This window comes from Leptodactylus fuscus, chromosome 10, assembly GCF_031893055.1.
Source record: "Leptodactylus fuscus isolate aLepFus1 chromosome 10, aLepFus1.hap2, whole genome shotgun sequence".
Taxonomy (NCBI): domain Eukaryota; kingdom Metazoa; phylum Chordata; class Amphibia; order Anura; family Leptodactylidae; genus Leptodactylus; species Leptodactylus fuscus.
In genome coordinates this window covers 9,294,375-9,414,971 of record NC_134274.1, presented here as the reverse complement: position 1 = coordinate 9,414,971, position 120,597 = coordinate 9,294,375, and the positions used below count along the sequence as shown (strand labels likewise).

Genomic DNA, 120,597 nt, shown 5'->3' with positions numbered 1-120,597 from the left:
AGTAATAGCCGGAACAGATTATCTCAGATACGAGCATGAATGTCATCTACATTACCACGCAGGAGCCTACCTGTCCAATGCAAATAAAATCTATTACCGCCATTCTCTCACTTACTCTGCAATGATACATTTTCCAAATTGCACTTTAGAGAACAGATATATTCCATCTCCAGCCCATCTGTAATCACACCCTGGGATCATCTACACAAAACGTCCCATCCTGCCTTAAAACCGTCCTCCGCCTTAAAACCGTCCTCCACCTACTATTACCGCTCATGTTAAATGTATTGAAAGGGTCAGACCCACCAGGGGTGATCTGCAGGAATGGGGAGATGTACTTAGAATAACAAGCAGCTTTTACGAAGGTTTTGGTGGCAAATTATAGGAGCATTTTACTCAACTGGAGTCAACGTGACACAAGCACGATGTTCTATATGGTAAAGTGTGACGGAATCCACAATTGATGCCATTAGATTTTTGTATCCTTCATATAGTTCGTTTTCGATCAATGATTTAACCTTTGGAATTCATTTCCAGTTGTAACAAGGGTCGTACAGTAACTACAGGGGGTAGAGAGGTAAAAGCCAGAAATGGGCCCGGGGCCATACACATTTCTGCCGAAGGGAGACCCTAAACGCCGGCGTGATCTCCTGCCTCGCATCACAGATATTTGAAAACCTGGTGTGGTGTCCTAGAAGTATTAGCTTTGTCACCCCTGCACAGTTTATTTGGATCTCACGCCCGATTTGGAATAAAAACCTGAATAATTGCAATATTGTATCTTTATTAACACAAAATGTGAATAATCCCTTACATAGCCAGCCGAATAATTAAAAGAATAATGAATAGTCGGCGGTCACCAGAGATAACTTACATTTCTCAGTAAATCTAATTATTCTGCTTGAGTTATTATCCGTATAATTTGTATGTAATATCCCGTTTGCTCCCCCCTCCGAGAAACTGGCGTTCCAGTGATATCCTTATCACAAGCTGAAGCCGTGTCTCCTGGAGATGGAGATCATTACTATACGCCATGTTCTCGGTACAATATGTCCTCATCCTATATAAAAGACATTTCATTTTCCATATATCTAATCGCTTTTAGAGACCTGTCATACGTCTCAGGTTCTCCTCTGTCCTCGGGGTACTTAATGAGCGGCATCCTGTACTTCACCCTTGTGTTAGATAAATGAGTTTTGATATTGGAATCTTATTTTTTGTCAAGGCTCAAAGTTTAATTGCATTTTATTTATGGCATTTAATGTGTAGATATTTCTATGTCTTCCATGTATTGGGACACTTGTATAAGTATTTCCACTCCCTTGTTATGCTGCTATATTGGGTGCCGAGGTAACTGTTGTAAACTACCCAGTTTGATGGTGGTTTTGTGATAGATCTTCTCATGGCACCCCCGATATGGGGCACAAATAGCCAAACAGGGGACACTATTAGGGGCTAGTTAACATTGACCTAAATTATCCAGATTCTCCATCTAACCACTTGGATCTTCTAGTACACAGGCAGTAGAGTAAATCCCACTATTGATAACCAATATGGCTACCACTCTACCCAGTGGAGGAATCCTAACAATCCTACCTGGTGTAAATGATAATACATGTATAGGGGATAATTTGCTTTCTTTACCTTTAGCTCTATGCAGGGCATCACAATATTAGAGACCCAACTCCCATTAATTTATACCATTAATACATCAGCACGGAAGTTTTGACAAATTGCTAAACAACCAACCAAATGGTGTTCAAGGAAGTTCATTCCCACCAGATAGGTTTCTGGCACGCACTTCTGTCTGATGCATTTTGTTCACAATAATTCCAAGAAAGAGTTAAAGAGAAAGAACTTGTTGACCAATTTTTAAATGTCACTTTCCTTGCAGCAGCTTCTGCTAAATACTCCTTCCCTGAACCCAAGCAAACCCATATAAGAGCAGCACATTGACCTCAGATAAATACATAGCAACTTATTTTATCCAACTTAACATTTGACAAGGACAAAACAAACAAGTGAAAGCATTAATATGAAGCGTGCCCGCGGCAGACAAGGGGGGCGGGGGATATATTTAGACTAGCACATTATGCTTTACTCCTTCACACCTCCAATATTTTTTACTCCCCTCCTTCCATTACGCCTTTTTCTGTTCACATATCAAGGCTTGAATTTTCGATGAACAAATTGTAATTTAATATTCCATATGATGTGCTGTGAAGCTGGAGAAAAAAAAATCAGAATGGGGTGAAATTGGAGAACAACTGCATTTGTGAAACGTTCCATTTGGAGAAGGTAACCATGAAGACCTGAGAGGATGGGAACCTTTGCCAATACTGGTTAACAAATGGTCATCTAAGCCAATACATTCCAATGTGGATATAAGAGCCAGTCTTCTGCTAATGTATTTGACTTTTCCATAATCCCCGTGGCGTACCTGTAAAACGGTCTCTATCAGAATACCGCTAACGCAAATTCCATCTTTCTCGTTTTAGAAAATTGCATACACAAATAATAAAAATGTCAAATATCCTTGCCTCTATTCTACAAGCTTCCTATTGTGAAGGAATAATGGGGAACCTGGAGATTGTAAAGTAAAAAGAAAATTATTCTCTCGGGGCGATGAGATATTTTGGAGTACAGTGAATCACATAGTACACAAGGGGTGCACTTTAATAAATCCATCTCTGTGTGGGAGGGCTGAAGATCTGAAGGTAAACCTCAACCTCTGATTCATTCCAGCGCACATACTCAAGGGAACTATGCGCGAATAGTCACTAACTTCAATGATATATGGATCCAGCCCTGGAGACACTTTGCATATCGTTAATATGGGATCAATTCTGCAAACAAGAGCAGAAAGTCAATGCATGAGAATGGTAATGTGCATAGGAAAAGCTCTCTGATCGCTGGGACAATCTGATGTGTTGGGATAGCAAATAGGTATGCACGGGGGAAATGTGGAGGTGGTTGTGTGAAGGGCAGATGGGCTCTGTTCCCATGGAGTAACGCGCCGCTCATTCTGACACGTAAACATGTGTCAGAGTGAGGCGCTTCAAAACAGATCCCATTGACATCAATGGGTGCCGCCTTACGCGCGTATCACATTGAAAGCAATAGGTTAAAAAAAAAAAGTCTCCATGGAGTTCAATGGGTAGCACGCATAAGCTGGCACCCATTGAAGTCAATGGGATCCGTTTTGAAGCGCCTCACTCTGACACGTGTTTACGTATCAGAATGAGTGGCGCATTAGTCTGTGGGAACGGAGCCATAAGGAGATTGTGCGTGGGGAGGTATTGGGAGATTGTCAATGAATCTACTTGAATGAATTTAATTACATTAATTAAAATTAGATTTTATGTGGGTTGATGTTAAATGGGATTTCATTGCCAGAGTTGTTAGAGATGTAAGGAATGGCAGATTATATACAACGTGTGTGTCATAGTTCATTTTTGTTTTCGCTACATGAAAGATTTTGAGAGGTTTAGATTTAGGAACATGGAGAAAGGAATAATGTTTTTATAAGAGTATTTGCCACCATCAGGCAGAACAAACTACAATATTTGGAAACTATTTAATGACCCATCCGTTCACCCTAGGATGGGTGCGAATTCATCCCAAATTGACTGGGTGCTGGAAAAGCAATAGTATAATCAGAAATCCAATGAGGAGAGTAAATAACCTGCTGCTGATTCAAGTCGGTTCAGAACATCAAGAAAAGACAAAATACATGAAGGAACTGGGGAGGTAGCGACAGATCTCATGCTGGGAAGCCTATTAGGGCAGTTATAAATAATATATAATACAGAAGGTACCCTATGGATTCCAGATGGTCATGAAACAGTCCTCAGCATCTTCCTAATAAAGCTGTTAAATACTCTAAAGACCTGGTGGTATAAGTGAATTGGAGAAGGGGGATGGAGGCGGCTTGCCAAAGCTTAGTAATTACACACCTATGTGGCACTAGGACGTAAAGGAACAATTGTTCTCTCCTTCTTGCAAATGTGTTTTCTGGCTGGTGTCTACACAAGCTAAATACTATGATTAGGAACTTATTTTTAGTTAGAAACATGTTAGCGGGTCTGCTGCTATGACACAAACTTTATGCTTTTAACCATGAACTAAATAATAGAATTGTATTTAATATGGACGAGCGCTCAAACCCCCTCTGGATCATTCCTTGACGCTGTATCAGCACCTGGCATCAGCCCAGAGATTTCTCAGCACCTGGCATCAGCCCAGAGATTTCTCCGAGCAATAAAAGGAAGTCTCAAGAGTGTTCTGTATGGAGATAAGCGGACTCCAAATCTTTAACTTATGTTTGTTTTGTTACTTCTGAGTTGCAGAGTTGCAAGGCCGTTATATGGGAAGACACAGACAAGAAGGCTGTTATATGGGAAGACAGACAAGAAGGCCGTTACATGGGAAGACAGACAAGAAGGCCGTTACATGGGAAGACAGACAAGAAGGCCGTTACATGGGAAGACAGACAAGAAGGCCGTTACATGGGAAGACACAGACAAGAAGGCCGTTATATGGGAAGACACAGACAAGAAGGCCATTACATGGGAACAGACAAGAAGGCCGTTATATGGGAAGACACAGGCAAGAAGGCCGTTATATGGGAAGACACAGGCAAGAAGGCCGTTATATGAGAAGACATGGACAAGAAGGCCGTTATATGGGAAGACATGGACAAGAAGGCAGTTATATGGGAAGACACAGATAAAAAGGCCGTTATATGGTAAGACATGGACAAGGCGGCTGCAATAGTCTATGTGGGAGGTGATGAGAGCTTGCACTAGTGTTGTTGACTCTGCATTAAGAGACTATGTACAAAAGAAGTTTTTGAGATGGAGATGGCTTAGACATGTGGCTTAGCAGAAAGCACAAAATTAAAAGGTTACCCCAAATGTGAAAGCGTGGCATCATTAACCCTGACAGTGAAATAATAGAAGATGAATAAGCTTAACGGTGAGTTTTAGGAAGCAGGAGGAGCAATCTATTTGATAGGTACCCTGAAATTCTGGATAGAAGAGATGGGTCAGGTAGATAATTTTGTATGGGATCAGCATAGAAGTGGTACTGAATGTCACAGGAATAAATAAGTGGTCCATAGTCAAAGCTCTAAATCCAAGGACAAAGCCTAAGGCCTAGTTCATGTCTGCGTTTGGTATTCCGTTTTGGGACCCACCAAACATTAAAAAGCTGTTAGCTAAGAAACCACACGGACCCCAAGCATGGAATACAGAAGGCAGATGTGAACTAGGCCTTAGGGGGAACAATTACAATGAAAAACAAGCAGTCCTTGGTACAGTTCCAGATTGCTTTAGTCAGTACTTTTCAGAAGTTTTGAAACCTATTTGTCCTTTCAATGAGGCCAACATTCATTAATGGATACTAAAAGCTGCATGTATAAAAGCTCTCGGGACTGACCGTACAGCACTTATTCTGAATATTCCTACATATTTACAAAGGTTGTACGGTTTATTTATTTTGCATTTCTGTTAGTTTTCCTAAAACTTCATTACCCCATCACAGAAGCATTTTCGGCTGTCATAAGCAAACCCTCCGCTTATTTGCTGCTCTATACTCTTCATCATGCATGATATGGCCTCTGACAGGATTAGTGGAAAAAGGCAAAGACATTTTTTGGACATTGGAGATGTCAAAGTCTAAATGTTCCAACCTGTCACTGTAAAGAGGTCTCCTGGCAGCGGTGCTCAAGCGGTTATACGTCCCATTAAACACAAGGCACAGATAAAAGGTACAAAAACAGGTGGAGGGGAATTAATCCCCCGGTCTGCCATGGTCATTGATTTGAACTTTTTGTTGAATTTGTATCCCCTGATGGCCATGTTGGGCTAGGAAATATTGGAAGCGGTTTTGATAAATATGACAATGACTGAGGTCCTGGTTAAGCACCACAAACATTCTGTATTATCTACATCCAAATTTTACCATTTTTCTCACCCCAAGTAGAATTGCTGGTTTCTACTCCTGCTGTATGCAAGACATCAGAGCAGTCTCAACCCCCACTTTACAGACAAATAAAGCCCGCAAAGGGGCAAACTCCTACAAGATGCAGGATACAATTCATATAAGGACCACAAATAGGGTTATTCATGTACAAACGACAGTTCATCCTAAAAAGAAGTCACTTGAGAGGTTAGATAACATTTACATAACATGGAATTAGTGTCACTTTTGTTCATTGCTTTGGTCTGGTGTGGGGCTGAGTTGGAATACTAGACAAGCCAGGAGCGCTGTAAAAACAGAATCCCATTGAGTTCAATGTGTAGCACGCGTAAGACGGAACCCATCGAACTCAATGGGATTCTGTTTTTACATCGCTGAAAAAACACCACCACAAAACTCCGTGTGACTGTGCTCTTATAGTCCAAAAGTCTTCCTAAAATTAGGAGTGTGTCTAGTTTTATATTTTTATTGCTATTTAATGTTTTGCAACATCCATGGCTATTAGGAAACCCAGGCAGACAGACCACAATTTACTCTCTGGATTTTGATAAAGTTTTACACTCCACTACTTTAGTTCCTCTCTACAGAATATATTCTGGTGACTGTCCCGCCAGTATTATACATTATCTGTACAGCTCGCCAGGAGCTATAGACACCATTAATCTTTCATACAGGGCAAAGGATATTACACAGCTATAAACACAACTGAAATGTTCACTCCATTTAGTGAAACTTGTCTGTACTTTATATGTAGTTTATTTTTCAAGTTCTACAACATTACGTAAGTGTAGAGAACTTGTTATCAGAAATTTTTTGGAGTCTGTAGGTAGTGCCCAAATGGGTCAATGACACTTCATTTCAAGTTAAAAAGGGCATTAACAGCAATACACCCAGAAGCACTGATATGGGTGTCATGTGGTTGAAATAATTGCGACTAGGGTTGAGCGATCGGTATCAGAAAAGATCAGATTCCGATTCGAGTAAATTTCCTGATCTTTTTAGGCGGGATCGAGGTCAGAGGTTATTTCCCACAATGCTTTGCTGCTGGCCAAGCATTGTTGGAAGAGATGAGAGAGTAGTATTCGAAACTGCTGTTTCTAATAGCACGCTCCCATAGGAATGAATGGATGCAGCCGGCACACAGCCTGTGCCGGTGTCCATCCGCTTAACCCCCTGTGCACTGGCTGCATCCATTCATTGTAATGGGAGCGTGCTATTCGAAACAGCAGTTTCACATAGTACTCGCTCATCTCTAGACTAGCTAACATCTCTAGTAGCTAACACTTACCTGCACAGATTGCTGCTGCTCTCCGCTGTTCTTCTTCCCCCCACCTCCCAGATTAGTGTTACAGATCTAGGAAGAAGGCAAGGCTTGTGGCTTAGGAGAGTGTGGGCAGGTACTGGGAGGGGAGATGCGAGTGATGCGCACACATCTCCACGCCCTGTACCCGCCAAACTCTTAAGTCACAAGCCCCGCCTTCTTCCTAGGTTTGTAACACTAACCTGGAAGGCGGGGGCAGCGAGGCGAGGAGCGAGAACAGCAGGGAGCGGCAGCGATCTGTGCAGGTAAGTGGACACCAGAGGGGACTAAGTAGCCAAAGGATTTTTTTTTTAATCACTACACAGCGTGGAGTCTAAAAATTAACGAGTTCAATTTTTATACTCCATGCTGTGTAGTGAATAGGATTGTTTTTAAAATCCGATCGATTATTAAAAAAAAATCCCACTGACTTGCATTGAGATCGGGTTCGAATGGAAAATAATCGGAAATCGGATTTTAAAAATGATCCTGAAATCTCAAGATCGGCTCAACCCTAATCCCTATAGGAGCATGGTTCTGGATATGCAACTAAACCATAACATGTACAGTATAGAAAGTTATTTGAGTATTGTGCCACCTAAAAACTCCATGACATTAAAATTTCAGATAAATGAGTAGACACCTATTTTAGCCTGCATCTGCAAGTATACATAGCTTACGAAGAGACCTTTATATGTTCAGCAAAATCAGACTCTGGATCCAGAAACACTGGTAGCCTAATCTGATTTCAAGTGGAATTGGAGGAAACCTTAAGCAGCTCATACTCAAGATAACCTCTAATGTGTATGGGGTCCTACTAGCAGCAAATGTTTGGGTAAATAAGGAACTGATGAAATCGGGATGATCTGGACCTGGCTTTATCCAGGGAACTCTGTGTGCCTTAGAGAGAGTCAGAATCTCGGGAGAAAACGAAGCTATCAAGAGGTTCATCACATATGAAATCTACGGCAGACTTCATTAATAGAACTCCTCTCCAAGACCTTCATCCTCCAGACCATGCATGAGCTGACTGGAGACATGTAGAGGACTTGGGCTTGGGCTCAGGCAGAAGTAAGGTGATCTTGCAAGCAGCAGCAAAGAGAGTCCCGCTAGAGAGGACTTTTTGGGTTTCACTTCTAGGTATTATAGTTTTATATTTAGCTCCAGGACGTTTCTTTCACTTGGTTCATATCAGGTTTTTTCAATCCACTCTAATCAATGGAGGGGATGGAAAAATTTTATCTGACGGCACAAAAATAATAAAATTAATCTTTTTTAGACTTTTGACCTCCGTAATAAGTTCAGAAACTTTATTCCCCAATAGCTAAAAATCTTCTGGTGAATGATTCTCCAAGTCTTCACAAACATTTCATTCATAGACAAGATCATCATCTTAATGCTGGCCCTTTAAGAACTACAGGTAATTTTAACCGTCTTTAAAGAATCAGCAAGTTCTTCTTTGAACCAAGAGAGAAAGCCTTTATCTTCAGTCTGTAAATGTTCCTCCTTAGTAGAACAGCAGAGAGAACACCTGCTAAGCTCCCAGCCATCAGGAAGTGGTTGTTGACAGTCAGTGCAATTTTATGCTTAGACTTTCAATTTATTTCCACCCCCCTCCCCCAGAGCCTACAGGATTCAACATTTTCAAAAACAAGAATCCATTAGCCCGACAAAAACATACCGCCATGCCTGTTTATATAAAACACTGCAGAAAGATTCTCGGATTTGACATCTTGCTAAAAAGAAGATACTGTAAATGAAAAAGGGTCAATCTGATCCCTGAGTTGTGTCATTCAGGATGGAAAGTGTCCATTTACTCTGAACCTAGCAGTTCTCTACATAGGCACCCCACCCTAAAGGTAGAGGTATCAGAGGATTTTCACAGTGCTGCCCTTACATATTTGCCCCAAGTCAGACAGGATGGAATCACACACCCTTTGAAATCTTACTTGACAAAGGAGGGAACTGGCATCGAATAATTGAGACAAAAAGGTCTTGTTCTAGTATTTTAGGATACTGCTATGGAGAAAATGAATATGGGCTTTCAGACAGGGAACTGCTGAGGGGCTTAAGAATCCTTGTGACAAAACAGATTGAGCAGAGTGATCTTAAAAGTATATGGAGGACCACTGATATCCAGCCCAGGCTCTAAATATTCAGTATCTTGGGTTTCCAGGATAATTACGACACTGGGTCACTTGATCAGCACTTGACTCCCTCCTCTCCCTGTTGCCTTGTGGGGTTTACAAATTTGCTAATTGTAATAGCAAAGCCAGACCCCCTCTCCAAAGAATTGGACTGGTATACAATTATAATGAGTCTCCGTCCCACAATGCACATATGTCCAAATAGGGAGAACAAGGATTCAGGCGGCAATCACAAAACCAAATTGTGTATCCGCAAAAATGCACGCGCCCATAGACTTCTATTGGACCTTCCGTGCCGTAAAAGCACGGCCATTACGGACATGCGGTATACTGTCCAGACCACGATTGCGGCGTGCCACACCACGGACAAAATCTACGGGGGTGTAAGAGGACTCGTCAAAAACTATGGGAACGTAAATGGTCCGCAATTTTAAACCCTCAATTGCAGACCATTTGCGGTGTAAAACTATGGTCGTGTAAGACCAGCCTTAAGCCCCTGGATAAACCCTTTATCAGATTATTTACACTTTGATTCACAATGAACACATAGCCGTTCAAGACTTCTAGAATCTTTTGTAAGTGGTAAAGCAGGATGGTTGGTACAAGATGGCATCTTCTATAGCCAAATGTCATGGTAGACAGTAAAAAATATTCCTATTATCAGGAAAAATGTAGACAAAATTACTGTCCCCTTGATGAACACACAAGCTGCTGAAGTCAGCCTGAAGGGCAGGCAAGTTGAAGTATTTAGAATCTGATAAGGAAGAGCAATGTATGGAACAGAAACCCCCAACCAATAGATTGCCATTGTTGGGGGACCCTCTTTTAGTTTCCCGTTTTAACTCAAATTCCTAAATAAACCATGTAATGACGGGATCTCCCTCAGTTGTCAGAACACAATCTTCTGGAATTGCTTTTTTAGAGTATACGCATTATGTATGGCCGAAGCTATCCAGAAAACAAAAACATTTGACAAGCAGGAGGTCAGATCTTTACCCAAGAGCACTGAAGATTGTCTAAAGATCTATCAGTTTAGTCTATTGTAGGCAGGGTAGAAATCTTCTATCCTGACTGTAAAGATGAACACCAGGAATGGAAGAGAACACTTGCTAGGCCCCATCTATCACAAGATGGCTGTTGGCAGATAGTCCAGATTTTATAAAGGGGTATTCCCATAACTCTTGTTCTGTACTCTCCACTTCCTGGATTTCTCACACATTGGTGGGCGGGGTTTCACTTGCTCTGCTATGATCCACAGTATGACGCTGATGTGGAAACTGATGTAGCAGATCTGGATTTGAGTCAGCTTGCATTACATACAGAGGTAATGGACTCCTTATCTCAGCCCTTATCAGCCAAATTCAATTAAACCGGCTGATAAGTGGAAAAGCTGAAGATAGACAGCAAAGTAATCCCGGAGATCTCACCTCCCCCTCCGCTATATGAGGAGCTCCGTTGCTTGTCAGCCCCTCCCCCCCAAAGAGCAGGCAGCTACTTCACTTGACAAATGAGCAGATAATCCCAAGGGCCAGTGTCAACAATGAAATGAATGAATTAAAATTGCGGCCAAACAAAGCAGTTTTGATAAAGCAATGTATTTAGGATAAGTCTTATATCCACAAAAACTAGCAGTATAGATAGGATCCTTATTATGGGACAACCCTTTAAGACTTAAGACTTTTACTTATTTCCCTGAGGCTATGAGACTCGCCATCAAGAAAGAACACAAACACTGCTTCCAGCACTTTCCTCCTGTATCGTGAATACTCTTTGTGCATCGATAGATTAATCACTTGATTGTCAGCGCTGCAGGGAAAGGGGTCTTTTGATGTGAGACAAAGCCATCAAAGAGGAGAAATCATTAGTCATGCATTAAAAAAAAAAAAAAAAAAAAAAAAACCCACACACTACATAGGGAGTAAATAACAGCCTTGTATAGCATGGCACCCCAGAGAACTAGTGGAGATTTATTTCAGTATGTGCAAAAGCAACTCTCTGCCAAACCTGCTTGAGAGGGAAAGTCTTTGGCACATGCACTATGCAAAAAGCATGCCTGGTGGTGGCCATCTTGGTGCACCGACTAACATTGAGCAGGTGGCTGAAGACGGGAAGCTCCTGTATACTGCCGAAAGTCAAGAGAACAGTTGCTGATGGGGTGCAATGGACCTCCGTAAAAGACCCGAGTCTAGAAGGCTAGGGGACTGACAAAATGCTCAGTGCAATCCATAGGGACAGACAATACTCCAGGTATCTGCATAGCCATAAGGTGGTGCCACACAATGCACCAATTCCATGGGGTAAAAGCAAAAGCCACACAGCTGGTAATGATATACAGATGAAACATACAGCAATTTGTGTTCAAGAGCTGAATTTACATTTTGAGCAGAACATTGCCGCCTCTGTGCAGGAATACATTTTTCCATGTTCCATTAGGTATATTAATATTTTATAGGCTCTTATAGTTGCGTCTACTCCTATTAGCATGCACGAGGAAGGTGCTGTAGTGCTCCCATATGACAGCACACAATCATGGGAATTGATGCTGCAAACTTTTACCTCTTCTAACTTCAAGGTAGAACTTGGAAATTTAAAGAATGCATAAGGGCGAGGTGGAACCTCTATTTTTGGCCAGAAGAGCTTTGGGTAGTCACATATTTCCTCTATAGTGAAGATATGTGGTTTTATATGATGCCCATTCTAAAAAAAAAATAAAAAAATAATATAGTTAGTGATGAGTCCTCCAGGGAGGGAGGGGAGAAGCTCTCTGCTTTGACTAACTGGAATGGTGGGGGCAGATACATTTTTACTATTCGGCACTAACAGGGCAAAAAAACAAAAAAACAGATGGGCCAGAAATTCCCAGGCTGTTGGGCTGCAAAACTAATTTTCAGTTTTTTGTTTACTACATACTTGATAAATTTATCCCCACAAGAAAGGAAAAAGTCAGAAAGTAAAAAAGTTAACGAAGGATTTATTCATAGCCAATGGGACTGGTACAAGAAAAAATAAATAAAATAGAAATACATTTTGCATGTGAAGTTATTGGAGGCAGTACAGAAAGCCCCCCGTGGTCTTTGATATTCTCCATCTGGCATTTATTGAGTCACTCTTGCAGTATACGGTACATTTGGATTAGACGCAATCTACACAAAGGACTGCTAAATGTATATTAAAGTATAATAATTAAACTATGTTAAACTATATTCATCTCCTACCAAGAACATTTAGTACAGTTGTGTACTCGTCCTCCACACCTGTCCCCACTGAATGCAGCATATATAGCAGGGGTCCAATTATTCTTAACTCCATTTCTGCTACATTGTTATAATGTATTTTATATAGTGTACTATAGTTATATACAGTACATAATTGCTGGACTGTCAGATACATTGGATAGTAAGCATTGATCCTTTTTAGATGCTCTTTTTTGTTTTCCATTTCAGGAATGCCATCTTCAGCCTGTTCCTGACCACTGAACCTGTGCTGCCAGTCCTGAACTCCTGTCCGTTCCTGTTCCTATGGATATGCCGAATAACTTGAATTTATCACAGATGTGCTTTTCTTATTTTTTCCTCCAATAACGTCTACACCCACAAACACATTCTTGTACCTAACATGTCCTGTTTATCTTGATACTTACCAACATCTGGCATGGCACTGGATCCCTCACTTTCAAGATTCCTCAGATTTTCGTTCCATCCCAGACAAGGGGTGAGCAGGTGGCTGGATTGCCATGATAACCCTGTACTCTGCAGTGTTGTGCCTGCTTGACTGCACAGCCGTCAAAAGGAAAGTACCCACTTATAATGGAGGAGCGGGCTGGATACCGATCACCTAGACTAGTCTTGAATCCTACTACTATATGGGAACGCCATCTTTATTTTTATCTCCTCCAAATCAGAGTAGAGTTTTGCAAGAATTCTGTCAGCTTTGACCATTTACCCACCCTATGACCTTGCACGAACACTGCCAGCCCTGATCTCAACCATCAGACTTCGCTTCTACCTGACCACTTGGTGCTCTGTACCATAGTCCCTGATGTGTCTGGTCAGCGGTCACCAACACCAGGACCATTACAAGAAGTAGTGATCTGGTTGCCTCCATGCAGTGAAGTCCAGATTCTCCGTAAATAAGTACATTGTATAAGTGCAATGGTTTTGCTTCTCACACCAACCAGATTTTCATTGACATCCCACAAAGTTTATGAGTGCACATCATTCACCAGTTATATCCCATGATATATCATTGCCATTTGACGGCAGCAATACTTGGAGTCATCACTTTATACAGAATGGCTTACTAGTTCTAAAACTGGACTATAAATCTATTTGGACAACTTTATATGTACAAATCACCTACTGGGTTTATAGATAGAGCGTGTGCGGCTCATGGGACCAAAATACATTAACTATCTATATGAAAAAGAATCATTTATTTCTTTTTGTAGCTTTCCGATGAATTATTTATATGCACGCTTTTCAACTCTACAATAGAAAAAGAAGAAGCTACTTGATGGGAAAGGTGCAAAAGGTTCGACATACATTTGCAAGTTTTGTTGTAAGCAGAGAAAAAACTTCATTGTTAAATAAATAAAGAACAAATCACATCAGAATAAATACATGGTAAGTAGGGCTTTTATGCCGCTCTCTATAGCACCACCCTGCAGCTTTAAGCAAGAAATGGAAACTGAGCCTGGAAAAATAAAAGCAGGACTATTGTTTTGTATACAAGGCACTGAGCAACATTACATATGAATGAGATGGAAGATATTTCATGGATGAATTGATGACTCCAGTTCAGTTCACACAAGGAGTAATACATTAATATGTTATAATTGGAAATGCCTCATTTACAAGTAGGAACGATTTTGTTACCATGCCTTAAAACCTATTGGATACATTCCACAATGACAAGCTGAGCCGCCATCAGCAACAATAGATTAGATATAGTCTATTGCTTGGAGTCTACAGTGCACATACATCTGCATAGATCTCCATACTTACACACACTGTAAACATAATGTGGACCCATTGTGCCATCTAACCAGCTCCGACCCACTCATAAAAGCATTAAGCAGCCTCCCTGGTATTCGCCCTTTAAACCCTATATGGGGATCTAGAGCTGCAGGGAGACTACCAGGTGGCTACCTCTCAGAGTGGTCTCAGTATAAGTGACAGCTGGCCTGGGGCCAGAGGAAAGCAGAGTGAGAACAATGCTGAGGATCAGGAATAATGCAAGCCAGAGGTCAGGGATGGAGGAATCTGTGCGGTCAGGAACAAGTAAGCCGACAGGGCAGGGGGCAGAGGTGTATTAGTCAGGAACAGGTTAAAGTTAGTAAAAGGAATCAGGTGGCACAAGATGAGCATTCAGCTATGGAGAATAAGAAACCAACCTGAGGTTGATAGAGGTGAATTCAGACAAAATTAGCCAATTTTTTGCAGAACTGTGACAAAATTTAGAATACTGGGGTACAAGGAATAATAAATTTCCTACATTATTGCTTAGATACGCCAGCCACAATTTGTCTTATTGGCTTCACACATTTGCTGAGTGTCCACAAACTATTATAAATGTAGGGATAAAAAGGGTAGGGGGACCAAGTGAGTGCTGCTGTACCCAGATGGAATATGTATAAAATACCAGGTGCCAGGCCTGATAAAGGCACATTGTTAGTGTCGAACAGGTTACCATTTTACTGGAAAAAAAAGCTAATTGAACCATGACTGTTCTACTCATTGTATTTTATCATATACCATCTGGGTACATCAGTCCTCAATTAGTCCCTTACCCTTTTTATCTTTAAGTGTATATGTACTTTTACCACTGACCATTGGTCAAGTGGCCCTGGAGAGCTACGGCTTATGACACCAGCCACAAGGAACATTTCAGTTACCTCCTAAGCCATCGCCAATACCCACCGAGGGCTTGTACTGCATATTTCAGAGGCGCCATTGTGGGTACGTGTACACACACTTCTATTTATCAGAAACTATTATTGCTGTCCAATCTGACTGCTAGCTCTGGCAGCCATGGCTCTCAATATCAGCCCATTAGTGGAGGTGCTGGGCATTAGAGACCCACCAATTTGATATCCAAATCTTAAAAAACCCATTTAGGTTTAGACACAGTTGGGTAAATGCAGCTTTTTGCTTCAGGTTTTGCTTTTTTTTTTTAGGCCAAAGCCAGGAGTGGATTGAGCAGAAGTTAGAAGTATAAGAACTTCCTAGATATTTCACATTCCTATTGCAAACGCAGCAAAATCTGCAACAACAAAAAATTTGCATTTCAGCAATGTGGGGTCAGTCTTCGAGTAGTCCAAAACTATTAGAGACCTAGATAACACCCTATGATGGTTTAGGGCAGGGGTAGGCAACCTTTTTTGTTCAGCGTGCCGATTTAAATTAAAAAAAATCAAAGATGAGGTCCTGGGAGTGCCGGGCAATAATTGTAAAGCTGACGACACCTACACTAAAGTCATATAGTACAAACCGCAACATAGGGGTGCTGTCATACTGCGCTCCCAGCCACATGCGCTTGCCACTATTTGCTTGGATACACATGTTCTTTTCCTTTAGAAGCAATGTAAGTACATGCGTAACCCATAATTAGTGGTAATGTATGTGACTGGGAGCAGAGTGAGGTCATACCTGTAAAGAGCTGACACACAATGTACCTGTATGCTCCATCCAGTCCTTGGCCGTTAGTAACTTCAGTATTCTGTAAGGGAGCGTTCACACTACCGTCGGTGTCCGGCAGCTAGTGTCCGCTGCTAATGTCCGTTCAAAATCTTGTGCGGATATTAGTATCGGACACTAGCTGTGTCCGTGACATTTTGCATTGATTTAAACGGACACCGGGTGTGTTCTTTTACAGTCCGTGCCTGTCCTTAACTGTCCGTTCACAAAGATGTCCGACTTTTCAAGCGGACAGCAAAACCTGACATGTAGGTTTTTCTGTCCGCTTGAAAAGTCAGACATCGTTGGGAACGGACACTTAAGGAAGGGCACGGAAAGTAAAAGAACGCACCCGGTGTCCGTTTAAATCAATGCAAAATGTCACAGACACAGCTAGTGTCCGATGCTAATGTCCACACAATATTTTGAACAGACATTAGCAGTGGACACTAGCTGCCGGACACAGACGGTAGTGTGAATGCTCCCTAAGTGAAACGCAGATTAATTTGTCACTTTTAGTTCCTGGCGGTGCAGTAACAGCAAAACCCCAGCCAGGAATAAATGGGTGTCACACTTACAACAAAGTGAATGTACTGGTGCCCAGGAACTGGATTTGGCTATAATTGCATCTAGTTACAGTGTCACCATCCAATAGAATCGTACTAAGGCTGAGGCCCCACATTACAAAAATGCAGCTTTTTTATTGCAGATTTAGCTGCGTTTTTCTTTCCGTCAAAGCCAAGAATGGCTAGAAAAGGAACGGGAAATATATAGGAAGCTTCTTATATGTCTCCCTCCTGCTCAATCTACTCCTGGCTTCGGCTCAAAAAAAAAAACAACAAAATCTGCAACGAAAAAAAGCTGTTTCTGCAACGTGGGGCTTTAGCCTAAGGCTGGGGCCCCCACGTTGTGGAAACGCAGCTTTTTTTTGTTACATATTTTGCTGCGTTTTTCTGAGCCTAAGCCAGGAGTGGATTGAGCAGGAGGGAGACGTATAAGAAGCTTCCTATATATTTCCCATTCCTTCTGTAGCCATTTTTAGCTTTGGTTGAAATAAACCGCATCAAAATCTGCAACAAAAATGCTGCATTTCTGCAACGTAGGGCCTCAGCCTTACGCCTCCTGCACACAAATGGCATGCATGTGGTTTTCACTGACATATACATTAAAAATGAATTGACAGGGCTGCAAATGCAGACAGATATAGGGGATGTATAGGACACATATAGGACCTGCTCCATAGTTTTCAGTTCTTCAATTTGGCCCAGATACACAGCCACAAAAAGATATATATATATATATATATATATATATATATATATAGGTCTGTACTTATATCCACAGTTGTGAATAAAAAGTCTGGTCATGTACATTACAGCTTAGTAACTCTAATGTGCCTCATATTAATAGCAGTTAACCCCATCATGTCCCTCACATTAACCCCCTGTGTGCTTTACATAAAGGGACACTGATATGTGAGACATATGGAGGTAATAAGTGAATATCTTCATTATATAGGTCCTTCATTAGTACCTCCATATGTCTCACATATCAGAGTAACCCTTATGTGAGCCACACAGGGGTTAATGTGAGGGACATGATGGGGTTAACTGTTATTAATGTGAGGCACATGGAGTTACTAAAACTAAATTAATAACCCCAAATGCCTGACATTAATAAGAATAGTTAGTAACACACACGTACCTGGTGTTTTTACTTTCACTTTGCTTCCTCTCCTCAGGGCTGCAGACGGCAGGAGCTCCTCCTCACATGTAGCAGCAGGCCCAGGGAGCCCTTATCCTGTGCAGTGAGAGGCTCTCCTCTGATTGGTGGGCAGTGAGAGAAGGGGGCGTGTCCTACACGTAGCTCTACCAGAGCACTGAAAGGGACGCTCTCTCTCTCAATTTAGTGTATGAAGGTTGCAGGCTGGCTGCCGTGCCAGCAAAATATGCCTCGTGTGCCAGTCTTGGCACGCGTGCCAGGGGTTGCCGACCCCTGGTTTAGGGCAATGAAGAGATAGATACAGAATAATATAGTGCTCATATCGGCTTTGTGGTTTCGATGTATGACTCATGATGGATTCCAATGACGGATGACCATTGATCTGTAGCACTGAGGCGTTCAATATTTTTGATGGAAAAAAATTGCACAGCATGCCATCTACTGAGAGACCAAGAAACCGAACTTACAACAGCTCTGAAAAACCAAGTAAAAGTATAGCTCCACAATGTGTCTATAATAAATTAAAAGGCGGCCACTATAAAAAGGAAAAAAACTTTTGATAGAAAGTATAGATGATCTGGAGAACAGTAATAGGAGCAGTAAACCACAGGTGGGGAGCTGCAGGTTGTCTATAATGTCAGTCATGATTCGGCTTCTTGGCGCCAACCACCACAAGCTGTTTTCTGAAAAACACAATCTTGTCTCGTAGTTCCTGTTGTCAGATTCGGCTATGCAGGGATGTTATTAAGCAGAGTGCTCAGACATTAAAGTGCCATCGCTTACTAGTAGGAAACATCCGCCAATGGATCTGATGTACAGCCGTAACATTACCGCCCATCAACTTCACAGGTAAATGACAAGTTACACCCACAAGAAAGTAGTGACAAATATATAACTGGCACTTAAAATCTATAATTGTCCTCCAGGGAATAGAGTACTGTGCAAAAGTTTAAGGCTGGTGTAGAAAAAAGTGCTTTAAAGTAAGAAATAGAAAGGTTAATAGTTTATTCTGTTAGGGGGCAATCACCCCCGGATATGTTGTCTTAGTCCAAATTGATGACGTAATCACGAGTGCTCGTAGGACAGATAGACACAAGTATCTTAATCAGAATGATCTAAAGTTTATTACATATTACTTAGCTTTTATAGAGAAATATGAATTATAGAAAAATAGAAATGTGAATTCTCATTGGTCAAAGTACAAAATGGGCATTTACAAAATATGAATACGTGTATAAACAATACATGAGTTAACACATGGTTGTCCGTGTCATCCATTTTAGTGTGTAATTATGTTAGCACAGGCTGATGAAATGGATGCCATGACCTTCCAGGTTTGCTCTTGTCCGACTGTGGCTTACCTAGATCCCTATGATGCTCTGAGTTCATATCCTCATGCATATACGGTTTTATATACCGCTAGAAAACTTATAGTGCCCGGTGTCTATGACAATATTGTGCTTATCTAATACAGAAAGAGAGCAGCATGCTCAGCTAATGGGAGCATTCACTTATCAAATCCTAAAACACATGCGGCAGAGTACTGTAAGCGCCCCCTAAGCCCCTTCTTGAATAAGTCTTACCGATAAATATGTTTTTTTTTCTGAAGCCATTTGTTCCACATCACCAGGTTTTGGGCCTGATGTGAAATGTGAATATAACAGATGGACGAGATCATAAAATAAACCTGCTAAGAGAAATTATCATTATACTAATATATTCACTGTCAGTATGAGTTAAGTAATGTTATGTATATGTCTGCAGTTTTAGTAATGAAGAGGAGGACTGTGAGATGTTAATGTAATATAGAAGAGCTATACTTATACATGAAAGCCTGGATTAAACAAGCAGGATGCACAGACACAGCCTAATATTCCTATGGGTGGAAGGATGTAATTACTAGAGATGAGCGAACACTAAAATGTTCGAGGTTCGAAATTCGATTCGAACAGCCGCTCAATGTTCGAGTGTTCGAATGGGTTTCGAACCCCATTATAGTCTATGGGGAACATAAACTCGTTAAGGGGGAAACCCAAATTCGTGTCTGGAGGGTCACCAAGTCCACTATGACACCCCAGGAAATGATACCAACACCCTGGAATGACACTGGGACAGCAGGGGAAGCATGTCTGGGGGCATAAAAGTCACTTTATTTCATGGAAATCCCTGTCAGTTTGCGATTTTCGCAAGCTAACTTTTCCCCATAGAAATGCATTGGCCAGTGCTGATTGGCCAGAGTACGGAACTCGACCAATCAGCGCTGGCTCTGCTGGAGGAGGCGGAGTCTAAGATCGCTCCACACCAGTCTCCATTCAGGTCCGACCTTAGACTCCGCCTCCTCCCGCAGAGCCAGCGCTGATTGGCCGAAGGCTGGCCTATGCATTCCTATGCGAATGCAGAGACTTAGCAGTGCTGAGTCAGTTTTGCTCAACTACACATCTGATGCACACTCGGCACTGCTACATCAGATGTAGCAATCTGATGTAGCAGAGCCGAGGGTGCACTAGAACCCCTGTGCAAACTCAGTTCACGCTAATAGAATGCATTGGCCAGCGCTGATTGGCCAATGCATTCTATTAGCCCGATGAAGTAGAGCTGAATGTGTGTGCTAAGCACACTCATTCAGCACTGCTTCATCACGCCAATACAATGCATTAGCCAGTGCTGATTGGCCAGAGTACGGAATTCGGCCAATCAGCGCTGGCCAATGCATTCTATTAGCCCGATGAAGTAGAGCTGAATGTGTGTGCTTAGCACACACATTCAGCTCTACTTCATCGGGCTAATAGAATGCATTGGCCAATCAGCGCTGGCCAATGCATTCTATTAGCTTGATGAAGCAGAGTGTGCACAAGGGTTCAAGCGCACCCTCGGCTCTGATGTAGCAGAGCCGAGGGTGCACAAGGGTTCAAGTGCACCCTCGGCTCTCCTACATCAGAGCCGAGGGTGCGCTTGAACCCTTGTGCAGCCTCGGCTCTGCTACATCAGAGCCGAGGGTGCGCTTGAACCCTTGTGCACACTCTGCTTCATCAAGCTAATAGAGTGCATTGGCCAGCGCTGATTGGCCAGAGTACGGAATTCGGCCAATCAGCGCTGGCCAATGCATCCCTATGGGAAAAAAGTTTATCTCACAAAAATCATAATTACACACCCGATAGAGCCCCAAAAAGTTATTTTTAATAACATTCCCCCCTAAATAAAGGTTATCCCTAGCTATCCCTGCCTGTACAGCTATCCCTGTCTCATAGTCACAAAGTTCACATTCTCATATGACCCGGATTTGAAATCCACTATTCGTCTAAAATGGAGGTCACCTGATTTCGGCAGCCAATGACTTTTTCCAATTTTTTTCAATGCCCCCGGTGTCGTAGTTCCTGTCCCACCTCCCCTGCGCTGTTATTGGTGCAAAAAAGGCGCCAGGGAAGGTGGGAGGGGAATCGAATTTTGGCGCACTTTACCACGCGGTGTTAGATTCGATTATGGCGAACACCCTGATATCCGATCGAACATGTGTTCGATAGAACACTGTTCGCTCATCTCTAGTAATTACAGATCGAAGCGTATGCACGAACACAAGCCTGTGACTGAGCCAGAGAAAGGCTGCAAATGAAGGGTTAAGGAACAGAAAGGTTTACAAAGACATTAACGGGATGGTTTGAGGATGAAAGTACATTATTGGTCAGAGTAGTCAAGACTAGAAGCCTACGCCACTCAATGCTTGAATGTCAGCTCTAAAGCTGGCAGATCTCCACACATCCAAATCAATATAACATAGTAAGTGTTAACCTGTGGCACCTGTAACTGGCATGCAAAATTGCCTACTACTTGTGCTGCCTCTGTTATACACCCCCAACTGTGCTACCATACATACATTGCACCCTAGAAGAGCTGCCTCCGTTATACAGCACCCTTATACTGCACTCCCCAACTGTGCTGCCTGCACTATAATGCACCCTACCTGTGCTGCCTGCACTATAATGCACCCTACCTGTGCTGCCTGCACTATAATGCACCCTACCTGCGCTGCCTGCACTATAATGCACCCTACCTGTGCTGCCTGCACTATAATGCACCCTACCTGTGCTGCCTGCACTATAATGCACCCTACCTATGCTGCCTCCACTATAACGGACTGTCCCCCACCACCTACAGTCCGTCACCCTCTGCCACTTGTGCTGCCTGCACAGCCGTGCACTCTCTGCTCTAGTGCTGGGATGATCTGCTCCTGTGACCAGGAGGAAGACTCCATTTTATTTATGTTCACAGCATATACTATGGTGAGATTTTCCAGTTTCAACTAAACCATAGCTTCGATCCAGAAGAATGCATGGAGTAACACAGAATCCATGCACTGTGGTGGACGGCGGCTCTCACTGGTTCAAATGAGAAAACCTTGTTAGAAAATATCCATTCACATATATGAAGATGTGGCATCCCATTAAGGTGATGAACTCTGCACTGCTCCAACTACATGGAATGTGACACCAGAGGTACAAAATCTGGTATCATAATAGGAGTCTCAAATTGTTCATAGCTATAGCCTTGTTTTCCTTCCAAGTACTCCTTTGTATACCGAACTGCATGGAAAAGTTCAACTCCAGGAAGACTATCTAAGAGGTTACATTTCTGACTATACTTTCCAGGAATTATTGCTACAACAGGGGACATGGACAACTCCTCAATAGTTCTAGTTATACGGATATTCTTGGATAGTCACAAGGGTCATTGCTTCATATAACAGAAAAGCAATATTCAATGCAAAAAGCATTAGAAATTATGTCAGAAAAGTGCAATATGTTAGCAATGAGAAGGCAATAGATGTCACTCACATGTCACCAGTTCCTTACCAGCAACTGCTGTGGCCACAGATTGGTCTTAATGGACATGTAAGTGCATCTGCTTCTATCCTGGCAAGAGAGGGAACGGTGACCAGGTCCGGATAACAGAACACTTGGGATAGGTGGGTAGGTTTTTGTTTTACATCCATCCTCATCTCCCTTGAGTTTGCTTCAATTCCTGAAACACCTTTTAAAGAAACATGAGGGTGATAGATTGGGAAGCTCAGCTCGTCTCTTTAGTACTGGTGGGAACAACCATCTTGGATGTGATCCCTTATATGATTTGGAGACGCAAGGACAAACTCCTTGGTGGACCCGAATGACTTGATCTGTCACTCCAGTACACTTGTCCACTGAGGGAAAGTGTAAAATTCACTGCAATTCCCGGTGACTCTGGTGGTGAGCCCCGGTACTGTCAATGCAAGACGCCGCGGCAAAATGAGCTCTGCTTTATATCATTGCCGAATCACAGTAACAGGCTAGCCACAACCCCCTGACGTTATACAGTCAGGAGCCAATCGGGCTCAGGCATTGCGCCCAACCCTTATACATACCTCGTGGGGGCATGGAAGTGCTTACAGTATCGTAAGCAACCAGCGCCACCGGGAATTGCAGTTTTAACTGCAGACTTTTTCATGACCTGGGTTTGCAGTATTCTCTATTGGGGCAATTCCAGCGTGACTAATTCCTGATGAACCCATATTTAACAGGGGTAAACAGGTAGTTAATACTTTGAGCCATTTTATCATATATGGCCATTTTGTTATGAATCCCCAGAGTATTAGCCTAGCTATGGGCATGTAACATTTGGTTTTTACTGCAATGTTGTTTAGGGCAGGTAGGCTATTCATCCATTAGGCTATTCATCCACTGTGTTCACACCATTTAGCCCCTGCGGATTGGGGGGTGTCATTCTTAATTAGGGTGTGCACACAGTGATTTGAATCACTCAATCCATTTTACTACACTGATCTCCTGCTCTAACAATAGAGGGGACTATTTCATGGGTGGGGTGTTTTTTATTGGGATTTTATTCAAGGGATAGGGTGCTGCAATACATCAGCGTCGTCCCATACATATATATCAATACCCCCTATTTATGGTGCCCACGTTTGTAGTGTATACATTTATAATGATAATGGACTTACATTTATTCTAATCATGTTTTTATTGATTTTTTTAAATAAAGGTTAGGTTTTATTTTTTTTCAATTCCACCATTTGTGATCTAAGCATATCAAACTAGCTTCACAGATCGGTTAGTCTCAATGAAATCAGTGTTTCCTCCCTATGACTCGCTGCCTCCATTGTTGGTTTTGTCAACATGCAAATGGATTATTTGGAGCAATGAAGGCACTCTGATGACAACTTTGGCATTACAACCAGGGATGTTTAGGGACGTGACCAAGTTAATAAGGACTAGTAAAATTTCCCTCAACAAATAAGGCTTCTGACAGTCTAGCCATCTCCATGACTCCCAAGGGGCCTCTCCTGTTATGTGCACTCATTAGGAGCAGCCATCTAATACTTCACCATCATCTTGACGTCCGATAGCGGCTCCTACAGTCATTTCAGGAATTAATGACCATCTATACAATTTGTGAACACAGATGCTATTATAGTTTCTCATAGGCTGATTGATATCAATAATGTGTTAGTGTTAGACCACACAACGCTGTCAATCTGGACAATTTGTTACCGGGGTAATTTGCTGCAGCGGGCCCAGGAGACAAGATGACAATCCATTATAGGTAAGGCCAATTAGCTTGTCAAGATCTATCGATTAGATGGTTTTCCCTTCAGTCAATTTTATTGATTATTTGGATACAACATGCAGAAGTAGTAGAGAATATACACAGCCAATGAAGACTACACTGGAGTAATGATATGAGGTCGCAGCTGTGACCAGACCCAGAGGTTGGGGAAGGGGGCACTTTTCACCCCATTCGGAGCACATGCATGGTCAGCCAACTCTGCATACAGGTGTATGGGGGGCTAGAAGGGGTAGCGGTTGGCTTAATAAGCAATCTGCCTGCAGCTATTCCTTCCTGCCATATGCGTACATGCTGGATTCTGTCAAGACAGTAAAGGGTTAATATGTAGTTTGTGCAGAAAAATTCCATCTGAAATTTTTTTTTAATTTTAGAATCTCGAGAACTGAAAGCAGCGCGAGCTGTGCGGAGCTTATCTTCACTAATCCCTAAGAAGGGGGATAATAGAGGGGTACACAGTAACACAATGCTACTTGGGTAGAAGTAATGAGCAATCTTGGAAAGCAGGGACATGTTGGCATACTGTGAAGTATACACAACAGCTGGCTGACGGCAACAAAGAATTTCTAAAAGTTCTGCATTTTCTATGACACAGGTGTTTACTGATCCATAGAGCCAAAGATTGTACGAAGGCTTAGTCCACATCTGCATTGGAGGATCTGTCTCAGATTCCACTAGAAACTAGAAGAAAATAGCAGAGGCTGCTGCGCTATTCTGTCCTGGAAAATAATCCGTGCTCCCTGCTGGAAACAGACAATGGAGTTTGTCGGGTGCCTTTCTTATTTGCACACAATAGATCTGTAACTTTCATAGGAAGACAAAGGACATAGTAAAAAGAATTTTAAAAAAGGTGTAAAATATTGCCAATGTTTCTGTTAGGCCAAAATTGCATCCTTATATCACTTAGCAATATCACTTAGCAAATGAGAAATACCCTGAAGCCAATTGAGAATATGGATGATGAAGCTGGGGTCAACATCACTGCCTATCTGTGACAATATTAAGTACAGTTAAGGCCGGAGATACTGGTCCGTACATCAGCAGGATTTCCATTCCTGAAGCCAGTCAGGTGGCCAGGACTATCAGAGTGATTCACGATGCTGGGAGTCCCTGCCTGCCTGCCTGCCTGCAGTTTTACTATCCTGTGCTGTACATAAAGTATGGGACAGTAGAGCCATGAGAAGATAGAAACAACGCAAGGGGTCCCTTCTCCGGACTAGGTTCGGTATGAGCATTCCAGATAATGTATATAATAGATTTTCCAAACTGGGTTCCCATCGTTAAATAAGACCCAGGACCTTCCTCATGCTCCATATTCAACTTGAGTGCAGTCAGGCTGATGGTGGTCAGTGCTCCCATTTACATCGGGAGCACCAGGGACAGCCAAGTGCTAAACTTCAACCATTTCCAGTGTTCCTTTAGAAGTGAATGGGAGATCTGGAGATAAAGAAATGCTGTACATCGCTTATCTCCATTGCTTCAAGTGAATGGAAGTTCTGATCATCACCAGTACACACAGCCTGACTGCACTCAAGATGAATAGTTAGCACAAAGAGAGGTCATGCAGAATTTTTCTTCTTGGGAAAACTCCTTTAAAGGGTAGCTGAGCTTTTGAACAAATACAGATTTTCTGACAGCATTTACTATCCACTGAAATCCACTCTGTCCCTTATGTAATCTTACTGGCTTCTCACTGGAGTACAGGCTCTGATAAAACAGCAAATTTAGTCAGGGGGTGGAGGTCACTAAACAGTTAAATTTCAGCCCTTATAAAATGTAGAAAAAGTTACACAATATTCTCGTCTTTAGTATGAAACTAATATTTCTGTTTTATTTGTATTAGTTCCGGAGATATCATCAGCTCAAAACAGTCGAGATTGGAAGCCGCTGCAGCGACAGATATTCCAAACCAGACTAAGTTTAGCTGATGATATCACCGGAAATAATACAGATAAAACAGAAATTTTAGCTCGATATGAAAGATGTCCATCTTTCATATGTTTTATAAAGTAGTGTTTAAAGTGCCCTCCTTCCTAGATTTCGTTTCTATTTTTCACAGCCCATACGTCCCTTTAGTCCAGTGAGAGAAACAAGGAATAGAATACAGAATGGACTGTATTTCACATAAAAAGTGACAAAATCCATCAAATACTATATTCAGCAAGGATAGAAGGGTCAAAAATAAATACAACTCTAAAATAAATCTCCCTCTTTCTAAGTATGCGGTTTCTGCACTTGGCCTCCTTGTACCAACACAACCCATAACATCGACGTTTGCTAGATCTATGCCAAGTATGCAAAGTTTTGCCGTTGGGGTTTATATATTTTTTAGTCACATTAGGGGCTCTGGTTTTGGTCTTCATTAGAGATGAGCGAACACTAAAATGTCCGAGGTGCGAAATCTGATTCGAACAGCCGCACACTGATCGACTGTTCGAATGGATTTTGAACCCCATTATAGTCTATGGGGGGAAATGCTTGTTTCAGGGGTAGGCAAAATTCGATAACATTATAATTACCAAGTCCACGAATGACGGTCGGGCTGGATTCCCCCTGAAGTCTTCTCCCGGCGCAGCGCCCCCGCGGCGTCTTCCGGCTGGAATTCACTCTGCCTAGGCATCGGGGCCTAGGCAGAGCCGACTGCGCATGCACGGCCGGCTCTGCCCGGCGCCTGAGCAGAGCCGACTGCGCATGCGAGGGCATGCCCGCGCATGCGCAGTCGGCTCTGCCTAGGCTGGATGCCTAGGCAGAGTGAATTCCAGCTGGAAGACGCCGCGGGGACGCTGCACGGAGAAGACTTCTAAAGGTAAGAGAAGAACCAGCGTTGATTGGCAGAATGTATAGCATTCTGCCAATCAATGCTGGTTCTGCATCGAACCTTAAACTTCGAACAGCTAGTAGTTTTCGATCGAGTACGAGTATCTCGAATACCGTAGTATTCGATCGAACACCTACTCGATCGAACACTACTCGCTCATCTCTAGTCTTCATGTCATGTTGGCACAGCAAAGCCACAGTCTGCTGCTGTTGAAAAAGATTGTGTCTGTTTTAATGGTAGGGCCTGTTCACATGGAAGAATAGGCTACTGATTTTCAGGCAAATTTTAACCCCATGTATTCAGGGGGAGGCAGATATTGGAGCAGGATGCTTAAAAAAAAAAAAAAAAACACATGAAAAAAAAAATCAGTGTCCTGCTTGATCTTGCCACAGTTTCTTGAGCTCCTTCTCATATACCTCTCCAATTTCCAAAGAGAACTTGGCCTCAGCCTACAAGGATTTCATGTTTTTCATCATCCCCTCGAATATGTTAGGTTTGTTATTCTGGATATTGGGTCATTCGGAAGTATATTGCAGTTTTTCTAGTGAACTGGCCCGAGTTGACTGCTGTGACGTAACCACTTGCAAACTATTTTTTTCATTTTCAATATTTTCTCTTCATGTTATTCATCTGGGGGGGTTAGGAGGTTATTTATAAAAGCATCTTTCATGTTAAAAGCATCGTATACCGCGGCAGATGTATTGACGACTTGTTCTTACTGGTATGGGACAGAAAAAACAAGTGTTAGATTTTGTATCTCTGCTAAATAAGAGTACTTGGAGCTTGAAAATTACACTTCTGGTGCAATATCATCTTCACCTGAAGCCTTCAGTAATAACCTTCACTCATTTGACAAAAAAAATAAAAAATTGACAGAAGAAAACAAAGAAACAAACTTGTTTAAGTTACAAAACTGTCCATGTCAAAAAGTAGACTCAAAATATTTTTGCCAGTGCAGACAAATACTCACAAAATGCAAAACATCACAAAAAAATAAGCAAAAATAGATATAAAGTTACTACAAAAAAAAAAAAAAAAAAAAGGGTTTCAGAGCAATCGAATTAAAGCTGCTTTAAAAAGTAGCTATTTAATCTCCCAAAGCAGGGACTCCGTTAGCAGTTCTGAGGACCTTCATTAGGTCCCAGTTGACATGGGAATCCATCGACAACCAAGATTGTGTTCACATAGAGGAAATTGCCATAGATTTGAGAGTGGATTTCGCCCCCATATCTGGAGCTGATTCCTCCAGGAATCCACCCCCAGGGAGAGATCATGGGAAAAAAAAAGAAGCGTTCTGTTCGATCTTGCCGCTGATTTTGCAGCTCGAGATTCCCTCCTGATCAGCATCCCATTGTGGCCAGACTGTGGCGAAAATGCCAGCAATGGAAAATGAAGTCCTCTTCGTTTTGCACCATGTGAACATACCCTTAAAGTGTCGCTTGGGTTTTTGGCAACAGAGGGAATCACATAGTAGCAGTGTATGCAAGCCCCAGGACAAGAATTGCTTGGGGCATAGGGTGATGGCAAATTGGCACATTATTTCCTTCTCTGGTATACCGTCTAGAAATGTATGATTGACAAATGGGCATTGCAATTCACTTGTCTAAACTAACGGAGGTAAGGAACTAAGGGTACTATGGTCAATTTCCTAAGAATTGCATGGCCCAAGGAACCCCAGTCCAACACTACACATCTTAAAACCACTGCAAGGGGCCATTTTTCTCATCTCAGTGTAGCACTAAATGTGAAGATCTTAAGTTACCCTAATATTTCTTTTAAAAAAAACCCTGTAGATTTATAACAACCCCCCCTCCCCCCCCAAAAAAAAAAAAAAAAGCAGCAATACATAAAAAGGAGAGAGAAGGGTTAAAAGGGGAAGGAGATGATGATTGAGTCTCTTCGTTCCCAAACTAATCCAGCATTACCAGTGCCACAATGCAGTTAATTTCCAGTAAATGAATATAATCCTAATATCAAGTTGCAACAACCCAAGAAAGTAAAATCATTAAAAAGCCGAGAGCACATTAGCAGCGGTACGTCTATCTCTTCCAGCAGGAGGCTGGGGATATTCCAGAAACACATTTGCAGAAGAGATAAGCTATGCAAAATGAAAATAAAAAGTTATGGTATAAATGGTGATGGACGACTGGTGTCTGCACGGAGGCGCCGCATGTTTTTGGAGTTGTGATCTATTTTTCAAATGGTGAGAAGAGGGTTCCTGTCAGCGCCTTCTTACCCCCAAACCTGCGTCAGTTCCTCAAAGTGCCTCATGTTTCGTCCACCAGAATCTTTATAATGCCAGTCTCAGACTCCATCTACAGAAGAATAACTTATACCCTGTTTGCATAGGAAGCCATTCAAGTCAAGGGGTTTGGGAGCTAATGGAAGATATCAAGTGTCCCTTGATCCAACAACTGTGATTGACGTCCAGAGAAAGGCTGAGGGAAGTCAACCACAGCAGAGCCACATCACAGCGTGGACAGCCTGGCTTTCTCCATTCGTGCTCTATCCCTTTAACTTGTCAGATATGTATGTAAGATAACAGTTTTTCGGCAGATTGGCGTTATAAAGATACCTACAGCTATATTACATGTTACTTTACAGTTACTCCTGGAAGAGTGACCTGTAAATAAGCCACTAGTAGTAATTAGAAGTTATTGGATAGGGATGGAGGGGCAGACTGCTCCTTACTGTACAAGCCAACAGCCATACACAAATACAAAGTGTGCTGCAGCCATAATGGGGCTAACAGCAGCAGAAAAACAGATAGGAAGCTCATGCCATAGAACAGATTGTCCAGCAAGACCCTGCAGATACTTCAACTTTCATGGAAACTGAGGTACCATTTAAAGACAATTTGAGTTAACACAGCCTCTCCTTCCTCTTCCATGTTGACAATCAGAAATGGACTCCTCAGCCAAATCGGTGCCCGGGAGTTCTCTGAGTGATAACAGTTTTGAGATTTCTGGAAATGGTTGGGTAATCCAGGGATTTGTTCAGATTGCAAAATTTGGCGTCATGGAAGATTTTTCCCCTATAATGACAATATTAGGCTTCTACCTCATTGGAGTTTTGCCTTCTTCTGGGTGAACGCCGCAGGATTACAGGGTGAAATGGATAGAGGGATGTCTTTGTTCAGACAATATGTTACCATGACAACTCAGAATTAATTTTCCCAAGTAATTTTTTTGTTTCATTTTAGGTATTCATATTAGGCATCACTTCAGAACCGATAATAGGTGAACTCTGCGCTTTCTTACATCAAAATGAAGCTTCATTCATCTCCGGGACCTTTAACAATTTTGTTTTCTCAATCTGTACTCATGTTGAAGCGTATCAGATTTAATAAGTGTCATAAGGTTATGTAATGGTGAAACATTCAGTTTACATGTAATGGGAGATGTACTAACAAAAAAGAAAAATGTCAGAGGAAATGACAAGTAATGGATGAGCAGAACGTATCATTTTACATCACATTATAGGATGTTGCTCCATACACCATCAGCTCACCAGTAACTCCCATCACTCCAATCTTCCGCTTTGTCAATCAATGTCAAAGGAGAAAAATAAATTGCTCTATTTTTGTAGAAAAACTTGAAGCCTCTATATGATAGTCAAGAAGAATTCAGCACTAAAGTAACACTACGACGGGGGAAGGAACTTGATAAATTCTCCTTGTGCTCATTTGCTCTCCTTGCTCCTTGTAATTGTTTCATTCCTGTATTGGTTCTCATTCTCTGTGGGTTGTTTTTTTTTTACTGTTTGGACACTTCATTGACTCAGATCCAGACCTCAACCTTGATCCTGATATGGCCTCTGCCTCGCAGGAGGGTTGGGTGATTAATATTGGTTTATTTCAACGATTCCGCGTCCTTGCCATTCTGTCTCACTGTCACTGGCTTAAGGTTAGGTCACTAACTGTACACTATCCAAACTTAGCGGCATGGTGTGATATATACATAGGGGGGGGGGGGTGTGATATATAAAGGAGAGTGATTTAAGATAATTGTATATAAATGAAATAAAATCAATTATGATTTATGACTTAAGTCATGAACTTCCAGCCCTACCTCTTAAATTACTTTTACTTTTTTTGGTAGAGTTGTCTGGTACTTGCTGTCCTTCTCCTGGCTATATCCTGTGGCTCCATTCCTGACTATGTTCCTATCACATCCCTTGGCATTCTGATTTGTCCCCCGCTGATGAGCCCGATCTCAGTTTCTGACTGTGCTACTGCACTATCACCAATCCCCATCTTTTCTAGAGATCATTCTATATTAAAATTACAAGAGATGGAAGTGAAGACCAAGGTAATCTTTAGATTCCACAACCCAGTCTAAGGGAGCGTTCACACTACCGTCGGTGTCCGACAGGTAGTGTCCGCTCCTAGTGTCCGCTCAAAATCTGGCACGGACATTAGGAGCGGACACTAGCTGTGTCCATGACACCTGTCATTCATTTCAATGGGCATCGGGTGCGTTCTTTTGCACTCCGTGCCCGTCCTTCCCTGTCCGTAAGTGAAGATGTCCGACTTCACAAGCGGACAGAAAAACCCTGCATGCAAGTTATGTAGAACACCAGATACTTTTTTGTTGCTCACACTGCCAAAATCTGCCAATCTCTTTTTGTCATCCCTCTGTATCTAACAAACCAACAAATCTTTTCCTTTGGTGGGCCTAAGAAATGCCAGTCCAACACTTGCCTAGCCCCTTTCCCATCTTGAATCCCATAATAGCGGCATGCTCTGTCTCTATGGAAGGTATGCCAATGGTGATGGGATATGTCCTCCAACCTCATCATCCCGTCTGTCTGGGATGACTTGAGACGGATTGGAGCAAGCCTACATCCACAGGAGATCTGTGCTTATTTCTCCAAGATGGTGGAAACAACCTACTGAGTTCTGCCAAAAACTGTCTGCAAGTATTGAGAATCATTGATGGAAGGCAAAGGCCACACCAAATATTGATGGGATTTTCATTTCTCTATTTTTTCTGCTTCTTTTAATAAAATCTTCTATTACTGAAACCATTTCTAATTTTCCACACTTGCCTAAAACCTTTGCACAACACTATAAATAGCCTAAGAGCTACAGTCCTATAACTGGCACGGCCATTCTTCATTTGTGTAAATGAGTCAATTATAGGAACCATTCACCCATTCACCATGGGCTATAGTAGGCTTATTCAGAACCCGTCAGGTGTTGTAAAGGCTCGTAATGTGAACATAAGATTACACACTGAGAAATGTCAAGGCTCTACTTATCTAGTCAGGAAAATTTCTATGATTTCAGGTTTTAATAGTCTATTGTGGACCTGCTAAGCCGTAGTCCAATAATTATAGTAACGTCTGAAAGGCCAGAAATAGATGGCAGTGATGCAGCAACATAACCAAATAAGATCTAGCAGAGCAGGATAGCGCTGTAACCAGAGTCTGTAGTATAGCGGGGTAAACCAGTCACGTAATAAGTGTGATGTGAAGCTACCAGAGAGACTATGACAGCAGACAGGTGATGCAATGAAGTAGACCAGCGCTGCGGAATATGTTGGCGCTATAGAAATAAAATTTATTATTATTATTATTACAGTACTGGGGCTGACCAAGAAAAAGATGAAGCAGAGAGGAGTCTGTACTGGGCTGATCGATACAAGGATGTAGCAGAGTGGAGTCTGTATTGGAGATGATCGATACAATGATGTAGCAGAGCGGAGTCTGTATTGGATATGACCAATACAAAGATGTAGCAGAGTGGAGTCTGTACTGGGGCTGACCAATACAAAGATGTAGCAGAGTGGAGTCTATTGGGGCTGATCGATACAAGGATGTAGCAGAGCGGAGACTGTATTGGGTATGACCAATACAAAGATATAGCAGAGTGGTGTCTGTACTAGGGCTGACCAATACAAAGATGTAGCAGAGTGGAGTCTATTGGGGCTGATCGATACAAGGATGTAGCAGAGCGGAGACTGTATTGGGTATGACCAATACAAAGATATAGCAGAGTGGTGTCTGTACTAGGGCTGACCAATACAATGATGTAGCAGAGCGGAGTTTGTATTGGGTATGACCAATACAAAGATGTAGCAGAGTGGAGTCTGTACTGGAGCTGATGGATGCAGTGATATAGTAGATAGGCCAATGTAGCAGACATGTTGCAGAAAGCTACCTGTATAGTTGTGTATTAAATTGGCAAGCTTGGTGTGGCAACCCAATGGTCAGAGATACAGGAAGCCGTTGGGGAACAGGTGGTTACACAAGGTTGGGCATGGTTAGTAATATCAGTCAAAATACTAGCGTTAAATTAGATGAGCCTCTGGGAAGCATGGATGGCAATCAACACAGCTGCTGATTCAGTACTGGGGTCAATCAACAAAACTACTCTTGCAAAAAAACAACAAACAAAAAAAAACAAAACCCAGAATTTTAACTGCATGGTGTGAAAGCACCATAAATAATATCAGTGTGACCCCCCCCCACCCCCTCCACTGTGCTAATTACTATTTCCATACAGTGTTTACATAACATGTCCACACAGCCCATATAATACCTCCATAATACAGTATACAGTATACATATAATACAGTACAAAGAATACTAAAGAAAGAGTATCCAAAAACACAGTTGCAATATATAAAAGAACAGCCATGTAGTCCCAATATATTACAGATATCCAGTATGGCCAGAAGCAGCTCGGAGCCCATTAAAGTGACTGAGCATGGGGCTGCAGCTCCTGGTGCCACCACTACAGTGTACGGAGCTTGTGGTCCCTACAGCTATAATTCCTACAATGCAGTGGTGATGTCTGGACTGCAACCTCACTCTTATTCACATGAACAGGCTCAGAGCTGCTTCCGGCTATATACCAAGTATATTACTTCTGGAGACCAAAACAGGTCTAGGTGTTAGACCCCAACCAATCTGATACTGATGACCTATCCACAGGTATTAAAGACCTTCAGGTTCTGGACAACCCATTGAAATCCCTGGCCTCCTTACCTGTCACACACAATAGAGAGCATTGTGCGGCCATATAATGACTAGTATATATAGATGATATGTCATACTTAGAATCTTTTTACCCTATATACTATGTAAGACTATACGCCTTTATTGTCATGTGCATTATGACTCAGTTTCGTAGCAACCATCAGAAAGGCGGCTAAATAGTAAGGGGTGGGTTATTGTATATAGTTTGTGGGTTCATGCTCTTTTATTGTGAATCGTACATAATATTAAGCACTGGCGTGGAACTAAAGTACCACTTAGCATCTCCATTTATTCCTTCAGTGTACTATGCAAAGCACAGTTGCTCCATTCTATTGTAATCTATAGAAATTTTCAAGAAAGCCGTAGTAGCTCAAAACGATCATTAAACAGTGGATTACCCGTCCTACCTTTATTCCAGTGGTATTGTAGAAAATGATGCAATTAAATCAGTGTATCCTCAGACATTGATAAAAATATAAGGTTATAATTTATTCAATTTCTGAATACACACAATGGAGCACAATACTACAGTATGTGCTCCCCTTTATGGTGGCTGGGGACAGTTACAAAAGCTCCCATTGAACTCAATAGGACCAGAGCTGTAGTACCTGCACCTTGCCACTAGGGTGGAAACAGTGCATAAAACGGACACATTTTCATACAGTCCAGCTGAACTAAACTCACGTCAGTGATTTATGATGGTGCGAGTTCTTTACTGACCGCGGCTCTATTGTCCACTGTCCTCACCCCCATCATCATGGGACAGCAGAGTCGTGGTCATGTGAAACACACAAATATAAATTTCTCGCTGCTGCTGTCATGTGTATTTTATGGGGAAATTTATGTGTTGCATGTGGTTTACTAAGGGAATTCAAGGTACCTTCTCCATACAGTTGTATTGATCCGACTAAGGATGATGTGCTGCTATTCCAGCGTCTTTTATGCCACATGTAACGTGCAATCACCAAAGAAGTGGTTGTAAATGTCCATCCAATCATTCGACAGACAAGCAAAGGCAATGATAAAAATAATAGAGCCTTGATTCATTGTCCACTGACCGATCAGGTTCAGTAAATACTTGAAATAATGGAAACCATTCTGGAGCAACTTTTCTAAGAAGTGTGAAAACTATGAATATTATAGTAAATACACAAGTTTCCCATGAAAATAACCAGTTTAAATTTATAGACAATTGAAAATTAAGTATACTTGCTAAAAATTAAATTGATAGCCAGCCATGATGTTCTTATTGTGGTCAGGTTATCAGGAGGACACTACATGAATAAGAAGATAACCCGACCACAATAAGGACATCATGGCTGGCTATCATGGGTTGGCACTACATGTATGAGAAGATAACAAAACCACAATAAGGACATCATGGCTGGTTATCAGGAGGGCACTACATGTCTGAGAAGATAACCCGACCACAATAAGGACATCATGGCTGGTTATCAGGAGGACACTACATGTTTGAGAAGATAACCTGACCACAATAAGGACATCATGGCTGGTTATCAGGAGGACACTACATGTATGAGAAGATAACCTGACCACAATAAGGACATCATGGCTGGTTATCAGGAGGACACTACATGTCTGAGAAGATAACCCGACCACAATAAGGACATCATGGTTGGTTATCAGGAGGACACTACATGTATGAGAAGATGACCTGACCACAATAAGCACATCATGGCTGGTTATCAGGAGGACACCACATGTATGAGAAAAGAACACAAGTAAAATAAGGACATCATGGCTGAGTTTCTGACAAATCCGAGCCCATAGAAAGTTCCTGCATTTATGGTCATATTCAATTTAGACAAAACTGTCACACTAAGATGTTTACAGAAAATTTCTGTAAGGGGCTGTTCACATGGAGCTTTTTGGCAGCGCATTGTGATGCGGAATCTGCCTTAAAATCCACTGCTACAAATGGCTCTCATTGACTTCAATGGGAGCCGCTCGCTTTTTTTTCCATAGCTAGTAGAGGAAGAAAGAAGACAGCTGCCCTATCTTGCCGCAGATTCCACAGCTTACTAAGCTGCAGCCTCCGTGGCGCGAGGCTCCCTCCTCCCAATGTGACCCATTCATTCAGGCCTAATCCGGAGCGGAATGCCAAGCAGAATGTTCACATGCAGAATGCAAATTTCACCATGTGAACGTACCCTAAACTTTTAATTGTTGATACACACTAATATATGATCTGCAAAATGGTCCAAAGTAGAGCTAGTCTGTAGATGCCATCAAAAAGAAATGGGTCTGCATGTTGTCTGTGTACAAAACGCAGTCGTGTGAATAAAACCTTACCACATACCAGTGGTCTGCAGGTTTAATCAATGATAACGGTAACTGATCCTACACAGGTCCTTTTGCAAAATAAAAAAGCATCGTATGAACCCAGCCTAATGTCAACCTAAGACTATGCTGCAATAAAGGGCACAGCTGCTCCCATTATTGAAGTTTTTAATCCCACAGTCCCAGGGATCGCACCCCCATCTATTTAATATTGATGGCCTTTCCTAAGGTTTCTCCATCAATATCCAAGTCCCAGGGGACCCCTTTGCTTTTTTTATGACTATGTTGTTGTTCTGTATCACCAGGGATTCGGTGCAGATATTTAGATGTTATTTATGCATTCACACTTCAGGCAGCCCATTTATCATCTGTTGACCCCTCTTCTTGGAAATGCCTTTCAACTAAGACTTCAGACATTACAAGTTCTTATGTAGTGATATCTCCAGATGCGGGTCAGCTACAGACTGTTGTTCCCCGGTTATTTCCTAGAATTCATATAGCAAAGCTACATCACCCCACCAGGCCGGCCTCTCTGACGTTCACGCTAATACATTCTCTTAGAAAACCTCTTACGGCTTCAATAAGCTCACAGTTTTTTTTCACTCCGAGCAGCAATTTCCTTCTAGAAGATGAAGTGACCCCTGTCCTGTTTATCAGGCTCGCCTCAGAGATAATTCATACAAATAGAAGACGCTGGATTATTATTACTATGATGTTTCCGGCACAGCATTCAGTTTTAATAAGAACAATCTTCTCGCTTCAAAGTCTGTTTTATTTCACCAGTATTTCTAGTAATAATGGGTTTCCATTCTATAATGGCTAGGTGTGAAAGAGCTAAACCAAAAGACTAATATTCTATTATCTGTTATACGAGTGAGTGATTTATTAGTATCCCATGATTATTGATATGGTTAAATCCAATTGCCAGTACTTTTATTATGAACATTTTTGCATATATACTTTGCAAAAAGTCAGAGGAGATAAATGTCAGATTACTGCCGTTGGTGACCAGTGCTCCATTCACTTCAATAGGGCTGCCAGGTCTTTAATCCTTTGCAGCGCCTGCAGCCCCATAGAATTAAGTGGGGTGCGGGTTATGCAAGCCCACTGGTTTAAGGGAACTTTCAGGTTCCCAGCGTTCAGGATCCAAGTGGTTGAACCCTTATACCGTGTCTTGAGAATAGGGAATAAGTGTTCATAATGGATCAACCCCTTTAATTTCTAAGGCCCCATGCACAGTCATTTTTTATGGATCTGTGTAATGTGTATGATCAATCCACCAAATATAGAGCAGGTCCTATTCTGTAGATCCAGACTGTTGAAAAGACTACATACGGTGTTTGATTATGTTGTTGACGTATCCCAACTATACACCTGTATGTTGCTGTACACAGTGGGTACAGACATCCTCTAACGTAATAGGCTCACAATAATATGTGACAAAATCCAAGTCTTGGGCTCCATGGTGACTAACGCTGGGTTCACATCTGCGTCCCAGTCTCCGTTCTAAGGTTTCCGTCTTCTGCAGGCTTAAGACAGAAACCTGTCAGACCGAGTCCGGCCGTGAGCACCGGTGAGCGTTTTGTGCTCTCCGCGGCGCAACCTTTTTTTAAAAAAAAACCAGACACAAAGTCCTGCATGTCCGACTGTGTCCGGTTAAAAAAAAATCAGTTCGCCGCAGAGCGTATAAAATGCTCACCGGAGCTCACGGCCGGACACTTTTCAAACCCGTTCAAATGAATGGGTTTGAAAACTGCCTGCCGGTTTCCGTCTCCTGCCCAGTTTCGTGCAGGAAACGGAAACCCGCAGAACGGAGACCCCTGGACGCAGATGTGAATCCAGCCTTAGTTGACTTTGTGAAATACACAAGGACACATTCGTGTATTTTTATTTAAAGAAAAATTGCAATTAAAGAAATACTCCAAGCAAAACGGATACCATGTGCAGGTCGGTAGCAGGAAGGGGAAGGTGGAAGTTTAGTGAATTCATCAGGTCTCTAGTGAATTGCTTATCATGCAGAAAGTAGCGCTTGAAATTGGAAGTCTCACCAGGACAACCTCTTGACATATCTTATTAGAGTATTTGCATATCGCAGCAGGGGCACAACACAGACACGGAGAGTCATTTGAATGGCCAGCATGTAGTATCATATATCCAGTTTATATGCTATATAATCTACCAAATCTAATCTTCTTTATCCTTAGGCAAGACGTCCCATCTATAATTTCTGCACTGCAATCCTTCCGGAGGGTGAGTTCACATGCTGCTGATTTTCTGACATTCTTGTCACTAGGATTGTTTCTGGATGTCTACGAATCCCATTCAGATAACTTAGACATTTATAATCTGCCACATGTGAAGGTTAACCCTTAGAGCTACTCCATTAAGTTGTCAGGTTGATCTAGGACCAAGGCCATCTTGAAAAAGTAAAGGAAAACTCAGCGATAGAAAATTCCTCGAAATGAATAGTTTAGTATCCTGCTCATAGTTACTGAAATGCTGGCCTTGCAGATAGAATATGGGCCCGCACGCTCCTCTGCGGCACATGTACTAAAATATTCAGCTTGGCGTAAACAGTCCTGATGAGATTGTGATTTCCTGTGATTATATCGATCTGTTGTGTTGAGTCTTCAGATAAGCTCTGAATATTTATATATTGGTATACGCTGTATAGAGAGCAGATTCATCCCAGGCTAGTGGTCAGGATCATTTTTAACACTCAGAGGAATAAAATAAATGCTAGCTCTCAAAACTTCTTGCTTACATGGGAATAATATAGTATATACCCTTATTAAACCCATATATCACCAATATCCATGTCATAAATCAGTAATAGAAATACAGGAAACACTCCATCTATTAGAAGATAACTACTAATGACTGATATCCAAGGTTGTGGGGAATAAAAGGTACAGCCTGAAGGGGCCCTCACACTAATGTCCATGAATATAGGCCTAATGAATGGACCAATGCAATATGTGGCCACCTTAAAGGGGTTGTCTGGGAGTTAAGTTCCTTTCCTTCCTCCAGTAGTTTCTTCAGGTTGGACGAAGGGTCATGTGATCAGAACCAGTCTTCATCCTTTGGGTCCCTCTGCCCTCGTTCCTCTTCTAATTTAGCAAAGCCAGACCCCATAAATCAGGTTGGGGGACGGGGGTGGTTCATGTGACTCAAGGTTGGAACCAGTCACAAAGCCCTAGGTCCAACATGAAAAAAAACGCCACAGGAAGGCAAGTTTAACAATCCCTTTAGAGGTTTTCCCATATTGTCCAGGCACCTTAACCAACCAAGTACAAAAACTGGGGTCTGGTTTGAATGGAGTGATAGTCAATCATGAGCTCTGGCACTGCAAAGTATGTGGGAACAACGGCGATATCAAAATATAGTATCTGCCTCAGTCCCACAAGCCTGAATAAAATATATCCCCGAGCCCAGGGGCATTTCTGCCTCGTATGAGAGATTCACCCACTCTTGAGAAGAAGTTGGTTACTCCTTTTGTGGGTTCGAGTAGAGAGTATGATGTAGTCTGAGCTTGCTGATTTTGGACAACCAACCATCTAATGTGTATGAAAGTCTCTGAATATCCAAAAATCCAATATGCCAGATATGTTCGGGGGAGAAATACTCTGTAAATGAAACGTAATTTACAGAGTATTCCTCCCCCGAACATATCTGGCAGCATGTTATGGCCCTATCCCCAATGAGATTACGTATAGGGTCTCACAAGGCATTATTTCTGACACTAGACATCTATGGGTGCTGTATTACAGTTCTGTATGGATGCTATAAGCTGCCATGATCAGCCATACATGAGGACTAAAGTAAAGTAATAATAAAACACAATGTATCTTTGTGTTTCCAAATACAATGAAAGTATCTGGCATTAATGAATCCTTGACATTTTATATTAAATAAAAGTCTCATTTACCATAATACATTCTGGTGTGATATAATACAGATTAGAGATGTGATATAACTGCCTGTCCTTGCTTCAGGTTACACAAAAAGCTCACCTATATTAATAAGCTGAAAATAATGATCAAATAAACAGATCAAACCCAGATAGATCCTTTATAACCTGGGAAGTGCAACAGTGTCCCGCTGCTAATAAATCAGTGAAATATTCTCATCCAGGAAGATTAAAGCAAAAACCCAGGTTTTTTTAGTGGCACACCAGCAGAAATCACATAAAACCTGTCGCTTTCAACCTCTGTGCGGTGTGTATTAAAGAAAACCTGCAGTGGAGGTCACTTTTGCAGCTTGTGGATAAGATTACGGGCGAGCACTATGGTGTCACGGTAGTATGGCGAGAACGAACCAAAGCGCAGTCTGATCTCAGCGTGTCACCAGGGGAAGCATATTGTAGCAGCAACAGAGGTTTCTGCATGTTTATGTTTCCACCTGTAAAACCAAAAACCATTAAAAAAAAATGCATGACTTGTATGAATTAGACCCACCCACGTCACCAAAATCCAACCTATGCCCCCGTGTACACGACCTCTTGCTAGGTCAGTGTGCAATATGGGTTTCTCCCACATAGCATGACCCATTCAAGTCTATGAATTCCATTAAATGGAACCAGGCCAACAGTCTGGGCCACAAAATATGGACTAGGTCCCATTACTGTGCGATTCATTACAAAAACGCTTGTTCGTTCTTTCAAGTGCAGCTTTTCCGCTGCAAATCTTTTTCTACAATGTGTGGATAAGATTAGCCAAAATCCCATCCACTTCATGGGTAAGATGGAGATTTTTGGTTTTGCTGTAATCACCATGACTACATGCACAATAGGGGTAAAACGCTGCCCATTCTCAGAATCCAGCCCAGATGTAGTATTAGACAAGCACCAGCTCTATCACGGTGACTGGTGCTGTATGATAACCCTGGCGTATGTTTATACTGTCTAGCCTATATCTATACCACCTTTTAGAAGCTTTGAGTCTGTCACGCATTTAAAACAACCCCATTAGCACGTTAAAATATTGTACGCGTGATCCCATTGAAGTGAATGGGATGTTTTTTGAAGCACTCGTGTATACGTGTCTGAATGAGCGGAGCGTAAACTCCATGTGAAGGGGCCCTAATCCAACCTAACACACCCCCTTAAAGGATTAGATACAACATACATGTCTGTACCCATCACCCTGCAGTAATCTTATTCATGGTAACGATTGTGTTCTCCTTACAAGTACATAAGAAGTTTAGCATACGGACAAACTTTTCTATGGAGTCAGACACTCACAGTTATTGAGTTCACATCGGTATCAGGCAGCGGTCTCATCCTCTATATATTTATATATACACACACACACACACACACACACAATAATTGCCTGCTGGTTGCTGGGGGCTCACAATGTACCTGCAGTAACCTAGAAATAACACATCAGTACTTACTAAACTTCCAAAAGAACAGCAATCATTAGATTCAGCCCTGCACGGTCCAGGCACCAGCTGTGCAGTGAGGCCCATATGACTAGGACAGGCCATGTAATGGAGTGCAGAGTCAGAGGATCCATTGGGCAATGTTTATTACGGTCAGGTGTTCTGGTGCAATTTTTTGAGGCCAAAGGCAGGTGTGGATTATGAGGGGGTGAGGTAATAGGTGGTCAAATAGTGCTTCACCATTTTTTAATCCATTCCTGGTTCTGGCTTCAAAAACTGCATTTTCTGATTGTAGAAACCCACCATACACCAGCACACCCCATTATAATCTATGTGGTCTGCGGGTGTCCTTTCGAACGCAGTGAATAGGCCCAGGCACTCATCCAAATGCTGCAAACTCTTCAAATAGATGATGAGGCGGGGTGCGATGTTTTGTGCTCCTGCTGATCGGATACTATGATCAGTTATTTTCTACCTATGTAGTAAAATTTCAGTTTTTACAACCATTTCTAGTAAATGTATAAACTAATTATAGGATTTAACAATATTGGGGCACATTTATGAGTACAAGTATCACAATTTAGAGTCCTACAATGCGCCATAATCACTGTAAGGCCTATTACTGTATTCAATAGTGACGCAACTTTTAGTCTTTAGTATTGTAGGTTGGTCAAGTGTTATTTTGTAATATTGTTAAATTGACGGAAAAATGGAGGCTTTTACAGGTCCAGGGATTACGGTATATCCGCCGTGACCCTCGCCTTTATCTTATCCCAGAAAAAAGCATTAATTATTTTCTGCAGCTGTTAAGATAAAATACAAGAAGTGGCCAAAGACGCCTAAGATTCTTGGAAGATTTCTCATCTTTGTTGCAGCAATTTTTCCCATCAAAGAGATACTGTTGGATTTCAGGAAAGAAAGCTAATGTATATACCGTAATTATATATAATAGTGTTCACATAAAGTAAGAGTGATTCCTAAGCCTGGTAAGAGCCCTTTACCCAGTTACCTTCATAGGCTTTCAATAAATTAGCTGCAGTTATGGATTGCAGGCCTGACGCCCCTTGTAGACAACTATGGTGTGGGTCAGTGTGCTATCTGAATTTCTCTGTATTTGTCATTTTATTATGGATAGCAGTTTGGATTGTTATAATGGTAGTGTGAACAAGCCCTTACTCTTGTCAGAAAACGGGGGTGAGTTATACCTGAAATCTAGATGGTGTAGAAAGGATTGTGCCAGATTTATGAAGAGGCCGGAGCCTCTGTGGCAAACTTATGTAAATTTATCAATCGAATCAGATATTTTTTAACATAATGTCTGACAAGAGGGTGTGACTTAGGACAGGTCATCAATGTCAGATCAGTAGAAACATACCTTTGTGGCCACAAACTGATGAACACATGTAGAGAATCATTTTGTTTGGCTATGCAAATCAGCCTGAAAGTGCAACAGGGGCGGAGCCAATTATCTAGATTTACCTACAGCCTTTAACCATGATTGACAAGTCTGCCTTGTCATAGCTGTCTGTAGGCAAATCTGACAAATCAGGCTCCACCCCATTACACTTGCAGGCCAATTTGCATATCAATATAAAGATGTTCATCTTTGCTTTATTGACCAGTTTGATGCAACAAAGGCATGTTCCTGGTCCTAATATTGGTTTGGGAGGAATTTGGGACCTAACAGACCCCCTACCAAATGCAGTTCTTTTCATTCTTCAATAGGTTTTGCTCTACTGATTCTAGTGCAGTTGGAGTTTTTTTTTTCCTCTAGCCCCACCATTCTTGGTAAATCAGTGCATTTAGTTATGGTGCTACATATGCTATCTAGACTCTAATTATAAGTGGGTGGCATCATGGAGGAGCAGGCAAGAGGGCATGACTCAGATAGCAAAGAGTTATACCCCCTTGTCTGCTCCTGTCTGACACCACCCACTGGACATTACAAAGTCTAGCTAGCATGTTAGACACCCAAAATAATTGCATTGATTGTTTGGCAACGGTGGGGGCTAGAGATCAAATTCCAACTGTGTCGGAAACAATGGAACGGCAACTATTACAATACAAAGAACTCAAGTTAATGGAGGTGGTGAAAGGTTCCCTACAGGAAAATCAGAGTGTAGGTTTAAGTAATATAAATGTGACAACAAGTGTTACTGTCACGTTTCTTTATAAATCATTGCTTCCTCCATCATTTCATTATGACATGTCCTCCAATGCTTCATAATGATTCATTACACTCCAATAACCAATGGCACTTCTAAACTCCACATTGTATTAACAGCACATACAACGTAATCCTCAACCTTGTCATTCTTTATTACATATAATCATAAGAATTACCTGGAAAAAGGAAAAAGATTTGGAGCTCACCGTAAATAGTCCATAGTCCTAACGGGGTGCACGACCAGCTTGGGGACCCAAAAAGCAATGAAGTAAACAAGGAAGAAGGAAAATCGGCATCACTCCGTGGACAATAAAAAAAAATATTCTTTAATCCATATTATCGACAAAAAAATGAAAAAGTGACAAAAGGAATGAAAACAGAAGAAAAAAAAAACGTTTGGAGTTTTTTAATGTTTTTTTTCTTTCTTCTGTTTTCATTCCTTTTGTCACTTTTTCATTTTTTGTCGATAATATGGATTAAAGAATAATTTTTTTATTGTCCACAGAATCATAAGAATTACCATTAATTGTAAAAAATAAACAAACAGTCCCAAGAATTGCTGAGTACTTCAGTTGTTCTCTTCTATGATGTTGTTCAGAATCAACAATTACTTGTTAGAATTGTGTTTAGAAAGTTGGCATCAGCCAATATATCTACATTGACAGCTATAAGTGGACAAGGTAGATGTTACCATTCAGGTTGCTAGGACAGAAGAGTTGCAAAAGCTAAATATTGGTTGCAACTACAGATAAGCAAAGTTCTAAGGATTGGATTTTAGAGATGAGCGAGTACTGTTCGGATCAGGGATTTGTTTTATTTTCAGGCAGCTTCAAGATTCACTTTGGGTTGAATAGCTTTGGTACAAACCACTCCTTAAAGGGGAAGTCCGAGATAACCATTTTTTTTTTTTTTTTTTTATGTGAGGCCCAGGAAGGTAAAAAAAAAATAAAAAAAAAAAAGAAAGAAAACCCCCCAAACACTCACCTGACACTGATGCTCTGTTGTCCCCCGTTGCATTCTGGTCCTGCTACTGTGGTGGGTTGTTTTTTTTTTTTGCATCAGACCTGGTACTGGATAGTCAAGTTTTTGGTTTTTCACCTTCCCTGTTAAAAAAAAAAAATAAAAAAAAAAATTGGCTATTAGGGCTCCTAGTAAACCATCTATAAAACATAGGTTCTTATGAGCACCAAGTATTCTACACTGTTTTATAGATAGGTTCCCTGGAGTTCTGACAGTGTTCTATACATAGGTTCCTAGGAGCCTTGATGGTGTTTCTACACCTCAGTGGTGACCCTGGATGTATGATGTCACCAAGAGAGCACTGGAGGTCCAAGAAAGGGGCCTTCACGTAATATACTTTGGAGTATGAAGATTTTAGAGTGTGCATATGTGTGGTGGGATCAGGAGAGATGGCTGTTGGCTAAATTGTCATTCAGCCGATATCTTCTGTTTGACCAACATTAGATGCACCATCTCTAATTCACTAGGGCTAAATCTGAGTGTTCGTCTTTTGGTAAGCTGGGAAACACTACTGATGGGTAGATAGCACTGATGTTCCAAGGAGATTTTCCCACCTGAGCAGACAGTAAAACGTCAATTACAGCATGCATGTGATAAAGCAGAGGAAGCACTAAAAGACGCCTACTGCAATGACAAGTGTCAAAAAAAGAAGTTTTACACGTCTATAGAATCATTGCACCACCTGCCATCCAGAAAGTACCAGAGCCTAAAAAAGCACAATTAAAGTGACAAAATACAGTGACAAAAATACAAAATACACAATGCAATAAAGAGTCCTCAACATAAAGCTAACTTCACAATATAATGAACACAAATGAATGCCTATAACCGTACACAGGCCTACCTGACGTGGGACTTATCAGTCTCACATTTAAGGCAACTCTTGAAGATGTGGGTGGCTTCAACAAGCTTTATAGTGACGCCGACACTTCTTGCTTCTATGTTATTCTCAATCAGAATAGATCTTAATGACTAGTTTGCTATGAACGATAACATATTGCCTAAATTGCCTGACTTCCTGCAGGAATAGGTTCTCTTACCTTATTTCACTTGTGTCTTGTTCATATACAGTAAAAGATAGTAAACAAGTTCTTCATAACTGGAGAACACTTGGAGAACCTACCACGGAGCTGCAAAGCATATAGTGGTATAATAATACACCGCACATGTTATCATCGTTTCCTTTAAGGACTGAATATATTGTATAGAAAATGGAGCACTTTGCTATTGTGCGGCCACACTCTGATCTCTGTTTCGTATGACATCTATATAAGAGTCAGCAGTATAAGCTCCAATTCGGAATCTAAGATGATATTTATGGTCAAATGTAAAAAATATCTACTTTTACTATGAAATGTAATATCTACACCCCAAAAAGAAGCAGCAAATAAATATTACCATTTGTATGGGGGCTTGTTTTCTGCAGTAAAAAAAAATAAATCTGTTTTTGCTGATTAACTAACAAACATCAACATTTATAATAGTAGGATTTGCAGCCACAGTAGAAAGTAAGTGCAAGGAAATGGATTAAGTCCTTATTAAGTCTCACCCACATTATGAGCTGTGACCGCTCTGCCAGAAATTGTTTGTTCATCTAGTCAGGGATTATCTAAGCAGTAAAAACACACAATTGCTGCAATACAACCTTAATGTTACTCTATGTTACTATCCGGGGGAATAACCTTTAACTAAATTAATTCCTATGTGGGGAGGTTAAGGGTAAATATCAGGACTGACTTCTATTTTTTGCACCACGTGCAATTTACGTTTCAACGAAAACAACTTCATGTTCACTGTCCTGTTCATGTAAACTGAGCACTGAATTTTAAGGCCACATAGCAAACCACAGCTAAACACTGGAAAAAAGGGAGCGGAAACGTATTGCTTATTATCTGCAGCGTGTTTCATTGCAGTTTTTGGCTGCGTTTTTCTTCCCTTATTAAATCTATAGAGAAAATGATTGCTATTCTGCATGTTAAATTTACTGATTCGTTTTTGAAAGAATGCTTCACCGCAGCATCTTTTTTCCCCCACAATGTATGGATGGGAATAGCCAGAATCTCATTCACTTTGCTGGTACTGTAAGGCCCCACCTTTAAAGTTTGTTTTATATTGCTCTGCCTTTGTTTTTTTGTTTTAGACACTCATAAGTGAATTGAAAAGGAATGGGAAGTATATAAAGAAAGCCCTTATAGGCTGAAGTCCTGCATTGCAGAAATGCAGGTTTTTTGTTGCACATTTCACTGCAGCTTTTTTGACCAATGTCAGGAGTGAATTGAGCAGAAGGTAAATGTATACGTTCTTTCTATATATTTCCCATTCCATTTGTAGCCATTCTTGCCTTTGGCTCAAAAAAACGTGCAAAATCAGCAACAAAAAAAGCTGTATTTTCACAATGTGGGGCCTCAGCCCGAGTTTTCCCTCCTATTAAAACCATTCCTGGCTTTGGCTGTATAGCATTCAACCAACCAATGCAGGTTCTGCAGATCGAGTAAGTTCACATTAACGCTTGCCTCCCGTCGAGAAGAAGTCTGCAGGAGGACCCCCTGAACGGAATATTAGTGCAACTGCAAGCGCTGTGCAGTTCAAGTGCATGCACCCGTTATAGTCTATGGGGTCCGTGCGCTTTAACTGCACAGCGCTCCTCCTAAACACTCTCCTCCTGCCATTCATGGACTTGGTGACTTCTCCTTTAGTCGAATAGTGGTTTCCCCTGCAACGAGCATTTTTTCCCATAGACTATAATGGGATTTGATATTCGATCGAGTAGTCGAATATTGAGGCTCTACTCAAAATGAATATCGAATCTCAAATATTTCACTACACGCTCAGCTCTAGTTAAGTGTTAACAGGTCAAACTGTATAATCTTTAAGATATAATAATTAAAAATTACATTTCAAATGTAAAATCATCAGGCCAAAAAATGGCAACATAAAACCGCAGCAATTTGCAATGTGTACCGTTAGTTTCTCTTCGCACTAAATAATAATATACTAGGTACACGTGACCTCAAAGTTCATTCTCATCATCTTTATCTAAATGTCATAGCCAGGCAAGATTTCTATAGTGTGCAAGTAAAAGGAGTAAAAGATCACCAAAGAAAAATAAAACAGGTGCCGAATACAGATCCTCGTGACAGTAAGACATAACACAACAACAGGCCTATATAATATTGGCGTTGCAGCCAGTCACGTTGATGATCTTGTGTAATTGCTTTTCAATTATCTGGTTTTAACGAGAGAATTTTAATTATTGGTTTCTATTGATCAAGCGGCTCGCATAACGTTCTAGAAAATACTGACTACAGCCTGGAAGAAAAAAAAAAAAGAAAACAAACCTTATAAAGCAAGACGGATGTTAGATATGTAAGATGATGAAATGTCAGCAAACGTGACTTCTGAGTAGTAGAATCAGGTGGAGCTTAAAGGGGTACTCCCACGTCACATACTTACCCGTCTTTGTTCCTCTAAAATCTTCTGTCTTCCGGCTTTGGCTCGTCATTGGTGGGCGGGGTCACATATGCAAAGCCAAGCGGCGAGATGCCGCTGGCCCTGCGTGCGCGCTCATACACCAGTCTACCCTTCACAATGCGAATACAGACCCGACATCCTGCGGGTCTGTATTAGCATTGTGAAGGCTAGACTGGTGTATGAGCGCGCACGCAGGGCCGGCGGCATCTCGCCGCTTGGCTTTGCATATGTGACCCCGGAGCGGAACAGCATCGCTTCTGCCGCTGCTGGCTTCATGCAGGGCAGAAGCATAGCGATGTGCCTGTGCCGGCGTCTAACAGTCCACAGCATCCGCCTATTACAGCGGATGCCGGGGAGTTAGATGCCGGCACAGGTGAAGCCAGCAACATCGCTATGTGCCTGCCCTGCATGAAGCAAGCAGCGGCAGAAGCGTTGCTGTTATTCCGCTCCTCCGCCCCCCGCCCCGGAATAGCAGCATCGCTTCTGCCGCTGCTGGCTTCATGCAGGGCAGGCACATAGCGATGTTGCTGGCTTCACCTGTCCCCCAAAGGGTAAACTACACCCCCCCCCCCTCTCCAGGCTCGCTCCCGTGTACTTAGCCCCTCCTCCCTCACCCTGAGAGCAGGCTGACACATCACTTGACTCAGGTCAGGGCTGTGGCCACAAAAAAATGAATAAAGTGAGATAGTGGCCAAACAAAGCAGTTTTGCTGAAGCAATGTATTTAGGAAAAGTCTTACATTCACATTTACAAGCATTATAGATAGGATCCTTGTGACGGGACAACCCCTTTAAGGACAATGCCTTTGTTGTGGATTATTATAAGATGAAGATATTAATGATCTTTTACTTTGTAGCTGATTATTAAAAGGTGAGGATGAGAAATATTATCCAAGATGTAATAAGCATCCATAGTAAATAAAATTGTATGACAGATGGATAGACTGCTCTACTAGGGGAAATAGGATTTGCTTACAGTGCATGTGGTAGTGAAACTTGTAATATATTGGACTATAAAGTATTGGTCACATATGATTTGTAACACTGTGCTGGACCCCTTGATATTGATTCTCGGGTTAGTTATTGTTTATCTCAGGAAACACCTATAAGCGCCTATTAAAGGGAGTCTGTCAGCAGTAACATGCTTATGCATATAAATAAAACCCTGATTTATAAATCAATGGGGCTCCAAAGCTGAATAGCAGAGGTATATTTGGAGACTACGGAATCAAATCTACTACTAACCTGTTAGATTAGTACTATTAATAATCTACTGGGATTAGGTTTATAACCATTTTACTATTCACAGAATCCCTTTAAGTCCTTGGCCATATCATAGAGAGAACTGTGCAGCTATTTATGGAGACATAGTTCTCAGTCAACTGAACTTGTGTTTTTCCACTACAAGGCTAGAAATTAAGCCAAATGTGACATTGACAACTTACTGTAAAGAGAAATGGACGCATGGCTGGAGTCTGCAATCTATGTAGACGATTTTGAGTGAACATATCCTTAAACTAGCCTGAATTTTTTTTAAATTATCTTTTGTATATTTCTGTCCTATGTTTCAGCCATGTTTGCTATAAAACAAAGTTTTGCTAATTTCCAATGAAGAAAATGTTAAAATCCCCAGAAATACTGTTTAGAGAGGACGTAGTGTTTTGCCATCAGTATATTTATCCTCATTTATATTATTCCATTGAGAAAAATCTGATTTTGTACCAGCCACACGTTATGATTGAGACCTGTGACGCCTCCCTGTGCAGCAATGTCTTTATCTCTGTATGTCTCTGCAGCATTCTACAAGGCTAGATCGGTGGTGTGGGAATTCTCTATTTCTTGTCTTGTAATTCAAGGACAATAACTATATAACACCAACCTGCAAGTCACAAAAGAAACTCACTCTACAATATACGGGCTTTATAGTCTCACAAAGCATTGGGTTACCTTTTAGCTGCCTTGAGTATTCTGAGATGAGTAAGAGACATTAGTCACATGTGAATATTAATATCCTGGGGTCTTTTGTAGACTATGGTACATTGTAAATATGACAAGCGAGGATGTAGCATAAAGCAATATAACTGTCATGTACTTATGTGGCAAAGTTTAACTCCAATGTCAAATTGCGTCAATGTAATAATTCATAAAAGCCATTGAAACAAAAAAAAGTGTAGACTCTGCAGCGGCTAGGTCAACATTTTATCATAGATGTCGATCTCCGGGGCACCGACACTGAGCTTTTCACACCACTGCCAGTGCACCAGAGTTCTTTCATTTCAACCTGCTGCGGCTCTTCATCATACAACAGACCCTGCTCTACGCCAAGTACAAGCTGCAGGAGTAGAGTGTGGTCAGTAGGGGAAAATTTACGCCATTGGGTGATATTGTGGCATATCTGTCACAAGGCCCTTTCTTGCTCCATATCCACTTTTGCGACTGTGGGTGGAGTGTGACAGGTCACTGCTGACCCACCTTGTCCGTATATTTATTATAACACCATTTGGTGTGATCTATACAGGAAATCTAAGTTTCTGACTGGCATAGACTTCTATTTTGACACACCAGAGTTCCTATTTATTAAGTCCAGAGATTCTTGATATTCCAGGCGTGCCTTGTGCCAGTTGGAGCCTTTACTAAGGCCATTAAGGGAAATGTCTTAATAAATCTTCCACAGTGTGTTGCTGGAGTAGGCTGAAATAAAAGACTGGGAAAAGCTTGGTATTGGTGCATGAGGACTGGAAACTATATTAGTAAACTGACCCTCCTGCTGCAGAAAGCCTACTCCCCATTGGAATCTATATTGGTGAAGTGACCCTCCTGCTGCAGACAACATACTTCCATTTATCTCAATGTAAAAAAACAAAACAAAACAAAAAAAACTGCCAGCACAGACCACCCCATAGCAGTGAACGGAGCACTGGTCATGCAAATGTCCTGGTGCTCCATTCACAAGGAGGCTTTCAAGAGGATTTGGGTCCCGTTCTCATGTTTGGCATGGACTTGGCAGTCAACCTCCAGCGATCTGACACTTGGCTCATATCTTGTGGATAGACAGAAGATAGGAGTCAATCAATAAGTACAAAAAGCAAAGCAGCATTAAAGGTGTATTCCCATGAAAATTTTTAAATTTGTAGATTATTAAAAGTTAAACATTTTTGCAACTAAGTAACAACAGTTTGCAGAATTTTAAAGATTTCTTTAAATATCTTGCGGCCACAAGTTGTCTTGATTGATTGCCAATGGATACAACCATGAATGCAGGAACTTTATAAGGTCAGAAAATACGCCATGATTTCCTAAGTGGCTGAGATATCTTCTCATTCATGTAGTGTCCCTGTCTGATAACCCAGCTACAAAAAGAAAATCATGGCTGGGTTCCTGACCATAGAAAGTTTCTGCTTTTGTGGTCGTATCCATTGGAAACCGATCAAGACAACCATGAATAAGATATTTGGAAAAAAATCTTTAAAACTCTGCAGCGTGTTTAATAGTTGCAAAACTGTTTTAACTTTTAATTATCTACAAATATAGATATGGTTATGTTCATGAGAATACCCCTGTAACATCCTCACAGATCTCAGGATTATTAACTAGTAAGCACAGAACCTCCAATATACAATAGATAAAACATAACATTTATTGAGTCTCAATAAAAAAAAACAACCCATAATCAACAAAAAAAGTGTATTAAAAGTAATGGAACATACTTACCAGTTCCAGTAGGTTATGTAGCGGCAAAGCTTATCAGCAGTAAGGGACCTATTGGGTACAGGAGAACAGTACCTGGGGCCACATGGTGGCTCAGTGGTAAGCATTGCAGCGCTGGAGTCCTGGGTTCAAATCCTGCCAAGGACAACATCTGCAAGGAGTTTTGCATGTTGTCCCCGTGTGTGGATTTCCTCTCATACTACAAAGACACACTAATATGGGAAAAATGTACATTGTGAGCATTATATGGGGCTCAATATATATTGCAGAAAAAAAAACAAAAAACGAAACACTGTCACCTCAAAAATAGCCCCCACCCTAACGGCAGTCCCAAAACTGACCATAAAAGCCCCATTTATGTCTCTTAACCGACATTTTGCACAAGTGCTCATCAGAGGATCTAAGCAAAGGAAGCAAAAATAGGGCAAAAAAATATCTCCGATCAATATGCTCAACACATCCAAGTATACGTAATCACGGAGGGTGTGTTTATTCCTGCTATTAAAGTGTATGACAATGGAATAAACCTACTGGAAAAACAGAAAGTACTAAATATAGAGCGTGTGTAGCACAGACATATTGGATATTTCATCAAGCTTAGGCTGAAGTGTGATTAGAAGTGGAGCTACCTATCCCCGCACACGGTGTCTGTGCTATACATGCTCTATATTTGTTTAGTACCTTCTGTGACAATATCCACTTTAGGACCCTATCTATATCCGACAAGTTAGGAGTTATGGGTCACATACCCCCTTTGACATTATCTATATATCCTGGGCTGTTACAATAGGGCCTTATTGATACACTATCCTGTGTAGGGTTTGAAGACTCATATTAACCCCTTACATTCATATATATATATATATATATATATATATATATATATATATATTTTAGATTGGGAGCCCCATATAGGGATCACAATGTACATTTTTTTCCCAACAGTATGTCTTTGTAGTATGGGAGGAAATCCACGCAAATACAGGGAGAACATACAGATGTTGTTCCTGGCAGGATTTGAACCCAGGACTCCAGCACTGCAAGGCTGCAGTTCTAACCACTGAGCCACCACATTGCCCCTATTCATGCTATATCCTGGTGTAGATTGATAGGGTCTCCGTAATTAGCTACTTGTAGGTACAATAACACTATCATAGATGCTCACTTTTTAATGGTATGTCCACCTTTTAATACTATACTAAACTTTAAGTTTTACTTTTATTTTTCTAGTAAGTTTATTCCATTCTGTGATACACATCCAAGTATACGGTGTGAAATAACACCTCCACCACCAAAGCCAGCATCCCTACAAAGTAACTATCTCCACCCAGCAAACTTACTACCCAAGAGGGGAATAATCCACCTATGGCGTAAACAAATACACCTCTATCACAGCCCAACTCTATACAATGAACAAACAGCATCACTTACATTTAGAAGGATCTGGTGAACAAGCTGCAGGAGAGCTCATAACAACCTCACTGTGGAAAGGAACAATAAAACCCGCGGCCCGAAACCGCTGCTATTTAAAGAGGTTGGCCACTCCTACTTCCTCTGATGTATTTCCTGTATCCCCGCCCCCTAATTGATGATATGGGAGAGGTAACTCTTCCTTAACAGCAAGCAGCAGAAACAGAGTAGTGATCTAATACACGCGTGACCACTCCATACATAAAAGCAGTAAGCCCTCAGATTTGAGTTCGAATCCTGGCTTGCTCTCTAATAGTTGAACGTTTCTTTCCTGAAGATAGAGTAATTTTTTTCTTTGTTCAATTAGAGGAACACACTTATGACATTCTCAGAATAAAATAATCGACCGCAAAAAACAAACAGCATTACTGAAGAGCACTACAGAGGCTTACTATAAAACAAGGTGGAGCGAGATTCAACTTCAACCAATATTGACCCTTAAAGGGAATTTTTCTCGTGTGTGTGAAATAGTACATGAAATGGTTAGACACGAAACAGTGTTAAAGAATAATAGAAACACTTTCACATGACAAGTATGAAGGGGAGGGGAAGATGTACAGAAGGGGTGGGGCTTCACGCTGATATTAGTGGTGATTAACACCTCAATGACCCCTCAAATTATATATTAAAAAAAAGTTACTGCCTATATATATATATCCATATTAGTGAAACATTTCACTGGTGTTATAAAAAACAACCAAAGAACAATTGTTCACTAAGTCCATTGGGGCTACATGTAACCAACTTAAAGATCTATTTGGTCTCCCACTGAAGTATCAGTTTGTCCCAATCACTTCCTCTCCTAGGTGGCACAACACAATCGATTCCCATGAATTGTATCCAATTACGGTCACCCCCATATTCATCATTCACATGTCTCGCTATTGGGGTGTCCGTCTTGTGAACAATGTCCTTGGTCACCCATTCTCCACCACAATTCCCTACGGGTCTTCCCTATATTCTCCACTTGTATCTACACATTATCTATAAATGACCCTCCTCGATTTTCTCATGTATGGATGTATTTTTACATTTGGTAACACGTGATCTGAGGGACCTCAATAAGGTTGAATTACGTTACACTAAGGATGAGATTATGACACTCTGTTCATTAGAAAAAGACGATCAAATAGTAATAAAACCATCAGACAAGGGTGGTAGTATGGTAACTATGGATAATGAGATGTATTGGTGTTCCTCTAGTTGGGCAATGAAAAATTTTTTTGCTCCAGGAGGGAAACGTTTAACTATTAGACAACAAACCAGAATTCGAACTCACATCTGAGGCGTTGTTGCTGTTATGTATGTAATGATCACATGCGTATTAGATCGCTACACTGTCTCTGCTGTTTGTTGTTCAGGCAGTTACTGCTCCCATATCCTCAATTAGGCGGCAGGATACAGGAACTACATCAGAGGAAGTGGGTGTGGCCAATCTCTTTAAATAGCAGCGGTTTAGGCCCGCGGATTTCTTTGCACCTCACTCCTGTGAGATTGCTATGAGCTCCTGTGAAGTTTGGATCTCCTGGTCTGTCTTTAAAATGTAAGTGTTATTTAATGTCACACCATATACTTGGATGTCATGAAGCATATTGATTAGAGTGCTGTTTTGTTTTTTTAGGGCTCTTAGGGCAGTTTTTGAACCACCCTTGTTAGGGCAGGAGCTATTTTTGGGGTGACAGGGTATTTCAGGACTATCCTCCTGTATCCTTGCTGCTAAGCTGCGTTATCCAAGTGTGTGATGATACATTATCTGATGGAACTGGTAAGAATGTTCTGTTATTTTTTAATACACCTTTCTTTGATTATGGGGTTGTTTTTGTTATTGAGACTCAAATGCTATGTTTCATCTATAGTATATTGCAGGATCTATGTTTACTAGAAGAGAGGTTAAAGAGGACCTTTCATGGATTTTGGCACAGGCGGTGTTATAAACCGCTGGAAAGTCGACACTGCGCTGAATTCAGCACACTATCAGCTTTTCCGATTTGTGCCCGGGTGAAGGGCTATCAGTACTGGTACTGTAGCTCTTCAGTCAGAAGGGCGTTTCTGACACTCTGTCAGGAACATCGTTCTCCACAGCAGCGCCTATAGCGCTGTGTTGTGTGAGCGGGGAGGAACGCCCCCTCTCTCTGCTCACAGTGCTCGTCCATAGACGAGTACTATCAGGAGCGGAGGGGGCGTTCCTCCCTGGTCTCACAGCACAGCGCTATTGGTGCTGCTGTGCAGAAGGACGTTCCTGACAGAGTGTCAAACGCCCTTCTGACTATGAAGAGCTACGGTACCGGTACTGATAGTGCTTCACCTGGACACAGATCGGAAAAGCCGATGGTGCGCTGAATTCAGTGCACTGTTGGCTTTCCAATGGTGTATAACACCGCTTGTGCCAAAATCCATGAAAGGTCCTCTTTAAGTGTCACTGCCCTTTCTCACTCCTGATGGTTGGGGCACAGAAGCTTCTTTCCTACCAAACATTGTCGACTAATTGTCAATATTCCCGAAGAATCTCTTTAAATAAAAACTATTTTGGGTAAAGTACTAATATTAGATATTTCTAATGGCATTACGCAACATGTAATTTCTGCTCTAAAATATATTCGTGGTAGAATGAATAAGACGACATTCACAACTTCCTCCCCATGTACCATACACTGTGACATGAGATATTAAACCAGAAATAGAATTGATTTTTATCGCTTTCAAGAATCTCCCAGGGAGAGAAAAACGAAAAAAATGTAACTTCTATCAGAAGATGTTTTGGTTCGAAATAACAATTGTCTGTTTTTAATGTAAAATATTGATCTGGACAAAAACTAAAAAACTGAAAGATCTTTGAACTTTATATTGGTGTCTCTGAATAGAAGACCTTAGTGTCCTTGTCCTGAAATGAATTTCTGCAAAGAAAAATCAGTTTGCTTAAGGACATCGTTTTTTGCGGACATCACAAGCACACATGTATAGCAATATGTTTATTCATATGTTAGTGACTGTATGTCTGCAAAAAAAATGGAAGCATGTTCTTGAACCAGGTACAACCCATCACCCTAAGGCGGTGTTCACACACAGCTTCCACCCAGATGTTTTCCACACTGCTCTTGATAATCCCTGCCTTTCTGTATTTTGCACCTAACTTACCCATCCTCTGGAGGTCTGTGCACCCAATGCATAAGTAGAAAAACTGGCGTAAATGATCATAAATCGAAGATGAAGACCCTGCCATTACCTCACGCTGCCTCTCTGTTGTAATTTTTGTGCTAATATTCATTTTTTTATGCAAAAAAATTTGCAACTTGGTTTGCATGGAAGTTTTGTGGCACACAGACCACACTGTGCTGAGTCTCTTCTAAAAGCAGTTTGTTATAGTGTCATACCTGCCTACAAATACAATTGTACATTGAGTACAGGGCTTGTACTACTCTATGGGTCAGTTTACACAAAGTTTTTTTGCAGGCAGAAAAAATCTGCTTCAGGAATTAGGAAACATTTTGATGCACTTTTGGTGAGATGCTTTTTTTATGTGGTTTTTCGTCACTGTTTTTTTTTTTTTTTGCTCCAGCACATTGTATAAACCTGAACTTCTCTTTAGAAACAGCGGTTTTGGAAGCAGTTTTTGCAAAAACCACACCAAAAAAGTCACATTTTCTCCCTCACATTGTCTTCAATGGGTTTTTCCAGGTGGAATCTGCCCGAAGATGGGTCATGTTGCTTTTTCTTTCTGTTGGCTGAAAAAAATGCTAGTGACTCCCATTCATATAAATTGGAGGTGTTTTTTCAGGCGGATTCGGTGTCAAAATCCACTTGCTAAAAACTATGTGAACTGACCCTTACAAATCTGAACGGTCATACAGGGGTGTGTAAGAGTCTCAGAACGGTAGCCCACTTCTTATAATCACTTTTCAGCAAGACGACTGCCTTAGGCTACGTTAACTTGGCAGTAAATGAAGCAGAAGGGTATATTAATTTGCCTCCCATTAAAAACAAGGAAGGCAGATTCTAGGCAGGAGCTGCCGTGGATTTGGAGATAGAATCTGCACCCAAATTCGTAGCAAATTCTTGTGTGAACATACCCTCAAAATACACTGATAACAGTTGCTCCCTTGGCAATAATCTGTCATGGAATTTGCAGCGAGTTTTACATTTTCCTGCAGCGCCATCAAGGGGAAATGAAGCATAACACAGTTCTGACTGCAATTACCAATCTGTTACTGTAATGTATGGACACGTGGGGTCCTCCAGTGAGAGAGACACTCTTTGTTTTTAATTTATCCCTTGCTTTAAGTCATAATCTCCTATTAGGGTCCTGGGAAAGGGGTTTTCTAAACAAAACAATCACTTTAAATCTATAGCCTGCAAATGTGAACCTGTTTATAGACTATGTGTCAATGGATAATCCACAGAGATTTTTACATTCCGAATGGCTCCTTAATATTATCAGCAGCATGAATAATAAAAATAATTAAAAATAATAATAAAAAATAATTTAAAAAAATCATGATTAAAAATTAATAAAAAAAATAAAAATAAAAAATAGTAGTAATAGTAATTTCATACTAAAAGTATCTTCACAAGCTTTGCTTTAACACTTTAAGTACATATGGGTAAAAGCTTTGATATGATGCCTGTCATACAGTTCTATATCGGAGATGTCTCACATGCTGAAACAATGCTTACACACTCCCCAGAATCTACTCTAGCCTTTCTTCTCCCAGGAGCCAATGGGCAGCACGGGTATAGAAAAGATTTCTATAAGTGTATAGTGATGCGAGTGCTTGCGATCCATGGCATAGGAGAATATTGCTGCCTCCCACATCTGCCCTCTCACCGCATCATGCAGTAAATGTATTTCATTCTGTGAGGAACCTCTGAATATATTATTCTGTCACCAGTGGGCATCAGACACAGCAACATCGTTTCACTACCAGCAAAGTAAGTAACAACTCCTGTTTCAGTCCTTCATAGTCCAATATATATTTAATATCATTCTACTTTCTCTTCCTAGGCTCAATCCCATCTGGTATTTACCATCTATTCTTCTAGTTTATTGATTGGTGAACTGATTGATATTTCAGAATACAGGGATAGAGAAATCTTGCAAAATGGAAAAGTTATTTAATAGGGTTTCTATTTGATGCAGGAATGTTTAATTTTTATGTAGCTTAAGAAATAAATAATGTACTAATTGCTGGTCAGAAATCATATTTTATGGGGAGGTGTAAGTTTTTGTTTTTATACCTTTCAAGCAAGCAAAAAGTGAACACTCAATGCCTTGTCCTCTCCCCTAGGTAGATGAGTAGGTGAAGTATGGGGAGCACATTGTCGTATCTCCTAATAAAAGAGATATGGGGAGCACATTGTTGTCTCTCCTAGGTATGTGAAATATGGGGAGCACACTGTCCTTTCCTCTAGGTAGGGGAGGTATGGGAAGCACTATGTCCTCTGCCCAATGTAGGTTAGGAGATGAGTTATGGGGAGCACACTGTCCTCTCCCCAAGGCAGGTGAACTATCATTATAGGTGGGTATAGGGATGTAGATACTTTTAGTATTGCCAACTAAAACTGGCAGTGAACTTGTGCCTCGTCCTGGTTGTATGACTTATCTGGTTTTCTCTGCATTAGAAGCAATGTCTTGGCTAGGAGACTTTTTACACTTGTTACCGATATAGCAAGTTGACTGGCTTTGTGTAACTCCATTCACATGGAGCAGTCACTGGTACTGTTTCCATTTGCTGATGCAGAAATGATTAGGGATTTTTTTTTTATATAGATCAAGAAACAAATTATCCACATTTTGCTGGGATGGAAATCATAAGGGGAGATAAAAGAGGATGCTCACTGAGCTGCTGCTGCCTGGGGTACAGCCAACTAGGACTGGCAGTGAACTTGTGCCCAGGACTGTATTTTCTCACCCTGGTTGTGAGGCTCTTATGCTACAGTAAGTCGCTCATTGCTCACTTGGCTCCCTCTGTATAGTGCACTGTGCAATGATCTGTGCACTTGGTTTCATCTGTATATACATGGTGACCTTCTGCCCAGAAATGACAATCTTATGCTGGCACAAAATCACTGTTTGCTTGTTTGTCGGATGATGGCGGGCATATTGACATGGGATGGGATGCTTTTTATCGAAACAGATGCATAAAATCTCCTACTAGTGTCAGAATATTTGCATATTTATTTCCTGATTGACCGAGGAACAGATTGCAAAATCGATGCCAAGTGAAGTAATTTTCTGTATCAGCTGCCAAATCCTTAAAAGGATTTATCAATGTAGAAAAAAAGGGTCTGCTATCCTTCCAGAAACAGCAGTGATGTCCATGGACTGTCTGGTATTGCAGCATTCATGTAAATGTAGCTGAACTGCAGTACCAGACATAGCCTGTGTCATAGGATGGCGCTGTTCCTGAAAAAAAACACGAAAGAACTTCCACACAGGGTGCAATGACTGTTTTTGCTCAACTTATACAAAGGGAGCCTGGAATAGAAGCAACTAGTTGGAATCGGATAGAAGCTAATGAGATCCCCTGCCAGATCTGTTTCAAAGAGTTGTCGGACATCATTTGTCACTGTACAATACAATGTGTGTAGGGTAAATTGAAAAGCACACAATGTCTCCCATTTTTCAGCAGATGAAAGGAAGAGGCTCAGGTGGATTACATCAGTCTCCGCTAATATCAGAGGAGGAAGATGTTAGTGCAGCTGCCATTCAAGTGATGGATATTATTATCTAGAGATCTGTTCACACCACTGGAACAGCAGCTTTTAGAGAAGCACTTATACTAAGGGGGAATTAGACTCTGGGAATAATAAGATGCCAGTACTCCTGGTGAAAACACTACAAAGTCTCTGTGTAATCGGCCTCCTGTGTATTTCTATAAGTGGTCGTGAATTAAAGGGGATATCTGACTTAAAGGGAGTCTGTCAACCTTGAAAGTCAGCTACAGTACATATGTGACATGCTGAACACCTTCATACCTTTAGTCTAATGATGTAAATAAGGATCAAGTGCACTGGGGGCGGGCCTGATTGTCAGATTTACCTACAGACAGCTGCAAGTGCTTCAGCTCTCCTTGGAAACTGTAACCCAGTAACCCCCACTGTAACTATGAGTGATGTTTATAGCCTCTGCTTGCATCACACCTGCCTGTAAGATATTTGCCATGCAAGCCCCTCCTCCAGTGCACTTGCAGGCTGATTTGCATATTGATAAAGATTTACTTTCCTCATCAGTTTATGGTGAAAATGGGTATATATGCGCTACAATTAAAGGCCCCTATATGACATTATTATTGGTTTGAGGACTTAACCTCTCAGGTCCCCTTTAAGCTGTTACCTTAAAGCTGCACGTTCATTTCAATAAGCCATTGCCATCCCTTGTCTTCTATAACAGTGGTCCCCAACCTTTTTTCCACCAGGGACCAGTTTCAGCAAGACAATTTTTCTATGGCCCGGTGGGGGCGGGAAGGGGTTAAGCATGAGCTGTAGATTACTGATGACGGACACTACAGGTTATGAAGATGGATACTGATGACGGATATCACTCCTAATGCTGCTATTAACTTCACTACAGCCTCACTACAGCTACATAACACGTTACAGGGACAAGTGACGTGTAATGTAGCTGCCCAAAGTTTGGTAGGCAAGTGCGGAGTGGAGCCAAGATCCGCTGCGTGTCTTGCATAGTACTAGAATTCCGGGCATACAGCGGGTTCTGGCTCAACCCCGCACTTTGCTCACCTTATCCCAATGGGCAACAACCAAGCATCAGTGTTGACTCCTCGCCGCCGATACATGGACCGCTGCAACATGCCCCACGGCCCGATACTGGTCTGCGGACCGGCGGTTGGGGACCCCTGTTCTATAAGAACGCAGGTGTAGCCATGCGGAGTCCTCTTTTGGAGGCCCCTCATACATGTGATTATGGCTGGTTCTAGCTCTGAGAAGACTCACATATTCATTCATTCATTTATTCATTCACACAGATCATTAGCTTATGTTACTGAAGCTCCTACCAGTCTCGTATACTGTACTACATATTCTGCCCTCCATGGATTTTTATTTCTTTTTGCACAATAGTCTTCCTATTGATCGCGCTCCTAGTAGAGCTCTTCTGTCAATGCTGCCTTCAGAGATCATCGGTTGTTATACGCTCTCGAACATTTTATACCACTTATACCTCTAGCAAAGAGGAGAAATATATGTAGAGAGAATCTTTTAATGAGACCAAAAGGTTAGAGCTTGGATAATGCATTGAATACACTAAGCTCTGCAGCCTCCGGGATTGATGCCTCTTTAAGTGGAGTTTTTTTTTTTTTCCTGTGAAATATTGATATTTTCAGGAAAGGTTTTATACTTTTTGTATAGTTTGTGTACGTACTGTTAAATTTTTCTTGACTAGCCATGAAGCATAAGGTCCCGCGACCCCACAAACATTATTATACTTGAATGGCTAGGAGTGGCGAGAGAACATAGAAAAACACTGTTACTTATCTTTCCTATGCTCCGGAAGGCTTTGGGCCGCCTTGGTGACATCCCAGACATCGTGGGCCGGGGCTTGCGTCCATGTGTCACAACGCAAGCCTGGTTCACGTGACGTCTGGTCCATCATTGAAGATGGCCGAGATCAGTAGGGAGTGTGGTGGAGCCAGGGAGAGGTAAGTAAAAGTGATTTTTTTTATGTTTGTATTCTCCCTTGGGTCTCTGATTATACTCTGGAGTCTTAAAAGACCCCAGAATATAATAATTGTTCATGAGTGGTCCGCAAAGGGCCACTATGGAGAATAATGTGTACAAGAATGCAGGGGTTGTGCTGGGGGGGATGAAGGTCAGTTGATTGGTCAAAAGTTTGCCACGGGGCCCAACCAGTGTGTAAAGCAAAAGCAGCATGGAAGCACTCACCATAAGGTCTCCATACTCTAACCTGACCATCATCAGATCCTAAACCTGGATTTGTTGCAAATGTTAACATGGTTCCAGTCTTTAGCAGTCCAGGTTTCTTTTTCACAACAATACTGCAAACAAAGTAGCCTGGCTGTCAATGGCAGAACACGTAATGGCAGAACACGTAATGGCAGAACACGTAATGGCAGCTTTGACATGTTCTTATTCCTTACTGTTAAGTGATAAATAAATCACTGCCATTCCATTGTGGCTTACACAAAAGAGCATCCATAATATTGTGCCAGCTGAAGTCCCCATGATATGTCCTGGGCATGGTTTCTGCTACACATCAGTGCCAATAGAAATATCCAACTCATTTTTGCATAAAAGATGTTTTTATTGAAGATCTTGCTGTTATTTTAACCCAAAGCCAAGAATTGCTTAAAAAAAGAATGGGAAATCTAAAGAAAGCGCTTATATTTTTCTGTTTTGCTTATTCCATGCTAGCTTTGGCTTAAAACCACAGAAAAATCTGCAACTAAACATGCAGCTTTCTCGCAACGTGTGATCTACCACCTACAGTGCTCATATCATATAAGCATAAAAACTTCTTGAATAAATGCTATATCATTGTATCTAAGATATGTTTCTGTAATGGAAGTGGCTTAGCCAGGCCCAATACAAGCACTCAATCTAGCCAACCCACAACTCCACCGTGCATAGTTTGGCTGCATACATATCATCCGTCTAGTTTAATTACTATTAAATCATCCATGAAAAAAATTAATCAAACCCCTGTAGTTCATTCCGATGCGAAAGAGCTCAAAATTATTAAAAACAAAAGTCGACTTTTCTTGCATGTCGGTGGTGTTCTATGACAGATGACACATGAACAGTTCCAAGAAATCTCCAGGGCGCACAGCATGGCCTTTCACTACTTGAGTTATAAGACAGTAGTGTATATACCCCTTTCTTTTATGCAAATGCAAGTCATAATAATTCCCAGCTAGATTCGGCCTAATTCACTTTATATGCAGCTGCACTTTTCTGTTATAACAGATTAAATGGAAATACGTCAAGTTACTGACATGAGTGATGGCAATATATTGCTTGTGAAAGGCTGCTGTCAGAGCTGACACATTGCTGTGCATGAATAATTTGACCATATACACTAAGCACAGCTTCCAATTCCTTCTCATAAATAAAGATTCCTAGACAAATGCTTTAAGCTAACTGGTCTCCTCTGTTTACAACCTTGGTTTCAGACCACCTCTGTCTATTAGCAGTGGCCAGGTTGATATCAGTCCAGGTTCCAGGCCACCTCTTCTCTCTCCTCTCCACCTCTTCTCACCTCCTCTTTGCACTTTGCTGCTGAGCCCTGATAAGTGTATGAAAGGGCTTGAGCTGTACCTATGTATGTAAATCCAAAGATAACTGTACAGCTTAGAAGAAGCACAGTCTTGGGGCCTGCTACTGGTCTGAATACAAGGCTAGGTTCATATATGCATTACATTCTACTTTGGAGACTAAGTTGCAAAGTGCTGAAAATTGGGGGTGGAAAATGTCCTGAACGGAGGACTTTTTAATCCACTGCTTTCAGTTTAAAAATCAATGGACACCTGATGGACCCCAATATAGTTAGTGGGATCTGCCGAGCTCCATGTTTAACAATTTTAGCAATTCTCTGACTGACCCGAACAAGTGAACACGTGCTAGAGTGAACCTAGCATAAGGCAGCTTACCAGGAAACCAAGAAGTAGAGAAGAGGAGACAGAAGAGCAAGTGAAACCCTATATATATATATATATATATATATATATATATATATATATATATATATATATATATATAATTTTTTTTTTTTTTTTTTTTTTTTTTTTTTTCTTCTGATCTGTTTTTATCATAGGGGAGGGGGTAACCATCTTACCATTGGCCCCATCAGATTAATTGCTATTTATTCTAGAAATCTGGTGCAAATGTTGCAAAATCTACACGATACATGATCTGGCACAGATTTCCCTCCAGACACATGGTCAGCACCTCATTTGGGTGGAGACGAGGACCTTGTCATATTGAATTTGCAGATGCCAATCTTCATATATCTCCCCTATTAACTTCTATTAGCGTTGTGGGCATGCTATCTAACATATGCAGAGGTCATTGTACAGGGAGGGGGGAGCTGAGCACCACTTACTGTGTATAGGGTATTTTCAGTTTCTGCCATATCATGGTGACTACAGCTAAACACACTAAGATGGAATAACTTATTTAACTTTCAGCAGTTCCAGACATGAAATCAGTCTGAGCCCAACTCGAGACCAGGCCCTGATTCATTGTATGTAAGTTGGCATTAGTAAATGTGACTAGTCATAGACCTGCTGGGACACCATCTCAGTCACATATTTCCCGCAGACTTTAGACAAGCCTTTAATATTGATTGGCAAACAACAAACTCGCTAATTTCAATCAGCCGACATTGTCAAACTCGTATTCACGTAATAAGCCGGCGGGATGATTGCCTCATGCTGCTATGTGCAAGTCAGATTTTACTTATCAGATGTAATCATGTAATGGCTCTTTGTTAGCCAGCTTTCCTTCTGTGCCTTCAGATTTGATGTACAATTTACCCAACAAGTGTTTTGTACAGTGGTACAGAGAGAGGGCAGCAGAGCAAAGATGAACCCAAACTCCCACCCTTCATCCTAGTCCCAGTTTTTGCCACCCTGAAAAATTTGGCCAGTAACCCACTCCTATGTTTGTTACTAATACAGGTCCTGTGAAAAGTGGAATGCTGCACAGGTATTATTAACCCCTCTCAAAAAAGCACCATAGCTACATAGGCTGCCTTTAAAGGATTATCTAGGATTATCAATTGATGACCTATCCTTAGCATGGGCTAACAATTGATGATTGATCCAAAATCCCGGACCCCTGCCCATCATGTGCTTGATGAGACCATAGAGTTCTCGTTAGTGCTAAAACCTCTTTAAAGATAACCAAGCACAGTGCCATACATTGTATAGTGGCTATGCCTGGTATTGCAGCTTCACCCCTTTCACTTGAATGGTACTGAGCTGCTTACAGGCCAAGTTACAAGTGAACACAGCCTGCCATTGATGCGTTATCTGGGACCCCTGCCCACTAATCTTTGATTACCTATTTTATGACCCTTGGAATGGTAGCTCATCCCCATTCACTTCAATGTGACATAGCGTTCACACTACCGTCGGTGTCCGACATGTAGTGTCCGCTCCTAGTGTCCGCTCAAAATCTGTCACGGACACTAGGAGCGGACACTAGATGTGTCCGTGACACCTGTCATTCAAATGAATGGGCATCGGGTGCGTTCTTTTGCACTCCGTGCCCGTCCTTCCCTGTCCGCAAGAGAAGATGTCCGACTTCTCAAGCGGACAGAAAAGCCCTGCATGCAGGGTTCCTCTGTCCGCTTGAGAAGTCGGACATCTTCTCTTGCGGACAGGGAAGGACGGGCACGGAGTGCAAAAGAACGCACCCGATGCCCATTCATTTGAATGACAGGTGTCACGGACACATCTAGTGTCCGCTCCTAGTGTCCGTGACAGATTTTGAGCGGACACTAGGAGCGGACACTACATGTCGGACACCGACGGTAGTGTGAACGCCCCCTAAGCTGCCAACAGAACATGTGTTTGATAAATGTGAGGTCACATCACCTGTGAAGCTGATCTGCAGGGGTCCTGGGTGTTCCCCTGCTGCTCTTCATTCTATCAGCACTGAATGGGCAGTGTCAGGGAAGTACAGTGCTGACAGTCCTTTTTGGCTGGGCCCGCTACATAGGGCTTTAGGCTCATTTGTAAATTTTGATAATCCAGAACTTTTCTGGTGGAAAATTTCAAAATAATCTGAACTTTACAGGAGACTAGAGGCAGAAGTACCAGCAATAATTTTTATGTTGCCCTTTTTACATTAGACACTTGGTTGTTACATTTCACAAGTTCTTCAATGATACAAAAGAACATTTGATAATCAGACGTTAATTGTTATATAAAAAAATAGATTACTTAATAAAAGAAATGTCAAAGTGAAATGTCTCTTGTGGCTTACAATGCCAAGGTGCCACATTTCACCCTGTAGACAAACCTCTCAATAATATACAAAAGGTTACAGCTGGATGAAGGGTATGTCGCTGAGAAAATGTCACACATGGCGCTTTATCCATGAGAAGTACATCTGAGACATCTTGGTGTGAAAGGGGAAACCATGTCCTCCATATGTTCTGCACATTTGATATACCTGCCATTTTGTACACCATATTTTCTCCAAAATATTGTCTGTGCCATCGACTAGCCCCTTCCAGCCAAGTTCATAATTCAGCTCTTTACTAATGGACAGAAGGTAAAGTAATATGTGCAGCACCGACACGTTACAATCACACCTCCAATCATTTTCCAACTGAGATATATTATTATGGCCGTGAGTCATTTCACTTACGTGTATGTCTGACGAATAAAATCATTGATCCTAGTCTGTGATACAGACCACAAACCGGAAAATATATCTAGTGTGTTCCCAAAGCTCAATGTAGATGAGGTGGCTGACTGCACTCCGGAGTAATACTGCAGAAAAGCTCTATACAGCACAAGCTCACTATTCATAGATATAATCTGTCCTATCTATCTATCTATCTATCTATCTATCTATCTATCTATCTATCTATCTATCTATCTATCTATCTCCTATCTCTGTCTATCTATCTTCACTACCTTTCTATGTATCATCTATTTATGTCATCCATATATCTACTGCCTGCTAATATCAATCTGCCATCTCTCTATCGTATTTATCTCCAAGAGGACATAGGCAGCACTCCAACAATAGTGAAAAATTATCCCTTTTAAAGTCCTTCCATTTTCTTCACCATTTTTGGAAGGTTGCCTGTGTCCTCTTGGAGTTACTTATATGGTCAATAAATTTGGATTTGCAACCATTTTTCCACAATTTTCCCCTTGGATGATATACCCATCGTCCATGTGTGCTGGGGAAGTGAGAAAGATGATGCCAGGCATATCCCTATAAACTGCTGTTGGGGGTCCCATATACATTTAATGTATACGGGTTACTGAATTCCCTATTTATCTTCATCTATATATCTATCTACCTTGTATCTATCAGGTCAGCTGCCTACCCAATATCTATTGTGTTGTTTCACTGTAGATATTGGCTGCTGGAGTCTGCAGACGTTTTGTGACTTTTCTCTGATGTGAAACATTGCTGTGATTTTCCTCTCCTAACTGTTCTGTTTGTCTGTGGATATGGTAATAATAACATTGGGATGTATAGTAGTAACCTATAGGATGTTATTATAAGGTTTGAGGTTACTGTCAGTGTTCTCATTTACACTCATCAAACGGAGGTCGATATGATGTGCGGATTACTCCTTTCTGTCTATTATTACGTCTTCATTGTGATACAAGATAATACATCTCTGGGTCGTTGATTTATAATTGTCCCTGCACAATACAAGCTCAAAGGAAAGTCAGATCTCAAGAACAAGCATAACATATAACATTCAGGTATACTTCTGGGCTTATTACAACAATTACACCCTTCCTGCTGCAGCCATTTTTAATTTCTTGATTTCTTTGTTTGCTAACACAGTATACTGCAATACTAATGTACTGTGAACCCTAGCCATTCAATGGGAGCAGAGCTGCAGTATTGACACTGGGCGACAATACTGGGCACAGTGATATCTGCTTTCATCTGTGTGGAGGTCCCCACTGTTCAGAAGCGCAGGGCCTATGATAAAGATAGACCTTAAAAAAAAAAATAAAAAAAATATTATGGACAACTCCTTTACATGTGATCAACTAGTAAATAGAGTGTAGCCTTTGTTCCCACACCCTAATCTTCCACCCCACAGAGGTATGGTCCTTACTGCAGGACACTCTCCAGATCACAGTTCACAGATCTGTGATCCCTGCACTAAAGGAACTAGCAAAAGTAAGGACTATGTGTGTATATATCTATATATCCAGAGGTCACAGCTATGGAGTGAAGTCACAGCTGTACATAAAGGTTCGATTTGTAGGATGTCAAAACTAGGGAGAAGCACAACTCTAAGACAGAGCTACTAAGCAAGTAGAAATCTTCTTATCCTTCAGAACTATTATATTGTACACAGCTAGTACTTTGTACATTGGCATTGTTCTCTCTTTAATAAATGGCATTGGTATAAATGAGGATTGTTTGTTGGTCAAATCCCCAGTGGCCCATAAGGGCTGTTGATTGTATTAACTTGACTGAATATAATTTCTTATTGTATTAAAAGAAAAGCAGCAGCAGCATCAGGGACGAATCACTCACAATGTGCCCATGATAATAGATCATCCATGAGCAAGGACTTGTGTGAGGCTGAAACGTGTCAGATGGGAAAAACACTTCGTGATTTGTCCTTGAAGTTTCTATGGGAAAACGACAAAAGCGGGCCAAGGTGACCTGGTATCCGTGTAATAGGGCAGTCATACATGAGCTTGGACCATTGAGGCCCGTATATGAATCGTGTCCCACTGGAGCATCTTCTGGTACTCTCATGGACCAGGCCTACTCCTCTTTGCAGCATAATTATCCAGATTTGGCTAAAAGTCTGGTGACGGGTGCATTCTTGTGGATGTGATCAATGGCCGCCAAGTAACGCTACATTTCCCTTGCAGCTTAAGAGGGTTGCACCATAAATGATACTTATCCTTACCCACAGTACTGACAATGCACATGGATGTTTGTGACTGTTCAAGGGTTCTCTTGCCAAAGTCAACTGCTTGTTGGGGATGTCTGGAGACCACGACAGTTCTCATATAAAAGATGTCTGTGTTGAGACAAGATCTTTAAGGAAACATAAAAACCTCTTCATAATTTATACTGATGATTTTTCTGCTTTTGTTTCGATCTTGTATATTGTGAAGGTTTTGATTCCATTCAGATAAATTAACTACCATTTACGCTCCTCTTCCAGGGATGCACCATAATAAGTGCAATGTCAATTTATACAACTAATCAAGAATTTGCGCTGCAGAATAATGAAGTAATTTTGCTTAATCAACCACCAATCTGCCACGCTTTATGCAGAAGTTTCTTTGACGCTGAAATGTATAATTATGCCTCATTCTGCTTCACTTTGCTTCTCGTCTTAATTATCCTTTCCATTTCTTGTCATTTAGCCTTGAAATCTGCAAACTTCACCCAGTTCTTGAAATGAATCATTCGGATGCCGCCGCTCAAAATGAATGTCTGAAGTATATCAATGTAGACAACGGATCTCTGTGGAACGAAAGCGGCGGCTCCAACGCCTCTGTGAGGACTCTGCATCGCCTCTTCATCGGTGCCCAAAAACAGGAGCCCAATTATGTGGCCGTTCCGGCCACCATCTTTTACAGCCTTCTCTTTCTTTTCGGTATCATGGCCAATGGCGTGAGTATCCTTACATTAATGAGAAACGGTAGGATGAAAGTGAGCGCCGTTCGCTTCTACCTCTTGAGTCTGGCCCTGGCAGATATTCTACTTCTGCTTACTATTCCTGTGACTTTATACAGATATTTTTGGCAATATTACCCTTGGGCTCTGTCGGATACTGTGTGTAAACTATATTTTATGATCAGACAAGTCTACTGTGCCACCACCAGTTGGACCATCATTGCATTTACCTCGGAGAGATACTTTGCTATATGTCATCCTATGTGGTCTATCACTGGACTTCGAAAATCCCGCATGGCTTATTTATTGGCATTTATCTGGATTTTGTCATTCCTCAGCACTATCCCCGTAGCTCTTGTATATGGAGAGTCTGCGGCGTGTATACTGGACTATACTGCTACCTCTCGGGAAGAAGTTGTTCTTGACTCTACAGTGTGTGAAATGCTAGAACCAAAGCCATATATAGTTTATAAAAGCATCCTGCAAACCCGCAGTATATTATTCTTTGTGGTGCCCTTGGTTGCCATCATCATTTTTCATCTCCTGATTTTCCAACACTTCAATATGAACCACCGGCAGAGGGAAAAGATTGGGCTGACAAGAACACACTGGCAATTCTCTTCCAAGAACATGAATCAGCCTCGTAGCCGTCCATACTCAGAAAGAAAGGCACGACAACTTATGGGTAAGTGTCAGGGAAAAGGTGAATACTGAACGAACTACTTACCACAGGGTTCCTTTGGGGCTCTTTGAGAGAAGGGTCTCAGCCTTGATTTGTTTCATCTCCTTGCTACTGGGTACAAATAACCTGTATATGATTCCCCTCTACAGAGGAACTCAATATTCGCAAACAAGGAGTAGGGTTTAAGGGTCTTGAAAAAGTAGACGGAAAGAAACAGTCTAGAAAAGCTGGATGTACATACATAGAACACTGAATCTGTTTTTTTTTTTTCTCCAAAAACTGCTTTTCTGCTCACCATAGTATAAGGCTAATATTGCAATTTAGCCTTATAGGGAGTCTGTCATCAGACCAGTCCCTATTGAATGGTCAGATGGCTGGGTTCACCTTATGTTTCCTAATTGACTTCTGTCATGGACATAATTCTTTTTCTGATATGTGAATGAGCTGTTAGTACAACAAAGAGGTCACCGTTACTTTCGTCACACCAAAGAGCTACCTCCCTTCTATAATAGGCCCAAAGTAAATATCAGCCATAGCAGGGAAGGATGGACAAACTGGGCCCTGGAAAGCATAGTCCTTTGATGCATTGAGAGCAATGGTGACGCACTTGTTTCACCAAATAGCATATCCTGAAGAACGCCTATATCTCAGCAATGGCGGTAAGCAATACAAAAGCGTTTTATGCACATAACCACAGCTATCTGACTGTGCTTATAGTTAAATAGGGAATATTCTGGTGACATACTCTCTTTAAAGTAGTCATCAGAGCATTTCTGACTTGCCTTTTCCAAGGATTTCTCATGATAGACCTGGGGATTCCAGGGGCATCACATCTCTTATGAACTAAAGCAGTGTTAAGCCCCCTCCTCCACCACGTATTGCTCCGCCCCTTCCCTCCTCCCTAGATCTCACAGGTAATTAATAATCATTGTTTTGGGGGATGAAATTAAAGCAACCTGGGGAACAGTATACTGCTCCAAATCAAATGGCTGGGGGATCGAGACTTGGCTAGAACCACTGCACAGAGTCAATTACAACATCCCGCACAACACCAGATACAGCCCATAGACAAGAGTTGGTTTTTCAGAAGTCAGGAGGATTTTTACATTTCTGACGTGTACAAGTAAAAACACACTGTATACATAATCTTCTAAAAGCAGATACTAAGCACACTGTCAAAGTGACAACCAGCGCTTTATACTAATAGGCGCCTTCATGCAGTTTTGGAACAAACAGTAACTTTCCGAATAATCTCCATTGAAATTTATATTTGACTAAAAGTCTCGCTCAAGCAGAGCCTTGGATATATAAATGTCCTGAAAATGAAAGTTTAAGTCTTCACTCCATGAATATCTGGTCTTTTTCTGCAAATTTTTCAAAAAATTTTGGAGGCGGAATGCCAGGCCTCCCAGGAATCAGGAGGAAGGGGACCAAAAATCCCTCAATGGCCTCCTTGGAAATGGATTCCTAATGCATACACTTCTATGGGGCTACCAGGACTGTAACCTCCAGCAATGTCTGCAATCCCATAGAAGTGAATGAAGTGGAAACACCAGCGGTTTCAAGGCAATTTCAGTGGCCATCCTTCTGATATCTGGGAAACCTGGCATTCCAGCCAGTCTTGTCTATTAGCAGTGTCCAATATTACAGCTCAGTTAGGATCAGAAAACATGGCTGCCTTCTTGCCAGGCAGTGACATCACTTCTTTTGGTCACACGGCCAAGTTACAGCTCTGTCCCATTCAAATGGATTGGACCTGAGCTGCAGGGTGTGATGTCACTGCCTGGGAAAAAGTGGAGCTCTTCCTGAAAGAAAGCAGCCATGTTTTCTAATCCTTGATAACCCCTTTACGTGACCCCTGTATAGCCATATACAGCAATGAAAAAGAATAGTGCTGTTACCTGAAAAAAAAAATCATGTCCTTTTTCTAATCTTGTAGAATCCTTTTAAGCACACAGCACTGATGCAATCTGTTACATATGTATTAATAATACTTTTTCTTTATAGGAGCAGTGGTGGTGGCGTTTTTCCTGTGCAATTTTCCTGACACTGCGTCCTCCCTCATGCAGATCTATATAGATAACTGGAATACATATGTTCACAAGGTCTACACCTTACTGAAGACCTATCTCTCACTACCACTTTGGTATCTCAATAGCGCTCTGGACCCAATCCTGTTTTGCATTTCATCCACCTCTTTCCGCAGTGCAAGCAGGGAAACCCTAATAGCACTTACTCCGTGGCAGGAAAAATCCTCGGATGGACCAAATCACACATACCAAGCCTCCTGCGCCCGCTCTGGTGGATCTTCCCTAGTGTCCGCACCTAGCACACGCTCAACATGGACCCTAAATTCCAATGAAGGAGAACCGAAAGAGTGCTTGGGTCAGACTCGCAATAGTGACCCCAAACTTTTATTCTTCAGGCATCTTGACATGAAGGAAACGGGGGACTTCTCGGTGCCGTAAGACAATCTGAGGACATTATATACATAATTTGCAGCACTGTCAAATGAGCGTAAATGGTGGAAACGAACTTTTAATACAGTTTTCTACCGCATGAGTTTAACTGCATAGGAATCGTGGAAGAAAAATCAAAAGAACACATCAAAGCTGTAAAGTGTGGAAGAGAATTGAGTGGTCATACATCTAAAAGGATTAAGTGAGACAAAATTACTGGCAACAAATTGAATTGGATATACGGCTACCCTGTGAGTGTATTGTCATTGTACTGGGAACAAAAGTAATGGACTGGAGCAGTTGATGTTAATAGCCTATTCAGATCTAAAATTCATTCACTTTGGATTTCAGGACCATTGTATATTACTAATTCTCTACTGGCCCGATATTGTCGGCAATGGCCCAGTGACACTCTTGTTATGTGAACTGTGTGGCAGGATGCCACCCACCATTCTTCTGGACCAGCTTGCCAAACATCAGCAAAAATGGATAAATGGAGAGTTAAGAAAAATTAGAAATTAAAAGGGTAGTCTAAGACTTAAAGGCACATCAATTTAACCCTTATAAACAGGAGCGCTCGACTCTCCAGCAGTTCACATTCTAATGAATGGAGAAGTGAACGCTGTCTGACTTGCTGTTCCATTGAAATATTGGGTGAAAAACACCTCAGTTGAGATTTGTGGGGGTCCAGGAGTGAGACACCCATTGATCAGTATGTTGTCCCCAATCCTGTGGATAAGGGACAACATAACATAACAGCCACTTGCTGTGGCTGAACAACCACTTAATTATTGAGGGCCTATCTTTAGGAAAGAAAATCAATATCCTAACAGTGGGTATTTGATAATTAGCAACCCCTCTGCGTGGCTGCCAGATCTGCCCAGTTTTCAGATCTGATGACACATGGCTCCCTCCACTGTGTAGCTAAGTTCCAAGGACCCTGCCACAGCCACTAAACAGTGTAGGCTCAGTATCCTGAATAGATCTGGCAGCCATAGCAGCGGATAAGTGGGGTGTTGACCTCCCATTGATCTGCTATAAATGGCCAACCTCAGAATAGTTCATCAATATCAAGTTTTGGAAATACTTAAAATTATTAGCATTGCAATTATGTTTCTAGAACGTAAAGATCTTTCATGTCCTCTAGCATTGGCGGTGTTTAGCTACTTATTGAAAGCTGACAGTGCCCCATTGCAGAGGTATTGGTGCCATTAGTTTTAGTACCAATATCCTTGCACAAAAATCGAACCAAGCTGTAAGGCCGGCTCCTGTGACAGTGCAGTGATATCTGTACAGAAACTATTACTGATATCTCTGAAACTGGGGAACATACCAGCATTGAATTGAGCACAGGGTCAGATTTCCAGCAGTATAGACTATATAGAACCACCAATGTTAAGAGTTCATGAAAAGTCCTCTATAAACAATAAAGGGTTTGGCCACTTTAAAACCATAGATTTGTGTATATGAATAGGACCTACCATGTACAAAGTTGTGCACTTGATGGACCATTAGAGAGATTCATAATACAGAAACACTGCAAGGTATCACTGCCCCAAATTATATCCTGTGAAGAAAAGATTGGATAGGTAAAATACACTCCACTTGTAAAAATGAATGGTGGTGTCAATATTATAGTACATTATAGTGCCTAATAACCCCCCCCCCCCCCCCAAAGAAAAAAAAATGCATGCATGTTGTGTCCGAAGCCCTGCCTGCAAATGGCTACATGCTGCCAGGGGCAACAGTGTGCAGCCACTAGTCACCACAGGTGGGCATGGCTTTGGACATGGCACTGGCCACCTCATGTGTTCTCACCTTTGATGCGCTCTGGCTCAGCTGAGTGAATCTTTCATGCAGCATAAAAGCTAGGAGATTGGCAGCAGCTTGTTGCCCTGTGTGAACAAAGATGCAGCGCTGAAAATCAATGAGACATTATGCAGTAGCATCTTTATAAATTGTTGCATCTGACTGTACTTACTAGTCCCTGTATTGGCAATGTAAATTAATCTTTAGGCTGTAACTTTATAAAATATTTCCCTACAAAGTCTGAGACAGAGGATGATGGGAAAAAATCTAAGATTTGATGATTTCTATTTTTTAGTGCTCTCCTAATTTTCTTAGTTTATTAGGACTCTTCCACCTTCAGAAACAAATTCTATAGATCTATAATAGTTATACATTATATTAGAATTCACATCACTATGCAAAGTGTAAGCCCAAGGATTGTCCAACACCCCCCTGAAATAGCTAACATGAGGTATTTACAGTTCCAGTTGTGCATGAAAACTAGTAATTATTCAGATGACATCATGTTTATCAATCACATGGTTTAGAAGTAGCTCAGTCCTATCCAAGTAAATGGGGCTGAGCTGCAATACCAAGCATACTCCTTATATGTATGGTAGTTGAAGAGCCCGCAGCTGATCAGTGGTGGTCCCAGGTTTTGAACTCCACTGATCAAATATTGATTACCTAGCCTAAGGATAGGACATCAATATGTAAGTCCCAGAAAACCCCTCATAAGCAGTGTCTTATGGGGCTCCGGAATATTATATGGTATTTATTTTTGTTACGGCAACACTACTGTCAATAGTTTGTGTCTGATATTGCATCTCACTTGAAAAGCCATGACCATGTTTTACAATTTCATGCAATCCCTAATTCAGGGAAGTAGTACATGCATGTGATTCTGTACCTGAATCCCAAGGCCAAGGAACCCATTACAGAGTAAAAGGATGTGAGTTTGGAGCAAACAGATACTGTTCAGTTCCCTGGTAAATGGCGATGACTGATGGACTCTTTTGATCATTTGCAAGGACTACAAGAAGAGTAAATGTGATATTTCTATGAAAAGTCTGAATGTTTACAACAAGTGACTATTGTGATATGTTCTGTCTGACCTTTATATTTATAATGTAGCTTTCATGGTTGGCGAGGAGCCTGACATCATGAATTCAGCTCTGTTGTGCCATCGTTTTATAGCATGCAAGTAGTGTGTGGCACGTATTGTTCTGTGTGTAGAGTGGACAGATCGGTATTCCTCCTGTAACCCAGAGCTGTTATAGTACATGAAGGTCTCATGGTTTTGCTGGGTGACAGACAGGACTTTACCTTTCCATGTTATGTTTTTTTGTAATTGATATTTTTAAAGACTGGCAATTGTATTTTTCTACTTAAAAATAAATAAGAGTACTAATAATATTGTCTGTTTATTATATTAAAAAACCGTGTCAGGCTGTTTACATTTGTGGGATTAACCATAGGCAGTGTTTATTGCAGAATCCAGGTCAAATATTCAGGGCTACACTTGCTTTTCTGCTGCTGAGGGCTAAGGAAATGATCCAAGACATGACAGGTGAAGTATGAGTGTGACAGGGTCAGGTAAGAATTTCCTGGATGGCCCCCTTTAAGTGATATCGAGTATAATTCAAGCTTCCCTTGTGGTCATTTTTGACACTTTTAGTTGATCTATGTTGGTGGTCCTGTTGTCAGGGATGGACTTGGCATTTAAGGAGCTGAGGAAAATTGTCTAGAGCCTCCCCCCAGATAAGTTTTTTTTAGGCCAAGTCCCCCCTTAAGGAATTGCTCCGATTTGCAGGTCAAAACAGTCCGTGCTATCTTCTCCAGTAAAATGCCAGGGCTCCCTATGGTGCACCCTTCCATATTTTACACAGGTCTGCACTAAACAGAATAGTGCTGACCTCAAAACAGTATAACAACTTCTTTACTAGTACCCACACAGTATAAAGCTCCCTCTACTGGCCTCCACTCAGTATAATGACTCCTTTACTGGTCTTGATGCATTATAAAGCCCTCTATATTGCTCCCTTTGCTGGCCCTCAAACAGAATATTACCCTTTTTATTAGCCCATTGTCCCATACAGTTTACTGCTCCCTACAAATGACACTGTGCCCTTTACTAGCACCCATTACAGCATACTGCTCACTTACTGGCCCCCCCACACATTATATTGCCCCATTTACTGACCCCCATATAATATACTGCCTTCATTAGTCCCATATGCAGCATACCCACCCTTTTTTGGCTTCCACATAGTATATTACCCCTTTAAGTATACTGTCTCCATGCAGCATGTTGCCCCCCCTTACTAGATACCACAAAATGACACATTAGGCTGTTACCTATTGGATTACTTCAACATGTAGCAGCTGATACTTTACTCTCCGATCCCTGCTCCTGTCCAGGCCCATTTCCGCTTTGGCTCCAGCTGCTGCCATGCTTGGCTACTGATATTATTGCATATATGGCTGCATTAAGATGGAAATACGCTGGATCAGAAGTTCATGATTGTAATCTCAATAGCTATGCTTCAATGGGGTTATGTAGGTTAGTACACAACCATGACTTTTACCATTATATATAATCTTCATTCAAGGATCCCTATGTAGTTATGATTCTCTGCAGCCCTCAATTGTGTGTAGGTATATATTTTTGCAGCTATAATCGTGCCCATATCTTACATACTGTGTGTACACATCTCTATTTGGCAGCTCTGCAGTTTTATGGGTCACCTCATGTATCGGGATATCATACTAGCAATTCACACAGCTACTCCCATATAATTGGGATTATTTATGGTGACTAATAAAGATTAAATTCTAGTTGGTTTGTTTTTGTTCCTGACATCAAAAACCTAATTATATTAATATCCCCATCATGGTCGGTGGAGAAGCAATTTAAGAGATAAATTGTTTTTTTGGACACCATAAAAGAATTATGTTTCTGGTGGTTATATTCAATTATTTTCATGTTTTAATTCTTCTGACAAATTAAACGGAATTTTCAAGAATGACAGAATACTTATTGGAGAGGAGAAATAAAGACAATGGTGTGTAATAGAATACAAACAAGATTATATACAGTATAAAAGGATCGTATACAACCAGAAGTTACCAACAATAATATCACCATCAGGTTAATTTATAGGTCAACAAAAATGGCTGTAATCCATCAACATACGAACTACACAAGTCCTGGCACAAGGATTCTTATACTCTATAGATTGTGAGGTGTAGACTTCTTGGACCAGACTTGTTTTATTCATCAATGGCCGGCTTCCAACACATCAATTTCAAGAACTGATTGGTCACTTGCTGCCTAATATATCCCATCCTTTGACAGGCACCTCTGTAGAGGCAGAGAGCTGGAAAATTCAGACAGCAAATGCATTTATCTGTACTTGTCTCACTTCTAGTTTTCTGATTTCTACCAACTATTTTCTCCTGATACCAGGGGTTCAGCTGTTCTATAATTTTCCTTCTAATGTTGTCTGCCGCTCCTCTCCAGTGAAGTCTGTTTCGTTTAATGAGAATTTGTCAGTGCAGCCACCAGAGACGGAGCGTCACCAAAACACCAGCTCAGAAACATTCATACAAATCTTCAAAGGTCTGATATTAGCTCCATCAGAATTACAATTGTAATAAACAAGTGATGCACAGATGGGAGCTAGTACGGGGTTAATTAGATGTTCTGCTCTTCTGTAAATAAAGCTTAATTACCTTTCAATGAGAAGTTTTGCAACTGGCATATCTGTCATATCTGTCAGAAAAAAAGCAACTCTGTGCATGGCAATATATATATATATATTTTTTTTTTTTTCCAGTAAAATGAAGAGGACTATGGTGCATTCAATTATAAGTCAATGGGATCCATTTGGTGTCCATTGTATGAGGATTGCGGCTGTGGAACAGAAATCTGGAAACAACAATGCAGATGTAAACTCAGCATTACAGAGAGTGGTCCATATTTATCAGCAAATTTTTGCCTTTTTTCCTGGTAGATTTAAAGGGAACCTGTCAGGACATTTTAGGACTTTCTATTACCACAAGCAGTTATTGCATGAAGTGTAGCACATTAGATTCACGACACTTTGGCAAACAGAAGGGTTTGGCTACAGTGAATACCTTCAAATAAGTTACATACTCCCAGATGACTTTCTAAAAATAGTAAAAAATAGCGTTTCATCTGCTATGGGACATGGAGGAATTTATCAAAGGCTTTATGCTAGAAAACTGGTTACCAAATTAGAAAATTTTGAGTCCAAATTCATGACTTTTCTCTTGCTACATGCAAGTAATGTATAGGATGTGCTGCATACATAATATATCGGGAGCTGCTACATGCAGGTAATGTATAAGATGTGCTACAAACACAATATATAGGAGCTGCTACATGCAGGTAATGTATAGGATGTGCTGCATACATAATATATCGGGAGCTGCTACATGCAGGTAATGTATAGGATGTGCTACAAACACAATATATAGGAGCTGCTACATGCAGCTAATGTCTAAGATGTGCATTTTGTATTAGGTATTGCCTATAGCTTGCACATGTTACACGCTCATAACAGACACATCCCACGCCATCTGCTCCTCTCACTACAACCCTTCCTGTCAGTCCCGCAGGATATCGCGAGAGCTCCAGTCCTGGTCTGTTATAACCAAACTATACAGCACCCGCAGTCCCCGCCCACTTGCGGGAGAATATTCAAATTGGCCAATCATCAGTAAAGGGGCAGGACACGTTTAACCAATAGGAGTGTGAAGGGGCGTAACCGGCACGGCGGCGGATGATTTGAAAACAAGATGGCAGCAACGGAGGAAGCGGGCGGTAAAGAGAAGGGACTGACCCGGTGAGTGGCGGGGCCTGCTGAGGGGCAGACCGGGCTCGGTATCTGCTGCCATTAGGGTTTCTTTGCCCACCTGTCAGTGTCCGGGGTCTGGAGAATTACAAGTATCAGCGCACGGGAGGGAAGGTTGTGACTTGTAGTCCTACCAGATGGCTGAGATGATATCTGGTGTTATACAGATGAGATACATGGGTGCTCTGTATCTAATCCTCTGACCCCGGTGTTATCATGGACTGTAGTGACGTCACGTCTGTGGTGACAGTAACACATGATGTAACCTTGCAGGATGAAACGTCACTGTGGTTGGTATCACACTGTCTGGTCTCCTCCATGGCTCCTTATGGCCATTTTGGCTTGTTTTGTACTGCATCTAGTGTGTGTGTTTTTGTTTGTATATAAATATATGTGTATACACAGTATACAACAATCTATTCCCTTGGATTGGAGCTGGGTTGTCAGTGGGTTCGCTGCATCCCTGGTGCTGCACATTTGCAACCAGCTATGGGCACCACATTGGGTCTCCATAGGTCCTGATTCACACAGACTGTTCTGCTGACTACTAGCATTATGCGACATAAGCTTTGCATGTGGTTTTCATGCAGTTACTTATTTTTACAGATGAAACAAGTTTAAAATTAAGAAACTGCTTGAAACATTGTATGAAAAGTCCGTAGATTTAATGGGATGAGCTGGGTCTGTAGCGCTGCACAGATATCCAAGTGACTGGATGCATTATATGGTTATCCACTGAATGGTCTGCAATATACCTGGCAGTCACTGAAGACAAGGATCTGCCTCTAAGAAGGTGGTTGTACCCTGAGATATTGCTATCTCTGGCCATAATACCCAATAGATGTAGCAGTCACCTCTGGGTTCTGCACCATCCATACTCAGCAGCAGTGGAGGGAAAGGTGGTTGTGCTTGTGCCTCTATTCACCTGTACAGGATTTTCTAAAATCGCAGTGGCCTCCTGCCTGGGCAGCCATCTTTGTTCACTGCGGTTGTGACCATGGGTCAGGAAATACTGTATGCAATATCCTGCTCCTATAGCCATAAATGTCCTGATGGAGTTATCCTTTCATGTGTTGGTAGGGTTTATTTGGGTCACTTACTAATTTTCTATAGTTTTCAGTTAAATAAAAAATAACAATAAAAATTTGACATTTCATAAAAATCTCTTGTGGTAACTTTGATGCATGTGACAAGCTGAAAGTCCCAATGATCTCAGCTGTGACCTGTACAGAGCCCACTGTGAGATTGTTCACACTGAGCAGTGTCTGGCTGCATCCTGATGACAGGTTCAGTCGCACATCGCTGTCTTCTGATTCTCTACACACTATCACTAGGTTATTCAAATGAAATGGAATATTCACCAAAAGAGTCAGATTGTGTGGTCTCTGGGGTGGGGGTGCAATTATTTAGAATGAAAAGGAGAAGAGGTGATCTAGCATATTCCAGCATCGCTGCCGTTGGTCTCTGGCAAGACTGAAGGTGTTTGGAGCTCCAAGATCTGATCTTGCTCTTGTGTCTGTATTTATCTGGATATGCCCTAAATTCTCAGTGGGAATCTGTGGCATTCTGTGCTCCACCATGCATCTCTCTGCGTGCCAGTATTGGGTATATCAGCTTGTCCTCTGGGATATTCATGGATGGCTGATTCTATGTGATATAACCTTACCTTTTCTAATGCTTGAGACTTTGATCCTGGATAGGCTCCAATCTAGTCGTCATTTCTGGACAAAATAGGGATGTCTAGATGTGACTAATGTAAGTGACCTGTAGTATTCCTAATCCAAAAGGAATTGCCAAGAGTCCTGGAAGAGAATGAAAATGTATCTGAGTGTTAAACTCACAATTATCCACTTGAATGCCTTATTCACATGTCTGTGTATTGCAAATGTTTAGGGTCTGAAAATCGCAGACTTCTGTTCATCAGAGACATGACCTTTGCAGACCACAGAGCTCCATTGAAGTCTATAGGTCAGTGAAAATCAAGGACAGCACAAGGATGCCAGATGTGTGCTGTCAATTTTTCATGGGCCCAAAGACAAAGTGAAGTATAGGAGATTAAATTCACGGCTAGACCTGGTTGGCCATTGTGTATCATATATTCTGGAACTGCTCCATCTTCCACTCTTTTTGGATGGAAGTTAAACTCCTCACTGATACTGTCTTTGTGCAGGGAGTTCTGTTAGACCCTCTTGCCTACCTCAATTTGCCTCCCAGACACTTAGGCAAAAAGATGTTTTAGGGTTGGTTCACACTAGCGCTTGTATTCCATCCGCATGGAGACCCACCCGGACGGAATGCAATTGCAAGCAATGTGCTTGCAAAGCACTTGGAGCCTATAGACTATAATGGGCTCCGTGTGCTTGCCGCACACTGCCCGCACGAATGAATTGTGCGCGGCAAGCACACGGAGCCCATTATAGTCTATAGGCTCCAAGTGCTTTGCAAGCACATTGCTTGCAATTGCATTCCGTCCGGGTGGGTCTCCATGCGGACGGAATACAAGCGCTAGTGTGAACCGGCCCTAAGCTGTTCCTGTGTACTGCGGCAAAGACCCTTGTTGCCCTACATTGGAAGGAGATGCTCCTTCCCACGGGTTCTGAGCTAGTCGCCCACATGAAGGATGTCTGTAGCCTCGCGTTCTTGACTGAAACTCTCAACCACATGGCCGAAGCATTTGATGCCGTCTGGTTGCACTAGGACACCTACTGTACGCTACATGGTCTATGACATCTGTTCACTCCATCCCTCTCTTTCCCCTGTCTCTTATCTGTCGTTGTCAGTCCCATTATTGGTCCTTCTTTCTTCTTTTTTTTTTTTTTTTTTTTTTTAAATGTAGATTGTGAGCCCCATATAGGGATAACAATGTATTTTTTTTTTTCCATTTAAGTATGTCTTTTGTAGAATGGGAGGAAATCCACGCAAACACAGGGAGAAGATGGCTGATCTTGTTGACGTTAGGTTTGTCCTGAGTGTTGTTCCATCGGGGTCGCACTGAGGTTGCACATTTCATATTGTGCCCTTTGGTGGAATTTTTTTTTTCCCCCCTATCAGTATGTCTTTGTAGAATGGGAGGTAATCCACACACACAGGGAGAACATACAAACTCCTTGCAGATGTTGTTCCTGGTGGGATCCGAACCCAGGACTCCAGCGCTGCAAGGCTGCAGTGCGAAATACTAAGCCACCGTGTTGCCCCTACTTTTCTTTGTATGTGGTTTATACTGTTTGACTGTTATGCTATTGCCCTTCTGACACTGAAGAGCTATCTGTAAATGCACTGATAGCTCTTCATCCAAGGCACATAACGGGAAAACAGACAGTGTGCTGAATTCAGTGCACTGTTGGCTTTCTAGCGGTATATAAAACCGCATGTGCCCCAGGATATGAAAGGTCCTATTTAACCAAAATGACAGTTTGAAGGAAAAAAAAGACAGCACAGCACCTGTGAATGAGCAGAATAAGTAATGTAATGTATGTGCACAGTGACTGTACCAGCAGAATAGTGAGCGCAGCTCTGGAGTATAATACAGGATAAGTAATGTAATGTATGTACACAGTGACTGCACCAGCAGAATAGTGAGCGCAGCTCTGGAGTATAATACAGGATAAGTAATGTAATGTATGTACACAGTGACTGCACCAGCAGAATAGTGAGCGCAGCTCTGGAGTATAATGCAGGATAAGTAATGTAATGTATGTACACAGTGACTGTACCAGCAGAATAGTGAGCACAGCTCTGGAGTATAATACAGGATAAGTAATGTAATGTATGTACACAGTGACTGTACTAGCAGAATAGTGAGCGCAGCTCTGGAGTATAATACAGGATGTAACTCAGCTTCAGTACAGGATAAGTAATGTACCAGTAATGTACCAGCAGAATAGTGAGTGCAGCTCTGGAATATAATACAGGATAAGTAATGTATGTACACAGTGACTGTACTAGCAGAATAGTAAGCGCAGCTCTGGAGTATAATACAGGATGTAACTCAGCTTCAGTACAGGATAAGTAATGTACCAGTAATGTACCAGCAGAATAGTGAGCGCAGCTCTGGAGTATAATACAGGATAAGTAATGTAATGTATGTACACAGTGCCTGCACCAGCAGAATAGTGAGCACAGCTCTGGAGTATAATACAGGATAAGTAATGTAATGTATGTACACAGTGACTGTACCAGCAGAATAGTGAGCGCAGCTCTGGAGTATAATACAGGATAAGTAATGTATGTACACAGTGACTGTACTAGCAGAATAGTAAGCGCAGCTCTGGAGTATAATACAGGATGTAACTCAGCTTCAGTACAGGATAAGTAATGTACCAGTAATGTACCAGCAGAATAGTGAGCGCAGCTCTGGAGTATAATACAGGATAAGTAATGTAATGTATGTACACAGTGACTGTACCAGCAGAATAGTGAGCACAGCTCTGGAGTATAATACAGGATAAGTAATGTAATGTATGTACACAGTGACTGTACCAGCAGAATAGTGAGCGCAGCTCTGGAGTATAATACAGGATAAGTAATGTAATGTACACAGTGACTGTACCAGCAGAATAGTGAGCGCAGCTCTGTAGTATAATACAGGATAAGTAATGTAATGTATGTACACAGTGACTGTACCAGCAGAATAGTGAGCGCAGCTCTGGAGTATAATACAGGCTGTAACTCAGGATAAGTAATGTATGTACATGGTCTCTCTGTATTTCAAATATTCAGTGTCCAGAGGCGCTTATTTATTGGGGTTAATAACCATCAGCGTTTGGGTGGATGATGAACATGAATATTTGACATTGATTCCTTGTAGACTGCGGTAAGTCCACTTTATTAGGACTTTAGGATTCTGTTGGTATAATAATATACATTGGTGTTTCTTCACTAGTTACTAAGCAATGGTGCCGTACAAGAATATCATCTTGATTCAGTCCCAAAATGCAGTAATCTCTCTGCATGATGATGGACGTACAATGTACTATTGTGCGGAGCAGTATGCCAGGAATTTGCATGGGCTGTATGAGTTCCCCATGTCTATATCACACGGGCCCCATTTACATCAATTTCCAGCCTTATTAATGCCGTTCCAGAAGCTTTCTGCGCTCTTGTAAGCTTTCTTTTCCTTTCTGAAGTGCCTTTTCTACATATGGCTTCTAATTCATAGGAATTGGCAGTGTATGGACTGTAAATAACAGCTTGCTTTGTATTTGTTCTTGTTGTGGATCGTGGTGCGACCTGGGATTCTATTTGTTGTAAAGCACTTAAGAAATGGCAGATTACTTGTAAAAGGTCAAGTTGTTTGTGTTGATGTGGTATTGTGGTAACTAACCGTGTAACTTCTTGAGTAAACCTGCCATACTTCTCGGGATTGTGTTCTCAAACCAAGATGTTTAGTACTGATGTGCAGAAAATGTGGCTGAGAGAGAGAGGAACTGCGATTTAAAGGGAACAATCTTGAAGGTTCATCTGTTTATTTAGGCTAGGTAATATTTTATATAGCTGTAATTATTTATATGGTTTTGGAGCACAATTTACAGGCACAAGACTCTCACGGGCGGTCACTTTGCAAACCCATTCAAGTGAATGAGTTTGAAAACTGACTGTCGGGTTTCCGTATCCTGTCCAGTTTCTCTCGGCAGAAGACGGAAACCTAAAAGCGGAGACCGGGCGCAAGTGTGAACCCGCTCTAAATTAGTAAGAAGGCTTATCCAGTGCAGGGAAAGGACTGGTAAGTTTGTGGTGTGTCTGTTTTGTTTGTTTCTCGGCAAAGTAACAAACCCAGCACGTACTGCAGTATATTTTTGCCTCTGGCTGCTGGAACAGTTTCTGCTAGAAGAGTAAATACTAAAATGCTAAATAATAGGAAGCGGTGAACAGGATGAAATATCAGTAAAATCATATGGAGGGATGTCTGAAGTAGAATGTAGCAGGGAAAGGTGGGATAGAAATGCTGCATAGTAATGGTGTGTATGGAAATTCTGCTCTTTCACTATTTTATTCAGTCCCTGCATATTTTCAAACCTTTGATCAGGTGGACAAAACCTTTGAAGGGATTTGCATGAATTTTTATTTTTCCCCATTTTCAGTGACTCGCTGTGCAGCATAGTTATCTGCAATGATGCCTCTCTACGGAGTCAGCCAGTTATCTACAATCCAGACTTCTTTGTGGAGAAGCTCCGACATGAGAATCCAGAAGTATTTACAGAGCTGGTGGTCAGTAACATCACAAGGTTGATAGACCTGCCTGGTACAGAGCTCGCTCAGCTCATGGGAGAAGTGGAGCCAAAACTTCCTGGTCCTAATGGGGCAGCCGCTTCCTTCTTCAAGTCACTCAACTTTCTGAAGCGTAAAGGTGTGTACACTTTCTTAACAGAAGGACTGTTTAAGGATGACGTATGTGTTGACTTGGATGTAGCGTTTCCTTTGTGTAAGAAAAAGGTCTATTACAGTGAAGGATGTGTGTGAGCAGCACAGACTGGAAGAAGGAAGGCTTCTGGTCAACTGAACCTTCTAGACTACAGTGTCAATTCTTTGGTTTTGATGGAAACTGTAAGGGTTTACTGGTCATATTACAGAGAAATTGACCACCTGCTGCTTGGTTCACTCGTAGCTTATGATTGCTGGGATCCACCTTTAGGCTAAGGCCCCACGGGCCGTAAACGTGAACACATTGTGGTTCTTCCCGCAGCGCTTTGAAGAGAAAGTTCAGAGTTTTCCTCCACGGACTTTCTCTTACCATTATATCTACAGGAAAGCCATTGGCGTTTCCGTAGATATAATTGACATGCTGTGATTTTCAAAACCGCAACGGTGTCTGCGCTGCGATCTTTTCTGTAAAGTGGGGATGGGATTTGCATGAATCCCATCCACTTTGCAAGTACTGTATAACTTAAATTTTTCCCGTGGTGTTTCTGACCTGTGGGGCCCCAGCCTTAAAGAGGAATCTTCTTTGCCTCCACCAAATTCCAATTTCTTTGATAGGTGCGGCTCCACTGATTCTGCCGTAGTTGGAAATTTTTAGTTTTTTTTTTTTTCTAGCCCTCACCAATAATTTGTTCTTTTTAGCACAATTAGGCTCTCTACTGTCAAGTGGGTGGTCCCTAGCAGTCTGCTTCAATCCACCACCAACCATCTGATAGTAGGGAGCCTGATTAACCTATTGGGTGCTGAAATGACAACACTGATTGCTCAGGAATGGTGGGGCTAGAGAGAAAATTCCAGCTGTGCTGGAATCAGTGAAGTGGCACCTATTGAAGGATGTAAAAGACTGGAGGTGGTGAAAGGTCCTCTTTAATATTTTATATGTACATACTACAGTTGCAGCGATTTTTCTTTCATGCCACAAATGCAATCTTTTGTGAGGAAACCCCTTTTAAGTGGGATGTCCTCTTTTAACTCATTCCTGCTTATTAGAAATGTCCAATAAGAAAATTATCAATGCATTCCCCATGGATCAAGCAGATTTATGCTGCCCGATCTGTATATGGTGACTCATTCCCTTTAAGGCTAAGGCTCCACGTAGCAGGCCGCAGCAAGAACAGCACTGCAGGAAAAACCGCGCGGCTACTCATTTTCACAAAGTCTTAAGAGGTTTCTTCTATGTACTTCCTTCTTCCATTATCCCTATAGGTGAACCATCATTGTTTCTGTAGGTATAGTTGACATGCTACTAATCCTAAGGACAGGTGATTAGTCTTTGGAAAACCCCTTTGAGGTTCCCTAGTATTGCATGTTACATGAAGGTCTCATCCTGTAGTCTCTAGTATGGAGATCTCTGAAACTTTGCAATCTACATAGTTTATTCCATTCTCGTTTCTAGCTGTGACAAACTACGGCTTCTTAGTTATAGTAGTCTTATACTCTGAGGACAATGCACGCACATAAATCACTGGGATATAAGAAAATGACATCTTAGCAGTCATAAAAGAATTAATCCAGGACCTGTGAGTTTCCAGTACAATGGAGAACAAATGCCGTAGTAAAGAGCACAATTTACATATCAATTTCTCGCTATTATGGCGTGCTCTGTTGAAGAGGTGGAAATCTCTCGGTTCTCCTTGTTCCCTCTGCTGGAAAGTGGACACTGACTCGAGCTCAGTTTTATATTTATATGTAAATTTGCCGTCTTAAGAGATGGAAGTGGTTTTGGTTAATCAGTAGTTTACTGTATGGTATAGTGCTGGGTCTGGTGGAATCTAAAGTTGTATGCACGTTGCTAAAAGCAAACTATACTGAAACATGGGCCCAATATCTAATCCATTCTGAGATGGGGAAGTAAAGTTACACTTCAGATCTATTATATACAGTATGGCTGAATTTTAACCTTCCTTTTGGCTGTGATTGAGAAAGATAGATAGATATTTTTGTGTCGGATGACTTTTGAGATCCCAAGGTAACTGAGGCCTAATGCAAAATGTTTCTCTTTCCAGGAATGTTTTTCTAGGTACAAACTGCAGCCTAATGTAACATTTGATCTGTAGTGTTGTGTTCCAGCATGAAAACCTCTGTATAGTACATCAAAGACAGTGCCCACTCACACCTTTCATGTTTGGAGAGTGTAGCCCCATCTGCTTAGTGTTTCTTTGATTTCTTTATGGATTTTCTATTCTTCAGAAAAAGGCATTGTCTTTGGAGCACCTTTAACAGAAGAAGGCATTGCACAAATATACCAGCTCATCGAGTATTTGCACAAAAGTAAGTATCCTGTAACAGCTGGATTTGTATCTTAATACCGCCTGGAACTTTCCTTTTAAGATGTTTATAAGGTCAGGAATAAGTGTGAAATAATACGCTTTCCAAGAACAGTCGCTGAAAGGCTTCGGTCACTACAAAGAGCTACTGTATACAGTGTAATATTGCAGGAGTACAAGGGATAAAAGTAGGGGTATGTACAAACAGTATGTACGATGAATGTAAATGAAGTAAGAGAACTAGAAGAAACTGGCAGCCTATACATTTACCCTAGCAGCACCTGACTACCTAAAACGATTTGCTGTAAAGTCAAATAGTAATATAAAAATTAAAAAGAAGGGTAATCTCATCCCTGGAGGCAGCCATATTGGCGTTATAGCCTTCCTGTAGGTAGCCATATCTCATCCCTGGAGGCAGCCATATTGGCGTTATAGCCTTCCTCTAGGTAGCCATGTCTGATCCCTGGAGGCAGTCATATTGGCGTTATAGCCTTCCTGTAGGTAGCCATATCTGATCCCTGGACGCAGCCATATAGGAGTTATAGCCTTCCTGTAGGTAGCCATATCTGATCCCTGGAGACAGCCATATAGGAGTTGTAGCCTTCCTGTATTTCCTTCATAGACTGTATAGCAGGCTGGATTTGTGCTTTATGGCTCTCTAATAGAGATGAACGAACACCATTCGAAACGGTGGTTTCGAATAGCACGCTCCCATAGAATTGAATGGAAGCGGCCGGCACGCAAACTTTGCCGGCCGCTTAACCCCCTGCGTGCCGGCTACGTCCATTCATTTCTATGGGAGCGTGCTATTCGAAACGGCTGTTTCGAATGGTGTTCGCTCATGTCTTCTATCATTTTAGAGATGCACATCCATCACATTTATGGGACATCCTTTTGTAGGCAAACCCCATTAAAGTGGACCTACAATTATAAAACTATTTTATAAAATATAAGTACGGGTGAATATTTTTTTTTTAAAAAGTGGAACGAGATCTTGCTAACAAAATGTAATTTTCCCCTTACGCATTTTATCATATCCTAAACCTTCACATCTTTCTCCTCGCAGATCTCCGCACTGAAGGCTTATTTCGTATCCCTGGGAACAGCAATCGTTTGCAGATTCTTAAAGACTCCCTCAATAGCGGCATAGACATTGATGTAGATTCTGGAGAGTTTCACCCTAATGATGTCGCCACGTTACTTAAAATGTTTCTGGGTGAATTACCTGAGCCCCTGCTGACATCCCGGCATTATAACTCTCACTTAAAGATTGCAGGTAAGATGTGCGCTCTGTACAAGCCTGGCAAGTAAAGGGGGGGTGGCATTCTTCTGACATCTAATAGCACAAAGGCTGAAAATTGCTGCAAAACTGCTGTGAAATGTGTAATTTCATGAGTCTAGGAGAAAACTGAGGAGAGTGAACCGTGGAAATTATTTTTTTTTATATATTTATTTTTTAGGTTAACACGGTTGCATTTTAAGCTACAACCCCTTCTTGGGAAAACTCTTTAGGGAAACGAGTTAAACAATAAAGAAATGTAAATTCCATCAATATTTGGTGTGCCCTTAGCCCACCATCAGTTCTTGTCTGTACTTGTAGGTAGCTTTTGGCAGAACTAGGAAGGGTTGTTCCCACCATCTTGGAGCGCTAGGCACAGATCTTCAGTGGATGTAGGCTTGCTCCAATCCATCTGTCTTTTCATGTTATCCTAGACAGACTGGATGATGAGATCAGGGCTATGTCTGTGGGGGCTATATCGGATTTACATTGCTCTTTTTTTCATTCCCTTCTATCTCTGAAAGCAATTCTTTCACTGAGGCATTTTTTTTCACACCTGTCTAAAACTTTTGCACAGTACTGTATGTATGAGTACATATATATATAATTGCACCCAGCAGGCTGTAAAGACCTGTCAGATGCTGTAATAAATAATCTGTATAGTGACTGGTTCTATTTTCTTCCTGCCCAGCCAGGAGGATGATGTTTTTGCTCTTGGGTAACTACACAGCTCCTATTTCAGCTGCTGGTTATACATTTCTCTTGTTATCACTTCGCTGAGACCTAATGAGTCGGAGTAGACTGCTGATGATATTGCTTATATACCATGTCCTTGGCTGCCTACATCTTCCTGACTCACTGTAATGTCATCCCCTGTGATAAAGGAAGTGCTAATGATTCAGCTTGTTCACGTATTCTAACTTGTATTTTCTTTATATATATTCATTCAGACCTAATGCTTTTAGATGACAAAGGTAACCGGACGGGGGCACCCGATAAGGAGCGACAAATCGAGGCTCTGCAACTTTTGTTCCTGCTTCTCCCATCCCCTAACAGAAATCTTCTCAAACTACTATTGGATCTCCTCTACCAGACAGCCAAAAAACAGGACCGCAACAAGATGTCCGCCCACAATCTGGCCCTAATGTTTGCCCCCCACATCATATGGCCTAAGAATGTAAGTAACCAGAATCCTGACTTAGAGGAGGAATATTTCACTAGGCAATATGTTCTCTGCAGAAGTACCAGGTTTGTGTTAGGTGAAGCTACAGTTTCTAAAGATATTGGATAAATAGTAATTTGCATCGACAGAATTAGTGTCGTCTTGGATATGAGGACATTAATGCATCACATATGCTTTTATAGCAAGCCTGTAACATTGAAATTTATGCAAAATATTGGACAGGAAACTCAATAAAATAAAATCTATGTATTTATCTACTCCCCACTGAGCCAGCACAGATGCCTTTTATAAGCTCCATTCTGTAGGGGAGGTTCACACTTTTTCAGTTCAGGGCTAGAAACCTTTTCACATAGTTGACATGTATTGTGTCGCCAGGGGAGGGGTTAAAACCTATGATTCGGTAGTGGCTTCTTAAATATTGTCACCCGCCCCCTTCAATAAAGTCATAATAAATAGAGATGAGTGACTACTATTCGAAACGCACCCATAGGAATGAATGGAAGCGGCTGGCACGCAGACTTTGCCGGTGGCCGGCCGCTTAACCCCCTGCGTGCTGGCTACGTCCATTCATTCCTATGGGTGCATGCTATTCGAAATTGGAGTTTCGAATAGTACTCGCTCATCTCTAATAATAAACCTTTGGGGTGACATGTTGACTTCAGTCCCAATAACTTAAGGCTTGCAGCCTCTTAGCTCTTCATCCTCAGATGATCAGCAGCTCGTACTTCCTTATGTATTCTCCTATTGGACATTCAGGAGGGTGAGGGTCCCCAGCCTTGTGTTGCTATTACATGTTCGGCAGTGACTGTGGATCCTGCTTGTGGCTTACTGTTGCCGCCACCTTGTAGTTTTAAACCATGACCTGTCTAGGTGTAGTGCAATAATTGCAAACAGTTCCCATGGCTTTTTTTGCATATGTAAGGTTTACTTCTATATGGAAGACTCTGCCGCAGATTCAGTTTAAAATCAGCCAAGAGAAAACTCCTGCACAAAGGGCTTTTCTCTCGTTGTAGTGGAACGACTAAGAGCCGAATACTAGAGTGAACCTAACGTACATATGCAAGAACCTGTGGACTGTTCTCTGTAGAACTGTGAATCTTGGGATACATTCACTCTGATGTAAGAGGCCAAAACTGACCAGTAACAAAGGACTTTTTTTTTTTTTTTCATATTTATCACCCAGGTCACTGCCAATGACTTGCAAGAACATCTAATAAAGTTGACCAATGGCGTCACCTTCATGATAAAACATTCTCAAAAACTTTTTAAGGTAAGTGTATGTGTAAACTTTCCTAAACTGTTATTGTACAGTTTCTCCCAGGGATACCAACCCTCACAACTAAAAATACCATAGAAGCTTCTTTTCCCATGTACCATGTAAATTAGTAACTATGGCAATTCATTATTATAATGGTATGTGTCTTTAGAAGAGCGCAGCAGTACCAGGAGTGCTGTGACAGCTCCCCCCCCCCCCCCCCTCGGATCTGAAATTGATGACTTAAGTCATTAATATTACATGGACATTCCAAGACTAATACCTTAATGATTTCATCTTAGTCATCAATAAGACTGGTGGTCCATCATCCAACCCATGGTCTGTTTGAAGAGACCGCAGTATTTGAACAAGCCCTGTGACCACTTAGTGGCTCACTATGCTCTGTCCTGGTGGCTGTGCTTGGTATTGCAGCTCAGCTAATTTTGCGTCACTTGGACTAAGCTGCACACAGATGTGATGAATATGTGACTTTATTGGCCTGTGTTGCTGCCACTTCATTCATCTGATCTGTGAGGAACCTGGACGCTAAACCCCCACCAATCAGGTATAGTCACCCTGTCCAAAGGATAAATCGCCAATATTTAAATCCTTGAAATCCCCAAACTTCTACCTAATTTATGCAGTGAAAAAAAAAGACTAGTCTACCATTCTTGATCCTCAGAAAGTTGGGTGGAAACTCTAATAGCGAATCATACAATTCGTCCTCGGCTTTCCCAGAACCTGATAGACCTTATGGATGGATTGTTTTCTTTCTGTGCGGTAAATAACGTTCTTGGCTGTGAATTCCCACCTGCATTCTTTCTAGCGCTTCTCTGTTATTACACTTGGCAGAATAATGGATGTTTTCAGCTCTGGCCCTGTCAGGGGATGCTTCAGTGACTAGCACTAGTTACTTTGGAAAGTGATGAAGGTCAGACCTAATGATGTTTAGGTGGGAACCCTATGTATCACAGGATCCGTACTTGTCTGTCTGCAGATGTGAACAAGTCATGTGTGACCTGCAATAAATCTGTGTAGTGGTAATATAATATCTGTGTATCCTATAGTACTGAGACCTGGGCCAGAGTAACGAACAGTGCTCCTATTCATTTCAAATGGGAGCACCGGAGATAGCTGAATGCTATACTTCAGCTATCTCTGGTGCACTGACCGCCATCAATCCTGATGACTTATTATCAGGTCATTAGTAATTTTGCCTAGAATGCCCCTTTAATGCCTGAAAACCGCCTTTAAGACGTTAATATTTTAGTCCATTTTATATATTTTTTTAATTTAACTGGAATCTTGTATCTTGTGGTATAATCAGAAATGTATTAAGACTTGTAATTAGCAGCTAATAATATAAAAGAACATTCATCCTATGCCTAACAATATAGCAATGACTAAAATTAGAGAGTACCTGTTAACTTACAACTTAACCCCCTTGCTTGATTCTTGTAACATGGAGCCTCTCATTAAGTTTCCATGCCAACAGGCGCCATTGTGCTGGTTTGTTTCAATTAATTTATTTTGTGTGATACACAATAGCCCAGATTGTGTAATTGAAGCCTGCCGCTCTGATACGTGACTGCACTTTGCTAATTACTTGATGGTGAAGAAATGTATAGCGGGGGTCATTCACGAGTCAGAATAGCAGGGTCGATTGTCTCTTATGTACTGTGCTGTGTCTGCTCTATGACATTAGACTAGTTATAGCAGACCACTCCATGCTGTTCATTCTGTTACAGGTGCCAAAGCCTAGTAATGTGCTGTAATGGTAGGATGTGGCAGGAGACCTCAGAATACCGCCATCCTGTTACAGCGCTCCGATAGTGTGGTCACTACCTGCATATTCCGCAGTAGAGTCATGGCTGGGATTCTGGAAATTTAACACCTTTGATGCTGCAGTCAGTAGTGAACATAGTATCTAAGGTACCTGACAGAATAAGGGGCTGCTTCTGTATGAGCATCAATAACCCATGATGGGATTTCTGGAAATCATTGGGGGTTAAAAAAATGCTGGAATCTGTGTGTGTGAAAGAGGCTGAAATGAAATGGTGCAGATGATCAGTCCTTAAAGGTGCCCTATAAAGGTATAACCTATCAGTGAGTCCTGGAAAGTCATATACTGGTCTGTAGTATGTTCTAGAGTCACGAAGAGTGTTCTGTCTTATTAGCTCCCACAATATTAGTCTGTTACGTGGCAGCGATTGCCATCACGCTCTTCACTTGCAAATAGATTTGCTTAATGCAACATAATTACATATTTGCACAAATGAATAATGAACTGGAGGAAAAAGATGTTCTGCCATCTGTGCGAAAGATGTTTGTAAATGCTGCTCTGATTTTGCTTTTAGGCACCTGCTTACATTCGAGAATATGCCCGGGTGTACTTCAGTGGCAGCAAAACTCATAGCTCCAAGGTAATAATGTAAATGGTCTGTGGTCTAGAAGCCTGTATAGGGACTTTGCATAGTGGGATATGGACACACACACAAATATGGGGGCCGACACAAGATTTGCTCCGTGTTACGGGGTTGGTCTTATGGAGAGGTTTCACTGTATGTGGTAGAAGGTGCACAAAGTGCGTAGCAAAGGCCAGGTACGGTAAGTTCTCTTGCTCTGTGGTGAACAAAGATCTTCATTTGCATTCCCCAATGAATGTAATGAAAAAAGAATTTTATGGCAAGGAACAAAAATCCAGTTTTTATGATATAAACAAAATAAAAGGCAGCATACAGTGCTGGAAAGCAGAGAATATTTTTAGCTTATGTGGCTTAGCGTGCAGGTTATGATTTTTAATACCCCATTAGTTTTACACTCCTGTCTATTACAGCTATACATTTGCTTAGAATTTCTTGAGTGTATGACATTCACAAGCCTCCATTAAGCAAATTGGCAAACTCCAGCTTTCATATGTTAACTCTCTAAGCATTTATGTATATTGACAATTTGCGAGAAATTTATAAAATCTATATAGTATTAAGGCTCATGAAGTTTATGTAGAATCCTGCAAAATGTAACGCCTGCTGCGGGGAAGGCTATAATTTACTGTTCACCCACAGATGAGTCCTAGCAGTGCAGGTATATAGCAATATATTTTTTGTTCTAGTTAATGTCTGACCACCTGGATATACCCAATTGATTGTAGGTATATTTTAGCAATGTGTCAACCCTGAGACAACCATTCATGTGGCTATATAATGGGGCATATTTATCTGACACTTTTCTGTCTCCATTTACTACAAAACTTACGGGGCATGCCCTAGTTAGAAACAGATTGTACCCGAAAACAGAAAAATATGACTGGCTCAATGAATGGGATTTGTAGTTTAAAATAGTTCAACAGTATTGATAAATGTGGCCCGTTGCATCCTGATTAGGGTTGAGACAATCTTGACTTTTCAGGATCGATTTTTAAAATCCGATTTCCGATCATTTTTCATTCGAACCCGATCTCGATCCCAATGCAAGTCAATGGGATATTTTTTTATTAATCGGAGATTGGATTTTAAAATCCTATTCACTATACAGCATGGAATCTAACAATTGAAAGCTTTGTTAGATTCCACGCTGTGTAGTGAATCACTAAGTAGCCAGAGGATTTTTTTTTTTTTTTTTTTTTCCTTTAAAATCCTCTGGCTACTTAGTCCCCCCCCTGGTGTTCACTTACCTGCAGAGATGGCCTGGTGTTCTTCTTCGCCTCGCTGCCGCACCACGCTGCTCTCAGATTAGGAGAGTGTGGGCGGGTACTGGGAGGGGAGACGTCACGTCTCCCCGCCCTGTACACGCTCACACTCTCCTAAGCCATAAGCCCCGTCTTCCTAGCTCTTTAAACACTAACCTGGGAGGCGGCAGCGAGGCGAGAAGAGCAGCGTGGAGCGGCAGCGAGGCGAAGAAGGAGAACACCGGGCACCGGAGCAGCCATCCCTTGAGGCAAGTAGCTACTAGAGATGTTAGTTTAGTCTCCCATTAGAATGAATGGAGGCAGCCGGCGCGCAGGGGATTAAGGCTGTGTTCCGGTTGCTTCCATTCATTCCTATGGAACTGCAGCGGAGCCTTCACACTGAGTATACACTCCACTCAGAATGAGTGGAGCGTATACTCAGTGTGAAGGCAAAGCATTGTGGGAAATAGTACCAAAATGTATATAAAATGGCGGAAAGATATTTTTACATTCCAGTGCACCCATGCACTTTATTGTGGTGAAGCAAAATATGTGTAAGCAAGTGTACACTCTGATCACTGCATCCACTGCTCCCTGTTTCGTATCAGCCATTAGACACCTATTCAGCATTTATATACATTAACTGCGCATATCAACACTATAGGAAAATAGTGGGGCATTAGCGCCTTACCTGGGGTGTAGGTGCCTGTTGTAAGATGGTATCTGTGATTGCCCAAGGCCTCTCTTCATAACACATGCATAAGCATACATTTTGCTTTAACACAATAAGGCTAGGTTCACATCTACATTGGAGACTTCACCGCAGGTTCTGTCAAAAATTGGCAGAGAAAAGTCCTGCCCAGTCTATAGGGTCCATTCTGTTTATCTCACAGACTGTTATTGAATCAGACTTCTAGTTGCTGATATCTTGTATCAATGGCTTTACTGATGCCACGTGTGGTCTGCTTGAGAAAGATCCCGTATCTGCAAATTGCTTTTTACACCATCCAGCTTGAATGCCATTTTTGCACCACTATACGAAAGCTACAAGTTAACCCTTCACATCTTACAGGATGATCTGGAGTTGTTATCTTCTGAAACTGGGACTGAATTTCAATTTATAAAGAGCCAGAAAAGAAGCCGCCTAGGGTCATCCCCCTCATCCTCCACATCTCAGCAGGAGCTGACACAGCGCCGCACAGAGGAAGCATTGAGAGAACTGTTTAAACATGTCCATGATATGCCAGACTCTGCTAAGAAGAAAAAACTCATCCGACAGGTATGGCATGTGTGTAAATGACTGTGACGTAAAGTTCCCTTTTTAAAGGGGTATTCCTATAATTTCAAGTTATGCCTAATACATTGGGGATAGCCTGAAGAACAAGGGTACTGTTTGCAAGTTAGGGGTTGGTTGAGTATGAATCCTTCTGTTCAAGACTACTGGAGATGAGTAGAGTAAGTACCATGGATCAGGATGATCACTTACTTTTTTTTTTTTTTTTTTAAAGGGGGTTTCCAGTCTTGTAGCTCCCCAGTCAGTTCTTGTCTGATATTCCACAAAAAAAATTCCTCTTCATTTGGAGTTACCTGGTGCTCGAATCTATTACATGTCCTATGGTTGGGTTGGGATCATCTTCTTCTTTTCTTGTTCATTTGGCGCCCTCTGCTGGTTATCTCCTAGCTGAAAATGTGGATGGCCAACAACATGAACTCAGTATGTTGGTACCTCCTTTCTAATTTAACTCTTAGAAGTCTGCAGTCTGCATATTGCCCTACGATTTGAAGGCAATGGCAATTCATCAATTTCAGGTTACTATTTAGTTCTTCCAGTTCCCAATTTGGAAGTGAACATCCCTCCTAGGAGTCGTTGATGTTGAATATTAAGCAGTTGTTGGACACTTAACCTTTGATCTGTTAGTTTATGGCCTTTCCTCTGTTGAGTGGTTTTAGTGTTAGTCAATACTAACGTTCTAGTCAATGGGATCCGTCTTTTTTTGACTATTTGAGGGGTCCATTTTGTCTTGTTCTGGTCCTCTGATGAACCCAAACAGCTGTGAACCTAGCGTAAGGAAAAGTGCCTTTTCTATGACTATTACTCCTTTCTTTATTACTTGTCTGTAGATGTATGTAGATTACAATGCAGCCTATGGAGAGAAGAAGACAGAAATTGAGATATGAGGCAGTCTACAGAATTCAGGGTGTCATTTCTGTCAAGAGAATGCTGGATAGTAATGCCTGATGATAACTCAGTTGTGAAAGGGAACAGTTTCTATAGTGCAGACGTTTAGCTCTTCCATCTCCATAGACTTCTTATAGTGCAGATAATTGCTTTAATAATGGTAACTTTAATAAACCATATTACTAAGTTTATCTTCACATGCTCCATTGCTTTATGGAAACTCAAATGTATACTTGTACTTTAAGGAGCCCTGCTACAGTCTATAGACTAAGCATAACCACGAGTCAATCCGACAGGTCTGAATGTAATCTCTTTCATTTTAGTTCAATAAACATAACCAAGGAACACCCGACTTAACAAGTGGGAAGAAACATGTCCGCTCGCGCTCCTTCAGCGGGATGATTAAGGTAATCTATTACAGAGGAGATGACCTCTCCATTCTCTTGGCAGGCATTTCTCAGTTGGCTGTCACTGAAGGGAATAAATGGATTTTTTTTTTTTTTTTTTTTTTTTTTGCACCATCAAACAAAAATCTGCATGTAATGGTGTCTATAAGAAGGCGTGTATATAATTGACTGCAGAATAGTAATCTATGCACAAGTGTAACTGCGCTTCTCCAAGGTCTTGCTTGGCGTATGATAGGTAGGTAGGTGTCACAAGTACATATAATTGCACCTGAGTATGGATGACAGCGTTGACCAATGACGACACCAAGTCGACTGGTTAAACTAGTGGGTATTGGAGGATCCCAATATGGCTGGTAAGTCAATGCACTCACTCAGGCTAGGTAATAATGGTCAGTGAGTCTCAATTCAAAAACTATGAATATTTTATTAGGAAAAATGACGCGTTTCTGGGTATAGAGCCACACCGGATACTCTACCCCTTCATCAGATCTGGCGTGAGTTGCTAAAAACTTTTAGCACGCCGCAAGCGCTGACTTACCAGCCATATTGGGATACTACAATACCTACTAATATAATGGACTGCAAGAGAATAGTGAATGGAAAGTGTACTTGACCTTAAAGGGATTCTACCATTTAAAACTTTATTTTTTTTGTGTGGATAAGACGTCGGAATACCTTTTAGAAAGGCTATTTGTCTCTTACCTTTAGACGTGGTCTCCGCTGCGCCGTTCCTCAGAAATTCCGGTTTTTACCGGTATGCAAATGAGTTCTCCTGCAGCAATGTGGGCGGGCCCCAGCGCTCAAACAGCGATGAGGGCGTCCCCACCACTGCCAGAGAAGTGTCTCCAAGCACTGCCTCCTTCTTCGTCCGCTGCGTCATGTTCAATATCCTCTTCCGGCGCAGGCTCGTAACTTCTAGCAGAGCAGACTGTGCAGGCGCACAGGCCACCGGAAAATGGCCGCTAACAATACTGTGCAAGCGGCCATTTTCCCGTGACCTGTGCGCCTGCACAGTCTGCTCTGCTAGAAGTTACGAGCCTGCGCCGGGAGACATTGAAGATGATGCGGCGGACGAAGAAGGAGGCTGCGCTTGGAGACACTTCTCTGCCAGCGGTGAGGATGCCCTCATCGCTGTTTGAGTGCTGGATCCCGCTACCATTGCTGCAGGAGGACTCATTTGCATACCGGTAAAAACCGGTATTTCTAAGGAACGACGAGGCGGAGACCACATCTAAAGGTAAGAGACGAATAGCCTTTCTAAAGGCTATTCCGATGTCTTATCCACAAAATTTTTTTTAATGGTTGAATCCCTTTAGAGAAAGAGCATTAATGCTATCTGGTGGTGATATGCCTTGTATTCTGCATTTTTAGCAGTTTTCTACTCTTCAGGCCTGATCTGAGTTAGGGGTCGTAGACTATATGCACACAGTAGAGGAGATCCAGATTCCTAACATGGAGAACAATGTACTTTTTTGCTATCTCCCACTGAAATGAATGGAACAGTGCACTTCCTGCCTGACCACCACTTCATTCAGTACAGGGGGCAGAAGTACCCGGATCTGCTGAGCAGTCAGACATCCACTGATCTGTAAGTTATTCCCTATTTTATGGACAGGGGATAACTTATGCATTTCCTGTTTGGCTGCACATTACCTGCTTAACGGCTGACCAATTGTAATGAGATGAATTTATTAAGAGGTGTACCTTTTATATAAATTGCATAATTTGCAACTGGAAAGGGCAAAATAAATGGTTAGTAATAACCATTGGCTTACAACTTTCTACTGAAATGCAACAATTATTTCTCAACTCTGACTGAATTTGTTTAATCCAGCGCAAAGTTCTGGGTGGACAGGCGGCATCAGAGAGAAAACGGACAGAAACGCCACAGTCTTCAGAAGGATCAGAGCATGTGAAGGAAAATAGGAAATATGTAAGTAGTAAAATAACCCTTTTGTAGAGTGTGAAACTCATTGCATTGTGTGTTTTATTTTAAAGGATATCTTATATAATTAACAATGATCCTTTATTTTATATGCTTTGGGTTAGGTTTGCTGTGGCTTCACATTTCTATTGGCAGTAACTGGGTATCATTATTGATGGGCTTTTTTGAAGAATGTGGTCGTTGTATGTTGCAACTTCCCACCAAAATAAGCAATGGCTTTATTTAACCTCTGCTGTTGGGCCTCCCATAGCTGTGAATGGAGGCAGCCAAGCATTCAAGGATGCCTCTGTGACACCCGAACAGGCCCACGACCACCCATACTATACTATCCTGCCTGAAGTCAGGTGTGGGACCCAAGTCGATCAGAAATTTTTGCCATACTATGGATTAAAATGCCCCTTAAACCATTCAGGACATGCATAATTAGGTGACTTTTAATTACTGCTGTAACTATATAGTATAATAAAGCCCTGGAGCTTTCACATTATATCAGGAATTCAAACTACTTGCAAGATATGCTATGCAATGACAACACCATTTTGGACCTAAGAAAAGAGATTTTCAAAGGTAGACCATAAAGCCTACCTCCCAGTTATAAACAAATTTTCATAAATTAATAATGCCGGTGGAAAAACAAACCCAAAAACCTTTCTTATTAAAAATAATTCTCCCTCTTTTGCTTTCTACATATTAGTCTATGAAGAGGCTGCTTGAGCACACACAGATAATTGCTGCTGCACTTTGCTATACTCTGTTTGCACTTCTAGGTTGCAGATAAGAGGCAACCAATGCACAGAACGAGGCGTTAAAGCAGTTTTCTAGCTGGCACCAATCTAATACTCCCCCCACCCTTCTTAATAGAGCTCTAAGTATGAGGCTAAAGAAATTGTTTATCATATATAAACAGTCAGATTGAAGATAAGGAGCAGGAGAACAGTAAAGGGAATGTGTTGCCAGATAATGTCACTTACTTTTTTTTTTTTTTTTTTTTTTTTTTTTTTGGTCAAAATCCAGGTATCCCAAGAATCTCCTGCAGTTTATTTTACAAAAGCCAAAGTAAAGTTGTCTGATCCCGCTCATGGCAAGAAAGAGGTGTGTATGGGATAGTATTTGATGCATGCTTATGCACAAACGCACATATCCCCCCCCCCCCTCCTGATCTTTCTTTAGTGGAAAAACAACTTCATCACCCTTTCCATAAGGTCAGTGGGGGATGGGAGCTGGTCTACCTGCATAGACCCCCTTTGATAAGGTGGGAAGGGGGGGGGGGGGTTAATGGTGCAATAGTCTGGCAGTGAGCACCCTAAGTTTTACAGAAAGTAATTAAATAGACTCCTCCCTCTCCGGTGGGGAGGGGGGAGAGAACTGTACAGAATATAAGCAAAGCTACAGTGTAAATCACGAGAGCGAGACAAAGCTTCTAAGGGGATAGGAAATGGAATTCTGACTTTAAGACAATTTAACTAATCTAGAGTCCCTCATAGCTATACCAAGAGGGTCTCTTACCCAATGAAAAGAAATCCTCATAGCTTTTACTACTGAAAATCCTCATTAATTGCATCCACTAGTTTAAAGAAGAAGAAAAATTTAAGAAATCGCTAAAATTTTACTTTTTGCCTCCCCATTTCTATTTACAGGCAACCAGTAAATTAAAACGGACCCCTCTATTGCCTACTCCAGAAACTTCCATTTAAAGGATCTGAGTATTGGACTTAATCTTTTTTTTTTTTTTTCTTCCTTTTGGAAATTTTAACTTTTTTTATTTTTTAAAAACCAACCTGTGGACAACTGTTACAAAGCTGTGACATAAGCATTCCTGTGGAGACTTGTGCCCATTACTGGGCTGTTTTTATAATGGTGGGTTTTTTTAGTGTTATGGACTGTTTTGTTTATTTTATTTTTTTCACCTTAACACCGAAAAGGCCTTTAACCAGCCGGCTGTTCTTTGCATACTAAGATTTTGATATAGTCATGTGTTGTGGTTATTAATACAATGTTTCTGACAACCAAAAAAAGTTGTTAGGAAGGGTCTTTGTTTCTTTATGGTGGTTACAATGTATTACATGTGTTCATATGGTGGCAATACTGGAGTCTGTCATCAGGGTGAGGCATATTAAACCAGCAACATTGCTAGATGGGTCAGGCTGCCTTATGGTAATGCTTTTTTTCACAGGAAAACTTTTTACTAAGATTCATTTATTTTCTGATAGGCAGTCTGGAGCACCAACAGATGTTAAAAAAAAAAAACAAAAAAAAAACAAAAAAAAAAAAAAAACCACCCCATGATCTGAATAGACTCTTAATATGCTTTACCCCGGTGACTGACTCTCTTTAAAGAGGCTGTATTTGATACAAAATGTTGCTGCCCCATCCCCTAACCATCAGTTCCCCTCTTCTCCATGGACTGGATCCACCTCCGCCTCCTTTACTTGAATGGAGACACAAGTTCTAGCTGTGGTGCCGGCTCTAGAAGATCGCAGCTGTATGTTTTTAAACTCTATCTACAGTTACACTCCATGTTCTCTTTAGTGCGGTTGTGTTGGGCATAGTATAAGAGTGAAGTTGATGGGGGATTTTGTGAAAGGACTTGCACTGGATAGGTACTTGATTTGGCAAGGTGACTTTGCATACTTTGCATCACTTAGCGCAGGTTGCCTAATGTGAGATTATACTGAAACTGTATGTGTAATGGAGCGAGGTATATAGAATGATAGGTCAGCGTTAAGGACGGCTTAACAAGTCCTGAATATTTCAAAGGGACACTATAGGTTGTGGGGGTCCAATAGCATTAAAGTAAATTTTTACCATGTCATAAATACTTTTTTTATTTTTTTAACTATAGTATGCAAAGCTCCAATTCTGCCTGCAACCACCACTAGGGGGAGTCTATTGAATACTGTTGTATTACTGAGTTCAATGCATAAATGGTATGAAGCAAATTTCTATATGCAACCTAGGGATAGGTTCACGCTGCTGCTGCTTTTGTCAAGCTAGAAAAAATACTTTAGTTTTAAATGGGATTTGTAGCTTTTTTGCCTCAAGATGGCACAGGATGCTTTATTTTTTTTTTTTAATCCTACTGGCTATTAAAATACAAATGGAAAAAAAATCTGGTTCCCATTGATATAATGGGATACTTTTCTGATAGTGATCAAGCGACTTTTGAGGCAGAAAAACCTCAAATTGCTCCAAAAAAAAGTGGTGTGCTGACATACTAGTGGTGGTTGCATCTTGCATTCTATTTATTCTACGTGGTAGGCTGCCTTTAAGAAAAAATAAAAAATTCAGTTATTGCTTCTGACTCCCTGACATGTGACTTGCCCTCTTGAAGGAGATCCAGCTCTAGGTTTCTCCATAAAAGACTTAATGTTTACTGGAAGTCTTAAAGCTTTTAACCCAGATGCCTGCAAAAGCACTTGTAAATGTTTGCTATTGTATTATTATAGTGTATATGCTTCAGAGCGGGTGACAAAACTGATTTCTGTAATTGCCGTCAATGTGTAGCAAAACCTTATTGGGGCTGCTTAGAAAATGGTAAATAAGAATGAGCCAAGAAATGGAGTTGGCACTTAAGGTCACCATTGTTTGTGGAGCTAAATTTCCCATGAGGTACTGCCAGTATTTTACTCTATAGATGGGATGAAAGAGGTAGCCAAGTTATCCCGACCTTCTGCAATTGGTTAAGCTGCAAAAAGCGTCACTGGAAAAAAAAAAAAAAAAAAACTTTCAATAACTACAATATCTTCTGTTTACTGTAATCCCTGGAATTTGTCTTGAATTGGAGGGAACATAATAAAATCCCCTAGCGGAGGACTCTAATCTGGATTGGTGATATTCTCTCCCTATTTTTGACACTTTCCCTATTGTATGTATTTAATATTGGAGCAGGTTACTTGTTTTACTTGAGACAAGTATTTGCAAAAATATACACAAGCCTTGCTTTAGGGTCGGCAAGGGTCTCGTTGCATTATTAGACTGTGTGGGACTTGCCTGTCTGGCTGTATTCTAGTTTTTGTCAGCGCTTTTTGTACTGTGCCCCTGACTTCCAGCCTCCTGAGTTGTTTTTTGGACCCGTTTCTGAACAGACAGCTATTTGTGGTCCGTAGCGAGATTAAACATCTCGTGATAAATACCAGAGGAGCTTTGTCCACACCATGTGGACTGTAAATATCAGCCCTGTTTGCCTTCCTATACAAGGCAGAATATCTTTCTTTAAGGTTTGCTCTTCCCAGGGGATTTTCTTTTGGCTTCCTATATTCTGCTGGACAATAAGACAAATGCCTGAGAATCTTACAAGGCGGTGTGCTCTTGGTCATGTATCGGTGGATTCCTTTGGTTTCTATGGGTGTAAAATTTGGTTGATATTTTAATGATGACCCTTGTATCAATACTAGTGTATAGACTGGTGGCCTGTCAATCTGTAACTACATAGAGCAGCGGCTGTCTGAGCATGCTGGGATTTGTAGTTTCAGAACTACAGAAGGTACAAAGATTGGAGGACTCTAGTTTTGGCTAACTACTACATTACCAGGTCTGGGAACTTTGGAAACTTTTCAATGAGTTGACATTTTAGTCTCCTCTGGTGTTTTGTTACTAAATCTGTCGATTTGCCTAAACCTCCAAGATTGGGCTATTCTAGTTTGCATGAAAAAGTATTGTATAGCAAGATTTATTAATGGAGTATATGCGATAGGTAGAATTACACAGGATATAGAAGTATCAGACAGTGTTGGTGACCTTGAATTGGTTTTATGGTGGTTCTTACTATAATATCACCAGAATGTGTATGGAGCCAAAGGCCTATTGTGATAATGTAACTAAACTTATGGACAATTTTTTTTTTTTTTTTTTTGGCAGTATGTCATTAATGTTGTAATATAGTTTATCACATCTTGTCTGCTTTCTGTGAAATCCTGCATTTATTTCTTTGTCTTGCTTCTCTATTGAGAGCTATACTCTGTTTCTAATGGTGTATAGGCTTGTGTGTAATGAAGAAAATGTGGGCGACTCATGTCGCTGGCATTGTAAACCCAAAAAACCTGCTTCTGGTATTTTATGAAAGTGGAGATTCTCTCTTCATATCGCACAACAAACCATTGCTGTTCCTGTACTACTATGAGATATCACTGGTTGAAAAGTCTAGATTGGAAGCAACTGTGTATAAATATCCCAATTCGGACTGTGCGTTCAACTAATATCTCTGGAAATGGTGCAGGTAGAATACAATGGTGATGTGTTATAAGAGATGAGATTCTCTTCTTTCATAAAAACAAGTATCTGTTCTAATGCCGGAGATATAACTGGCCCCCCACCCCCATTTTATCCATTACACGCACCGTGAAAAGCAGGGACCGCGTTCCGAGAAAGGGGAGAAAAAAAAACTAAATACAGGATTTCATAGAAAGGGTCCAAAAATGTTAATAAAGTGTATTACAAAAATGTATTAATGACACAGAGGTTGCCAAGAAATAAAGTTGTTCAAAAGTTTATTTGTACTTTTAAGTGACGGAGTTATTTGTCAGCAAAGAGAATGTGATGTTGTCTCTGCAGTCTGGTTCAGTACAGTAAGATATACTGCAATAACTACCAATCTGAGACTGTACACTTGGACCCCAGGTTTATACCCACTGAGCGGCCAGGACATGGGGCGGTCTGCGCTGCTGTGTCTGTCAAACCACACAAATATAGATATAGTAAAGTATTGCTGGTTACAATAAGACCTATCGCACTTCCGATTCTTGCAGCTCTCACTCTTGGAAAAGCTGATGGGAGTGTTCGGCTTTACAATAACATGAAGCTTCCATGACCATGATGTTATCTAGCATCTGTAGTGTACAAGTACACTACACTTTCTACTGATGCATGTGTTCTACAAATGTGACAAATTAAAATGAGGTTTTGTTGTTTTTTTATTTTTTTATTTCACATCTCCAATTTTATTCGGCAGCTATATTTTAGTTAGAAGTTGAAATGCCTTTCTCCAAAGAAAGGGTTCTTGCATCTTGAATACCAGTAACCTGCACAGTATAGCAGTCTTCTATGGAGGAATTTTCATCATTGCTAATCTGATGTACTATATACTGCAATTGCAAGCAGTGTATTAGTTTGCTCTACAGAAGCCCTCTCATTTTGTAGGAATCCAGCTAAACCCTCCTGTGTATAATAAACCCGTAGAATGTGATAACAAAGCTAAACATCTCCTTTGCATATTTTGTATAAACCCATTTAATGTTCTATAATTGTTTAATATTTATGTGTTTGTCATTCCGTGTTTTTGTATTTTCTTATAATATTAAGGTTTACAAATAAATATTTTTTTTCTTTCTATTTGTGTCTGTAGTTCTGTTTTTGTAATAAATCCTGACTTCTGCTATGTACACATCTGCTCCTGCGTCTCCTTTTGTTCTGGTCTGTCAAAGGACCAGAACAGTGGACATAAATGGTGCTCGACCAGACTCCACTGACTATAATGGATTTATCAGTTTTCTGTTATGTTTAACTGAAATAGACAAAGTTGGACTGGCGCAGATGTGAACTTTGTAAACGAACTGCATGTGGGAAAGTCAGGCAAAGTGTCCTTACTAAGCCTTAACCTCTTGCCTCTATGCACTGAATGTAAGGATAAGGCCCCACGTAGTAGGCCGCAGCAAAAAGCGATGCGGGAGAAACTGCGGTGAAAACGCATTTTTGCAGAGCGTCGGCAGAGTTCTCCTTTGTGGACTTTCTGCTTCCATTATACCTATAGGAAAACAGCTAGTGTTTCTGTAGGTATAGCTGATTTGCTGCGATTTCCAAAACTGCAAACATTTTGGAAATTGCTGAAAAAAAATAAAAAAATATGCACAGTGGGTATGTTGCAATGTGTGGATGAGATCCACTTTACAGCAACTGTAAAAAGCTGTGGTTTTTGCTGCGGCATTTACACCACGTGGGGCCCCAGCCTAAAAGGGTTTTTCAGCCCTCTAATACATATTTCACACGAATACCCTGTCGACAGGATAAGTCATCAGTATGTGACTTTTGGCAATTGACACCAGTACCCCGCACTGATCAGCTGTTCTGGCAATCTCTAGGTGCTGTAACATGCTGCTGTGGATGGGAAGCGCATGAAACCTTCTTATATTCAAGTAATAGGAGCGAAGCTGCAACCCATCCACTATAGCAGTGGCTCTGGTTGCCGCAGTACCACTCATTACTTGAATAGGAGCAGACTGTATGCTCTACCTGTCCACTGCTGAAGATACTGGGACATTTGATCTGTGTGGGTTCCAGGTGTCTGATACCCATAGAGAACATACTGAAGCATTAGGCGATGAGTTGATATGTGATGCAAAATCCCAAGCAATGCAAGTGTATGGGGTTTTTTGAGACCGTGTGGATTTTTTTTTTTTTTTTTTAAATCTAAAGTAAGCAATTTACTGTGCAACCAGCTCTATAATCTGCATTTGGTACATTACATAACTCCTATATTGCTTCTATTATTGAACGTGCCAATATAGAGTATCACCATGTTCTCTGAAACTGCTGCAGTGGACCCAGTTTTAGGGGTAAAGGTGTAACTTGTTTAAGGTCTCCTAATAGGTCTCCAAATATATAGTGGAGAAGAGGTGGGACGTGACAATGCTACTAAATCTTGACCATTTTATCTTCTGTTTCTACTTTCCTTTGACCCCTGACTATCACAGACAGCCAAGCTCATGCCGCTGCTTTCCTTAGGTACTGCTCCTAATAAGTCATTACCATCTACACTAATACTATAAATACATGTGTGCAGTTAAGGGATGAATACATTTTTGCAGAATAACTTTCTTGGCTGCAATCTTAAATTTTGTCACTAGGTGGAGCTGTGTCTGCATCTTGAGGAATATCCCACCAACTCTAATTTTATTATGCAAGCTTACATCTATATGCTAAACAATGTAGCACAGCAAAGCAGAAAGGCTTTACATCTTCTGTACATATGCTGGGTAAATTTGTAAAGCGCAGAAAAGCTTGATACTGGGAACTGAAGCATCAATTCTTCAGGCTTAGAATATTTCATCTATGCAAAGATCACAGGACTATAAAGTCACACTAAATTTATTATGTACATGGGTAGGGTCACATAAGTCATGTGGACTGCAGAGGCTAAACCTAGGGAATGCAAATAGACTGCACAAGCACAAATATTGCTGTCATGTCACTAGGACATGCTATAAAGTTCTGATATACTAGTATGAAGGAAAGTACAATGGCATCTTGTCTGCGCCATGGTCAGCCATACATGTTTTGGGGCTGCTACACCCCCATTTACATGCACTGCATTGTACTCGGTAGAATTTCCATCACCTAAGCAATATGTGAACTCCTTCCAAGGCTCAATTTGCATGTTGCTTTCAGTATAGTATTAGCTCTGAACTTGTTTTCCTGTAGACTGATTTGGATATCTAAGATTTAGGCTACGCCCCACACAGTGTCCTGAGGCGGCAACACATTGCAGGTTTATCCTCAAAGCGCTTTTCACAAAAGGTCTGCACTGGTTTCCTCTGAGGACTTTATGCTTCCTTTATACCTCTAGGGAAATTGCCTGCTACAGTTTTGGAAATCACAAGCGTGTGTTTTCGCACTTCACAATTATATTGAATTATATATTCACAATTATACAGTGACCCATGTGGGGTCCTGGCCTCAAAGAGGATTTTCAGGTCTATGATACAGATTATAGATCTTTAGGATAGGTCATCAATATCAGAGTTGCATGCAACTCCTGGCACCTTCACTAGTTGAATGAAGAGTCTGGCAGATTGGATAACTACTAAGCATAGTGCTGTACAATGAGTAGAGACTTTAAAATTAATGTAATGGAACTGCATTACTAACTAAAGAAGACCTTTCATGGTTTGGGGCACAGGCAGTTCTATATACTGCTGGAAAGCAGATGGTGCGCTGAATTCAGTGCAGTGTCAGCTTTCCCGATCTGTGCCCCGGCTGAAGAACTAGCGGTCCTGGTACCGTAGCTCTTTACAGTTAGAAGGGCGTTTCTGACAATCTGTCAGGTACGTCCTTCTGTACAAGCAGCGCCAATAGCGCTGCACTGTGTGAGCAGAGAGGAACGCCCCCTCCCTCTGCTCACAGTACTGGTCCATAGACAAGTATTATCAGGAGGGGAGCGGGTGTTCCTCCCCGGTCTCAGAGCACAGTGCTATTGGCACTGCTTGTACAGAAGGACGGTCCTGACAGAGTCAGAAACACCCTTCTGACTGTGAAGAGCTACGGTATCGGTAGCTCTTCACCCGGGGCACAGATCGGGAAAGCCGACAGTGCGCTGAACTCAGCGCACTGTCTGCTTTCCAGCGGTATATAACACCGCATGTGCCCAAATCCATGAAAGGTCCTCTTTAATTGGACTGAGATGCTGCAAGGCCATGTGACCAATGAAGACGACATAATAGATGTGTGAAGAGTACTGCAGCGTTCATGGTAGTGCCTGCTCTCCGCCAAGGGTTTTCCTCTTCTTTTCAAACTGACAAAAGGCCTACATATAGCATCTTTTTATCCGCTTGAAAAAAACGGACATGGGTGTAAACAGACACAAGATATAATCCAATTGAAATGAATGGAAATTTCAGACGAACCAGCTAGTGTCTGTTGCTAAAATCTTGTGACTGACAATAACCACGGACACTGCTGACTGAATCAAACAGTAGTGTCAACGCCCCCTAAAGCTGACCTACAGCAGTGAACAAAAATGGCTGGGTTGCTGTGTAAACATGGAGTAAATCTGTGTGACTTTGGAGACTAAACATCTACGAGCTTCCATTGGCTGACAAGGGACATGTTACTGTGTGTATGTTAGAATATTAGTGAAAGACTTGCAGTCTTTTATTGACTAATGCAGGTCATTTTTTGGGAATACTGTGTCTCAGGAACAGGACATGCTAGAGAGCTGAAACCCAGTATAAAACCTTCCCGGACATCTGATGTACCGATTTGTCAAATTTGGAGAAGATCCGTGCAGCCGTTTGGTCGAGCATAAAGAACAGACAAACTCATTTTCATATAAGATATAAGTTCCTGCTACAGTAACTCCTAAAGAATGAAGGTAAGGTAATGTGTCCTGAAAAAAAAAAAAAGTTTGAAGGTAGCCCAATGGGGGTCCTAGAGCCTCTGCTCAATTGTACAATCTTCCCAATCACCTTCTTTCACTATAATATTGTGATCACTATTACATTCACACACAATTTCATTTAATTCCAACGACTCCTCCTGAATTTTGTGTTTTGCCAATGAGTGTATTTGTCATGCCTGAAATAGTTCCCTTCCCCGGCTCACAGCTAGGTACACACCTTTGTGTCTGCGTATATCTATTTCAGTGTGGTCCAGAAGCCTGAATAGGTATGTGACCAGCCTACTGGGGTTACAACAGGCAAATATTTAGTAACCCTTGGTGACAAATTTAACATTTTTGCTTTTGATTGATGCCGTGACAGCAAATGTTTGGCTGGTTGCTATGTGGATTTTTTGACAGATTGCACTTTTGCACTTTGTTAGAAAATAAACTGCAGTCATTTCTATGGTTCCTCTCTGACACCTGTTGTGCTAAAGGCCAAATGTCCTATCGAAAGGCCCTGGGGCCACATGCTATCCAATGCATTCCTATGGGTGGGCTTAATGTAGAGAAATATACCTTTGGGTGAGCCTGAATACTGACTGGTCACATATCAAATTCAGGTGTCAGGGATCAGGTTCACAAACCAAAAGTCAGGTGTCAGAGTTAAAAATTTACCTGAAACTTACTTTAATATGATTTTTAATTTTGAGGATGCCCTAATATAGACTTGTACACTGGTAATAATGCAATGTGTTGATGCCTGTGTGGTGGCACGTTTTGAGACACTAACTTATTAGATTCACATCTGCGTTTGGGCCCTTTGTTTGACTCTTCATATGAAATATGCGGAGAGAAAAGTTCAGCAAGCAGCACTTTTCTCTCTGTTCTTTCTTGCGGAAACCACACTGACCCCATTATAGTCTAAGGGATCCGCAGGCTTCCTTAGGTAACTGCTTTTTTTAGGCAGATAAGTTTCCCGAACGGAAACCTGAACGCGGATGTGAACCAGGCCTGACCACTGAGGGTCCTGCTAGACCACCTATAGTCAGAAGACAACCTTTCCAATGGTTGTTCTTGCAAGACGGCTTACTGCCCGCCTCTACTAGAACAGCAGCTACTTCTATAGAGCAACTTTTAGTTCTGAGTTAATGTAAATATACTATATTAAGGTATATGGGAAAAGGGTAGCTTCATGCTTTCGATCACCTAATCAGTAGGGGTGCTATTAGATCTACTCCAATGTGATACTGGTAACTTAACCTAAGGGTAGGTCAACCATATAAAAGTTCAGAAATACCTCTGCAGTGTAAAAGAACAGTAAATGTTTGTAATTATAGTGTTAAATACTCCAAACCTGACTGCACCCTAGGTTAAAAATTGTTTAGGCACTCTCGATCTTCTACTTGTACATCAATGAATGCTTTATCCCTGGCGGATGTATGACTTGTACATTACTTGTGTGACATTTCTGTTGCTATGGCACATGGCTGACAGGAACGTTATATTTTTATACATGTTCTCTTTAATCCGTATATAATATCTTTGTAACTTTTATGGTCTGTAGTCACATCCACTGTATAATGCCTACTGTATGGGAAACAATCTAGTACAAGAATGACCTTGACATTCGCCTCCATTATTTTTTTTCACAAGGAAAGATTTCCTATCCTCCTCCTAATGAGACAAAAGCAACACTTGGCAATGTGGCCGAAACACCACAGGAACTGATAGCAAAGTTTAATAAAGTCCTCAAACTTCCTCCCATGCGGACAGTTCTTCCTCTGCCGCAATCATTCTCTACTCAAAAGAAATTTGTCCTCTGATTATCCCCCCCCCCTTCACATCAAACAGAACTTCAAGCCCTCCTGTAAAAAAACGTCTGTTGTTATGTGCTCAGCGTCCGTGAAGTACCCATTGGATTTCTTTTTCCCCTTGGTGCCTGCTGTTTCGCTAAGAAATTTTACCAGCGCTGGAATTTCACATCAGACGTCCCATGAATTTGGCCTGATTGAGCCGTCTGATTTTTCTTTTGCTTCAAACCTGCATGCTGAGATGTAAAATCTCCTTGTGCTTCCTATTAAACACTCCAGAATTAGTCGTCATGTATTTAATCAACTTTTTTTTTTGTATAAAACTGCTTGTTTTCTATTATATTTCTTAAAAGGCAGCTCTTTAAGTATCTCCTGATACACGCTATCAAATAAAAATATATATAAAAATCTCATACTACTTTAATTTATATCTACTATGAAACAGAATTACGGTCGCTAATATTACATTCACAGAACAGGGAATAAGTGTCTGATCGCTGGGGCCTGAATGGCAGGTCACCCAGTGATCAGGAGAACATAGGACCTCCTTGAGTGGAGTGCCCTGTGCTTGAGTGACCAGTGCTCCATTCACTTTCATGGGAAATCTCCAGTAGCGCCCACAGCCCCATGGAAGTGAATGGAGCACCAGTCACTTAAGTGTGTATGGAGGGGGTTAGGCTAGAAGGAATAGCTCTTGGAGAAAATCATCATGTAAATGATGGGTGCTTTATACATTAATACATTATCCAGCATGGACTACTCATCAGTAAATTTTCCTAAACACCCTCAATAATAAGGTTTTAAAATTAAAAAGGTTAAAGGAATGTAACCCGTACTCCTGAAAACTGGCATGCCTCTTTCTTTTGGTTTGCATCCTGGAGGTCTGTAAGTTTACCTGGTGATAATACAACACGGGGATTGTGATTCTTTATAGGCTTATGTTACAATTATAAGAAATAGGATTTTGTATATGTAATAGTTTTTTGCATCTGTAAGAAAACAAGTGGGCCTAAAATAGGAACAACTATGAATGCACAACTTAATTTTTGTTCATCATAACTCCTAATGGTATAAAAAGAAGGGTAATACCTTACCTCTGTTTCGATGACATTTCTCTGGTAAACTGATGATTAACAGACAATGTGGTAGGAGATCAGGAAAGCGGCGAGAGAGCGGTTAGCAGACTAATACTTCAGTGTTGGAGAAGTAGATTTAGTTCCTTTGGGTCATATACAGTAGAAGTAGGCTGCAAAAAAAAAAAAAAATATCGCTTTAAGTTGTAGTTTTAGATGGCACCATTTTCGGTTACATATGTTTTAACGTCTTTAATGTGTTTTTTTTTTTTTGGTTTTTTTTTTTTTTTGGTTTCTGCATGAAAAATTTGCAATTCCCTTTGTGTTAAGAATGACATGGTAACTTTTTCCCTCTCCCCACACACTTATTACAATGTAATCGTAAAGGGCAGAGAGGGATTGAGTTAAAGTGAGTGTCCATTGTTTCATACATTTTAATCCTTATGTTCACACCTCTGTATAACCTTATAGCTGATCACTAGAGGTTCGGCAGCCAAGACCCCCACAGATCAGCTTATTGAAGACAAATTGGCGCTCTGGTGAGAGCTGCCTCTACTTTACAGGCCAGTAACGTCAGGTTCATTAGTCACATGACCTGTGTGCAGTTCAGTCGCATTTTAGTGAATGGGGCTGAGATGCAGTTCCAAGCACAGCCCCTACACAATGTATGGAACTGGTGCTTGTTCAAGAATTTGATCATAGGTTTCCAAGTGTCTGAACCCCACTGACTTGAATGATGTTCTATCCTAAAGACAGATCAGCAATAGCTTATTTTTGGAAAAATTCCTTTAAAAGGGATGGTCCCACAACTGACATTTATGACTTATCTTGTATCAGTTGTCGGAAAACTCCTTTAACTTATGAATATCCATAATGTAGAATAAAAAGATAGAATTCTTCTTCCACTAGAGGGAGCTTGGGAGCATACTGTTTTCTTATAGAGATCCCACTAGTGGTGGCTTCAGGCAGTCAGCATTTTATCATGCAATTCTAATATTTTTTTAGGTGATCTTCATCTGTGTCATAAAAAAAAATGTCTCCAACCATTATGAAGGTAAATTAAAGAGAAAATAAACACCTTAAACATAGAATCTATGTAGAAAGGCGGAATTTGTGTTAAAGTCTTCCATCCTTTGTTCATTCTTTGCAGGAGTCACTATCCACTAGGTGTCTCTCTAGGTCTCCTTTCTGCAAATTAAAGTCATTTCCATGGCAGCTGAGACCGCGGGAGACAATCCAATTGTGAACAGCTTGTATTTGAGTAGCTTTTTTTTATTATTTATTTATTTTTTAAAAACGATCCCACCATTTTTTAAGCGCACACTATTCACCACGTTGTCATAGTGACAGCTTTTTTTTTTTTCTTTCCTAAGAAAACCTAAATATTAGCTCTTTGCTTTCAACTGCGGTCTCCAGATGTGACACGGAAACATTGACTACACGGTCTGAAGAATGACAATCATGATTGAAAAGGGAATTGGAGGCTGTAAGGTTTTAACCTCTCATGCAAATACCTAGCTGCTGTTTCTTCTCATTTGTATTCATTATCATCTGCTTAAGGGTTTGGGAAAAACAGAGGGAAAAAAAAATAAACCACATAGACAACGAGAGAGCTCTCAAAGACGTATTATCTGCCAGTGTGTAAACTGTATCAGCTGTACTATTTTGATATTTGCCAAAACGAAGACTGTTCTGTTGGGAATGGACAGAGCACTTTATTTTCGTCGGCAGTAAATACTGTATATGGTTTGCATTATGTGCGGCTTTTAGTGTCATTCTCGCATTTTGCAAAATATATGTTTTCTTTTTGGGAGGAATGCATAACGGGAAAATTGCTGTTTGCTTTGTGACTAAATAAGTTGTCAAATGCATAAACTGTTTCCAAAAATAATCTGCGATCTATATTGAAGGGGTTATGTGGGAAGATAAAAAGATGTCACAGTGCATTCACTGCAGTGGATAAACATTCATAACCTAGGTTCACGTCAATGTCTATCTGTTGGAAGACCAGAACAGTGGATAGGTGGGCTGCGAAAATAGTAGGTAACACACAGATTCCAATGGACCCCATTGACTACAAGGGGGTCTGCTTGGTAGCCATCATTTTAAAAGTAGAACCAATTCTCCGTGCAGGACTTTTTGTCTGCTGATTTTAGACGGACATTTTAACAAAGTCTTCCACCAGTCTCCTGGTGTCCCCAGAGTGCAACTGGGTGCAAGAAGTCTCTATGCTCTTCCTCTTCTTTGTCATGTGACCATCCCCATAGAGCACAGAAACGTCTTCCACCCCGCTGTGCTTTACATACTGAAGAATGGTGGATCCTCCTCAACATGAGTAGGCGGCTTGTCCAGAAGGGTTGTTGTGACAGTACACCAAATCACTGACTTTAATCTGAATCTCCTAGACCCTAAATGTGCATATAGATAGATATAGAATCTCAATATAGAAACACACAGGGAAAGGGAATCTCACTATAGTTGTCTGTATTTTGTATCCAAGATAGAAGAGTTTGGGGTTTCCCTCTGCTCGAACACCCTTGGGCTTGGACTCCCATGTTTTCCAAACAAAGCACTAAAACCTAAAAAGCCACCAGTTAAAAAAAAATAAAAAATACAGTAGTCACCTTCGCTGTTTGTACAATTTTCTACATGAGTCTTGTAGACATCCTACAGAAATCAAAGGGGTTCATCTCCTGCCAATCTGCTCTATCTTCTGCTAAAGGTGGCTAAAGGGGAAAGTTTTTCTTCTACTTCAGGCAAGACATAAATGTGTGTGTGTGTGGGGGGGGGGGGGGGGGGGGTGGTTGACCTCCTGCTGCAGCCAGAGGTCTTACAGCCTGTCAACGGTCAGTGAGGAAGACGAGGGGTGACATGGCTGATCTGATTTCTTAGCTATCCTTATGGGGTAAATTAGGAACAAAGGGAAAAAAGAAGATGAAGGGAGGAAGTGCTGGGATATTTTACTGCTTTTGTGAATTGACTGTTTTGGTTTTCTTTTTTTAACAATGCAGTTTTTTTAAAGGGGTTTTCGCATTAATGTTATTCCCTGTTTAAAGGATAAGGGGATAACTTGCAAATCGGTGGGGTCCAATTGTTCAGACCCAACTAGATCGCAACTAAAGTTAAGCTACTTTTGTTCGTAGTTTTAAATGAAGCGATGGTTGGGCAGCGTGTGCAATATCCTTTCATTTCAATAGGACTGCAGAACAGTGACAGTGAAAGTATAGTTATCAAACATTTATGAAGGAGTCCGGACAGAGCCAGAGTTGGAGCAGGACAGTGACAAATTAGGGGCGTCTTAGATTGGCCTACTGAATCCACAGCCCGTCTTGACAAGGGACAAAATAGTATGTAACGACAGAATATTATAAAAGTGTTTTTTAATGCCAAAACCTTTTTTTCCGCTATTGTTCCCCTTTAACATGCTTGATATCTTGCCTGGGAAAGGAAGCTATCATTTCAGATGGCAGCATTTAAAACCTGTTCAGAGTAAAGTTGACAATGTAGATTTCCTTCGTTCCCATCTAGTATGCGCGGTGCCTGAGTTTACAATGTATTTTACTCCAGGTTATAACACTTAATTCAACAACTTAGTGAGTTATTATCTCTCTTGTTTAATCTCTATCTCGATCCAAAACCTGCAAATTCGTAAAAACTGAAAGTGCATTTTTGTGTCACCTCGTAAAATTGAAAGCGCTCACAGATGTACGAGGCATGCTTGGAGCTGATTTGCACTCATTTTACTTGACAGTAAAATATAATGGTCAATGCGGTTTACTTAGTTTCTGAGATCAACGCTAACTCCTTTAAAATATCATGCTCCATGGTGAATAGAGACTGCATATGTGGTACCTGCAGGAAGTGCATAGCACCTAGTCTAATGCAGGCCAACCAGAACCACTTTATGGCAAATTAGGTGTCAGTTCTTAAAGGCGTATATACCTAGAGAAAGAGGCAAACTGAATATGCACATTTTCATTGTAAAATCCCCTTTTCCACAGAAGTTGAATAATGTAGTGGCGCACATTTGCTTGTAGTCATGCAAGTCAACCATTCAGATACGCCAAAGGACCGAAAGGGGCCCCACCATTCATGAGGCAAGGTGAGATGGTGCTTTCCCAAGACTGCAGGGGGGCAGCAGTTCAGCCTGTTGCCCTGCTCACATTTCTGTGTGGAGAAAACGGTACATAACTGATGTATAGCAATCTTTAATGGGTTGAGCCACTATGGATCTTATTCCCTATTCACAGGAGAGAGTTTAAATGTCTTATCACTGGGAGCCCAAATGCCAAGTCCCCCTGAAGCCTCCTTGTGAATAGAGCACCAGTGCAATAAAGATGATGTGTGCTCCCCATTACTGCACCAGTGTAGAGAGTACAATGCCAGGGTGCGTATAAAGCGTTGTTTAATTTTTAGAGCGGACATGTATGGTTTTACAACAAGGCGATTTGGGACACTAGTTCCTCAGTCCATAAGAACTTGAGTCATTTAGTGTCCCAAATAACCCTGACAGGTTCATGTTAAAGGGGTTGTGTCCAGGAAAAAATAGGTCGGGGGCAGTAAAAAAAATAAAAATCCTACTGCCCCCTTCAACCTTCTTGGTCCTGTGCTGATGTGTGGCGGGAGTCCCAGTTACATGTGACTGCTGAGGCAAATTAGCCACCTCAGTGAAGGGCATGCTATATCATCACAGATCTCTTGCTGATGATTGGCCTCAGTGGTCACATGACTGCTGAGGCCAATCAATGGCTTCAACAGAAGGGATCCGTAACGTCACAGCTAATGAACAGACTCGCTTTCAGAAGACGCTGCAGCAGAATGCTTCGGGAGAACACCGGAGCTTTGGGAATAGGTGAGTATGACTTTTTTTTTTTTTTAAAACCATGTAGGAATAGCCTTGAGAAAGGTGTTAGGACGGGACGGGGTCTCCGTTGTGCTGCGTGGAGGCTCCCTGCCCACTCTGTGTCCAGTGCCGGGATGGCTGCTGGTTCCGGTGCAGGATAGGCCGGAGGCCTCCGCTAGAGTTTGCAGAGGTTCCTGTTTTTCCTGACTTCGCTTCTGCCTCTGCCTACTGCTACCACGTGACCTCCAGTTATCAACCCGGCTTGCTTGACCACGGATTTGCTCCTCAGTTATCTGCATGTATTCCCTGGATTACCCTTCTGCTCATCTACAACTCCATTCCTTCCTGCTCTCTTGGACTTCACTCTAAGGTTAGTGTCTGGGTCCTCCTACTTGGGGTTAGCTGGGTGTGTGATGCTCTCTGGGCAGTTGCGGATCCGGGACTCTGACTGTTACCAAGTCCAACTCCACCATCATGAGCTCTGGTGAAGAACTCTGGGGCCTGCTTCCACTCCGGGAGCAAGGCACACCCAGGAATGTTTTTGTCTCGGCGCTTGAGGATTCTAGTTGCTCAGGACTAACACTGGGTCTCCGTAGACGGAAGACTGAAACCTGTCAGACCGGGACCGGCTGTGAGTGCCGGTGAGCGTTCTATGCTTTAAGCGGTGAAACCGTTTTTTTTAAACCAGACACAAAGTCCTGCATGTCCGACTTTGTGTCCGGTTAAAAAAAAAAAACTGGTTTTGCCGCGGAGAGCATAAAACGCTCACCAGAGCGGGAAACGAAAACCTGTATAAACGGAAACCGGGCGCAGATGTGAACGAGCCCTTACTGAGTTATTTGTTGCATCAGGTTTCTAACAAAACACTATTCATCTCTTACCTTTACTTTGAAGGTCGGCGCTGCCGTTTTTGAATTATTCTTTTCTTCGTTATGATAATTGTGCTCAGAGAACAGCATTGTTATGGTTGCAGAAGAATTCCATCCCAGAAAGTATTACTAAAAATCGCTCTTAAATTTATACCCAACTGTTGTGCTAAAGTGCTTTATTATCGTACACTTGCTAAAATTTCTCTGGCAAACATAGTGCTAAAAGCCCATAGACAAGACAAACAGTAATATATTATATAAAAGAAAAATAAGATGTCTCGCTGTGAAAAATAGCGAGTGAACAACATCTGTACATTCCGGGACATGACCAGCGAAGGCCCTATCATCATGATGTCATTCCAAAGCTGCGTATCTGAATCCCGAAGGGCTGAGAGACAGGACGATGTTTCAAGGGTATCAAAATAGATCTAAGTAGAATGGAAGGTGGGGAAACTGGAAAAAATACGATTACATCAGTCTGTGTTTTTACTGAGATAAGTGGCAGGAAGTCTGGCATTTTCATTTGGAAACATTTAGTGGGGTTTGGAAATAAGCAAGTCAACGCCGAGTTTATGTAATTTTGTCCCTGAATATAGTTCATTTGATGGACAAAGCAGATCTGTCATGGTCTCAATAATTGTACCTAAACCACGCTAGCTGGTAAATTGTGTTCTTAAACATATGGAAATGTTATCCCCAAGGAGCTCAAAAGAATGGGGAAGATCATTTGTTTCCATGGACAAGATAAAATATACAATTACCAAAGGGTAAAACCGACAAGTTAGTTATGGGGTCCTGACTACTTGCCCACACAGGGCCCAGTTGGGGACCTAGACATGTATGATGGCCATGATTTTGTGTGAGCAATATAAATGTCTAGTAGTATGCCCTGTGTAGTCTGCTTTAGTTTGAGCCATATTACCAATGGTTTTCCCAGAATTGCAACTATTTAAAGAATTGGGGTACCCATACATTTTAGATGGCTAACAGCTACAGTCCTATGAAAAAGTTTGGGCACCCCTATTAATCTTAATCATTTTTAGTTCTAAATATTTTGGTGTTTGCAGCAGCCATTTCAGTTTGATATATCTAATAACTGATGGACACAGTAATATTTCAGGATTGAAATGAGGTTTATTGTACTAACAGAAAATGCGCAATATGCATTAAACCAAAATTTGACCGGTGCAAAAGTATGGGCACCTCAACAGAAAAGCGACATTAATATTTAGTACATCCTCCTTTTGCAGAGATAACAGCCTCTAGTCGCTTCCTGTAGCTTTTAATCAGTTCCTGGATCCTGGATGAAGGTATTTTGGACCATTTCTTTCTACAAAACAATTCAAGTTCAGGTAAGTTTGATGGTCGCCGAACATGGACAGCCCGCTCTCAAATGATCTGAAAACAAAGATTGTTCAAC

General features: G+C 41.3%; 2 protein-coding genes across 2 annotated transcripts; both read left to right on the top strand.

Annotated features, from left to right (window-relative positions):
- Window positions 1–69,864: 69,864 nt before the first annotated feature.
- On the top strand, window positions 69,865–73,233 carry LOC142183314 (neurotensin receptor type 1-like). Its single transcript, XM_075258356.1, has 2 exons — window positions 69,865–70,768; window positions 72,773–73,233. Exons 1-2 carry the CDS (start codon window positions 69,865–69,867, stop codon window positions 73,231–73,233), a joined length of 1,365 nt encoding a protein of 454 aa, XP_075114457.1.
- A 6,593-nt stretch (window positions 73,234–79,826) lies between these two features.
- On the top strand, window positions 79,827–102,185 carry ARHGAP19 (Rho GTPase activating protein 19). The gene is made up of 12 exons (XM_075288063.1): window positions 79,827–79,883; window positions 85,973–86,238; window positions 88,500–88,580; window positions 89,643–89,852; window positions 90,806–91,032; window positions 92,222–92,308; window positions 94,651–94,716; window positions 97,033–97,239; window positions 98,463–98,546; window positions 100,381–100,479; window positions 101,506–101,583; window positions 102,129–102,185. The coding sequence occupies exons 1-12, from the start codon at window positions 79,837–79,839 to the stop codon at window positions 102,183–102,185; spliced, it is 1,509 nt and encodes a 502-aa protein (XP_075144164.1). The 5' UTR covers window positions 79,827–79,836.
- The last annotated feature ends 18,412 nt before the right edge of the window (window positions 102,186–120,597 follow it).

Excerpts from the sequence above, each read along its gene's own strand:
- LOC142183314 (XM_075258356.1), top strand. The coding sequence starts at position 69,865 with ATGAATCATTCGGATGCCGCCGCTCAAAATGAATGTCTGAAGTATATC. Across the intron at positions 70,769-72,772 it reads AAAGGCACGACAACTTATGG|GAGCAGTGGTGGTGGCGTTT; the intron begins GTAAGTGTCAGG and ends TTTTCTTTATAG.
- ARHGAP19 (XM_075288063.1), top strand. The coding sequence starts at position 79,837 with ATGGCAGCAACGGAGGAAGCGGGCGGTAAAGAGAAGGGACTGACCCG. Across the intron at positions 79,884-85,972 it reads AAAGAGAAGGGACTGACCCG|TGACTCGCTGTGCAGCATAG; the intron begins GTGAGTGGCGGG and ends CCCCATTTTCAG. Across the intron at positions 98,547-100,380 it reads CCTTCAGCGGGATGATTAAG|CGCAAAGTTCTGGGTGGACA; the intron begins GTAATCTATTAC and ends TGTTTAATCCAG.